Here is a 144,179-nt window from a genome sequence, read left to right as displayed (position 1 = left end):
ATTTTTATAGTGTAATCATCCAGGAAGCTCATCAGGTCTGGACACCATGTAAGACTATCAAGTAGGCTTCACCTTCAACATACGTTTGTCACTAATGACACAAGAAAAACAGAATTCCAGAGTTTGAAGATATTACATAAATGCAGTATTCTACTAAACTAACATGACTCCCACCTCAGAGCTTAAATCCAATGTGTAAGACCATCAACATGACACTACAACATGGACTTAGTTTATAGAAGCTTGAACATAATCACATAAGGTCTCTAAAGATTAGAGCTAGACAGTGGTGTCACAGATAAGAGGACAATACTGCTCAGAATACAAAGCAGAGCAAAAGAGAAGTCAGGAATGGTTATGGAATAAGCTTTAATCAAGCAAGATAAAGAGCAAAGTCAGAAGTTGAGGACAGTCCTAAGAAAAGGCAAAAATATGACTTGTATGAGCAATGAATGTAGAAAGACAGGGAAGAGCAAGGGAGGCCTTGGGAAGGATACAATGAAAGATCCTTTCAGCAGCATGAACATTTGGAGACAGGAATGGCAAGAGAGGTTTGATTTACACTGTGACATCCAGAACTCCAAACAGCACATGCCCAGAAAAGTCTAAGTAAAATGACTCAGCATTTTAAGCTATTGTAGATAGCCTACTGGGGTAAGTTAGGTGCCTTTTGTTTTACTATGTTATGCGGTTTTGCAAAGTTTTATTATATATCCCAGAGGACAATATTTTTAAAATAAACTATGCAAAAATGCGCAATATAGTAAAAAAGGCACCTACCTTATATCTACATGCTAGCTTCAACCTCCAGCAGAGTTGAATGGTTTGAGTTGCTGCCTCAGTGTTTATTAGAGTAGTAACATCATGAAAAGGCGTTGACAGTCCATGACTTCATGGGATCTGGAATGCAGTTTGGATAGGATTGGAGAAGAGTGGAAAAAGGGCAAAACTTACGTATGTGCTGAATGTCCACTTTCATTTATTAGGAGCACACAGCACATTTAGTAATCTTTTCACTTTATTTCACAGCCGCAGATCAATTGTGAGTGATAGTAATTTCAGTTAGACGAAGCCTGTACAAGTTTAAGGGACAGTTAGCATTCAGTAAAGAAGTAAATATTGTGTTTCATAAGAGGATCCTTAAAGCATACTATGCACAAAATAGAAGTTTTCCTACTTGATTAAACAAGAGGTTAATCCCCCAATACATATATTATAAAGCTTTAAATTTTTCCTTGAAAAATAGCTTTTTACTCATAACACAGGTCTCAAGTGCATATACACACAAAACTGAGTTTTGTCATAGAACATAGCATTCTACTCTACCTATTAAGCTTCCTTGATTACCTTCTACCACCCACCTAAACTGAACTGTTTGCCTGAAACACCACAATATTTTGTCACCATTCAGTCTTTACTGTTTCACAAATAAAACAAAATTCAAAAAGTATAATGATAGTAAAAGAGTAACTCCTTTGCCACCTTTTTTGGAAACAAAATTTATTACTTTTGTTTAGCTACTGATAATTGGCTCCCTCAGCACAGAAGTAATTTTGTATCTCACATTTTTAAAATTATGAGATCTAGCTCATAAGATAGGTACTGGTTCTTAGAAAAAGACACCACGCCACACTGACTGAGAATGAGATGAAAAGATGACCTGTGAGAAAACAAGTACTTTCTCCAATATGTCAATGCTACCTGGAGACTGGCACAGACTCAACTGTCTATCACTGCATTAATTCTGTATTTACAGAGACATGACAATACCTCAGAGCATATTATGCATAAGACTTTGACAGCTTATACTAGCAGGCACTGAAGGCAGAAGCTTTCAATACAAGATGCAAGAAGAACCAGGATGATTTTTACCACACAATCCATACAGGCAGAGCTCTTGCAAAGATACCTGTAATTAATAAAGGCAGGATGGCAGCCATCAATGCAACCTCACAAAGTCTGGAACAGTCTGCTCAGGAATTTTGGGTGCCCATTATTTCTAATTCCAAATGAAGCTGTCAAACTAAAAGTTTCTCAACTAATCTCTAATTATGTCATTGAAAATGCAGGTGTGACACCTACGAACGATCTCTGGATTACTCAGTGCTAGGCATCAAGTTGCTTAGTAATGGAGATAGTTGCAAAGACAGCTGCAAAAAGGCAGGATGGCTCTTACTACAAGTAATTTGAAATTGCTGTCAATTGTTTGAGTTCTTGCAACCCTGCAAGGTCCCAAAAAACTGTAAGCATCATTGCCTGGAAAAACATGGGGAGTCCCCTTCTGCAGAGAAGGGTGCCTGAATAAGTTTCAATATTTGGAAGTCAGATCAACACCAAAACTTTCCTCTACACGAATAGGGCAACACTGGGACAGATGCCCATAGAACACATATTTTCCAATAGCAGAGGTTTTATGGAGTCAGCACAAGCCATGGCTGACTTGCTCTAATGTTAACAATCATCTTGCTTCAAGCAGCAGGCTTGGCTGTGACCTCAGAGATCCATTCCACCAACATCTAATGAAAGCAGCTAAAGAACCCAAGACTATAGAGCTAGGGTTACTTTAAAAGTTATTCTTTCACTTCACTGCTAGAGATGCCAGTATTAGCTAAGGCTGCATTGATAGATAGTACCAGCAACAAGTCATGTGGCAAATTCGGCAAGAACTCTGGGATTCAATACCCTTCAGAGAGGGACACACTGATGGGAATACTTATGGACACACTTGCCCCTCAGGTGCAGAGGGCCACGTGTATCAGGTGAGGATGACAGCTGCCTGCTGCCAGGTGTACAGAAAAGCATAAGGCATAACAGTGACCTTTACAGGCCATATAAGGTTAAATGTCTCCATCTAAATACCAGGTACGCACATCCACGCTCCATTTGATACAGCATTAACCCAAAGATCATTTTGGACACAGCCTTTAAAAGCAGTTATCAGCTTACCTCCATGACAGCAGAAGATCTTCTCATCCACAATGGCTGCAATAGGCAGACAGTTAAAACAATCTGTGAAGGTCTTCCACAGCTTAATGTTAAATCTCCGCTTGCCTACAAGAACAGCATGTGACATTAGAAAGGGAAGGCTGTTTTCTTAAAGCAAACCTGCAATACAAATCACAATGTGACCAAAAATGCTAGCAAACTGTCTTCACAGGGCTTTATTTCTGTTAGGGTACGTAGATTTCGATCTCCTGCAACAGCATTTCAAGGACAGCAAAACAGCAAATAATAATTCTCTAAATGACTTTAACCTTGGTTTGAAATGTACTTTTAGAAAGTTTCAAAGCAGGTTCACAGAATATTGAAATCCTTGCAGCACAAGAGTCGCTACTAGAAGTGTCTCCAAAACACAGTATTAGTCTATAATAGTCTTTCAGAAGAAACAGGTTTTGCTTACATTCATCATAGAATCCATAGATCCGATTGATGCTAGCACACTCATGATTTCCTCTTAGGAGAAAGAAGTTTTCTGGGTACTTGATTTTATATGCCAGTAGTAGGCAAATTGTTTCCAGAGACTGTTTGCCTCTGTCTACGTAATCTCCAAGGAAAAGATAATTAGCTTCTGGTGGGAATCCTCCATATTCAAATAATCGAAGCAAGTCTGTATACTGACCATGAATATCACCTGAATAAGAAAATGTTTACTGATGATTAGTGCAAGAACATAAAGAGTACACAAATCAAGAATTTAAGACAGCTAATCACTCTTTATTAATTGATCTTAAAAAAAGCACTAACATTTCCTTTAAAAACAGACTGGCAATAGGTACCAGAAAGGTGACAACCATGTTAATATTACCAACTGAAGAATTCACTAAATGTAAATAACCCATAGTAGTTGCAGAGCTGCTATGCCAGTTATGAAAATCTGAAAACCAAAAGCTACAGAAGTCTTCAAAATTAAGATTAAGCTTTCTAACAGAGCTCTAATTTATTCAAATTAAAACAAGGTCAGAAGGACAACCTCTACTTGAACAGTTACATGGGCAGGAAGACAATGTATTAAGAAAAAGTTAAGTCACATGATTTACTGCAGAAATAGACCAGTAAAAATCTACTAAACAGACTGGAGTGAAACTGAAAATTGTGCTGGCAGAGAGCACTTACTTCAAAGGTCAACTTCTCCTATAACATTGCTGTACTAAAATTCCCATCCCCCAGCATTTAGGATAACTCCTCCTTCAATGCAATTATTCATATAAAAACAGTACAGACTCAAAGACTGATACCCCTTACAGGATATTCAACCCCGCAGGTACCTCGTAGGAAAAATAACTGTCATGTTACTCATCACATTGCTAGCTTTAAAATTAAGCAGGCTTTCCATGAAAGCAGCTCTGTGTGGCAATTACAACACTACAGCATATCATATCAGACTACCCAAGCTAACTATCAATGAGTTGCCCATGAGGTCAAAAAAGGTAACAAAGCTGTTCTACAGTAACTTTGTAGAGTACACGCAATGTATTCCAGCTGACTGTAGAATTCATTACTAAAGTGACTGAATGCAAAAAAATCTACGCAAGAAGCATTCAGTACACGCTGTATGCTGTTTAAATTTAGTACCTCCTGGTCCCTTACACTAAGCATTCCATAAATGCATTTGCACTTTTGCTGCTTGTTCAGTGGCAAAATCCCAACTGTTAAGCGCAGCTATTTTCTAGTAGAGCACTAGCTACTACGGCCTTAAAAAAGCAAAAAAATCCAATACACACATCTCTACGACTCTTTCCATAATCTTAAAAAAAGAAAAAAAGGTTCCCAAACTTGTACGCTCTCCAGTTCAAGTCTTAAAGCATATAGTGGTAAGAAAAGTACATAGCTATATTGCTTTTTACTCTTTCCAGTGGAAATGCAATCCTTCCTCCTTCAGGTAGCATCATTCTGTAACTGTTTCTCACTCAGGGAATCACTTCTCAATTTTCTTCTAATAACAGGGAACATTATCCACTACCCAATTCCAGAGAGTCTGAAGATTCACTGGTTAAAATCATTTTCACATATGTTGCAACAAGAACAATTCCTATTCTACTTGATATTTAGAAATCTCCAGGTCACAATCAGAAGAAAACACAGAGAATTCCTCAATAAATGAATGTTTCCATAAGAATATCTTTCCTCTTACATTAAAACATAGCCATTCAAGATATAAAAGCTTATTTTGAACTGACTTGATTACAAGCGAAGACAATCCTATAATGGTTCTAGTGGAGGGTGTCCCTGCCCGCAGCAGGGGGGCTGGAACTAGACATCTTTAAGGCCCCTTCCAACCCAAACCATTCCATGATTCTATGAAGTCATTGCTATGCTGAGTCTAATACTCCAGAACTACACTATCAATACTCTCCAGACTTCACTGCCACCAGAATTAACTAACAAGCAAGCACACTACAGAAGGGTTATTATAAATGTGTTCCTTGCCTAGAACTAGTTTGTTACACACATGAACCAGAGGGACCAAAGCACTTAAAGGGTAAAGGAACATTTACAGAAACAATTTTGTAAAGGGACCAAAGCATTTACTATTCCATTCAAGGCACTTGGCATTTTAAAATACAGCTTCATATGGGCACAAGTTGAAGTCTACCAGATAAAGCCTTACAGTAAAAACCGCATCTATTTTAAAATGAATGTTTCCATAAGAATACCTTTCATCCTACATTAAAACATAGCCATTCAAGATGTAAAAGCTTATTCTGAACTGACTTGATTACAAGTGAAGACAATCCTATAATGGCTCCTCAGGCATTGCCTGAACACACTGAAACAGTAGTTCAAAGGCGTACAGCTGCATATTTTGCTTTTGGTGAAAGCAATCATCTTTCTTTCACTTTTATCTAAATGCATCTTTGACAATTGCTCTGATATTAAATTTAGATGCACCTGACACTTCCTGGTGCTATCACTGTGTTTGGAATCCAATTTAAAAATAACAAATGCCTTACTTAACTGTGCATTTGCTACCCTATTATTGTGCATCTAACAGTCCTTTCAACCACCTCAATTTAAGCAAATGAGAAACTAACTTTGAAGGAGGCTAATTATACTTTGCAGACCTTGACTTATGTACAATCTAAATATTTGAGTTTTCATTTTTTCTTTATCTAAGAATACGATGAGACTACTACAGTCTTTAAAGAGTAACATAAACACAACGTGGTAAAGCTGGATTTTACCTTCACCTTTATGTCATTAGGCAAGCTGGTCCGGTTTTTCTCCCCACCCTACCAAGCAATTAGTCATTTAAAAATTACTTTGCCATTAGTGCACTTTCTTTAAATTGGTAATATCCTATCTTAATGTAAGAAACATTGCTACATTAGGTCTGCCAGGAAGAAGCTGATCTATCTTTGAGCATGTTAGTAACAACAAATTCAAAGACTGCTTCAATTTTAATATTATGACACTTAAGCCTAATTCAAGAAATTTTATGCTAAGGCTGCTTCTGCTGTTAATAACTTGAAGGATGATTACAAGCCAGTATTTACAATACTTTTGCAACAGTTTTTAACAAGCTTGCATACCTATTAACAACAGTGCACTTTGTCGAGGTCTAGCATCTTATAAAGGTTTAGAGAGGTAAAGAACAGAGACATTTTAGTTTTACTCATATTTGGCAGCAGTAACAATGTCTGCTAAAATGTGCTCTAAAGCTCAAGGAATTTATTACATGGTAACTAAGCCTAATTTAACAGTCTGCATTCAGTTTTATTTTTTTCAATTGAGGGACTAACCATGCTTTCTTCAATACTATTTTTGAAGAGTTCCATTTCACAACATGTAAAGATATTTGGTTTGCTTATACTTTGAAGAGAGCAACTACAATATTAAACATTTGCTATTTTCAAAGAAGGTAACTGCTTTTTGAAATAGCAAAAGAGTAGCAGCTCTGCACGAGCAGTCTCTAGGGAAGTAGAAGGGACAGGTTGCAAATTTTGCACCAGATGAGGGCACAAGCAGCTCTTACTGCCAACAGAACTTGCTCCTAAATAGTACTAGGAGCACCAACAATCTACCAACTGTTAGATGCCTTTTCTCGACTTAATCTAACCTGATTAGAAAGTTACTTTTAAGATTGTGAAGACCTCACTCTAATCTGTATCACCCAAGTCAAGGTCTATCTCAGTACCCTTCCAATCCACCTAGCACACAACTAGATTAAAACACCTATATGAAACACATACATATGAAGTTTACATACCACAAATTTTCAGAGGTGCCTCTAGTTCCAGGAGAATAGGCTGGCTAAGAAATATTTCCCGTGACTTTATGCACAAGCCCCGAACTTCTGCTTCGGTCATCTGAACAATCTTCCCAGGACGACATCCTCGTACTGAAATGATATGTTTAAAAATTGAAGGTAACTATCACTCAGATACACAGGAATAGGTAAGTGCAGATGAGCTGTATTTGAAATCTATATTTGACAAAAAGCCAGCAGAACACTCCAACATATCTACTAAATGTCTTGGAATTATATATTCCAATGGATTCTAAAATTAATCTCTGATACTGTGCTAACCTGTGCTTAAAGGTTTGTATGCATTCCTGTTAAATCAGGTTCTCAGAAGAGAACAATTTAAGCCTTGCTTTCATCCACATTTGTATAAATAGCAATTTCAAAGTGTTTCAAACAATCCCATTATGCTAGAGTACTGACAACAGGCAAAAAAATACAGAAAATGGAAATCCTGAAAACACTTTCACATTAGTACAAAATAAACTTGTTTAGGACTGTTGATTTCAACAGGCCTACCTAAATACAAAGAAAAAACCCACAGGCACGTTTACACTTTCAGCAGCTGCAATTGCCATATTAGGAACATCACACTAAAAACTATGAAAGTTTGATGAAACCTTCATTCATATATAACAGCTCTTGAGTTATTGGAACCTTTACGTGCAAAGACATTCTAATTAGAATGAAATTGAATTCCTAAACCAATAAGTCAGGTATTCAGACCTATATTTGGCACTGAGTTTTCAAAAGCATTCGCATGTCATTGCGTTCCAGCCAATATCCTCTGGGACGTTTATCTGCAGCTGCTTCTTTCCACAGATATCTATATGATTCCTGTCAGAGGTTTTAATGTGTCTTTAATGAGGCAGCAAAATAGAACAAATGTGCCTGCACTCTGGCTGATCCAGTTCAGTCTTGCATCTCAGCATAAGCCAAACTTCAGAGTTCAAACTAATAAGCCAGAATGTATCAGTGTCTACAACAGGCGAACATCCTGTTCTGCCATCTGCTGTAGACGGAAGCAACATTCAGCACTAAACCACGGTAGTTACCTACAGGAGAAGCTGGTACGAAACTTTAGCAGTTCAAATCCAAATGGTTTCAAACTCAAACATAATAAGACACTACTTCATAAAAATTTTAGCTGCAATTTCAGGAAGTCTAGTAAGATAGATTTGCAGACAGAATAGCAAAAACTAGTCCTTCACACATAAAATAAGTTCCTGGCTTGCCTGCTTCCCCTCTCCAAAAACAAAGATTAAGCTTGCAACTTTTTTTTTAATTCATATAACCCCCTCCTTTTCCTTTTATTTCCGCCTAGCTCCTAGAAAACATACTTTACAGAGGAAATCAGTATTATTACCTACATTGTGCAATGGGGAAAAAATGGATATGACTGGAAATAGTTCATGGTAGGTCACCTAGTACTAACTGTCCAAAGTGTTAAGCTCAAAAAGCTCTGCTCTGGTTATCACTGCATGCTTCTCCCAGTGTAACTGCACATCTGATCATTACAACACTGTGCTATGAATTTTTATTTTTACTAAACACCAAACACACTTGTTAAACTGAGGTTAGGAAGCAGCCACAGGAACATGTGAAAAGGCAGAAATGAAGAATGGTTTTCTCAAGCAGGGAAGAGAAGATGTGAAACTAGATCCTGAGACAGATGGTTTGAGTGCCAAAATAGCAGGAGGGCCAGTCTATCTGCAGTGAGGATACACTGGAAATACTTCACTCATTAGAATCCCACAAGAACAAGGCTGTGCCATACAGGACTTCTTTCAGTGAAACTCTGAATCAGTACCAGGTGATATTTACCATATGGTAAGTCACATTCCTTTTGCTAATTAAGATTTCAACTATACTTGACAAAGCAAACAGCTTTTAATAACACTTTTTTTTGGTTATTCTTCATGCATTAAGGTCTTGGCTTACATATTAGAATACAAAGACAGACATTAGACACAATAAAGGTGACTAGAAAACAATAAATGCCTACAGGTTTCCATTTCATCACATCTCAAACATCTATTAAGTTATGCACTTATAGATACGTCTTCAGTCCCACGGGGATTATTAGCAAAAAGAAAATACATCTCAGGCTCAACAGCTCTGCACAGGACTTGACTATCCAATTTGTGAGGGATCAAAATGCTCCAACAATCTCCACCTTTTCAAATGCTTACATTCCGGTAGCTTATAATGATCTCTTTCATAGACTAGAAACTCACTTTGACAGGCACACAAAGTGTCACTATACATAAAAAGCTCCCACCTGAAAGAGCAGAGTCTTAGTATCACAATGGCTATCATTTTATTGAAACAACTGCTATATTTTAAACCCATGGCTAACAACATCAAGGTCATGCCAAAGCAGCATGGAACACAACTAGGTCTTCAGTCCTATTTTTCCTCTACAAACTGCATTTTTTCAACCTGTTTTGATAAGCAAAGTATTAAATACAGAGGAGAATTACATAACTACTGTCATAATGTTTTGCAACACCAGAATTAAATCATTTCATCTAGATTAAAACCAAGTAGTGATCTAATTGCACACTTTTTACATCCACTCTATTTTCAGAGCTCAAACTCAGGAAAGCCCACCATACACAACATTAATGTTACCATAAGTAGTACTAGACCAAGCACAGAGTCCAAAATTGAGACAGCAGTTCAAGGAGGGCACTCACAATACTTAAAATAACTTTGATCCAATCAATGTTTCTTAGAACACCAGTCTTTAGCTCCCTCTGGAACTCACATGGAGATTGAAACTTGGAACAATTCCTTTATAGGACTGAGGCTTTAAATGCTGCTGGATTTTTGCACGAGAAGACACAGTGGACATGCAGCTCCCAACTTCAAAATTAACTGCCATAGTCACTGCATCCAGTGTCTTGATGTTAGTTCATTACTTTTTACAGTGTAGCCTTAAACATTGCAAGCCCTGAACAGACAAACCAACAAACTGGGCAGTAACTTATTACCACACTTCAGATTCTCCAGATAAGAGACATTTCTACGACTATAGCAAATATGTCACTCTAGGAGGAGGAGACAACATATACCCAGTGATTGCTCTTACTTCCAGCTCTTGGGAAAGGTATAAATCTGGGTCATTGCACCTTTGCAAAGGCACCCTCCCCCCTCCATCGGAACAGTCAGCAGCTCCACATAACAAACATGTAAGCTCAGTTACATTTGACAAACAAAGCCTCATGAGGGTTTCATGAGGAATAATCATCAATAATATAGTTAGGAGATGTTTTCTCCCACAATCCCCGATCATCAATAAGGGTATTGCATGTTGAAAAATGACAAGCTGCTGTGACCCTGGAAGCCTCAGCCCTTTACTGGATCCAAAGGCTCTGAAAGGTTCACCAAGTAGTCATCCAAAACAGCTGTGCCACAGCTACGGTACAAGTAACACAAGCAAGACTAAGCACATCTTGCACCAGCTTACACTACAACCACAATTTTGTTGAACTTTCCTTGACTCGGCTGAGCACTGTACAGACTGTAAACAAGAGCATCTCTCAACGCATTTAGTTTTTCAAAAGCCAAATCCCCAAGAACAGATTTCAGAGGAGGGTATGAGAATGAGATCAAGAGTGTAAGTGATGTTTTTCAGACTCATTTACAAAATACTAAAGCTAACTGTTCTTAAAACATGCAAGTCATAGCTGCATGCATTCTAAAATCTGTAGCTCACAAAAAGCCTTTAACAGCATTGGGAAAACCATCATTTTTAATAGTTGTCATTTACACAGAGCAGAAACAGCATCCCAACATTAGACATGAATTAATTCTCTTTAATCTAAGACACAGATGCTGTAAACAAGCTTTGATTTACATAAAAGTCTTTGGTAGGGACAGCAACTCCTGTTGTAATACACAATCCCACGTGCATAGTGCTATGCCAGAACAAGCCTTTGCTGCAAGGAGCTTAAAGCAGACTGACATAGTAGGGAATAAAGAGAATTAAAAGCAACTATATCCATTGTACTGCCAGGCTATTATTTTAGCACAACAGATCCTATAGTAATCCAAAAGCTGCTCTAATCAATATTAAAATGGTCTCTGCATCTACACAACCTTTCATAAGCAACCTCAGCAAGTCTACTAATAGCAATCAGCAATCAGAAACATGAGTTGCACAGTGGCAGGACAGAAAAACTTCAGCAAAAGTAATTATTATTTTTTTAATCCCTCCAAATTTCATGCCAGAAAGTAGCAAATTATGTAAGGCAATACTGAAGAGGAAGAAAATAAATATCACTGAGGAAAGTGGGTGAAGAATTGGCTGTTGGAAGTTCTATGAGCACCACTTTTTGCCATACTCTTTCATGAACTGGAGAAAATACATTTAACCTATTCTGTCACGCTGTTTCTAGCGTGCCTCTCAGTAGCTAAGCTGCTCATTTTGTGGCATCACTAATAGAAGCTTCTTCAATTACTTTATCAGCTGTGGTATGCACAGCTGTCCTAAGCATTTATACCATGTTCTCCAATACCACTTGTGTCCTGTTTACTGGACAAAATATTCATGGTTTTAGCATAACATGAACACCCAGACTTCTAAGTCTCATAAAAAATTGGGCCAGCATTATTGCTAAACAGCAGCCTCCTTATTTCCCTACACTCTGCTTTTTTTGCAGACATAAGCATTTGTGTGGCCAGACAGTAAACTGCATCAGTGAACTGATCTTTTCTTTCTAGTACAAAGACACAACAAAACAAAAATGTAATCTAGACGGTTCCCCAAGCTGAAGAATACATCCACTGTGAACTTGAGCTAGGACTAGTGAAGGAATAAGCAGCTGGTTCTGTTTCTTTTCACAGTAGCTCCAGCCAAGCCTATTTCTGAAATTACGGCTTTAGAGATCTATTTTGCTGGAGTATGTATAAAAAAACCCCAAAACTACAAAAAAGACTGCAAGCATGCAATTTTACAAATTGCACCCATGCAATTCCCACAAGCTTACGTTCCCCCTGACATTCAGTGGAATGTTTAACATTAGTAATTAACTACAACATTTAACTATTTATTTCTTGTGCTTGAAAGTACTTTGGAGTATTTGATGAATCCTTAACAGCCACTCAATAGCAGGAGCAGAATGGATTTGGAAGCCAAAGATGGCATTACCAATGACTTGGAAAAAACCCAACAGTTCTTACACTGATTTTGCTCTCAGCACTTTTAAAATCCAAGTTATGTATTTTCATGGTTTTAAGTCAGAAATCCTCCACTGGATTTTAAAAGTGTCTTTCATTTTGGAAAGCAAAACTTCTACTCCCTCAAAATATTTTCTGTTATTTAAATTGTTTAGCTGTCATCCAGAAGCAGCCACTCCCTAGCTTACAGCAAAACATTGAGAGTTAAGCCAGCAACAGAACTTTTCAAAGTTTCAGAATTGTAACAGAACTAAGCTTAGAATGGCTTTCATTCATGGGTTACACTGGTGGACTGCAATAATACAAATGAATACACAGCTCCTCTGCATGGTGTACACAGCAAAGCTCTGTACCTTTCCTAGGGTACATCATCCAAACTCTCCACCAAAAACAGAAGAATCAGCCTTCCAGGGAGTTTTGTCTTGAAGAACTGTGCTTTTATATCCAAGTACTCTTAAAATCTTAAGAAATCTGCCTTCACTGGATGCTCTTGATATTAAGTATTTTGCTGAAGAACACAGTCACTGCTTGTGAACTCATTTTAGTAGAACTTAGTTAACATCAAACACAAAGTCACTGCAGAGTAAGAGACTGCCCAAGCCTTTAATTTCTAACCAGGAAAATAACCAACCAATGAAGTGTTCTCCTTCTACCCAAACTTGAATTTATTCTTAAAATACATACTATCCAGCAGAATTAAGGCTCATGGAGAAGGAGCTTTGTTAGAAACTAGTATCTAAAGTTGCTTCAGGGGATACCCAAATAAGCCCATGAAAACAGGCAAGTGTCCCTACACCAACCTCCACCCATTCTATTTGCTTTTCTTGGACTACCTACTTCCTTACCCAGAGGTTCCATAAACTAACTTCTGGTCTCTGTCATTCTGTATCATGCACAGTTCCAAGAATTGCTGAATTCAAAGCTGAAAGACAATATTGCAGTAGTTACTCCATTCTGTGAGCAAAATGTGTAACCCTAATGCTTGTTAATGGTCTGTATTTACTCTTTGCTTAACTACACTTGAACCTAGAACTCATGCAACTAGCAAAGTATACGGTAGAAGCCTCTCACTATACTGTATTATACAAAGCAGTGGCAATTCCTATTCTAGTCCATTTGGAAGGCTAACCTAGCATAAAAGTCTCAAGACCCAAAGAATTTCAGGTTCTTTCTCAAAGTTTGATGATTTTTTTTCCCCTAAGCAGTGCTAATGAAATTCCTAAAATTTGAGGAAGGCAGAGGCAAATTACAAAGTTACTTCATAACTCTTGAGAATCACCAAGGAGAGAAGTTACTTAAGTTGTAATACCAAAAGCTAGGGTTTAATATGACTTTCGCATCTCTTCAATTTCTCAGGTATTTAACTAATACAGTTATGTGGGATATACACACAAAAGCTTTGTATCAACCTTGGTATTAAAAAGCCACAAAACACACTGAAGATGGTGCTTTGAAACTAAGATGATGACCTAGCCCATGTACTAGACAAATCATATGACAGTAAGAGAAGGCAGTAAACAGGTTCATGTCTATGTTCAGATTATGAACGTATCACGTTAAAGGATGTAGTTAAGAGTGGATTCCCCTATACACACCCCCCCTTCACTAAGTACAGCATCTGACCTTACTCAGTAACTGCCAAACATAGTATGCATGACTTCACAGTGCTAAACAATGTATTGTGTTTGTTTTTCCCTTTTTTTAAAAGTTACATACCTACATTTGTAGTGGTCACTAATGAGCATTTAATTGCAACTATCAAGTATTACAAATACTCTTATCTACATTAAACAAAACCAGTGATTTTTTTTCCTTTTATACTATGATCCAGCTGTACTCTGAGCAACACACTGAATGAGTCAAGTAGAACTGTGCTGCAGAGTATCTAAATGAAACAGTTACTGAACCATGTAGGCTTCAAGTGGCAAAATAGCCAGTCAGAATAAAGGAACACCAGCACACATTGCCTGACACCAGGCTCTTGGCCTTCAGTGCAATTTTTCAAGCCAATTATCACATTTGTCATGCACTTATAAAGCTAAAGATGAACTGGCTGATATCTGCACTGCTGTACAAACTCAGAAACAAACGTCATTCTCCTTTCTATCCCTTCTCCCTGTTAAATACAACACCTATCCTCCTCAAAACATATGAAAACTGCCTATTTTCTTTCTCTCCACAGACCATTTCAAAAATACAAGTTTGCAAGAAACTCCTTATTAAGTTTTCCTTGCTTATTTATCTAATAGCAAATTATCCAGCAATTTCACACCAAACCAGGTAATAACTCCTGTTTAATCAAGGTTCACCTCCATGGTTTGTTTATATTGTTCTGCAATAGATCATTAAGGTCTTTTTCTTCTCTACAACTGCCTCTCTTTTTCAGTGTCAGTTACAGAGCCTGTGGAACTGCAAGCACTACTACTATATCATACCACACCATCAGGCTGGCTGGATAGGTTAATTAGTTAAGACTAACCAAACAAAAAAGACATTATTGACCATAATAATTAGCCTAGTAGCTCTATAGCATTTTAAACTAATAAGGAAACTCTCAGTTATGTCACATACATTTAAAATCCAACTTCCATTTGAAAAATTGAGTAATATTCAAATTTCTGTTCTTATCACAACCTGCAAGACCTCTGAAATCAGAAGAAATTGAAGGTTGCAGCTTTCTTAGAAGACATTGTATGACACGGTAAGAACACTGTGCAACCAGCTTTTAATAAGGCAATCAAAAAAATCACACTTTCAGCTGAACGTTGAAGCAATAACCATTCTTCACATCTACTGGAAGTTTGATAACTCTCTTCTTGGACAAGTATTTTCCAGCTTTCTTGGTAGATCAGTACTATCAGATGTAGTAGCCCTCCCAGCCTCACCAAAACTAATTTTGTTTCAAAGCAGATCCACATTAAGTTCCCTCAACCAAACTGAAGCTGTTAATTTGAAATAGGTTAGCCAGATTTAGACAAAGTAAATTTGTTTTTAGAGCTATACAAATAAACTCTCTTCACAGAAATCCAGCTTGTATTTAAGGCTACTACATGCCTGGGTTTCCCCAAGTACATCCCCCCCTCTTCCATACAGAAAACTCCTTAGTGTTTACCAAGGCAGATACCTATATATTTGAAAGTGCATAAAGTCCCATCCAGCTGGGCTGCCTTATATCCATAAATTTTAAGAGACATATACAGCACAGGAAGTCCAACACCCAGACAGAAATACAGCAGTCTTACTTAACGGCATCCACAGCACTCTTAAGAAGTAAGGTCACACCTATTCCAGCATCCTTGCTTCGATACAGAGGCAACTTTTCCACACATCACCACAGCTTAAATTAGCTTAGAGCCTAGCCTAAATTTAAGTTGGTTAGCTCAGCATTTTTGCAAATTTCAGGGCATTTCCCACAGAGGGATACATGGTGTGCCTAGGTGGGGCAAAATACAACATATTCCACATGTGCTGTACTCATGACAGTCTCGTGTGTGTGTGCATACTCCCGAGCTGTCCACAGCTAGAATGGACTGGGAAAATCTATCCACCAGATGGCATAGCTGGGAAGGTAGAAAGAAAAAAAACACCAACAAAAAAGCACACTGAAGCAAAAATGAGGCAATCATTAGTGATTTCTTTATCAAAAGAAATCTTACAATAAAGCTAAAAGTGTCTCCAAGATCAGGCAGGCACACATCTAAGAGCACTAGCATCTCCCTCATTCTTCTACTAAAGAAACAGAAATGGTAATTTAAGTCTGGAAGTAAAAGAAATAAGAGAAAGCATTGCTACGTTGAGACTTTATGCACACAGTATACACTTCAGTTTTACCTTCCTCCAAATAGAATTTATTTGTAAGGTATCACTAACTAGTAACCAAGTATTAGGTACATTGCAAGAGAACATCAATTCAAAACAAGCTCTTACCATTCCTAAATTTACCACTTAACCAATGAATAAACAAGATAAGACTTGGTATATGCAAAAGAACATGGAAATTAAAAACTAATGTCCTAGAAGACTATCACCATGCATTACATTATGGTTCAGCTGAGTCTGTCTGAAAGCTATCCCCAATTTAACTCAAGAGTTAATGAATCTGGCTTTCAGCACTCTCTAAAATAAGTACACTTTCAAGATAACCCTCAACATATGTGCACGCATGCTTGAGAAGATGTTCTTGATGAATTCTCTCAAGCAGCCTGGTTATAGGCCACCTCGTACCAATATCTAAGAAAAAAAGAAAAAACCCAACACGTGGAGGGCAAGATGATCTAAGTAAGTAAATCCAATCAAAAGGCAAGTCAATGTATCATATAACCCAAAAGATACACAGTCTTGAGCAACAAGGGTAAAAACCGTTAGAGTAACCTGATTAAAGTAAGAACAAGAACTCATGACAGTTAATATCACAGCCTAGAAACAGGTGTCACCTACCAGCAACTCAATGACAGTAGGGAAGTTTCCTGTTGCTGTGGCTTTTGATATGTATTTGCTACCCCTTAAAATTTATGTGCAGCAGCCACAGAGAGACAATTGTAGACTGCTATTCAAACTTCATCCATTTCACTTGAAGTAACTGAAAGGATTAAATATGTATCTCATGACATTTCAGAAAAGTGTCTTTATTATTATTTTTAATGCACTTTTTACAGCTCAAAACCCACACTTCCTGATCCTTTAAGTCAAAGTTGAAGTGTAAGTAATGGAGCAAAAAAACTTGCTTTAAACTAATTAATTGCTCCAGAGATAAGAGTCAATAGAAATTTTTCTGCACAAGCAGCACGGGGAGGGATTCATACTCACTTTACCAGAACAGGTCAGCTAAGCAACAACATGAGCTCCAGAATGTGAGCTGCCAATTGTACAAAAAAAAAAAGAGCTTCACTGTGAAACACTACTATTCAAACCACAGCTTAAGATATTATACGCTAGCAGTACAAAAAATAAAAGATGTTAAATAGAAGCAAAAATAATTCATACACAATGCATTCTTTTAATAGTTGAGGTTTTAAGTAAAATCTATTCCTTTTCAGATACAAGATGCTGTACAAGGTAGTCCTACTACTGCTAGTAGGTGACAAGAAGAGAAAACCCACCCTGTTTCCCTTAAGAATCTTCCTAATCTCTGCTCAGAGGGAGAAACAAACTGACAAACAGAGACAAAAAATTATAAGCAAAGCTTGGTTCAGAAGTTGCACATACATATCTCTAAAGTACTACGGAATACAAAACACAAATTAGGTTGCTTGGACACAAGGCACCCAATCATAATCCAAAAAGCTAGAAAGTTGCAACACAAGTATTTATGGTGTATGTAAAAGGTATGGAACACATATTTTAAAAGTCTGTAAAAAAAATGATAAAGAGAGTAAGAACAGTCTAACAAGTTGCATACCAAAACACTGCAGAATCCCCTCCTCTTAAAGCAATCTATATTAAAGTAACTACACTGATAAGCAAAGAGGAAAAGTACCTTTCAAACATATTTTTAAAGTGGCTCTCAAAAAAACCCACCACCACACATATACATGTATTTTGATGTCCCAAAAAAACCTGCACTGCAAAGTCAATGTTTACTAGGTTACTATTTGGTTTGTTTTAAAAATCTATCTACTAATCTGGGTTTCAACATCCAGAAAAAGGGAGTTTTACCTGTATTAGTGATCAAAGATAAACTTCGACTAATGATACCTGCAGGTTTCTTCATACTATACTACACTGCATACCTTAAATGACAAACATAAACAAAACTGCGCAAAGCCTTTATATATTTTGAAATATTTTATTGGTCATAATTAAGTTTCATATCTAAAAAGAACAAATAGCAACTACTAAAAAAAAATCCTCAAAGCCCTAAACTCTTCTTTGTAGTAACTCAGCTGAACAAAACTTTCAGACTTACAAAACTTGTTTCACTTCCAGAACTGCACATACTCCAGAAATTCCTTTCTATAAGCCTTCTACAAAGTGATCCAACTATCCAAGGAATACAGAGACCAAGTAACCCATGCACACACTCTCATCTCCAACACACCAAGTATTTGTTGAATGTGGAATGAAAGATTAATGGGACAAGCGGCCTAAGAAGACTGAACATTTCAAGACATAACTTAAATAAAAAGAAAATGCTAGGAATAATTCCTCAGCTTCTCCTAAAGCAAGGAATAGGTCAGTTTCCTCCTTACTTTAAAGGAAAGGCTCACTATTCGATACACACAAAACCCTTCATAGCTTTTATTAGCCACCCATGAGAGCCACTTTTGGAGACTGCCCCGTAGGCAGGCAGAAGAATGTCAGCCCACTAAATCCCTGTGCTTCCACTGACACTCACGTACATACAACTCCATACCTAACGCAGCTTATACACATAATAGACTGCGACTAATCCAACTGGAGAAAGGGATAAGGCCGCCCATAGCTCAGCTAGCGAGGCTTCCCCAGCTCGCCCCTAAGCCAGGCAGCTGCAGCGGGAGGAAAGGGAGGAAGGAAAGCGGGGCTTGTTTGGTTTTGTGGTTTGGTTTTTTTTTTGGTTTTTTTTTTTAAATAGGAAAGCAGACACTTCACCTAGACAGGGAGGACGGACCTCCGCACACACCAGCACCGACAGGACGCTTAAAAGCACCCCTCCTCCCTCCAAAGGGCTCAGCAGGGCCGGGCTCAGGGCACGAGCGACGGGGGGCCAAGCCCCATCCCGGCCGCCACCCCGGCCCGGCGGTGCGAGGGAGACACTGCCACCGCTCCCCCGGCCGCAGCGCGGGACGAGCCCGCCCCACCCGCTTCCCCCTCACCCCGCCAGCAGCCCCGGCTTCCGCGGGGACGTCGGGGGGGAGGCGACGGCGCTCTCTCACCCTCCGCCGTGCCCGCGTGAGGCGGCAGGCAGGCGGGGCTGCCCGGCGCCTCGCTCACCTTCCAGCAGCCGGGTGATGAGGCTATCCACGTTCAGCTCCCCATCCGCCATTTTGTGGCCACCAGACTCGGTCCCGGGCAGGGAGGAGGGCGCTTCACGGAGGAGGAGGAGCAGGGAGCGGTGGCCGCAGCTACAATGGCTCCCCCCCACCCCCCTCCAACAGTCCCCTGCGGCCGCTCGGCTTCTCCCGCGCTGCCAGCCAAAAGCGCCGCGCCCGCTCCCTCACCGCTAAATGGGGGGAAACCTCCACCCCTCCTCCCTGCGCCTCCTCCCCGCCTCAGAAGCCACCAGGGCGCATGCGCCTCCTCACCCCTCCCGCCGCCGCGGCTCTACCACTCCGCGCTCCAGGCACGGCGCAGGCGCCGAAGGTGCTGGCGGGCTCCGGGGCGCATGCGCACAGCCTCACCGGCCCTCCCTCATCCCCCGCGGGTTTCCAGGTTACCGCCCGAGCGCGGGGTGCTGCGGATGGTGCTTGGCGGGCTGGGCCGGTCACTCTGTCACCTGCTGCCTCACGGGAGGGAACTGCCCGGCCCTGGCGCCCCAGTCGGGCTTTCCTGGCCTGCTTTCTGCCCGGTCCAGGCATCGGAGCTCGGGGGCGCGCAAGCCAGGCCCCCGCTGGGCTTCCTCTGGGTTAGCCCCTTCAGGTCTCCGCAGAGCGGAGGATGAGGAGGCCTTTCCTGTCACGACGCCTGCAGCCGCCAGTCCTGAGGGGCTGGGCAGCTCTGCCGGCTGTCTCTGTAACTCGGGGAGTAGCTCTGAGGACTTCATCGTGGATGCGGGGATACTTGGCACTTCTCATGGTGCCCCACCTCCTTATAACGTGTTACTGCAGGAGAGTGGTGGCTTTACTTTAAGAAGAGGTTATGTTGGCAGCCATCAATTATGGACAAAAGACAAGAAAATGAGTCGTAGTAGGCTGTGCGTAACCTGTGTGGAACTGGAATGACAAGTTGTGCTCTTTATAGCCCTTCTCTAACACAGTTGTTAGAAAAACCTAACCAATGTGGTTTATGTTTCTTTCGGCTGGACCTGCTTAGAGTACTTTTTTGGTGATTTCTGAAACTTTTAAGATGAGCACTCTAAAGACATACTAGTTTACATACTTCTGTCGACAGATGCTTGCCTTGGATGGACAGAGAAGTGCTTTAAAACGTAGGTGGTGAAAACTTCTTGTGAACCGGGACAGCAGGCAAATACATGTATGTTGACAAAATAACAAAGCACAGATGTTCTAGAAAAAAACAGGCTGCTTATTTCTATGCCTAAATATAGATGTTGATGTAGAAACTTAGCTCTGTGAGCTCGAACTTGAATTTTTCCATCAGTTGGTACAAGCCAGCAAAATATGTCACCTTAAGTAATTTCAAAACCCAGCTTTTTATCTCTTGATAAGGAGAAAATGAGTATGAGCAAAACAAAAGCAATTAGGACAAGGTGGGGCCAATGATTAGGCGTTAGGTGATGCTAGGTGTCCAGACAGTCAGGTAAAAGAACACTCTTTTGAAATACCTAAGCAATGATAATAAAGTTTCACTTGATATGCTGAAGGAAGAGGAAGAAACTCCAGAAAAGAAAATTGATTTTGTATCTCCGTTTGTAGGCAGCATATATGGAAATGTAATTCCAACTCATCAGCTGAAAGCATATACAGCTATCCTTTTTTTTTCAAATTCTGCTAGTAGTAAAAAAGTCAAGTAAAAAAATATTTTTCTTTCATTTTTTGTCAAACTAGGAAAAATAATTTTTCAGCTTTTAAAAGGATCTTCCTTATCCCAACTACTTTATTGCTGCCAAAACTAATAGATCCACAGCCCCTCTTGAGCTTTTAGAAATTGTCCCAGTTTCATTTCACACAACTGAACTGCCCTGAAGGTTATTTTAAGCCATCGCAACATCAGGTTCAGACATAATAATATTATATTATCACAGAACATTCTGCATTGACAACAAAATGGGGATATGAAATTATCTTTCACTGTAGCATAAAGATACAATTAATTTGTCTTCCAAAACTCCATAAGATACTAAACTTTCAGATACACTGAGCAAAACATAATTCCCTAACAAGTGTTTTCACTAGGCATGTCAGCATGTTCCAGAAACAATTCAGCAGCATATCATAATAACAAAATAATTTAATAAGCAGAGATGCTATGGAACAGAACAAGCTGCAAAAAATACCTCACATCTTTCCTTGTAGACACTGTGACGGTGTCTTTATTTTACCACATTGACCTGTATAACTCATGCCATTGCATTTTGAGGATCTCTGGTAAATACATTAAGCTTGTCTTTTCTACTCCATTTCACTACTTCCCTGTTTTCCCAGTTTTCTTGAGGGGCTGATGGATAGCTGGGTCGTACGATGAGGAAAGCCCACTGGTGCTGTCCTTGACGTCAGAAGTACGACACCTCACAGGGCGCCTCTCAGTTCCCGTCACGGCTGCATCCTGGCTCGCACACCAGAACACGCCTTCCCTCTTCTTCCGTCAGCCCATGCGGTGGGAACATAGCTGGGTGACAGAGTCCCTCCCAGCTGCACGTGGGTTCTCAAACGGGAGGATGGTCGCCTGTAAAGTTTCCCCCCCTCCCTGCCACCTTGCTTGGTACCTTGAGCAGGGAATGAGTACGTTGAGTTTCTCCCTCAGTGGGTAAAACTTGACAGGTCCCGTGGTTTACGTTGGCGTAATCCCAGTACAGCAAATAGAATTAAAAGATCAGAGACTGAGGCCCGTTGTCATCTGTGATTCAGAAAGAAGTAGTTAATGTGGACTGAATGCGTTTTCTTTGATCAAGGGGAGATGCTCAGTAATTTTTGTCATTACAGCATATACAGATAGGCCAAAGATACCTAACTGGTGATTTAAGTAGCAGGAGGAGCTGAATGTCGCTGATGTCTGTGGCAATTTCTCATTAATAATGCTCAACTTTCTAAACTTCCTTTCAGTTATTTTGAAATTTCCTCTTATTTCCACCAACATGGCTTTGTGTCTAACTTTCCCCTACTTGGTCTCCGTGTCATTTACCCTAATTACCCTGTGTGTCAACTTGCGTCTCCTTCTCCACATGCCGTCTCAAGGTGTCCTTTAATTTGCACTGCTCTTCTGCTGAGTTTAGAAGATTTGAAGGACAGAAATTTCCAAAGAAGGTGGCAAAAAATTATATGTTAGTAAGTGTCATTCCATAAACTGGGGCTCTCTAGACACGAGTTCTCACGCTGCTGTGGAGACACTTGCATCCCCAGCTACAGAGCACTGTCTCAGCATCTCTGATGTTATCTACTCTTCCCTAGTAAACTTACATTGGTTCAGCCAGTATGTCTACTACCTGTTGTGCTTTAAAGTTAGTGCATTACACGCACTTTTAAGTTATTTACTACACCATTGTAACTGCTGCTTTCCAAAACCAAGGCCCCAGCTACGTTGCCCTCCTAGGTCTGTCATCAATTACTTGCTAGACAGAACATGGCAGTATTTTACAGCGTTATCCTGTCACTACAGCTTGTTTCTACTGTACTCTATCACCTTTGCTGACTGTTAACTTCGGGCTGACTGCAGCTGTTACGTAGATGGGAGGAGGAAGCCGGGAGGAGCTATGTCGTTAGTTTTCCAGCATGTAATTAGGAACATATTCTCCCTGGGCGGTGATAGCTGAAGCACCGCTGCCTCCTCACTGGCCGCCTCCAGTTTCGGACTTGAAACAGAAATAAGGAAGACAAATCAGCAGTGTATTTTCTTAGGATAGTTTGTTTACAGAATAGTCACAGGTCCTGTTTCTTTAGTCAGAAATGGCAAGAAACTGTATTGAGGTAATCTCAAAATACACAAAGACTGCAGATAAATGATATATCACAATTTTGTCCCAAAAGTTTAGATTCAGAGACAGGTGCAAAAACCCAAACAGATCTCACTTCATAGCACTTTATGACCCTTTTTCGTTTCTCAGTATTTGCACTAAAGCTGGGTAAATAGTAGGCCTTGTTATATCCTTTTAAGATTAAAAACAAACCAAAACAACCCAAAACTTTTCTACACTGAGGTAAAACCAAGGCTTTCTCAACATTCCTGAGAAATTAGAGGAGGAGGAGGACAGTCCCAAAATAGCCAGTGATTTGAGTTCGGAGGCATGTACCCAGGATGTGCAAAAACTCCTCTGAACTGCAGCACCCAAGGCGAGTCTCTTGGTATTGCTATTTGGAACTGCAGCACTTTGTATAAATAATTTAATGTTCACTGGGGCAGGGACTTGAGTCTGGATCTGTCTCATGTGAATGTCCCAATCATTCAGCCATAGAGCTGGTCCATCTCTCTTGATGTAGCTATTATAGTTTGTAGAAATAAATATTAATCCAACCAAAGAGGCAGGCTATTATTAAAGCAACACTGTAAATATTCTACATACGTTTTACACTTACTCTTTCCACTTCAAAGAGCTAATAGGTAAGTCAGACTCAGCCTCCTCAGATTCTTGTCATGCATTTGCTCATCGTTACCTGGGCATCCCTGGTGAGCTCTCAGTTTTAATTCCCACATTTATACAGTGGGAATAATAAAATACGTGAACCTCTCCAGGGAGTGAAGAGACATAACTGAAATATTTGAAACACATGATGAGATCTTTGGTTGATACACAAATGTGTTTGCTATAATCATCAAAGCTTTAGTAATAGTGTTTTTTGAAGAACAAGATTTTTTGGTAGCTTAATACTAACCCTCAATTCCTGTGACTGCAGTATGTCCTCATTTCCTTTTATGCATACACAAAAGGCAGGGCGGGTCTAGATGTTCCCTTGTTTTCTCTGGAATTAAACCAAGAAAGCAGATTGTTGATGCCAAGAACCAGTGTTGAAACAGTTAAAAAAAAAAAAAAAAGAATAGAAATTTCAATCCAGCATGTGTGACTCTAAAGTCTTGTTTTGAAAAAAGCAGCTACCCCTTCCCTATCCCGATAGCTCCAAGCTGGGTTAGAGAGCAAGATAAGCACTGCCTTCAAGGCACGAGAGCGAGCCTCCCGAGAGCCGCACGCAAAACAAGGACAAGGTGAGGCATACCCAGTGGTACGTATCACTGATTACTTCATCTCTCGGTGTCAGAACTATTTAAAAGTGTGAGGAGCTTTTTTTTTTATTATTATTATATTTATTAGCATATGATACAATCTCAATTACCCTGGCAGCCTGTCCTACTGCCCACAAACTATCAGAAATACACAACACCTGCTGTGGCGTTATTCCCCAAGCAAGGAAGGGGGAAGGAGTTCTGAAGCAAAACAAGGCAAATAATTTGGGTCTGCAGGATCTGCAGTTTGGGGACTGTCAATCAAGCTTACTATTCCTCTGCTTTGGAGAGAAAAATGTGCTTCTCCTCCTGTTTCCCAGGAAGGAACAGCTGTGAGAACTGAAAATGTCTGCATCCATTTTCCTAAGTAAACACGGGAATATTTAGTTTCAGCAAAACCAGATGGTTAATGCCCTGTGAATAGGCTGGCACTTGACACTAGCAGCCAGAGTTTCACAAGAAGTGTGCGGAGCATTAGAAAGAACTCCTTTAAACTCAGGGACCCAACACATGAAAGCTGTCAGGGTAGTAACAATAGACTTATCAAAAAACCCCAACCTTTATCCAGGGATCGTCAAGTGCTCTCTAAATATTATTAATCGGACTACATAACAGTCCATGAAGTAATTAAATTTTGATACACACTTCTCACAGAGGGTTACGCTAAAGACAAGAAGGTAAATGAGCTCCTCTGGGTTATGCAGTGAGTCACGGTCTAGTCAGCGTGCTCTGACCATCCACATGTCTCTTTTCTGGCTAATGCCTCTCTAGCGTGCTGTGTCCTCAGCCATATTCCCAGGACACGATTTTTAAATGTGAAACCATTACTGTTAATAGCACAGGGACAGGATTGCGGTGTATGCAGCACACATCGCCATAGCTGGGACATCTGAGTGCTCTGTGGGGAATTTATAATATGCTGAAGAGATTTGTGAACAGCCCTCAAACCTCTTGCTAATGGCAGTCGCAATGGGTGTTAAGTGTCTGAAGATGCTTAATTATTTGGTGATTTTTATTGATTTGTGTTGTTATTGCTTAACGTCACTCTATAGTAACAAGGCATCTCTTTTTTACCAATCTGAAAGCGGCTTTCAACCACTCAGTAATTACACTGTGCAATTCCAATAGGTACACCATTTTGTTGGACTGCTGGGAGGCTGATGCAGTTTGCTCACGATTACTCACAGCTTGACGAGCGAGGCTCAGGGGGCTTCAGGCCTCGTGGTCGCTGACGGCTGCAACACGTGTTCCTGAGCCAAATCCAGACCTGCTGACTCCCCGTCACCTGCTGCATGTAAAAATAGCCTTGGGAAGGATTTCTTTTTACTTGCAATTTCAGAGTGAACCTGCCTGCGAAAGCACGTCAGTTTTCTGGATCACTTAGTGCAACGCATATTTACTGTGAATCACCAGGTACTGCTTCCCAGTCCTACAGCTGGGAACCTCAAAGTCTGTCCTGGTTGCAGGACACAGCAGAGGTCCAAAATGTCTTTTAGGTGTTGGTTTCCAGGAGAGAAGCTCCTGTGTTGGGCTCTGGTTTATCCCATCGTCTGCACGGCAGAGGGTGTGCCACTGAGCACACCTGCCCTGCAGTTGAGGCAATGCTATAATTTAATATACTTCATGATCAGCATTTTAAGAGTTTGAATTTGCTATTTCTCCATTATGTAATTACATAATAATATTAATAATAATAATTTAACTAACACAATGTACGTGGAGTTTTGCTGTTGCTTCTTATGTAAATCAGAGATATTTAGCAATATGTTACAAAACGGGTACATGTATTTCAGAGTGAGATGTAAGAGGTTACTTTGATTCAGAAAAAATAAAAAGCAGCTGTTGAGAAAACCTATTTTATAAAGAAAGAACTATTTAGTTATAAATTTTCATCCCGTGGCTCATTCACTGACGTGGAAACTGCAGCGCTTCAAGGTGTTTAAATTAAAACAAACAAACCCCACAGTATTTTCTGCCTTTTTAGAGAAATTCAGATACTTAATTTAGACTCAAAAAATGAACTGATATACAAGTGAGGAATTTGAGGCTGAATTTAGATAAAGTAACATGAATCACTAGCAAAACATTGAGGAAATAGCTAATCTCTAGGTACAAAGGAACATTTATTTCAGTTGTTAATCTGCTCATAAGCAGCAGATACTCTTTGTATTTAAAGTACACTCCAGAAGAATTAAAAAAAGAAATTTAAAGTCAAAGTTAGATATCAAAATGCATCAGATACCTTGACTTCTACTAAACTGTAACACACACTACTCGTTCGTATTAACTTCTATGGTGTTTTTATTATCTATCAAGTAAACTAATTTATCCTCATTGTTCCACAACTAGTTCACCTGCATACAGTATGGCTCAGAAGAGCAGGAGCTGGGAGAGCCCAGGTTGCTGTGATTAGTAGCGATGGCTCACACTGACAGAGTTAAGCCTAGATCCGCAAAACCTAGACTTACTCTGAAAGCCTGGGTGGGTTTAGATAAAAGGAGGCTGTTAGCTGTCCTAAGTGGGTTTTGGGGGGTGTATACTGTGGCCCCCAAAAGTGTATCCTGGGTCTGTGGAAACCCGTGGCTGGATACACAGCACTTTTTCGGTGGTGGTGACGCTGGCTGAAGGTGGTGTCCTCAAGCTCCCACCGTCCCTCCCCGCAGTGATTTGCCATCCCTGCAGTCGTGCTGGTGTGTTTGTGGGATTGCACTGCAAGCCAGATGTCTGCAGTGATCCAGAGGAATAACAACTCCCTCTGGCTCTCTGGAAAGCACAAGCTTTAACCCACGTTGCTTTGAGTGATCTGATGTATGGCACATCTCCCAAATGTGTGTGTCTCAGCCCAGCTGAGAAGACCGAGGACTGTGGTATGAGGATGAAAGGGGCAGTGGCAAACCGTGGAGGGGGACTGGCTGAGCAGCCTCCCAAAGCGACATGGTGATGTAACTGTACCCGGCGGCTGGCTAGCGGGGAGGCTGCAGCCCCAAGCTGCTGCTCTTGCATCCTACTGAGTCATCGCATGACTTCAGATAAGCCATGTGTTTTATCGTGCCTCAGCCTGCCATCTGCAAATCAGTGATAACAAAACTGAAATAATTCAGAAGAATGTAGCAAGGCTCAATTGAGGTTTGTAATATATTTTGGACTCCTTGCGTGCTACAGTAGCGCAGCGTTTAAGGTGTCGTTGTTACGGAGAGCGTGTTGCTTGTAGTGCCGTCTTCCTTTAATATTCTCTGCAAACTTGCTCTCTTCCTACTTTCATTATCAGCGCTTGGCTTTGGTGTCATTGTGTTGCTTGGACACCTTCTAATTTAAATTTCATATTTTGATTCCTGGGTGATAACTTCAAACACCAATTTTCTTCTGCTACGCTATACAGCCTTTTCCTCATTTTAATGAAACCTAGCAACCATAATGTAAATTGGAAATAACTACAGCCCATTAGACTATTGAAATCCCTGAAGATTTGAATTATTCACTATTAACAGAACTTGTATAATTATAGGTTAAGATATCACTTAGGCATTTAGCATACATCAGCTCCACTGTTAATTTTTAGCTCTTGATCTGTATTAGTAACCTCAGCTTGCTAAATTAAAGGATATGCCTCCAATTAGCCTAAATTTAACATTCAAGAACACATCTCTGGTGGGATGATGCTTATAAGTTTAGAACATCCAGGCAATTTCAGCTGAGCTACTGAGGCTCTATCACAAGTGGAAGAGAAAACATTTTCTTATAAACACTTCCATGACTTTCACAGGGGCAGAAGTAAAAGGACAAAGCTGCATTTTGCGGAAGGCCCAAAGCCAAAAGGGTTGCAGGCGCTGCAGTGCTCTGCCCCTGTAGGGACCCCAAAAAAAGCCTGGGGCCAGGGCAGAGGCAGTTGGGTCATTGAATGAGACCCCCAGAAACAAAAATACTGAGTCCAGAGCTGTCCGACTCAGACAACAAGAAAATATTGAGATACATATGCAGAGAGAGAGAGAGCAAAAACAGCCAAACCACCACAAAACAACCACCAACAAAAAAAAAGATCTTACTTTCCCAAAGAACCTTGCTGGTGTTTAACATAGCAGGCCTGAGTGGGACACTTCTGTTTGTACGCAGCACGTGTTAGCCATGTACTACAGTGCAGAAAATCAGGGCACCTGTGGGATGCGCGGTCCTTTCAGAGTTTGGTGACTTAGAAACAACGTTCTTCACGAGACAAGTTTCGGAGTTAAGCAGTGCAAATCCCTAATTCGAAGCCGAGCTCCTCTTTGGGGCTGTCCCCAGGAATTTAAAAAATTAATGACTTTCTTGAGCATATTCTTTCTAATTAAATGACCAGAAAATTTAGTGTGACAGACACTTAAAATTTCATAATCTCATCCATTAAAATATGAGCACTTCCTAACCAGAATAAACTTTAATTGGCCAGTTAGTGATCTTGACAACAGGCTTCCAGCAACCTGGGCAGTTTTAACTCTTTCCTCGGGGTCAGAAATACTGTTCCTTTGATAAAGACTCCATGTTTGTCTTTTTCTTCTGAGAGCAGCAAGATGACTTTCTGTTTGCTAAAGTATATATAAGCTCTTCTGTTTTCTCTCCTATTCCACTAGGAAGAAAAGAGTCCCACGATTCATCTGGATATGTTTTATACTGTTTGATACCTGCCTTAGATGATTAGCTTGCTCTGCATAATCCTAGGTAATCCCACTTCCACTTGTGGCAAGCCCTTTTAAAAGATGCAGCTAGGAAGTGGTTTAAGCTTTTGTGCAGATGGTTATGAGTCCATTCCCACATGCTGGCGAGAAGTTGGACTGTAAACTTAAAGCTTTTTGGTCTTGGCCAGCACTGAGAAAAGATACAGCTTTTGACAGTGTCCTCTCATCTATGCATAAATTTAATAAAAAAAATTTCAGTAAATGTCAGTGAGCTTGTTAATGAAGATAAATGCTCTACACTTGGTAGCCGTATAATTGTCATAAGCGTAATTCAAAAAACAGTTGCTAATATTGCTGAGTGTCTTCATAGGAAAGCTTTGGGCAGTAAGAAATCCTCTTCCTGGGAAATCTTCTTATAAACTTATAATGGCAACCATTACAGAGAAGGGAGAAAGCACTAAACTGGAAAATGCTATTAGAAATTGTAGTAGAATCCAAATTATTCAAAGCTTAGACATGACTCTCATAACAGCAAAGCTTGTTGCGAAGTATGGATTGTGTTGGAAACAATTGGAATCAAAAGATTACATGACTAATACCTGACTTTGTTGTACCCAGAACAAATAAAAGAAAGAGGAACATTTTCAGTTCACAGCACGCTGAGGATTTTTCTAGTTTTCTTTCATCTAGGAGATTGAACTCTATCATATAAAATCTTTTGTTGTGTAAAACATCACTGTAGTGTGTGTATATCTTTATAGTCAGACCTCCAAAAATATGTAGGTGCCTCAGTCTTAAACAGTTCCTTCTTGTGATGCCAGATTCCAAAACCATGATGCCCACAGTCACCCTATCAGCCTCTGAGCGAAGGCTCCGGTTAGTAAATCTTAGTTTTGTTACATCCTCCATGTGCTTGTAGTCCCGTTTCTGAGCATGTCCAGAGATGTTTCAGCACGGGCAGTACTGATACCTCAACATCTCCATTTCATGAGAATCCATGAACTTATCGTTCCTTTGTCTGTATAGCTTGTCCCTGATGCCAAGATTGTTTGTGTCCTATATAAAGGTCTAATATAAAATCCATTAGCAGCTCTGAGAGTAAGGACCAAAGCTTAGGTGCCCTACTGCATGGCAGGTTGCCCTAACCTCTTGTCTAAGCCCCATGACTGCAGCCCAGCTGCCTGCAGGCTGGCTTCTCTAGCAGGAGAAAATGTTTCCCTCTTTCTCAGACTATGTCATAGGTTGGGGAATACAGCATGCCCTAGGCAATGTTGTCTAGATCCCAAATCCTATTTTCCGGGTGCACTCTAGCTGACAGGTCATTCGGCAAAACTGGCCCTGTTTTGAGCTGGGTAGATGGACCCAATGATCCCCAGATCCTGCCCAGCCTATATTGCTCTCTGTACACTTCTGCGTAGTACCACCTCCAGACTAATTTAAGGCAGCTTCCTGGTTAGCACATGGGATTTTTCGTCATTCTTCAGAGGATGCTTATTCTACTCCTTGGTTGTAGGGGATGTCCGTATGTCTGTCTGTGGTGCTTTGAATCACCCTACATGGGCAGAGACCCACTTCTCAGCCCTTGCAATGCCTCTGTAGAGCTGTGCAAGTCAGCAATCTGGCTTCATCCTCTACTTCTCCTTGTTTATCTCTGAACCCTTGCAGATTTCTCTTCAAAGCCGTCAAATGTTTAAGGGGTTTGGATTTCTCTCATCTACTCTGGAATTTTACCTCTAATTACGTAGAACAAAGACTTTTCCCACTCTAATTAAACACCTTTTGCCTCAAGTGTTGATTATCTGTGTCTTTGCATGATCATTTACTTTAAAGAATTTAAAAGCATTTTCCCTCGCACGCTCTGGATGACTTGCTAGGGATACCAGTCATGCATTTAGCTCTTTTCTCTCATTAAGCCTGTCAATTTCCAAAGTATTAATGGACCGTGATCTTACTGATTTCTCTTTTTTTTCCTTGTCCTTTTCAACCCAAATACCAGAAAAAGTACAAAATAGGTGTTTCCATGTCTGATTTGCATTTTTTGGGTGGGGGGAGAGTGGAACAGGTAAATTTGGAGCTCATTAAAATAGTGATAGCAACAGTCAGAAATACAGTAGGCAGGTACTGTGCAAGCTCTGCTAGCCAGATGCTGTAATCCTTTAAATTTGACCTTCTGCCCACAGCCTTCCTGCGGGCATAAGGTCCTTCCTACACCACCACTGTGAATTGGAAGAATGAGCCAAGCTATCAACAACCCGAGCTGGTAACGCGTCCTGACACAGCATCATACAGATGCAGTCTAGCCACGCCAGCCTGGCCTCAGATAAGCACAAAAGTTTCCTGTGGCTGGTTATGGCGGCCGGAGCCGGCAGCCGTATCGTGTGAAGGAGAACCTCCTCTGTGCAGGGCGCAGCCTGCCTGGTGCCCAGTTACCATCTCACGCTGTTTTCTTAAATCCCTGTTGTCCCAGCCGTACCCATACGCTGATTACAAAGGAGGTTAGAGCTGGCACAAGTCATACAGGGAAGTGTGAGAAGTAGTCGTACGAATGTGTAAGTAAAAGTAGGACAAGGACTAATTTTTTTTGCATTTTTTGTACTTCCCAGGGCATTGCTTTTCTCATTATACCACCCCCTGCTAGTGGGTGAATCGCATCGGTGCAGTCTTTCTCTACAGTAGCAGGCCAGAGTCTCCGACAGGCTGGCGTCCTGCTGCTCGCTTCTGAACCGGGCCAGAGTCAGACCCAGTGTGTGGCTGGGGAATGGGAGGCTTTGCAAAACAAATTACACTTTGTTAAGCGGTTAGAAGGCATACTGACTTAAATAAGCACCTAGCTCCTGTTTACACTTGAAAGTTTTGTCATGCTGGTGTAGTTATGCCAGTAAACCCCTCCTACATAATTAGAGTGCTTTTTGCCTGTAAAACGCATTCCAGTTTGGCAAGTGATATAAACCATAACATCAAAACCACTTTTTTTTGCTGGTATAATTGTGTCTACGCTAGGGCTTTTGTTGAAGTAGTTATGTCATAAAAATCACCCTACACAACACAAAGCCTTGAAGTGTAAACCAAAATCTTAAACCTTGTCTACGCAGCCAGAGGTTACTGTGCTTCAATACAGTTATGGAAAATAAAGGTAGATTTGTTAGTATGTGCTGACCACAACTGAATAGTCAGCAAAGTTAAATCCCATTCAGCATCATATTAACTAACCGTGTAGCCGCTGTGGTATAATCTAATTTGATTTTTGCATAGCTGTGGTTGAACAGGGACCATTCAATCTGCCTTAAACTATATCACAGGTTAAGAGGTCCAGGGTGAAATTTGCTTTATTTCAACTTACTTTTCACTAGCTTTACCTACATGTTTCTTCTGACATAGATTACTTTGGTTTTCATCTCAGTTAAGTGTCTTAAGAGTCATTTCTCCTTTTAGGATTCTCATACTAATTTTCCATTTTTTGATGCCATGAACTGTAAACATATCTAAGATACCAATGAGGAAAAAATGTCTGTCACTTTGATGACTACTCCACTGCATCTTTAAATATAGACTCCCTAAATTTTTTTGAATCATTTTAAATTAAAATATTTGCAAGCATTAACATAGATTATCAATACAAATTACATTAATATATCTTCTTAGCTGAGTATCACTTTTTAAAGGATGTCATTAGCCACACTTAGATTAGTTTTCCCCAGTAGACCATAATTCAGTCTTGCGTTTCTAATAGTCTACCGCATTTTAATTATTTTTCTTTCACATGAGTGTTGCTAGGTTTCTTCAAAAATGCAAATGCTTTCCTTCAGAAAACAATGACACAAGTTTTTAAAACTGGCAAGGCTAGGACCTGAAGAAGCCACAGAAAATTGCTTATTCGATCACGTAGAAAACCAATGTTATCTTACACGTACAGTGCGAGTTTCACCTCATAGGAATCCAAGGTCCATCCGCTAGTGAAGGACTGGAACCAGATTTGCCCTGGAATCAGTCACAGTTTGTTAGTGAATGCAGAGGAAGTAGCTTTAGGCCTATACTAAATAAAGGAGAAACCTAATTTCTCTCCGAGTTGGAACTAATTCTGCAGTGTGATGTGGACCTGTTCAATCAGCTCTGCTTATTTTACAGATTTTGAGAATGTCCGTCGTCATGCTTTCAGTACTAGCTGAGGGTGTGATACCTGACCAGTTTGTTAGCAACAGCCGAAGCAGTAAATGCAGAACGCTACATCCTGGTTGATACCACTGGCAAATGTGACTAGACAATGTAATTACCCAAATGGGGATTCAGTTAGGGCATTGTATCTTGATGACGGAAAATATCAGGGGATTCCTGCTTGCCACACGTGGGGTTTGTGCCTCATCCCAGGCAGGTACTTTTGCTCGTTATACATTTGTACAGTGCCTGGCAAAGAGAGTCTGGTGTGTTATGTGGCCTCTGCAGGACTTTACATGAAAATAATCCTCAGAGACATCACCTCCACCACCACTGAAAGCTACAAAAAGGACAAACTTACAGGCCAAGCCAGGGACCCGATGTGCAGTGGAGCCTTGGAATGTGCTTTCGATCATGGGATATGAGGTAAATGCAGTGGCTGAAGTTTTTAGAGAACGAGAAGTCTGACACTTTGATATATTTTAGCATTGTTTTTTGACTGCAAGAACAGTAAAGGACTAGTGGCTGTTATTCCACTTCAGGCCATGGAGCCTCATATTAAAATAATGAAATTCTTGCTTCACTACTCAAGCAAACAGACCCAAGAGCATTTTTCTAAAAACAAACAAAAGTGATGCAAATGCAATTTTAATGCTGGCACTCAGCCTACTCGTGTACTGCACCCATCGCTTTTGCTTTGGTGGCAGGCTGAAATTGGAATATATATATTATAGGCCTACATAGCCGTTAAGGTCAATCCTGCCAGGCTAACAGTAGGGTTTTCTCCAACCATCTATTTACCATCTATCAGCACCATCAACATCACCACAGGAGAATATAATCTCCTCTTTGCTATAAGTGTTTGTTGTTGTCCTCTGCAGCACCAGTTGATTCCCCAGTAGAGATAATAATAAATAACACCCATAGCAGTGATATAATGCACCTGCAATTTTCCAGGAGAGGACATAAAGAATGATGCCTGTGAAAAGCAGAAACTTTCTTCTTCAAAGAATACTCTGTAATTTTGGTAAATAGCCTTAAAAAGTACAATTTAGGTGAACAAGTGGGAACTTGACAATTCAAAGGATTCGTTAGGGGTTACGTATCTTTTATTTCCAGGCTACTGCGTGAGCCTAGACCAGGTTAGTAGTGACTGAAAGTTGTTACTACCTGGCAGCCAAGGGGAGAAGAGGTGGTGGTGCTTCCCTCTCAGGTTTCTCAAGAACTGCTGACCACAACACAAAGACCCAGGACCGAACAACGCACGCAGATTAATCATCTCTTTCAGCTCTCATCTGGGAATAATCCCTTTTGATCGGGGCGGAGAAGCAATTGCCCTGCATGGGAAGCTAGCCTTGCCATTGCCCGTTCTGTACCTATCGTATGAAAAACAAGCACAGGCAGACCTACAGCCAGTCCAAATTGTCAGAGTTTGGGTCATTAATTTCAGAGTAATTACCATCACTTAAGCTGCAGAGGAGTCGGCCCAACAGGGTTTATATACATTTATGTCAGCCTGAAGATTTTTATGAGCACTACATATATTTCTCAAATATGGCTACTGTAGATTAATTGTCCCATCTTTTAAAGTCACAAAATACACTTCTCAAATGAATTGCATTGGATTTTTTCCACTCTCTTACTATAACAGATTTCAAACTTCCACATTAATTTTACAGCACATAGGAGCAAAACACATAGGTTTAGATTTTTTACAGTGCCTTATGGCATTTCTTGCTGGAAAAGCACTTTTAATGTTAGGAGTGTTTTCTCTTTTTTCTGTGCATGCATTCATAAATCCAGTCTTGAATTCTGATATTTTTGTCCTTCTCAACCTTTGGTAGATATGAACAGGACATACTGCAGTACTCACAGAATTCCTATTTCACTGCAACCTTGTAACTTGCATCTATAAATCACATAACCCGTTCTCTTGCTAGTATAAGGTACGTTTCCCCAACAAATGACATACTGGATATTGATTGTATTAAACTCTAAGACAAAAACTCAAGAAAAAGTACACCCATTGTTACATATTACAAGACATGGACAGACACCTTTTTAACTGTCTCGAAGGAAGAAGCACAGTTGTAGTCTTGTTGCATAATAAAAGCCATTTCTACTGCTCCATGGCACATGAACAGCAACAAACAGACTTTGTGATTAATGAAATTAACTAATTAAAACCTTTGCCAACCTGATTTGAGTATTTAGTTAGTCAAAGCAGTTGTTTACTTCCCATATGACAAAGCAACAGGGATTACTGTAAGTAATTAGAAGTAACAGTAAATAATTTGGGGAGTATGGGCTTTACGAATGTTCCTTGAATGTTTGAACAATAGATGAAAAAACTCCTCCAAATGTGAATAAACCTCCATGTTTCCCTGCCCTCAGTTTCTGGGTGCGAGCCGTAATGCCCGGGTGGTTCAGGTTTGCTCCGGTGCGGGCGAGAGGAGGGGACACGAAACCCGCGTGACCGGGGCTGCCGGCCAAGCTCCCTGCTTGCGGCACACCTCTGCAGCACGCGGGGGTGTTTTCAGCGCTGTAGGGCACCCAAAGACAAGCTGGGGGAAGAGCCTGGGCAAGCGGAGGATTTGCGTCTCCCCATGGAGAACGTGGGGTGATGACAGAGACCTGGCGTGTCCCACGGCTCAAGGCTGGCTCGTGGTCCGCGCTGTGATCGACCTGAACAGCACAAGTCGGCGCAGTGAACAGCACCGCGTCTGCCTTTTGGTGTCCTTAATCAAGATGATCCAGCATCCCTTTTCCATCTCTGCAACTGCCATTACTATTTCATAGCAGTGTGGTGCCACACATCTTTTCACCTGCCTAGAGCCTTTAACACACAAACCATATAAAATAAAACCCCAAAGCATCTCATCCTAGCCACAGTGGTAAGCAGTTTCTCATCATATACACGGTAGGTTTTCAGCAAAGAAATATTTCTTTGCAGGAGAGGTACGGGGACCTATCGATCTACTGACTTCAACGTCAGCTTATCTGACTGATCACGCTTAACATCCCAAAAGTTTCTCTATTGCTGACTACCCTACTTTTCCAGTAGCTTAGCAGCCTGGGTTCCTGATGGGGGATTTACTCAAGAAACGTGCAATTTTTCCAAGTAGTGTTTTCTCTTGCAAACACCTACCTTGCCGGTGAGAAATTCCATGCTCATTAGTGACTCTGGCTTCACAGTGGACCAAATATATGCTTTGTGTACTTTTAAGAAGATTTGGTGCTCTTGACTGGAGCTGCGAATAAAACTGGCTGAAACACAGAACTGCCTTTGGCTTCAAGGAAAAAAGTTCACTCAAGTCAAAGTCTGATGAACATAATGCAGGGGAAAGTAAATTTTGCCTGGGTTGAATTTCAGCTTGGAAGAAAGGCAAATTGAAAACATGCATAGGCTTGAAGAATAATTCCATAAACTAAGAAAAGCTACCTTATCAGATAAGCTTTCGCATTAATTTTTTATCCAGTCTCATTCAAAAGAAGTTAATTTCTTTGGTGCCAACAGATTGTGTTAAGATTAATTCCGAACCCTTGGAGAAAGTTGTTGTGGTCGGCTGCCTCTGTTTCTGAGCCACGACTGAATCCGCAACGAGGAGGACAAAAGAGGGATTTTGTGGCACAGCAGCACGTGAGTGAAGAGCCTACAATTCTCCGAGGGGGCTGAGAGAGGGGCAGGTCCCGGGAGAGGCATCTCCAGTTGCCTTTCTGGGGAGGTCTGAGGCGGAGGAAGAACACGTCTTTCTTTCAAGGTTTGGTGTGAAGAGAAGAGCCTTACAGCCAGCTGGCCAAATGCCTACTGCAGGGAGCTTCTCTTCCAGAAACAGCATCCTAGCTGCAGCCTCGCCATAAAGAATATGTGAAAAAACAACAGGAATAGTGGGGAAGATACATGGGGATTAAGGAGGGAGAGCTGGGCTATAATTCTGATTAGCCTGTCACTTTATTCTGGTTTTTCCTTTGATCTTTTCCTGAAGTTCTCCAATGTTTTTCCATCTCCCTCTCTCACATTCACACTGTGTTTGAGAAAGCATTCCTCTCCATGGACTTCAGTGGGCTTTGGATCAAACCCTGCAATACATTTGTAGTTTGTTATTTTTTTAAACATGCTTGCTTCACAATCTTTGTGCCATGTTTTGCTTGTTCAGATGAAACGACGCAAAATTTGATCATTTGGTCTAATTCCAAGGAAGAGCTAATACTCCACCCTCGTCAGAATTAGCATGCCAGCTCAGCTTTGTAGTCCTTTAGAAAGCTGGGTTCCTCTAAGCACAGGTTTTCACTGTGTTATGGGGCCAGACACACAATACAATAAAGTGCTCACTCCTAGAGAGAGCGGCGATGACAGAAATACAGTGAACCCTTTACTTTCTCTGGAAGCTGTCTCTGAAAAAAAAACCAAACCATTTTACAGAACCTGATGTGACGGATTTAGTGTTATTTTATAGGAACATATGGATTCTGTATGATGGCTGGCTTCTAAGAATGTTTACTTTTTGTGTAGTGATCACTGTATTACTATCACTATTAATCCAGGCAAAGGAAGCTTGTGGCTCACAGTCCCTTGCCCACGAGTCCTCACCCCCAGCACATTGAAAGCATTTGCTGAGTTTCAATTTATGGCTCATCAAAGCCCCTTCAACTTTCAGCGAGGTTTGGGGTTTTTTTTTTTCTCCTGATTTAACCTAATAAGTAACCGCAAAGAAGGAGGAAGAATGACTCAGAATAAGTTTCTCTGCAGCGAACCCTCAAAGACTGTTAAGAGACCATGTTAGGTTTATTGGTCTGAAGATAAAGCTGGCATAAAGAAACAATATGCATTTCAGTGTGGTGAACAGTGAAGTTAAAAATATGCGTCAAAGAACCTTGCCCATTTATATTTACAAGGCCAGTCTAGCCTCAAACCCGTGAGTCTGAAAAAGATTTGAGGTTGAAGTGGATAACGAGTCCCTGAACCGGTGCTTTGGACAAAGACATTTAATCAATAATTACATTAGAAAAATACCATTTTTTCCCCCCAATCACTACTAAAATACTGTACACACGTTTAGAAAACAAAATTGCCTGAATCTCAGAGAAAGTAAGTGCCCACAGCTGTAACATCTTCGCCGTTTCTGTAGCTCTGCCAAGGAAACCTCACCAGCGGGGGTTAGGGAAGGCTCCAGCTCAGTAGTTCTCAAGCTAGGACTATAGTAAATACATGGGCACTTTGATACCCCTTCTTACTTTCCTTCCCCCTTCCTTTTCTTACTGGCTTTGGCATCAAAAAGCATCAAAACCCTGTAAAGCCTGTTACCTTGGACTTCAGAATAAAATGCATCCGGCCCCCAGGAACCCCAAGGGTTCATTCCCTCCCTAGTGACAGCACACTCCAAGTAGGATTCTCTAGGACATTGCCAGAAACACAAACCCACACAACAGCAAGTACCCCACAACGAGTAAGCAGGGGAACACACATCAGCGACAAGCCATTCTCGTGCCTGTAACAATTCCTCCTGACTGCGTCCGCACATCTGTCATGCTGCCTCTCTATATTTACTAGCAGCTTTATAAACATCTGGGCCACTAAGCAGATTTTCTCTTCAAAACCCGTGGCCCAAATTCTTAAGAACACATTATGGTCCCTAAAAGGACAGAGAGGACTGCTGTGTGTGTTTGTTTAAAAAGCAGAGCTGATCAGCTAAATTATGACACCTTTGCATAAGAATCAGTGGAAATCTGCCCAAATAAGAGCAAAAGAACCAAGAGATTTCTTGTTTTTCTGACCAGTAGCTGCCCTGCATTCAATACATCTTATGCTGGTTAATTCTGTCAAAAGTGTAAACAGTACAAGTTAGGGGGTCAAGCCCAGAAGGCAGCAGCTGTGTCTCCTGCCTCCTGTTACTGAAACTTTTTAATTGTTGACCCATACAGAGGAGAAGAAACTATTAGTTAAGTGTTTCTAAACCGTAGTCTTACGTTGGCTGTTGGTTTTCTGAAGAGCATCTTTTCACCTTAGAACACAGTCCAAACCAGGAAGAGACTGCACAGTGGGGTATCACGTACAGGGGCGCTTAATGAAACAAACGGCTGATGGTTGTAGAAAGACAAGTTGTGTATTTCACTTTGATCGAGAACATCCTGCGGACGTTGGAGTGGAAGGATTTCTTATATTGACAGCACGGGCTGAGAGCTCGCTCACCCGGTCCTGTTCCCTGACCTTAGCTAGCAAGTCCTAGCATCACCTTGGGCAGACTAATTATCTCCTGGTTACATTTAGGAAAATCAGGTGAATGGCTTTCCAAGGCTTTTTTTTTTTTTGGAGAATTCTCCATGATATGAAATGATTAAATCAGGATTAATGGTGTTTCTAAAAATACATTCTTGTTCAGTCACAGGTTGTTTGGCCCTACGTGGGAATCACCGGGTTAAATTACACAATGTAAGCAGGAGTTCAGTGCAGATGATCATAACAGTGCCTGCTGGACTTAATGTCCATGAATTAACTCACGAGAGGGGATAAATGCAGTGGGACAGTTTGTGGGATTACCGATTCCAGCTCCCGCCCCCTCTTTTCAAAACATTTTGTGAAGCATCTCCCAAGCCATAGCAGTTTACAGCCTGCGTTGCATCCCTGACGGAATACACCAGCGATACGTTGCTGCTTGGGTACAGGGCACTGAAAGGCAGCAAAAGGGGATACATAACTTCGTTATTCAAGAATATCTGCATTTTGGACTAGAATGGAAGGATAAGCAAATCTTCAAGATCAAAGCTGAAAATCAAGGGGGTGAGAACTGACATTTCCTGTCCCTATACAATACTTACGTAAGTAGCAGACATTTGGGACTTCTTGTGCTATTTTCTTTTTACCTTTTTTGCTTTTAAGCATCAGACATTGATCATTAGATGATGTCCAGATTAAAATCTTAAGTGACTAATGGTTCAATCCAGCAAGGCAAACCCTACTTTTTAAAATATGATACATTAGGACAGATCTTTGTCAGCAATGCAGAGTAGCCGACCTTGTCAAAAGAAACTTTTTTTTTTTTTCAGTGTGAGCTTTTAGGCTCAACCGTCTGTCAAAAATAGATCACCCAGTGCTGACTTAAGGCAGCAGTAAAGCTTCCATGCTACTTCAGTGACTGGCACTGCTCTTATTCCAACCACCCAACACAAAGAATCAACTGATTGCATTTAGGAATTTGCTGTACACCTAAAATTTATTATGCTGTCATCTCAGGAAGAAGCATTGTTGAAGAAGAATGACATAGTTCTTCCTTTATAATTTATTGTCCCAATAAAATGAAATGCCCAACCTCTAGCTCCTAGAAAACTCCACAGAGGAAATCAAATTCCAAAGATTATCCATTCTTATCAGTGGCAAATGGAGTAAAAAGTGAATCATTGCACAGGCCTTGATGCAAAATGCAAATGACCTTGGAGTGTCAATCAAACTTTAAAGATTCATGTTTCACAGCAGACATGAAGATGAGTAGTTGGAAAAGGTTGTATTGATTTGGAAGCACCCCCATACTTCTAAGTATTTTTTGTTCTAATGTGGTTTGCAGTTGTTCCAGGATGCAAGGAGGAGTCTACCCAGGGCAGCTATGATCTAAATAAGGGAGATGCACAGTTGCACGCCAATGACTGCTGTCACATGAGTGACAACGCAGAAAATCCAATCTGGCATTTGCTTTGAGTTCAGCACACATTAGAAAGCCAGCTCCCAAGGAAGTGCATGATACCAAGGTATGATCTTGCATGGAGTGGGGGGAGAACTCTCAGAAAACCCATCAGGGCACACAACTGCTCTGCAGACTCAGGGCACCACTCCACCACCACGGCTATGGCAAGAAATCAGGTAAAAGGGCAACAGATTCTGAAGAGCCTTGGGCCCACGGGCAGAGCCATGAGTGAATGCGAGGGTGGTTTGCCCTAAGCCCTCCCATCCATGAAGCTCGCTGCGGAGGCGTAGGTTTGCCAGGACCTAGGAGGACCGGACTCCCCTTCCCACGGTTAGCGCTGCTTGACGGGGCAGGCACATTGCGTCACTCGATGGGGAAGTGGCGGCACCACCGAGCAGCATCTCCCATCGCTCCATCAGGCAATGGTGTACTTCATGAACACCGAAGCGCAAAGCGCCATAACTCCTGATATGGATTTTACTATTTCATTCAAAAGTGAGGAAAGTAAGACACAGAAACTCAACAGCCTTAAAATTTTCCTGTGCTTCACAGTGTCAAAGAGTTTTGAAGAAAAAAAATCAATGCCAGAAATTTGAAATCCCACCACCTATTAGATCCAAGTCCACACCAGTGCTATAAGAGAAAGCCGAAGGCTATTCAGCTGAGTGAATAGGGAATACAATTTTCAGGAGTCCTTAGAGGAGATGCAGAAATCAATAGCATCATCCTAACTTTGCCACTAATTTGCTATGGTTAGGTCACTTAAACTCTCCATTCTCCCTTATTCCTGCTGATAAAGTGAAGACAATTCTAATGACTGCTCTTACTACAGAAATACTGGAGGATTTAATGAGCTAATGTTTTTCCAACACTGGGAGTATGTAAAATACTTGGCAAGTGCCGAATGTTATCACCAGTGCTGGAGCAGTGGTAGATAGTGAGTGTGCCAGCACTTATAGCTATAGGAGATAGTAAAAAGCTGATTCATCAGAGATGGAACCAAAATTGAAATAGGTTCAATCTTTACAAGCTAGTTATGGTATCGTGATTGCATGTGCCAGCACTTGCTTAAAACCCCAGACATTGTGGAGTCACACAAGCTATTTGCTGCTTTTCACAATCAAGAGAGCAACTCCCTCATCTCCACAAACACATCTCACTGTTGCTCCTGCTGGTTCTTCACGTACAACTTGCCATTATGTATTTTTAAATCTCTATGCCAGAGACAATGAATTAGTTCAAATGTCTTACGAGGAGAGATTTACAGACTTGGTTGATAAATGGGCTGGTTTTCCATGGCAGATTAACAGATGAAAGCTACCAAAACCAATTATAAAGCGTAGGGTAAGAAACTCAGGCAGTATAAAAGTAACTTCAGTTGGCCTAGGATGACGTATACTTTGAGGGTCTGGCCATAAACTAAGAGGAAGCTTGCCAACAGAGTTTTTCCTCAGCAACTGTCTATCTTACAGAAGCCAGTGCAATCCCAAGTAATTTCCTCTATTAAACCCTCTCTTCCAGCTCAGGAGTTCCCTCCTTTTACAGCAGCACTGGGAAAACGTGCCCGACAGCATCAGACCCATCTATAAAAGTAATTTAACCACCCAGATCCATGATTGGTATTTCAATTTGTGCACTGTCCTTATCAAAGAAGCTTGAGACCCAGCTACGATTCATAAGGAAACACATTTTTCAAAGCCATCTGAGCTGACACGTTTACCAAAGAACACTGACTCACTGAAATCAAGATCCTCTTCAGCAATAAAAGCCATGGAGAAAATAGGCTTTGTGTCTTGCCCAGGACGTCAGTGGGCTTCACTCAACGATGAGACACACACTGGTCACCAGCAGCCTAAACTCACAGCACAGCGGGTACCAGCAGTTAGTCTTGCCCTTGTAGATACCTTAATGTGTTCATGATTTTGCTCATTTCATCGATTCCATTAAGATCAGACTATGCGCATCGGTAAACATACGCATTTGGTCAAATAAGCTTTTATGATAAGATTACTCCCTGCACTGCAGTTTGCAAAACAGCACTGCTACCAGAACGTGCAGCTCTGTGCCATCAGCTGCTATATATCTATTCATCCATTTTACCAGACCTTTGCTCGCTGTGCTTGTACCTGCGCTCAGTTTGAATTGATCGTGCATCATTAATATCCCTACGGCTGAAATCCCTTACGTGTTTGCAGGGATTTAAAAAATATAAGCATTAGTTGGAGAAAGGTGCGGTTGGTATGTTGGAGGTCTTTCCTTCCCTACACGCACACCTGATGCTTTTATCCAGCACACCTTGAAACACACCATTTGCTCGCCCCAACGCAAATCCACTTTTACCTGTCGTACATGCTCGTGTATTTGCATACCCCAGGCCTGGCCTGGATCCTTCCCCTCCTGCCTGCCGCCTCCTTCACCTGGCCCTCTGCCGTCACCCCCAATACATGCGTGCACACAGACATTACCTTTCTTCTTGGTACCCCTGTCATAACACGCAGGCCCCCGTGACGGCAACTGTCAGGAGAAGGTGCCCCAGACACAGACAGAAATAGATGCTAGTGCTGCTCTGCTGCCAGAGCATGGCCCACGCTTATGGTTTGGGTTGCGGTCACTAAGGAGCCCAGCAGAACAATTTCTTATTACTATTATTATTACTCACTTCATTGTAGCATTTAATTTCATTAGGTTGATAGCTTTCACAGAAAAATGTAGTGCTAAATGTAGATGAGAAAAAATACATAGTACATACAGAAAACATATCCTATAGGAACCTTTCAGCATCATTTCCAGGTACGATATTCTTCTGATTATAAACCAACCCCTCCATATCGCCATCTGGGCAGGGTGACATGACATAAGCCCAATGTAGTAACAACAAGGAGTTGATCTGCTCCCATCTTTCCTGCCACCAGCTGCATGAGAGTCATTTACTTAAAAGCAACTTTGGAATACAAGTATCTTGACCTCAAGTACTTTGAGCCACCTCCAGGCAATGCCCTCGCAGGGTCAGGTAAGAATAGCCCCATTTCCACCATGACATGAGGAATAATGTTATTTGATCTCAGTCTTTTTATCTTTTGTAATGTTTTTGTCTCTTTTGCCTACTTCTCCTGTTACCTGGTGTGCAATATGCCCCTTAAGAGATCCAGGGTGCATTGTCTGAGGGAAATAGCAATTAATTATTAAACTTGTCTCTACAACAGCCTTCCAGCTGTTGTGACAATCTGTAAGCTAAGCACTGATGTTTATCGCTATAACACAGCACTACTGCATGAAACATGGCAGACAAACTGCTGCACAAGCCTTTTTATGGTTTTATTTTTCTTTTTTTGAATTGCCCTACAGTGGAAAAGCGCCTTTTTTGCAGAAAAAATAGAATTGGTCTGTGGTTAAATCCTCCCTTTTGTCCACTTCTGGGCAGGCATGTGTCACCGTGCAAAACCTCACACTGATTTGAGTACCGTGCTTACCACCTGTGCTGTGTAAGCAGTCAGGAGCTGGAAACCTTGAGCCAGGTTTAGATCCGTTACCTGCCATTTGCAGGCCAGTTGATTTCTTGCAGGGTTACGCCTACACCTCCTCCGGCTACTTTTAAGGTTGTCCCTGGAAGGGGAATGGGGTGGGCAAAGGCTGAGGATCTGCTGCCAGCAAAAAACACACCCCAAAATGGTGGGGTAAGATTTTTGTGCCCTGTAGGTGTCAGATGATCATTTGGTGATTAAATCTCCTGAGATTCACAGGCCAGGAGAGCAGGCAGCCGGAGACAATGGCTAAAACTCAACTGCACTATGTCAGTTCGGTGGACCCTGGTGATACAGCACCACAGTTGTCTTTCATTCCTAGCAAGAATGATTAAGAAAGCTGCAATGTCCTTTTGAGCCCTATCTTGCCACCATTTGAAATGAAACACGCAAAATTAGTGTATTACAACCGAACAAGATTTTACAAGGCTTTGGTGGAGAAATCTATGGAGAAGCGCCAAAGCCAGCAGGATTACGGAAGGGTGCTGCCCTGAAAATAGCTTTGTGGATGGGAAACATTCATTAGTGCATTCTGCCTTTATTGCTAGTATTATTATTATTTCATGGTCTGTAGTAACACAGTAAAACACCCTCTCAGGCATCTAAAGTTATTGTCCCAATCCCTGTCCCATAAAAACGCGAGAAATTCAGCAAGCACTGTAACACAAGAGGCCAGGTTTCTTACGTCTTGTGGTCATTTGCAGGTACAAACTGAGGCACTTTTTTGACACTTATTAATGCATGTCCCTTATGAATTGTTTGGTGCCTAATCAGATGCAAATTTACCTGCGACCTCTTTCTGGGACATGACTTCAGGGTTCCTCTCTGCTCCAGCTAACTGCCTACTTGCACAAAACTTGTAGGAATTCAATTAGCTTTGAGTCTGCTCTCCATCAGCCAAATCAAATCAACCAGTATATTCAATAGTTAATCTCAGGACATACAGAGCATGATCACCTAAGCCTCATTTCCTGAGGAAACCAGACTTGCAGTTCCTAAGAGCTAATTACTTGCAGTGGATGCACAAAATAAATGCGAAGATAGGAAGAAAAGAAGGTGGCAGAAAGGCTGAAGATGGGTAATAAGAAACCAAGCATACTGTTGTGAAAGAAAATTAACTTTCTTGAATGTGTGTGTGATGGGAGACATCTAGGATCTCACCATCCCTCGTGGGTGCGTACTGGTGGTTTGGATGGAAAGAAAACCCGGATTAAAAGAAACAAGCTAACTCTGTGGTGTGTTTTGGCTGTTGTGGGTCTAGTGAGAAGCAGCAGACTACAGGTGTTGGTGGCAGGATATGTAGACCACAATGACAAAGAAGGGCAGGAGAGAGTACAAGGGAATACCAGGTTCTGTGGAGCTAGGACTACTCACCAGTTCCACTGTTCTGTGGAGCTAGGACTACTCACCGGTTCCACTGTCTCATGAGGCAAAGTCAAGTTTTACATTTGGTCATTTGGAGACAAGCCTGGAATAGATAAATGTTAGAATTATTAGCTGAAGCTGTGAGTAATTGGACATACGCTCTGCCTCTAGAAAGCCTTCCACTCTTCCTCTACCTGCATCAAGAGCAGGAGATGACAGCCTTATCAGCTCTCTCCATTTTCCAGCCTTCTGCTGGCAGAGCTACCTTGTTCCAGGAGGTTTTTTCCACTGACTAAGCCTGGTGTGTTAAGGCCCATGAAGGCTTTAAAGCTACTTACAGATTGCAAAGTGACCTTTTTTAGACTTCAGACTCTGAGACTGACTCATGTGAATGGAGAGACCCTGAACAGAGATCAAATTCTCTTTCATATTTCTAAACTGTCACACAGTCATTAGTTATAAATAATAAATGTCACATGGCTTGCAGAATATATATCCAACCTATTTAAGAATACTCAATGCTTGTGCTAAACTTTTTATCTTAAAATATTTTGGGTCTCAATCAGTGTTTTCAGCCCTTGACCTCAAAACCACCTATGAGAGGGAAGGAGAAAGGTAAATACCATACATTATACTCTTCAACGGGAAGACAAGAGACAGGGTAAGCTAAAGACAGATCTCGGACAAGAACCCAGGAGGAACAAGGATGGACTCATGCACACAGCAGCCATTGTGGTTGCCATGCTTTGCAGAAAGGCTCTGCTTGCCAGCTGCTGGTTGCCAGACACCAGGCAGGAATATTTACCTTGCAATTTCCATCCTTACCATCTGGCCCACAGCTCCGCTCCCAGCCTGCAGGAAAGGCAGGACCGGAGGCAGAGCGGGTCCCCGCTCTTCCCAGCTGATCCCCACCGCTGATCGCCGTGCCAGGCTGCAGGGCAGGCCGGGGATAGATAGCTCAGCTCCGTGTGAACACAACACGATTCCTCTCTCCTCATCCAGTTCACTAAACTCACATTTCCTACGCCTCTGCTGCTGCCACTCAGGCTAAACCATCGTCTTGGTAATGGCTGAGTTTGTTTGCTTTCTTTCAGGATGTTTATTTAATATCTCTTCACTAATGAGTCAGGCTTTTTCTATGATCCACAAGACATCAATATTGCATGTGCTCAGGGACCTGAAGCACATATACTAAGCTCTGCGTATTTCAAACGGCAAGTGTTTTGTTAACAACAACAACTAAACAAGCTAGGGAGCAGCCTGAACTCCTAGAGTCAAAGCGAGATCAAAGCGCGCTAAGGTTAATTGGCAAAATGCCACAGGAGCCATTCTGCAGTCAGAATTTATGATTTACAAGCATATCAGTAAAAGACTGCTTTAATCGCTAGATTATGCTAAGTACTTGCAAATTTTAATACAGTAAACCATTATTTTTTTTCTACTTTAGCACAGAAAACCCTTCCCTTCTTAAATATAGAAACACATAATCAAATTCCTATGAAAGGCTTCCCCCCCCCCCCAAGAAAAGCATTAATATTATAAATAACACCACAGATATCTCTGAGAAATAGATGCAGGAGGATGGAGGCTAAAGGGAAGGGGGGGAAGAATTCACCTCTTTTCTCTCCCCCTTCTGTTTCATGCTTCCCATAACTGTTTGCCTGGAGCCACTCGCCCCATTTCCCTGGGCTGCCCTCTGGGTTATTTCCTCCTCTTCCTCTGAGGAAAGAGCTATTGCCCTGTGCTGACCCACAGCTTGGAGACCCTGGGGTGGTCCTCCGAGCACAGAAGACACCCTCCCCAGTAGCCCTGTGTACCCCGCTTGCCAAAATGAAGTGGGAGGGTTGTTGAGGAGCCCCCCAGCTGCATGTCCCCACTGCCACCATCACACCACACAGAGGGGACCCCCACAGCAGGAGCAAGGCAGCGAGCCTGGCTCAAAGCCTGCTGAAAATGGTATGTTAAATATCCTGCTGTGCGCTTAAATGGTATTTATAGACACCATCAATCACACAGGTCCTAAATGCATTAAACTGAGGTACACTTAAAGACCAGTGTTCTTCCAGACTCCTAAAAACAGCTCAGAAAAATGAAATCATTATAGCCCTCACCTAAATCTCATGGATTCAAGCAAGTCTCTGATGCCCAGGAGGGCTTGGTTTACGCTCAGCCCCAGCCCCACTGCTGGTGTCCATCACAGAGGCAACAGGGAGCAAGCTCAGGTTGGCCTTTTGAGTTACAACAAGGAGGCCTGACAGTACCCTTACCTTCAAAAAAATCAAGATTCAGCAGGGCAACATCAGTACAGAACTAGCGCAGAATAAGTTAGAATCAGCCTCAAAACCCACAGAAGCGATAAAAAACAAAACAGAGCACAAAGGACACAGCCCCAACTCCAAGCCCAAGTGAACAACTGACCTCTTGCACCGCTTTTAAACTCTGGCCCTGCGGCTCTGGCCATAATTGGGCACAGCTGGGCTCCCCCACCTCCAGCCGGGGCCAAGCCTGAAGCACCAAATAGAAAACATATGTGAACTACAGACCTTGCTAAACGAGCCATAAGCAGCGTTTTTCATTCCTGATGTGGTGGCATTTTAGGCAGTGTTAGAGTGTTTGCAGGAGTGCAGTTTCTTGGATGAACGCTTGCTTTTTTGGTCATCTGAATGTAATTTATGCAGCTGTAGCTGCAGATGTGCCACAGCCTAGGACATAGGGGTAGCAGCAGGCAGGACTGGTATGCTAACTGTGGGATAGGCACAGCACCTCCGTAGCCAGTGGATATAGGTATTGTTATCCTGATTTTAAGACTTAAGTCTAAAATGACTTATTTAACCTCTTGAGTGTGGGTTTCCCTGGCTACCCATGTTTTTGTTTGCATTTACCAATGCATCAGCGATGCTTGCAAAAGTAAGGTATTACTTGCAAGCCATTCTCAAGAGAAACAGCATTTTACATTCTAAGTTTTACTAGAGCAATGGTGCTAGAAGCAGAAATGAGGCATAAGTTAGCATGACTCGTTGCAGGAATGCTGCTGCTTATTGCCTGCATAACTAACCTACAAGGGCAGAGGAATATTAAGCACCGCGTAGTCCACTGGTTTGCTGACGCATGCAAAACCTCCACTGCAAATTTAAGCAATGTCTATACCTATCGTGCAACAGGGTAAGCTGTGATGCACTTCGCTTTTTCCTCATTACTGTAATTAGGGACTATCTCTCCCTTCCTCCTTTTTTTTTTTTTTTTTTTTTTGTGTGTGCGCACGTGTTAACTGTTCTGCAGAAAGTCAACCCACAGGCAGCTTTCTTCTGCAAACAAATCCAATTAGTTAAGATTGTGGACAGATTAAGATTTAAGACACCGTAGAGGTGCCTGGATGGAAATCCTTAAGGTTGGTTAGTTCTTACTCAAAAACACACAAACAGGAATGGAGAATAGCAGCACATTTAACTTGGGCACTTGTGGGTGGAGAATTAAAGGTCCCTCCTTTATTATCACCCTTGGAAAAGGGAGGGCCAGATAAGCCAGGATATGACCCATTACGGGCAAGGACAGGTATGTAGGTCACTGTGTCGTATGGAAAGACGCAGAGCAGAACCTGAGCAGCAACCTGCATGCAGTGGCCCCGCTGAAAGAAGAAACTGGGGACACCTTTAAAAAGAGCTCTGGCCAAGGATCAGGGAGCAGCGAGAGGCCCCCAGTCCAAAGGAAAACACAGTGCCCAGCTTTCTTCCTCCTCTGGATGGACAGATGGCCGTCTTCGCTGCTGTCAGGAGGTAGCTGATGAAAAAACCTTTGATGAAGAATTCCTAGGATTTTGTAGGGCCAAAACCAGGGAAGGCAAACAGATGCAGGGGGTACGCAGACAGCTCCATGTACAGCGTGAGTGACGACTACTGCTTGGTCCCACTCTTCCTTGTGTTGCTTCATCCAGAAAAACAGAGTCAAAGAAAAGAGAAGGGAACAAAGATTTCTCTCCTAAGGCATAAAACACAAACGAGGCAGACAGCAGGGTGGATACAAAGGTTTCAGACATTCATTTCTGGGAACGGGTTAGGAGAGATCTGAATCCAGCTTCAGCAGGGTGAGTCATCAGCTAGTCTGCAGCTCCGGCTGAATAGCTGCTATAGCTCTTGGAAATAAAAGTTGCCAGCATATAAATAAAGTGGGCACGGTAGACTTAGAATGATTGCATGAGATCATCCTGGAGGATCAGCTGCCCAGCAGGAGTCAGTGAGGGTCAGAAATGCTGACAGCCACTTCTCCACTGCTTTCTAGTGATGACTATTTAGATCCATGTGACTCCAGAAGGCACCACAGTTGTCACCTGCCAGGCAGTTCCCTTGATTATATGGTGTCACAGAGCAATAATATATGGCTATTTCCCTGGACCATGAGGTAGGTATTTCAGGACACAGTATTTTAAATAAGCGTTTATACAGTAACAGCTCGCTGCGATGGAGTCAAGTGTTTCTGAGGTTACTTGGTGTCACAGAGAAACAGAACGTGAAACCACCTGAGCTCCCTAACCTCTGGCCTGGGTACCACAGGGTGCCACAGACCCCACGGAGGTGGCAAGAGCTCAGCGCAGCAGCAGGAGCTGCTCTGGGTGCTAGCACCCCACATGTTGGCAACCTTTGATCTAAACCACTTGAATATTGAGGGAGAACCGTAACACTGCAAACATCTAGATGATCTTTGAGGTCCCTTCCAACCCAAACCATGTCAATTGCATCAGGCCGTCTGCCATCATCAGGGTGGTATTATTATACCCAGTACTTCTGCCACTACCAGCTCTGAGCAAAATGGTACCAGTATATCAGGAATATTTGCTACCAATAGGGCTAACTAGAGGATAAGACCTCTCTTGTGTGAATGGTGAGTTTGAAATATGTCTTCTTCTCACAATGGCATAAAATCTGAACATTGCAAAGCCCCCAAAAATAATCATTTAGGACTGATCATAATGCAGAAGGATTTTTTTTTTTAATCTGCCTGTGGAGTTTTTGTATTGTTATGAAAACAAACATTTCACATGGAAAAAGGAAATGCTCTATTCCAAAACAATCCCCAAAAGTAAAAGCAGGACACTTCACCACCATCCAAAATTTGCGAAACAAATTTCTGTGGAACTGCATTTTTTTTACTGGCCTGCAGTGGCTGTAATTTGTTATTGTTTTTCTGTCCAATTCTAATCAGTATAGCAATATCCAATAAGGGTGTGCTGAAAAATGATATCACATTATATCAGCAAAAATCTATTTATAATGTATTTGTAATGATAAAAGAATGAGGTCACTAAACGTAGTTTATTTCACCCCAGGAGCTAATATGGGAGAGTGGCAGAAGGCTGGTGGGCGCCAGTTGAGCCTATGCTAGAACTGCAGGAAGAGCTATACCATCAAATTGAGGGGCAGATGGGTCATTTGGAGCAACTTTGTATTTTAAAATGGCTGGGCAAGTGGCAGGTTGAGAGAGGCCAGGAAAACAAAACCAAGGCTCCAGTATTAGCAAGTCAAATTGTGAACTGACGTCAGGAACGCTGTGATGATTATATCATGAATTTCACAATATTTGGTGCTGTTTTCTACAGCCCTTGCTCCTGCAACTCTGTAATTACATGAAAATTGCTATTCTTGTTTCCAGCCCTGAAAGTTTAAAAAACATTAACCAAGCACTCCAAGTGAAGAAAGTAAATAAAAAAGCACATCAAACTAATTATTAAAACCCCCAAGACTCTCAGGGTTTTCCAGCAGACAGCTCATGACGTGTGATGGTCTGAGTTGAGCTGATAGCTGCTGGCCGCTCAACTGGAGAAAATTTGGGTTTCTTGAGGGAGAGGTGACTAAGAGAGAGTATCTGTTTTTAAAAGATAAGAGACTAAAATATGGTGGCTGTGTGGTTGGTAGGAAGGAATAGCTGCAGTGTTCATGGGGGGGTTTGTGTGTGAGAGATGGAGCTAGGAGAAAGACTAACAGTGGATCCTAGCTAAATCTTTAATGATCATCTTCACAGTTGCTCCCTATCTCTTCGTCTGTGTTTCTTACATACCACTACAGAAGTTTTCAAACACCTGGGAAATGCATCACTACCTAGGATACGTATACACATATACATACGTGTAGATATACATGTCTACATGTGTGTGTGTGTGTGTGTTTTAAATGCCTCCAAGCCTTTAGCCACCTAAGGGCTTGTAAGAAGCAACAGCCGCAACATGCAAGAGTTACGAAGTAAGAGCGTAGCTGCCACAAATCCGTCTCTAATCCTCCTTTAATTACACGGACGAGCGGGGCCTTAACGCTGAGACAGCTCCACACTGCAGTGTGCTCCAGCAAGCATAAAGGAAGCAGCAGCACCTGATGACGCAGGACTGTACAGTACAGGGGGTGAAGCGAAGGCTATAATTAGGAAACCACTTTGTTGTGAAGCAGGCGGTCTAATGAAAGCAGCTGATGGGACCAGCTGACTGCATCTATATTGACAATAGCCTGCTAGCATCATTAGTATCTGTCGTCTTTTTTTCTCCCCTTTCCAGCACATCTCTGAATGCGTAGAGCGAGGTAATCTCCCCGCACCATAAAGACCAAAATCCTTAGTTAAATTTCTTTACTGAGATCTGCCCAAACTCACGCATTATGATAGCCACTATGCCGGGGGAGGGGAGAATATCACCTCTGGGCACACCTATGGCAAACAGACAGGAAAGGATGGCTGCATCCTACTCTTGCTTCACTCATGCTCCCTCATGTGTGAAGGACACAAAGGAAATACAGAAAATACCACTAGGCAGTAGTAGATGCAGAGGAGTAGACTAGGCTAAATTCCAGCAGAAAGTTAGGTAACAACAAATGCAAGGCACTTACACAGAGCTCTTCTCCACGGAGCTCAAAATGCTCTTACACACTTCGGTGAAGTCATCACTCCCAGCTCTTGTGAGAAGGGCTCAAAGTCCTGTTGTCCATCCAGGAAGACTGGGGTAGAGGAAGAGAGCAAGGTGCTTGTTCGAGGCCTGACACACGAACAGAAAATGAGTCTGCTGGTTTTCAATGCTTAGTTCTGAAAAATTTAGCTTACATGCCTGAAAAAGACCTTTGGAGGTCCCTAACCCATCTGTCCATCCCTCATGTCTGGTAACCTATACCTCCCCCTCTCCTCCCCCCCAAGTATTTTGCACAGTTTGGTTTGGAGAAGCTAGTAACTTCTCTGTGTATGCTGACTGGACTAGCCGCTTGCTTTTCAGCTTAGCTGTTAATACAAGTGGAAATACGTACAGGAAGAAGCTTGCCCTTTTGCTGCCCTTGATGCACCTAGCCTGAGCCTACAGGATTTTGGATCTCCAGGGCTCTCCGTCTAGCAGCTCATAAAAGCATTCCGAATTTACTACTCTTTTAACCAGCAAAGAAAATAAATCTTCCTTGCCATAAATGCTAATGTTGGTGCACTGAGAAATTCAAAGGGCGGCTGCAGAGAGAAACATTCCCCATGCGATGATTAAAGTGCCAGTTCATGAAAGCTGACGTCAGTGCATGCTTTCAGGGTGGCAGAGCTCTTTGCATTTATCCTCTCCTTGTTTGTGCTCCATCTGGATGGGCTCCAGTGGAAAAAAAAGAGAGAAAAGGAGAAGCTAATGCCTTTCTAATACATTTCTGAATTCCTTCGGTTTCACACAGGGAGCAGGCTCTGAAGCACCTAACTTGCTTGCCCAGTTCAATGAGATAAAAGAAACTGAAGGCAGCTGGTGCTCGTGGCCAGACTAAGTTATAATTAGATTGTCATAGCAAACAGTCAGTTGGGGCAGCTCCAAGGAGGACCGAAGGAGAGCACACTGGTAAATAACCTTATCTCAGGGTTCGATAATTTGCAGAGGCAATCCTGTTTCCCAACAAGCGGATTCATTCCAGCTCACAGCTGCTTTCATATAAAGTCACGATGGTTCAAAACCCAAAAAAGCTGTGTGAGTAAGCTACAGGTTTCTGCTAAAAATGGTCTGACGGGAAGACGCCCAAGAGCAGTTCCCCAATTCCATGGTATTGTTTGCAGGTTAGAGGATCAGCAGGGCTGGTGCTAGGCTTCCTGCTGAAGCAGAGCTCCGTTGCCTGGGACAGAGCAGCACAGGGAGTGCCGCAACCCCCCCCCTTCCATAACCCCTTGTCCCCTTCCAGCGGTGGCACTGCCGGTGAGGTCAAGCAGAGCGGTTTGTCGAAGGTGTGAGCTGTGAGCATCCCGGCAGAGATGCTGGCTGATGGGAAGCAGCCCAATGTGGAAAAATACCTTTTTTTCTTTTTTCCTTCTTTTGGAGTCAGTGGGAAAGGCTTACGCAATCAATATGGTCACACACATGCTGCAACTGCTACAAAATTAAATTGCAGGGTTTCTGACTGAAGATGGCTACTGATAATTTGGTTTCAGAGCTACACACTGGTACTGTCAAGCAGCGTGGATGACAACTCTGCACGATGGTGGTTTTGGTCTGTGGTCACTCTCATAGCTGGCATGGTTACTTGGTACAAACAGCTGATGTTGATCAATACAGGAGTTAGCTCTGTGGGGGAGCTGCCTCTCAAGCACTGAAATAACAACTCGGAATTTACTGGAACTATTCAGAAGAAACAACTGTTCTTTCTCCCCGGACATGCTGATAGTTTAGTTAGTTCCCATTTCAAAATCAGGATGGCAATATATAAAAAAAAAAAAAAGGTTCCAAATCAGTAATATTTTTCAACTATATGTTCTCAGCTGGAAAATAAGTCAAAAGGCAGACATCCTACACTTCTGAATATTCTGAAACTAAATAGTCTTTGAAATAACATTCTGAAATTAAAACTTTCTCTTTAGGTTCACTTTTCCCCATCATTTCTCTTCCATCAAGTAAAAAATGAAAGATAAACAGACCAATGATGCAAGAAAAAAAATAAATCCATTTCAGCAATATGTCTTCTCAGTAGGGGTTTTTTTTTTTCCTCCTGTTCTAAAGGACATACCTTCACCATGTAAACAGATCTGAGATCAGAACCCCAAAACTCCTGGCCCTTCCTACTCTAAGCAATGCGCAAGGAGCCCTTCAGAGCTAGGCGATCCCTTGCATCTCGCAGGCTGGAGGTGGGACCTGGTGAGCTAATTATTGGGTGTGGGCAATGCAAGCGGGAGCAGGATGGGAGAGCAGTGAATTTGTCTCTCTTCTCCATTCCCCACCCTCTGGTAATCACAGCCTGGGTCTCTGCCAAAGCGCTGCTGAGCGCTCAGTGCCCCTGCGTGGAAATGGGCAGAGCTGATCCTGGGTGACCTGCGCACCCCAGGGCTTGCTGCTCCCCACTGCTCTCGCCCCACTCGCACAGATTGCCAACGTTTTGCATTCAAGCTAAGGGGAAAAACAGGCGTAAAATTGGCACAGCTACCAGTCTAGCTATGTTAGCGATCGAGTGATAAGCTGTATGGTGGTTACACAACTGGGTTGTGTCTGTGGAGCCAGGACTTCTGGGTTTAATTTCCTGCTCAGTCACTGACTCATCACGCAGCCCGGGGCAGATCACTTCACCTCTCTGCACATAAGTTTCATCATCTTTAGTTGGGGAGTAATAAGACTATCTCACAGGAATGTTAGGACACACAAATTACCCTCATAAATATTTGTAAAATGCTTTAGACGATGCTTCAACAAAGGCATTGAGTATTTCGTTGTTGAATAAGTAACAGCCAGGGGAATGTCCTAATTGCCAGGCTGGCTTATTTACTTACCTTGCACCAGAGATTTCTGGCAGCCTTACCAAAACGATGGCTCAGGTAGGGGAAAGGGTGAAGAGGTTGTTCAACTAGAGCAGCAGGAGCAGCAGCAGGAAAAGGTCAGCTCATGCCACAAAACAAGTACGTGATAGATAAACGTTATGCCAAAGGCCGAGAGGCATTTGTGTCATTTTCAGCCCAGACGCACAAAAAGTTTGTGTAGATGACACTTAGAGTGATGGAATATGGATGTCTAATCCTGTTAAGTACGGTCCATGAAGTCCCATGCAATTTCTTCAGAATACACGGTCAGCTCTGTTTTCGGACTCAAAAAGCATTTAGTTCTGCTTTTGCACCTTCCCAGAGGTGTTTTCTTTCTTGCCTACGGTGAGCCTGTCCTCCACCTGAGGCTGTCTGGGATTCACAGCCAAGGTGTGTCAGTGCCTCAGATCCCCAGAGGGTCTGGGAGGGCTACCCAGGGGTATTACATGATTCATATAATCGCTCAGTTTTGCTGTGGGACATTAAGGAGCTGCTGCACTCCAGGCCCTAGAGACTGTATTTGCAGACAGGTGAGCTTTCTGAGGGTCCCAAACTCTGCACTGCAGTAATACAAGATGGTTGCTGAGAGAGCTGAGCAGAGAGCAAGTCTTAAAAACTTTCAGAGGATACCTGCGGGGAACCCGGCAAGTGCAGGTAAATCCCTGGAGGGTGGAGCGCTGCTGAACTGGCCAATTCCTGTCACTAGAATAGGAGGTACTGACTGCAAAACTGAGTTGGTGCAAGAGCATGGAGCGTACTTTCTGCCTCATCCACTCACTGCAAAGCCATTACATGTATTTTTCTGAAATGCCCAGGGCCCAGCTCCCCTGCTGTTGTTAAATCGAACCACTGCTGAGGAGCCCTGGCCGCTGTTTTACTTTGGGGATTATCTCCTGTCACAACCTAAGCCCATTGGGACCCTCAGGTGGTGCTTCCAGTCACCTGAGCCACACAAATGGTAGCTAAAGGGGTTTCCTTCACAGCTGGTTTTTAATGCTAAAAGGAATTTTAAAAAAATCCTTGATGGTTATGATATAGACACATGAAAAGTATTAGGTCACTTTCCTTCTTCACAGCCATAATCATTTTACGCCGATGAGAAAGCACTCTTAGATGTTTGGAAGCAGCTGGTTTCTCCAGCTGAAATAACTCACTCCAGGATCAGCCCATGGATCAATGGTAGAAATTCCCAACTGTCTCTCACTGAGTCCAAAGAGACTATTACATCCTTCTTGTACGGAAGCAGAAGGTCTGGAAACTACAAGCACCCTACCACTGAAACACATTCACGGATCCCATGCTCCGTCTGACAGAGGACATGAGCACCTTTCCATACCTGACTTCTACAAATCCTGCTGAAGGCCTGCAGTTAGGGAAAACACATACAGTTCACTGAATGAAGTTTTCTCAGTAAAATCCACATAACCTAAAAATTCTAAAATTGCTCAAGCCGTGGGCTCTCTGTCTTTTCCCTTGGACGACCATTCTCTCCAATGATCAAAACCAGAACAATTTTTTGCTTTGTGGTAGGAGGTTCATCAAAAGCAGCTAAAGTTAATCAGCTTCCCCACTCCCCCCCCCCCCTCCCCGCCCAAGTCAGGTGTGTGCTGATAGTGTTGGGTGCCAAAATGCATTAGAGAAATCTACTGAACTCAGAAAGGAATTCAGTAGGTGAAAGGTAGCGTAACATCTGGTGTCAACAAAAGCTAAGTGGTGGCAAGGACAGTTGCTGGCAGTTAGATGGAAGATAGTCAGCATGTGCTAAGTTAAAATGTGCCAGCCTCCTTCCCCTCTTCCACCACCCCCTATTTTGGATACAGACTCCTGTGGCTAGGAATACTTCTCAGGTCACTGAACAAGCAAACTGGGAACTCAGGACAGTTAGTTTTAACACAGTCGTTCTCAGGAACGTTCCTGTCATGCTCAGAGATCTGTGATAACCAGACAACTTGTTCCATTTAAGTAATTTGTGAACTACTTTATAGACAGATTTTGTCTTGCTTTTCCGAAAATCCCAGATACCTTCCTTATAAAAAAGGGATAAAAAAAAGAGCAACCCAACCATTGCAAACCTGTGGTCCTCCAATAGCAAATTCTTTAAATACCTGAGAGAACATGAATCGTGCAAATGCAGAGTTGTAAAAATCCAGGACTTTTCCATACCCCTCTCTCTTTGGGGTGGGCTTGTTTCACCTCAATGTTTTAGCTAAATACCCCTCAAAACAACAAAATTCTTGCCCAGGTATCCCAATCTATAACATACTGAGCAGCTGTTAAAATGACATCATTTGTAATCAGTACATCTGTATCTCATCATCCAGAAACCGGTGGGAGGAAACATTTGGCAATCTCCAAAGCTGCACAAAATTCTTCTGTGCAGATGTTTTTCTCAATTTTCCTTCTCTTCCCTAAGTTCACTGAGCACCTAAACTGGACTTTGGGCAAACTGACCCTCGATGAAACTCTTTTGTGCCATTTGATCTTACAAAGCAAAACGCAGATGCTGTACCATGACAAGAGGGAGGTCCATCAGCAGCAATAAAGGAGGCCAGCACTTGAACTTGACTGCTGCCTAAGCTACAGACAAAGATTTGCCAACACTTGTCAGGCTCCATCACTTCCCTGTTTGAAAAACAGATTACTTCTCAAGACCAGGCAACAGCGTAACACTTACACCCAACGCCCTTCACAACAGCCGGAGCTGGGCAGCAAGGCTGGAACCCACAAAGGCCCTTTGGCCAGTGGCTGCTCATGCGAGCTGAGCTGTAGCTTCTCTCCAGAGGAAGAGCCCACAAAGCCTCTTTTCTCAGGATGTTAAAAAATCACTTTACACAGAAGAGACAATTTTCAGTGGTGGGTGAGACCACCATTGGCCAAAGTAAAATCCTGGGCTAAGATGGCATCCATTTCATGCATTTTGCCACGTAGACTCAAAGTTCTTCCTAAGCCTTCTTTTGTGCATCGGTATGCAATCTGGCCTACTCAGTGAGGAAAGATGCCACGAGGGCATTCGAAACCAAGGGCACGTTATCAAAGAAAAAAGGGGGAATGGACAACAGACAGACAGGATGTACAGGTTACTTTCTGATTTAATGTGATACTGAATGTAGTTAGACTAAGATCCAGACCTAATCATTTGTCATTCACTCCGGCTTAATGTTACCTCCGCTTAATGAGCACAGAGGGAACGCGCAGCAGTAATATCTTCAAGGAAATAATTTTGCTTGTGGAGCAGCTGCAAACTGCATGATTCTTGATGGTTTTTTTAAATGTCAGTGCAGTTCATCACATACTCCAGTCTACACAAGAAAGAAGCCAGAAGGTATTTCCATAGACTAAATAAGACGCCCGCCAGTTCTTGCTCCAGCTTCTATGAGCTCCTGCTGTAGCAGTGCATTAGAGCTACATCACAGCTGCAGAAACTAGGGGAAAAGTCTCCTGTTGCAGAAGCAGCACAGAGCCAACATAATTGAAGCTCAATGGCTTCTCAGTTCCCAAAAGCATCAGTGAAGACAGCATTCCTTACAGAGCTGAATGCCACAGGGAACTGAGGATCTGCAGTCCAAAGCAGTGTCACCCAGGCTCCTGCACAAGAATTATTTCCACTCTAGAATCCTTCAGGATGGTGGAAGAGCTGAGAGCCATCTTTTCCCTTACTCCCCAACTGGCTGCACCTCTTATGGTTTGGCTTTCAGAAGCTCAGAACAAAATTTAGCTTTTTAAGTGAGGAAAGGGGATATCTAGATATTCAAGCAGGGGACACCATCATGAAACCCAAGATGCACTTGTACCCATCTCTAGGCAGGACAAACGTGATGTGAGAAACTCCACAGTATTTTGTAGCTCTAACTCCTGCTGTAGGACCACCCCCCCCCACCCCCCCATTTCCCGCATGTGCACTTGATTTAGAAAAGTAAATCAGCACTGAACTACTGTTTTGAATTTCCTTTGAAATACCTAGTAGTGATGAAAGGTTCTGCAGTGAACTATATCTTTCTACTCCTTCCCAAGCCAAGGGCTATATGAGCAGTGGCTGTCCAAGGGCCCAGGAGGGAAAAGGACTCACAAGAACAACACTGAGAGATGAGAGGAGATTGTAACCTTCACGATCCACTGGGATATTTGCTCAGGTTCCTCACTTGTGGGTCTATATTTTCCAGCGTGTCTGAGATGAAGATGCCATGGAATGGACTGGAATACAGTAAATCTTGTCTCCCGCATTGCAGGTTTGAGGCTGTGTTTGCTTCCATTTACTGAGCTAAATAAATACCAGCAGTTAAGATATCAGGTAAATAGTTAATGACCCCCAGTGAAGACAGGGACAGGAAGAGCAGCCTGTGCTGCACTGAAACAAGATGCAGGTGCTTCTGTTTTGCATTCCAAATATATCCCCACTCAGGGCTGCATGTAGAGCTCCCAGACACACATCTGTGGATAAAAAGATTCAGGCAAATAAAAGTCCTACCAGTAATAGCCCAACCTTTCAGAGCAGGCCAAAGGAGAGGTGAGTGGAGCTACAGCCCCTGAAACCTGACTATACAACTTGTATCTTGCCCACCTGTTTTTATCTTAGCAAGGACAATGACAGGAGCAAGATGGAAAAAACAGGAGTCTGAATGCCTTCTGTGTGCATAATGAATAGATTTAGGAACCCCAGAACATTTTCTTCTCTAAAACATTTTAAGCTTCTGCTCATTCACATTTCTGGAGTAGAAATGTAGTACACCACAAAAAATTACACCAGTGCAAACCACGCTTTGGCTTCAATAAAATCAAAATGTAAAGTATTTGACATAGGAAATATGAAAGATATTGGAAAACAAGATCACAGGGAACCTGTGAAGTATCTAGGAAATTGTACAAATTGACCTGCAAGTATAAAACAAGGAATGTCCAATTTCTAGGGAAGATCTCCTCTGAAGTCCCAATCAGAATTTAAAAAAAAAAATTTGCAAATTCTTCCTTGGAGAACAGTCATGGAGACTGCAGCCTGTGAGACCTGAACACACCACAGGTCCTGTGAGAAGGGTTCAGCCAGGCTACTTTGCCAATCAGGTACCTCATTTTTGTTTAGACCCCTCCCCATACTGCATGCTGGTGAAGAAATTCCTTCTTCACAGGAAGAGTCATTCTGGAACCAGCTGCCGTACAGTGGTGGGCAGGAGGGTACGGGACTGCCCCATGGCTATTTAGCCCTGGAGAAGTGACGTGCACGGCCCAGCTCCACGTCCAGTCCCAGACGGATGGAGCCTCGAGTCCAAGGCAGTGGAGAGGGTGAAGTTGTTATAGCTGTGCTGCCCAGCACTGCACCAGGGATGCCACATGGATGGTCCAGGTTGCTCAGAAGCTGGCTTACAGATGTTTCCATGGCATTGCACTTGCCTGCGTAGAATGACCTTAGCACCTTCAACTCAATGGTCTTGCTGGAATCTAACGTGAAATTGCAGCTTTTCTTTTTTATCTCACTTACCTTGCTATTGGGGAATAGCAGGACATTCATGAAGTTGTAGCTAACATTTTTTATACGGTTTTATAAGAAAAAAGGGCAGATGCACAATTAAGGTGCCAAGATAACATGAACAAGTTTTCTTACTTCATGCAAGCAATTGACGTCCAGAGCAATGTTCATGGAATGGAGATTTGCATACCAGAATGAAAAAGCTTTAGCACTTTGACCTTCATCCTCCAATTGACTGATCTGCAGAAGCTAGCTCTACAGTGCGTTTCTGATCAAGATTAGCCCAAAAATCCCTGGCTAACCAAGAAGCTTTACTCATATCCAACAGGTTTTTTTATTCTGCTGCTTTCTGCGTTGCACCACAGAGCAGCCTCAACAGAGACAGATGTTTGTTCCACTTGCTTTACATATATGTCGTTCTAATGTTCTTTTCTGTATCAGTCTCATGTTGGTGCCTATTGGCTCTTCTTCCTGACACAACCCAGATGAGTAAAGAACCCGCCAGGACTCCAGCTACTGCAGCCACAATGACAGCCCAGTAGGGGACTGAAGGTTCGGTTTTCTCCAAGTTGAGATTTGCATTTCTGAATCCACTGTTTCTCAGTGTAGAAAGAAAAGGTTTCTCCTACAAGGGGAAAGGAAAGGTTTTACTGACCACAGACCACTCGACAGGGAGCATTCAGGCCATATGCCATCACCCCTTCTCAGAGAGGAACTGTCAGTCTTTAGACTATCAGCTGTTTCTGCCTTCTGTCTATCTTAGCTCAAACTCTTTCCTGCCCTATTGCCTAAAAGTTCCTAGACGAAAAAAGGAGCCATCTCAGAATCAGGAATGATCACATCATTTCCAAATTTGTTTGCTGCACACAACCAAATGGAAATACATAGACTCATTAAAACTGGTTTAAATGAGAGGCTTTCCACTACAATGAGGATAATTTTTTTGCATTAAATTTTAAGTAGAATTTCCTGTGTGCAGCAAAACAGGAGTATATTTTAGCTAGTTAAAGCCTTCACAAAGATACTCTTTTAAAGAACTTTACCAATAAGAAGAAAGGATAAAAACGAAGGTGGTTAATTACTTACTGGGTTTGGACACTTGAGTTTTGATCTGTCATGGGTAAAGTTGTTGTAAGTCTGCTTTTCACCAACTGGCTCCAACTGAAAAAGAGAAAAGCAATAGTAAACATAATGATGATTCTTTTTTTCCTCCTCAGACACTCCTGACTTGGGTGGTTACTACTTTTTATCCCATCTTTTGGTGCTTGCAGCAATGAAGAAATGTGGTAGAAAGTGCATCACAGGCAAGTTTCCAAACATTTTAACACTCATGAACTGAAGACATTGAGAATCTGATAGACTGTCTGCAGAAAAACTCCCTCAGGAAGCAAGGAACAAGAGAAGCCTTTCCTCCTTTTGCACTGAGTGGAGGAGAAAATAACTCTGAATACCACATACTTTAAATATTCTGCTAAAACAAAGTAGTTCACTATACACCCAGTTCTCCCACTTACACATCTCAAATGACAGTATAAACCACAAAGAAAAAAACCCACATGACAGATGTTAGTCATGTTACTTAGCACGTCACTGAAAGAAAGATGCTTGGGTGTCACAGTGATGGAAGTGACTTCAGAAATGATGTAGAGTTACAAAGACAGGGTGAGACAGTGCCAACCTTTGCAGTCTTCACTCAGACAAGAAATTCCCTGGGAGGTTTAGCTGAGGCTAGGTTCACAAGATTTCAAGAAGTGAGTTAAATAAAGCCTTTTTTATTATCAGTTGTCAGCGAAGTTGCAATAGCTGACCACAGGGTCACCCCAAGTCCATTTCAAACTCAAAATAAAATACATCCAGGCTAATGGCATAGCATTTGTGGTTGGCTAGGAGTGCACATACCATTGGTTACCATAGTTAAGCTAACAAGTAGAGGCTTGCTCAGTCATGTTAACTGAAGTGTTTACAACTGTGTATGGACATGCCTGAAGTAATGACTTCAGGATTGGCCCATAGAGAACTGCAGAGTTGTCATCCAGCACTTCTGGGAATACAGCACAGAGGAGTGCTGTTGCTTCTGCTATTGTCTATGCCTACATTTACTGTCCTCAAGTGATTAAAGTGTCATCTGTATGCTGGAGAGAAACAATACCACAAGCCCAACACAACACAGAGAAAACAAATTCTATTCGTAAGATTCCTGTATGGAAACACTGGGAATACTTTCTCTCTCTAGTTCAGTTAAAAAAAAGAAAGAGAAAAACGAAGAAAACTTGAAGTAGAGACTGAAAAATGAAAAGAAAGAGGTGAACCACAGCAAAATGTGACTAGAGAAGGGAAGAAAGCAAACAAGTGGAGAGAAGATGAGAAGCACAACAGAACACCAAGTTTTGCTGATTGTCGTGGGGTCCATAGAAGAGTCCTAATCGCTTGGCCTGCCCACCAGCTAATGTTGTGAACACTGAATTGGGTCGTTTTTTGCATCTTAAAGGGAACAGCTCAAATTCCGATATGGTTATTTGCAAGATGTGTGGCTCATGTCCTGTAGCATTCTGTCTGCAGTACGACTGGTTATTTGTAGATTATTGTAATAGTCCCTGTGCCAGGGCACTTGGTAAGGAGTCTGGCGCAGAGCCCGGACAAAGGATGATAAGGTGCAAAATTCTGTAGCCAGCCGTGCTTGCTTCATCTCTATGCGATCTGTTCCTCAGGAGCATTAGCTCCTGAGTTTTGAAGATGACAGTATCCCCATGTCCATGGGTGTACAGGGCAACTTCTGGAAGAAACACACCGCTCCTCTAGAGCACGTGGCAAACATGAATGCAGAACACAAGCTAAACACCCTGTCCATGTGCTCTTCTCCTGGGCCAGTAGAAGATTTGGGACCAGTGGGGGCCCCTTGAGACTACAGAGTCCTCTGACTTCAGAGAGCAGGAGCATGCTTTGCTTTGCATGAAGCAAAAAGGGCAAAGAACATCATGGAGAGGGAGGGTCTCCTTAAGCCATCTCCATCCCTGCATACCCACGCAGTGGCCAGGCACAGTCTGGCCCTTTACGTGTACTGACAAGAATCCATGTCATTTGGCCACAAGCCTACAGCCTGCTGAGCTTTTCAGGGAACAGGGAAACAATACGGCCTTACAGTAAGCTTGCACAACCTCACCGTACATGGACTGTGACTGAAAAGCAGGGATGTGTTACAAGAAATAGATTTAAATAGTAAACAGTAAAATCTTCAGTTGGCATAGACTGACAGATCTCTATGGAAGGGAATAGTTGCGCTTTGCATCAGTAAGAACCTGATCCCCACCACCCCACTAGAAAGCTTTGTGTCAATATCCTTACATGCGTAGGAAATGAGTGGCAGTCAGGACAGAATAAAACTCTGGTGGCATAGAAGAAGGACCGATGGTGATTCAGGAATGAGTAATGGCCGATAGAAACATCACGTGGCAACAGAAGCCCAATTTAAGGCTACCATATGTCCAGGTACTGTCTCTTTTTCTTCTTGAAACCTGCAGCCATGCTAAATTTGAATGTTTTCTACATTTCTGGGCCACCATTAGCCCTCTTAGAGCTACCACACAATGAAGCCTACCAGACTGCTGTCATCTGGAGTCCCAGACAGGGAAGCGTGACAGAAAACAGGCAAATGTGCTGTGCATGCACAAATCAATTACTCAGAGCACGTGCATGTACTGTACATCTACTGCTTTCTATAACCCTGGACCTACAGCTCATATGCTATACTGGGCAACTGCACAGATTTCTGCCCTGCATTTCCCAGTCCTTGTGCTCAAGTTCATTCTGGAGTATCCAGTAAGTTTCTGATCTTGCTCAAACTTTTACTTAAACTGAAAAGAAATTCCCCTCCATTTATGCTTGTTTCTTGTACAAACCAGGACACAGGATTTCTGCTACCACAATATGTTTGGGTACCGGTGTTTATGAGACAAGAGGAGGAAATGTTGCTGTGGCATGAAAATGCCATAGTTTTCCTTTCACCATGGGAAAAAACATGGTTCTGAAAGCAACCGTGACCTTGGAGTTATTAAGTCCAGCACATGCCTCTTACGCACTCTTCCAGCACTATTCAAGAGCTATCATTCCCCCAAAACGACAGGAGGAACGTGACTGCAAGCAGAGGCATCATAGGTGTGATTTCAGCCCAGCATTAGTTTCAGTGACTCTACTAAAATTGTTTCAGATACTAGAGTGGGTGGTACAACATGTCCACACTATTAATGGCAGCAAAAATTCAATCACGTGTATGTTTTCCTAGTAAGTCTAACAGAAATCACTGAAGAAGCGCAAGCTCATTCAACAGACATTTCCAGGAAACCTACAGGACTGAATGTTTAACTAGGCTGGTTTTTTGCTTTAATGCACATTATTTACCAAATGAGAAGGGATTTTTTCATTACATTAAGACTCTCAGCATTACTCATCTTGAATGAGCAAAGACTTACACTGTTTTATGCGACATGATCACTTTGGATTGTGTTCCTAAGCAATGCAGCCTAAGAAGGGTCTCAGAGTTGAGTTGTCCCCCTCTTGTTGGGATATAATTTTTATTTCTTGCTTACTGTTTTGTTTCAGACACCTTTCTCATGATCTTTTGTAGGGACTGCTGTCACAAACACATAGGGATCTAGGTTGTAACCTCTTACCATATTATTCCAGAGAGCCATGGCCATCTCAGCATACCCTCTTGCAGTGAAATGAAAGCAGTCTGCAGCAAAGAAACTCAGGTCTGGCTTGCCGTTCTGTGATAAAAGCAAAAATGTGTTTCTCAGCATATTTTAATCCTTGAGATCTGAAATATTATACCTAATAGTGCACTGTACTTGGCATATCCACTTCACAATTTTGGTATCTTCCTAAAGGCAATATGCTCGTATTTTGACACTGCAAATAAACTTAGGTGTTCCTAACTGCGGGGTGATTACTGCGTCTTGAGATCTTCTGTGTAATGCCGCCTGCTCAACTTCACACAGCTATTTTCATGACAAACCTAAACTTATCATCAAACCAACAGTCACAGCTCTTACATGGACACTGCTATTGACCCACACTCCACCTTGTACAGAATTGAAAGAAAACTGCTTATTCTTATTTGTTAAGCTTCCATAACTCAGACTTATAATTTTTCAGGTGTTGAAATTTGTGCTGAATTTCAGGCAACATTAAAAATTGTTGGCGTATCCAGCTGTGGCAAATGTCTGTCTTAGGGAGAATTTGCCTCATCACTACCTGTATGGTGACCATTCTTTGGACTTGAAGGCTGCCAGAACAAAATGGGGATATGACATGACAAAAGGATCAGTGTTATGCAAAACTGGACGGTTTTGACCAGGATTCACACTAAATATTTGCATCCCTAACTACACAGCATACATAATGCTAAGGCTGAAAAAAAGAAGGAGAATGATTGTTTGGCTTCAAAGGCTATTTCCTGTTTCCAGGCTGGGATGAGCCAGGCACGCAAGTGCCTGGCTCTCTGTGAAGGAAACCTGAACATATTCCATAACCTAGATCAGAAGAAAATTATGGTGAATGCCAACCAAGCCTCCAACTGGGGAAGCAACATGCAGTTTAGAGGAAGCCAGAGGGTGCTTAGGTTTAATGTGTGCACACTGTGAATGTTTCATAAAGCCATTTTGATTAAAAGGCAGTGCAGTTTTTCCTGTCTTCTCCTCTGTCACTCTTACTGCAAGTTCCACCGTGTGCCACTAGACTGTGCAAAGAGAAGAAAACACAGTCCTTATGACATGGATCTTACTGACTTTAGAGAAATCAAGATACTGGTCCTTGCGTAACGGGAAAGAAAAACAGGACTCACACTATCCAGGGGCAACAAGGTGTTTCGGAAAAATGGCTGCATGACAGCTGCAAAGTCCTTACGCTCTTCATACCGACCACTGTTGATCAGCTGTAAGGCTTCAGCCTGTATGGAGTTTAATGATTTGAAACAGAAAAATTACTTACAAGGTTCATCTAACATTTGTCAGCTATCAAAAACAGGCATATTGCACTTCATTCAATGTAGGAAGCCATAAATTATTAGTATAAATCCAGCCAAATAGGGTAAAGCAGTCCAGAGAACAGCTAAGAAAATAATTTGCTTCATGAAGAGATTTCCATGAGAAAAATGCACCTAAGCTAGGAAAATTTGCAATGTAAAGTTGCTTAATTTAAAAAAAAAAAAAGTAGTTTGTACCTTACTTATAGAAATTAGAGCTCCACAGTTGCAACAAGATTAAAATTTAGAGAGAATTAAAAAAAAAAAAGGAATAAGGCCAAAATGTTTAGAAGTGACAAATGAGTTGAGAATGCCAGCATGAGATGTTTGAAGTGTGCTTGATTTTTCAGAAAGGTGTGCTTTAAGTAAAATAAAACTTAAGCATTGAAAAATCACCTGCCACTTTTGAAAACTATGGCCACAGACATTGATACAGATAATAAAAACAACTCATCGTTACTTGCCAGTTTATGGGTATAAATTCTAATGCTCCTCGTCATATCTCAAAACATTCCTATGCCCATTTCCCTAGTTAAGGAAAATGTCCCCTTGGGTAGGTTTATACAAATATTTTCCAAGGTGGATATTTTGAGCATTGTCAGATTCATCTGAAAACATCAACTGCCAGGGACAGAATGGAGGACTGGAGAACCTAATGTGATCTGATACAGTGATTCCTGTATTCATAGGAATAACGATGGAAAAATCTTCTGCTCCAATAGCTATTTATAGCCTTTGTTAAATTTGAGTGAATATTTTGCCTGAGGCTATGAAAAGTTACTCTCAGCTAGCAAGCTGACCCATGAGTAAGCTATCTGTGTGCATGCTTTCAGCACATCGCAAAAGAAAGGAATATCAGGTTGATTTAGTTCATTTTCTCTGCTAGGAGTTACCACAAAACAGCTGATGCAAGGTAATTTGTCACCCTCACAGTGACATGTTAATTCATGTGAGCTATTCATTGGATTCATAGTGAACAAACACATATCAACAGAACAGCCATCATCAGTAACTCCTTTTCAGCTGTGGAAACAGCAACTGGAAACAGAATCGGCCTCAGTCTGCCTCCAGCTCCAGAACCGAGGTCAAATCATAAAGCAGTGTAGGAAGACTTGCACTGCTGCTAACTGGTTAGCTGGGTAGGGGTTTAGTTAGACTGTAGCCAAGCTGTGTCCCAGTCATCCCTCTCTGTCCTGCTGAGGATCTGCATGAGAGGAAGGGTGGTGAGGGAAGCAATATGAAAAGACACAAGATGACCAGTTACAAAATCAAGGTATTACCTGAAAATCTCTGTTAACTCTCTTCATTTCTTGTAGTTCAGAAGAATTTTCCTCAGGGTTTAAGAAACATGGACAAACATTCCTTCAGGGAAAGAAATACTAGAATTAAAAGCCAATTCTTCAGCCTCATGTGTCTGCTTCAAGAAGCTCAGGAAAAGCGCTCAAAGCTCACGTGCAGAAGGAGAGCCACCTTGTTGGCTTAGAGGTGGACAGAATACTTAATAAAAAAATCCCTGTTGACTTAGTTTTAAAAGTGGAGACCTGTCACAGCTGGGAAGAGCTGGACGATCCACAGCTCTTGAAAGTCAGACATAGAAGCATTTAGTATGACATGCGTTACCAGGAAATCACACGTTAGAATACACCCCCCTTACATATAGGCTTACAGCAGAGTTTCAGAAATCTGGGGGTTTAAAGGCAGAAAAGACAAACTGTTCATGTAGTCTGACTCCTCAGGCCACTGTGTTTCATTCTGTTATCCCCGTATCAAGAAGCAATAACTTGTGCTTCACTGAAATGCATCCTCTAAGAATGTGTCTGGAATTAATAAGAAGATACCAAGCAATACAGTCAACTCATCATTTTTTCCTTCTAGTGTGTTCCAGTAGTTAATCGCTTCTATTATTAAAAATCTGTGCCTAACTTCATTTGAATTCATTAGGCATCAGCCTCCAACCACTGGTCTTTGTTATATACCTTTTTCTGCTAGCCTAAAGAGCCTTTCCATGTCCATGCTGTCTCCTGTAAAGGCACTGCTGAGTTCTAAAACTTATTCTTCGAGTTAGGATTTTGGTCTCCTCCATTAGGTGTGAAAAGCAGTTCCTGGTTGTGCACTCTGCTGTGTACAGCCCAGCCTGCACCATAGGTAATGCCAGCCCTGAATACGAGGAGAGGCGTCAGGGATGTCGGCCTGTGCTGCTGAGCAGTGAACAGCTGGGCAAAAAAAGGCTTTGAAGTTCAGTTGTACGGCAATTATACGGTGACCTGTGCTGTGACATGCTGCCTTAGAGCTGAGAAGAAAAGTAACGACTCTGCTATCTACAGGCGCGTGCCTTTGAGCTGAAGTATTGGAAGAAGCAATAGAAAGTTGATGGGAACTAGTGCATCAGGTAAAGGCAGCAACCAAAGTAGCTTGGAAAGCTCAGTGTAGATGTCCTACTGTAGCAGCAACTTAGATTGATCCAAAAATACAGCACTTTAAAGGCAAAGACCTGTTTTGCTCACTTACTTTGCTGTCAAAGCGCACCCCGAAGAGCTTGCTGCGATCTGACGCAGTCCAGAAATCTCTAATATCTCCACTATGTTGACAAAGACTCTTGGGAGCTGCAGAGATTATAATAACCAGACATACCAAATCACAGAACATGATACCACTACAAAGTGAGAAAGAAGTGCCATCCGTAGGTCAGGGAGTCAGTGCAAACTGCACTGTCTGCAACAAATGGCATGTGCAAGGATGATGTATAAAAGGAGGGGGAGGGAGACGTAGAGTGGCTGTCAGCCAAAAAAATCCTGGCAGCTAGTACAAACTAGCTGAAATGCTGCTTCACTCCCTAGGGCATTTTCATTTTCTCTAGGGTAAATGAAACTTTGTACAGTTGGTTTAGCCATCAAAACTGGCAGTATGGTTGTGCTATGTTTGGTCCACAGCAAAAATACTGTGAAACACGCAGTTTTCCTGAAACTGCAGCCCACTTTCTCAGGGTATTATCTAACATAGTTGTTGAAATGCAGTGCTGAGGAGCAGTCTGACTCCAGCTATTTGGAAGATGACCTTGGATGAAACATAATCACTGACAGTCTGTCAGAGGCGAGAAAAACATCAGTGTGCTTGCCAAGAACATAGCTTGCTAGGGTATCTTAAAAGCTTACCTCCTTGTAGAAAATATCCAGAGTGTCCTGAAGGTGCTTGACATACTTTTTCACTGAATAGGTTTCCTGTGTAATTTAAAAAAAAAAAAAAAAAATTGGATGTCTTCTTTCAAGAACCAAGAAGTTTAACTGTTTAGCCTGAACAAAGGAGTCCACAGACTCTCTAGTTGCAAGGTGGTCCATGAGAAGATATATTGACTCGATGCTCCTTTTTGCCTTTGTTGGCAGATATATTTTCGGATCAAGAGATTTATTGCCACATGCACACAGGTTATATTGTGCTTGTGTTTCCATGTCACTAATATATTCCCTTAATCTCTGTAGAAAATCCTGATGTATATAATAGTTCTTGGCAGAGCTTTTGCCTGATGAATGACTACATAAATCATATCTTTGGATTTTGTGTTGTCTTTTATGGGACCCAGACCAGACCAGTTTGCCTTATGAACAGAGCGATACTTTTTTTTTTTTTTTTTTTTTTTTTTACTACCAGTCTGGTGAAATTGATATGGAGGCAGTCAGGCCCCACAAAACTCACAGGCAAAATGACTTTGTGAGTGTAATTATAGAGGTGTAACTGTGGGGACAAAGCCTCCAGGCAGCAGCCTCTAAAGGAAAATGAGCAAAACTGAGAGAACAGTCCCTGATCATTTCAATGACCTAGGGTCCAGGCCCCCAGTGCATGTCACAGGAACCTTTTCAAAGGGGATGACCACTGATAGCTAGATAAAAGACATCTTTTTCACTATAAACTGATGTTACTACTTTTGGTGTCATTCCGAAGAAGAATCGGGCATCCTCAGTAATTATCGTGTGGAGTGGCTTTCCAGAATAAAACTTCACTTGTGTCCCCGTAACAACATGCCTAAGACACCACACTGTCTTGATTGCTTTGTCCAGTTAAGGTGGGAGAGCTCTTCAGTTTGTGCTTGGTCGTTCTTTTTCAATATGGGGCAGGTTGCTGGTTCTTAATGCATTACTCCAGAGCTGCAGTGCCCCAGTATTAAAAGCTGTGCACTTGTTTCTAATACAATGCAGATGAAGGGAACAGGACTTCTAAGTGCTTTTTAAACAAAGGGGAGCTTTGGCTCACTGAGAAAGGTTAAACTTCCAGGGCTGGTCACCTGCCAAGTGCCTGGATGAGCATGCCTAATTCAGAGATACAAACCTTGTCCAAGCAGTACTGGCATAGGTCGTTGCCTCCAACGAGGACAGTGATCAGCTTCCAGTCTTCCTTGAAGTTCATTTTCTAGCAGCACATAAAATAAACAGATTGCAGCATCCATTGCTTAGGCATGCAGAGGTAACATTCGCAAATGGGGCTAAATGGGGTACAGACAGCATGGCAGAACAGAGAAAGGAGGCAATGCTGAGTTACGATGGCACAAGAAAAGCATCTGTCCAGGGGGGAAAATGTGAACTGTTTGCTAGTCTAGCTGCAACTCACCTTGGCTTTTGTAAGGAAATCCCCTTCACCAGACAAGATCTGCCAGGGTAGCTGAGCACGGAAACGTGCCTGTGGCAGCAAGTGTGCCTAAATGAATGTTAGCTTCAGGACAGGGATGGACAGGAGACATTTGCCAGCCATGGCTGAACACTGCAGGCAGTGTGGGGCCGAAGTGGTGTGGGAGTGGATGCTGGAGTGACTCATGGAGCTGTGGAACTGGAGCTGCTGGGGATCCCTGCCAGCTGGGCAAGTATTGCCCCACGGCCAGGAGGAGCGAGGGGTGCCCCAGGGAACAGACAGCTGGATTAAAATAGAAGAGTCCAGGAGGCTGGTGACTTCACTGAGCTCATATAAGGGCAGCTGCAGCATCCACGTCACCGCAAGCTAACAATAGGCACTGCTGAGAGCTGGTTCTCATCAAAACATTTTGTAACATTCAGTACAAAGAAAGGAATCAAAGGCAACTATTTTTAGTGTGGTGCATTTACATAACAAACATCTGCAAAATGATCCCACAAATAGAGGAAGGGCCTGGGAATCACCCACAGGTCTGAATTCTCCTCTTTAACCAGCACTTTGCTCGGAAAGCCTTTCATGAAGAGGCAAAGTGTGGCAGGGACTTCCCTCCTCCCCTTTTTTAAAGATGCATAAAAAGCAGTGAATAAAACAAAGCTCTAGAGCCACGTACTATTTTATTGAAGAGCCATGCCAGCTCCCTTCATTCTGCCAAACAATCGGTAATGCAGAGTAACTGACAGTGGGACAAGCATGCAGCATCCATCAAGAGTGCTGGCATGCAGAGACACATGCTTTGACAAATCTTGCTTATTCAGTACCTTCCTTTCCCATTCAGCCTGAGCCAAGGAGCACCAGGCACTCCCATTCCCTTATAGGGTGCTCTCCCTGAACCAAAAGCTCACACCCAGTCATCCACTCAATTCAGCCAACACTTGGAGCAGGGCAGCCTTGGTTTTCTCCCAAATTTCCTCCCCCCACCCCAAACTGCAGCAGCAGCAGCCACTGAATTAAAAATGAGTCGCCCTTTTGGTGCCCTTTGTAGCCCTCAGTGGAACTGGCACAGCAGACTGGTCCACAATGCTAGATCCCCTGCTAATTCCCTAAAAGTTCATGGCGTGACAGGGATTCACCCAACCCTGAGGTTTCTGGCCACTGATTAATCACTTGCCTGTTCAGAACCAGAGTTTCAAAGGGCCTAATCTCCTGGGAAGGCTTCAGTTGTCCCTCTTCCCAGTATTGCCATTTCCCAGACCCAAGAGTGAATAGTGTGATTCACGTTGGCCACCAGGTGCCTGCTTCAGTGATTCTACACTCAGCCTTTATGACCTCCCTCCACTTTGAATGCTGCTGTTCAACTAAACAGTCCTGGGATCTCCCCAGAGCTTTCAGATCTCTCCTCTTCCTCACTACCACCCTTACAACTCCTGGCCGCACTGCACCGTACATTAGTCTCTGCCTTGTGTGTACCTGCATGGATTTCTATAGGTAAATTATCATCTCCTAAAGCTAATCCCTGGCACGTTCATCTTGGGAAGCACACCAGAGACAAGGATACTGACTTTTCTTCTATCAGTAAAGCACTCTGCACTACTCAAGCATCTCATCAATTAAAGTCATCTCCCAGAGACCACAGGAACACTGAGGGGTGGCCCAAGTTCTACTTACCGAGCTGCTTCTCATTAGCTCCACTAGCTCACGTGCTTGGGCTGACATATTGCTGTAGAGAGAGGACAGAAACATTTTAGATGCATGCTCTGAAAGCCCATCATCTTCTTGATCTCCCACTTCTCATTTCAGGGAATCTCAGGATCCACAGAAACCAGTACAAGGAAAGTGATGCCTCAAAAGAACGAGCAAACATAGGACCAAGATCAGCAGCAGTTGCACGAGTGAATAATCTGATCTGAAAGGGCTTCAGCTAGGATGGCTGCCAAGTGGCAGGCAACTGGGATGAATTCTTCCCATGTCAGAGTTGGCTTAAGTGCATTTTGTTTGGAGAAAACCACTAATGCCCAGATGCACAGAGACATTTAGTTGCATAACTCCCTTCAAAATCTAGTGGGGGAGTTTTGTGCTTACATAGAAGCTGGGCACCTAACCAGCCTTCCTGATCTGGCCTTTAATTCCTGCGGCTTGTCTTATGGCTGGAAGATGCTGCTTACTCTGTGGAACTGCCAGGCTGCAGAGCCCCAGTCCAGCTCTGGGCAGGATGCAACGTCCACGGAGTGAAGCACAAACCATGCTGAGACACCAGCTGGAAACTTGAGCTCCTGATATACTAGCGTGAGACTGTGCTTCAGCTAATAAGCCCTGCCTCTCTACAGCACCTACACAAATGAGGTTACATTATTTTTGCTCCTACAACCATACTGATCACCCTGAGTCTTTGCTCAGGGCACCCATGAAGTATTTAGTAGCTATACAGGCTTTGCTAGCTATCCAGAAACTCTCTTGCAGTAAATTTAATGGCTGTTAAAGGTGTCACAGAAAGTCTTGGAAGCAAATCGCATGGAGTATCCATAGAACAGGCACAGCATATGCGATAACTCTTATACATTTTGGTTCTTAACAGACTAGTAGTTTTTCTTCAGGAGGAGGAGGGAATTAATTTCCAGCTGCTCATTCTGTTCTTTTTCTTTGCACTGCAAACAGATAGTTTTTAATGCCATTAGGGTAGCAGTGGGCTTCTATTTGTTAGTTTGAGGCACATTTCCCAGAAATCAAGGAATAGATGACAGATGCTTATGAATTTTTTCTCATTAGAGATATGGCCTGACAGTGAATCAGGGATCTGCGTACTGAAGGCTGGGCAGAAAAAGGTAGTGGTAGAATTAGAAGCGTAGCTAAGGCATTGGCTCAGAAATTCTGGGCAGAGATCAAATGAAGAAAGGAAGTTTCTCTCTGTTGCTAATTTAGAAAAAGATACAAATAAATCCCACAAACACTGAATAAAAAAAAAATTAACCCAAAATAAAAAACATCAGATCACAGAAACATTCTCAGAACAAGTAGATCATCAGTATTAACTCAACCTTAACACATGGTTCAAAGGTAATCTGCCAGTCTATCAGTTCTCACCCCTTTGCCCTTTCTCAGTTGTGATTGTGCTTACCGTGCTGTGGAGCCTCTCTCTGCAACGTTGAATCCAGCTGTTTCCTTAGAGCTGCCAGTGGAGAAGCCAAAGAGGTTGGGGTTGAATTTTTTCAAGATATCTTAAAAAGAGAAAAAACGTTTAACCATGCACAGTACAAGGAGCAGCGCTGCCTCCCACAGAAGCACGAGTCTATCAAGTGGTGAAAAATGGACCTGGGTTTTCCTCTCAGTCACTGTGACCTTTCAGAAGCTATAGACACACCTGCCTTGGAGACTCTAGTTACTGCCCAGACTTCAGCACCACAACTATTTCTCTCTATTCCATGGCCTTGAGGAGCCAGGGTCTGGCAGCCCAGGAGATGCACAGGTCCCAGGCCACTCACTAATCTTGAATTTGAGTGCCAGAGTAATTACAGTTACTTTCCTTCATGTACCAGGAGCAGATGCTCTGAATATGGCCCTCTACCTCCCACTCCTCCAGCTACCCATCAAGATAATAATATTTATTGCAGAGAGGTGAATTTTATTCACATTTCTAGATTTCACCAAAACCCCCAGTGGGGAAGCGTGATGTCTGAAAACTGTTATTGTTACTGTGTAAGTGCTGTCTGAAACCTCTTTATAGAGTCTCATTTATAATGCATAAATGAAACATACCTTCTATTTTTCTTTAAACACAGCAAAGGATATCAGACTATTACCAACAATGTCAGGTATTGTCAAACTGCTCCACAGCGTGGATCCCATACAAATAGATGAACCATTGTGAACCAAGTCCCTTCCAATTTATGGTCACACTGACCACTTAATGGTTTCTATGGCAACTCCAGGGACTGACTACACAGAACACTAGGACAAGAAATTTATAGTATTTTTAGATTTTTTTTTCAGTGCAATGTAGCAACTTGAAATCATCAGGAGGAACCATAACCTTGCCAACAACCCTCTCTAGAAGGACTGCTAATTTTTTCATAACCCTTCATTTGCCCACAGCCATTACAGCCAGTCACTGGAAAGCACAAAATGAAATAAGGGAGGAGCAGGCCTGCCATGAACTTCTGTCACCTTCAGCACATTTACTCCTAATCATTTCTGTCAAAAGGACGATACGATCACATGCAGGTCCTGTGATGTGGAGGGGTTGAATCAACTTTACAGCTAGTCAGGTCAGTCTGGGTTTCAGCTGTGACTCACATGAACTGCTGATATCCACAATAGTGGGCATTCCCCACTGTGCGCAAGGAAAGCCTGACCATTTCCAGATGTTTCCGCGCATCCACTTAGTCTACTTTCAGAGTAATACTTGCCTTTTGCTTTTTTCAGATTGATTTTCCAGGATACTTACTGGGTAAAGTAGTCTGGGTCTCCAGGGTCCCTTCACCTCCAATACTACAAAGGGAAAGAACAAAATCACCAAGTAGGGTTAATCCTGCAACCATCTGTCATATTGTCACCATATGTTGCTGGAGGAGACCAGGAAGGAAAAAAGAAAAAAAAAAAAAGACTAACCTCAAACAGGACTAAGGAGATAAACCACAAGAACTCAGGGAAAGTACTGAAAGGAGATTTCGCATTAAATCTAGCAGGTCATCAGCTACGATAGAAGCTATGCCTCCAGACTGGGAATAGAGCATACTCGAGAACTGATTTTTCATATAGACATGCTGGGATGCCCACAAAGGCAGGCATATTTCCTCACCAAAGTTACTCCATGTAACCTTGCTGAAACTACATTTGTGTGCAGTTATGCTTAGAAAAGAGACTGCATTAAATGCTCATTAAGCACCTATCTGGGATTCTGCAATCTTGGTTATGAAAAGAGCCTCTGCCTCTACCGTTCAAAACTTGTCTGTGTGCGTAGCCAACACATTCTCCTACCACTTCTGTCAGCCCCTCCTGAAGATACATACAAGGGGGGAAGAAAGGATGAAGAAAAGAATGTGTACATGTGCACATGCTTATCAACCATATTTCTGCCTATATGAAGCAGGCAGTTTCCTTCCACACTAGCATGGATATTGAGATTCACACCCACTCTGACATGTATGGTCTTTGTCCACCTTGCAATAGCAAAGATGTTTGGGACATCTCCATTGAATATGCATGCAGTGCTCTCACCATGTTCATGCCAATCCACACTCACTCAGACTCTCTTGCATTAGACACTGCATTAGATAATCACAATGGCAGCAATACTCTGAACAAACTCCAGAGAGACTGGCAGGAGGCTGAAAGAATTCACTCATATTAATAATCCAGTACTGTCAGACACACAGGACTATGCTTGTAGCAATTGGGTCTGGTTAAAAAAAAATAAAAAAAAGGCAACAAAGCACCCACAAAAGCAAACACCAAAAAACCCACAAGAGTCACCCCCTTTCTCTTCCAGTCCTGACTCCTCCAATCCTTACCCAGCAACACCTGCTCTCAGCATCCTACCCCTGCATTTACACACTTAAGTATGTAACCACACAACCAGGTGACCCACACTGTTAACTGTGTGGACAAAAATAGAGAAAGAGAAAATTGTGCATTTTCACCTCCAAGAAAGTCCCCTCCAGTCTGTTTGTAGGTCAGTTGCTTTGGCTCCTACTGCAGTCTGGAAAGGATGGAAAGAATAATTTATAAAATACTAGAAGAAAAAAGTGCTACAAGTTTAGCTAAGACAGACATCGTGATTTGAAAGTGCTGAGGAATTTTGGTAACTTTACTCTGCATCCAGCCAAGCTTTTGCAGTATTCCTGTTTTAGCATAAATGGTCCATGTCCTTATTCACAGCCACACACTGGCCTCTGGGTGGACCTGCATCTCCCGTGCTTCAAATTCACGGGCTTCTCATTTACAAAAGCAGCTCATCTAGATAGTAGACCATGGAACATCAGAGGAGATATAGTCCAGCCAGAGGCATCTGACTGTAAGGTCAAGGACATAAGGCTTTAGAACTACTGCTCTAATATTGTTTTAGAAACCCAGTGGGACCCAGATTAACATCAACAGCTTTGTATTTCTTTGGATTTTTCTGACGGAAAATGCTTCATCCTGGCATTTCCTGAAGAAAGCTGGATTTGAGAGACTTAATAATCCAGGGGGGGGGAAACCAACAAAAAACCCCCACATACTGATGAAGAATTCCCAGCCAGTTTTAGCTGTAAATAAATCAGCAGAGGAGCTGCTTTTTAATCTGCCAAGAAAACAAATCTTTGGTGTAAAATCCACTTTTCGTCTGCTGGACCCGGTCCGCTAGTGTAACACGCAGACTTGATGAGGTGCAGGCAGGATTTTTTTGCCAATACAGATAAGGACGTTGGCATATTTATTGCTTTCACTGTACATTGGTGCTAAGAAGTCAGATGGATTCATTCTAGCCAGTGACATGACTAAATTGCTCAATGTTTCACTAATCTCCAACTACATCTAGACTGAGAACAGCCTTCCTGTGGTGTGAACGAGAGAGAGGAGAAAGAGACACAGACATCAGAACAGAGAAATTTGTGAGGGATTTGAGTAGCTCACAAGACTGGGACAGACCTCTAGCAAGGTCAACACCCTGACTTGCATCAGAACAGCAATCGTGAAAATGGGTTCTTTTGCAGTTTTATAGTTTCTTAGTGGTTTCACTTAATTCTGTATTCTTCAAAAAGCCATAGTATCAATGCAGCCATAAACACTGACTGCATTCAGGGCTCTTGTGAGAAATACCAGGAGGAAAATCAATGCCTTAGTGGACCAAGACAGATCTTTGCTGCTGCAGTCCCTCTGACCCATCCCGGGGATGGTTAGACAGTCCAAAAGTGTGCACTGCTGTTGACTGTACTGCACTTTGTGTGCGGGGTATGTGTGTATGTGTACACACATGTGGGAAATAGTCTGTCATTTTTCCGTCCCCTCCCAGCCAGAACAATTCTGTAGTGCTGTGTAATTCTGGAACTTTTTCTCAGAAAACTTTGGTGCAGATCTGCAGTATTGCCTGCTATTCTTTTCTGAGGCCTTTCCTTTCTGTGCCTGCTCTTTTCAGTTTGCCTTTCCTGGTACATGAAATATATCAGAGTTTTAACTGGAAGATGCCTAAACCAGGAAGCAACATTTGAAAGCAAAATTCTGAAATACAGAAGTATCAGAATTATCTCAAGTGACAAGCACTTTGTTCTGCAATCAATTATTTCCATACGAATTTTCGTCAAGAATTCTCATTGCATGAAAAATGCCAATTGCTTGCTCTTGTTTTTATGTCAGAAAAGACTATTTTTATAAGGCAGACATTTCCCTTTTCAAAAACACTTGAATAAACTGTGTGCAGTAGAGAATGCAATCCCATTTCTCTTCTGGCCTGAATTATTCATTACTGGATTACACAATTGCCAGTGTCACTCATATCCCTTCAGGCTATTTCTTTGCAAAGGGACACAGGTAGATGAGTCTTGCTTTGCCAAGCCAAAGCAATTTGCTTCCTATCTGACGATGCCTGACACAACCACATCTAGGCAGAAATCAACAATTGCTGTTCTCGTTCTAAACCTGGGAGCACAGCAGTACTCACAGTCAGGGAATCTCCCAGTGCTCCTATGACTTTGATGTCAGCAGGTTGTAGCTCATGTACTAAAAAACAGGAGGAGAAAGAAAGCAGGATTATAGATAAATGACACAAAATACTGTTTAACAGAATAAAGATCCAAGTCTTTGGTTCTGACCTGATGGTATTTTTACAGACTTTTAGGGAGAACGAGCCTCAAGTTCTGCGTTACAGCTAGGCAAAAGGCATAACTTCTTGCCTTTGCTTACAACAGTGTACTCAACTAACAAGGAAATAAATGGACCTTAAAACAGCTTAGGGAAAAAAAAAAAAAGAAAACAGACTAGATGTGTTTAGGGATGCATACATTCAATCTCTTTTAATTGGTTTTCAGGTTTGGGTCATAGTTCAATACTTACCATCAGCAATCTCCCTGTAAAGCCTTCCAACTACACGCAGTGCTCCCACTGTGCTGTTTATCAGAGTAGGCTCACCAGGTCGGTCAAACTTGCTGAGCCACTAACCTACGTAGGCAATTTTAATCTGCCATGTTGCTGTATATGCTATATGTATATGATAAATGATAAATGTGGTCATATTTATCCACGGAGAGCGCACCTGCTGTGTTGCAGAACTTGCTGTGTATGGCATGACAGACTTTCTTCCTTTGCTGCTAAATATATCAGCTTTTGTTTCCTTTCCATCTAGGATTTGCCAGCTCAAGATCTTACTGGTTTTAAAAACAAAAGGTGAAATCTTTCCTATTTGTGATTTTAGCTTACGAGTTCTTTCTCACCTGATGTTGGGACATGACTGGATGGAGTCTGTTCAGAACATGACAGGTCACTACCCCAATTCTGAAATGGCAAGTTACAAAATTGGGTCATGTTATGAAGATAATATGGAATTCATATATAGTTTAATTGTATAGTGAAAGGCAAAACTAAGTTAAGACATAGATCCTAGGTTGGTGCCTATGTAGGTCAACAGTCCTTTCCTCTTTGTGGAATTAGTTTTGGTGACATTTTCTAGCCAAAACATTTTTCCAAAGGTATAAGCCATATTTCTAGATTAAATGTTTTGACAAAGTTCCATAAGGAGAATAATTCTTTCCCCTCCTCTCCAGCCCGGAGATTTTGTCCACCCCCCTAAAAGGTGTGGTCTTCAGGTTTAAAGTCCTCCTCTGTCTCAAGAGACATCAGATGTAAAAACAAACAAAGCAAAAATCAACAATAAAACCCTCTGCAAATTTCTAATAATATATTAGTGTATTATATTATTATTTCCCATGTAATTTGCTAGAAACCCATTCTTTTTCTACAAACTTTCAAAAAGGCTTGCTTTCACTGAATATAAAATTTTAAAAATTTTTGAAGCTTCAAAAGTTTCAGTAAAGAGACCTGTCAGCCTCTAAATAATTAGACTACTATATATATGTAGAGGATATCATAAGCTATTACGCTTATTCCTCCAGTTGAGGAAACTGAATCAACCACACATCACAGAACATCTCTGTTCATCTGCAGGAGCAGCTGATTAATGTGCCACCCATGCTCTTTGGTAGTGAGCAACATTAGCTGAGAAGGTAGTGAGGGAAAAACTGTAATTGTTGTAATGGGCAGCCCCTGTAAGAGCAAAGACATCTGCTTATGCTGATCTAAGAACTAGCCCTCCTTGGAGCAGGATGTTGGACTAAGGATGTCCTGAGGTCCCTTCCAACCTGAATTATTCTGCGACTGCACAATTCTCCCATTCAGAAAAAAACTACATGGACCAGTAGCCTTCAGAAAACATGGTTAGTGCTAAGAAAAAAAAACGCAAGACAAATTCATCTGTTCTTGTAAAAAAAATGGTGTAATAGGCTTTACTATCAGCCATCTAGTTAAAGGCTGGTTGCAGAGGCTAGAAAGGACAGCCGGGCTTATTTTTCGATCAGAGAGGAAACTGTTCCTTCACTCTCTCTACTGTTTCTTCCCTTTACCCTATCATTTCAAAAGCTATTGCTGCTGAGATTCAGTGGAAGTGCAAGAATTACCCATTAAAAGTATAACTCTAGCTCTACAGATAGAAACCTCATTTCAATATTGCAAACTATGGCTTACTGAAACAGTATCAGCTGTTGCTCCTTGCAAACCCTCAAGACACACAGAGATTTTCATAATTTGACTGGGCATGAGGACCTCCCAGTATGCCAAACTAGCCCAGCCCATTTTGACTGCCATCTCCAGTCACATTTCTATCGCTGAAACAGAGCATCCTGCGTGCCTTGCAGCCATTTGTCAAGAGCAAGTTACCGCCCCATTTCTTCAACCCCTATGCCAAGTTTGTTTAATCTACCTTGTGGTAGTTGCTCAGTCATGGTGGAAAGTGAATGGCTTTGAAACTGGATCCCTATCACCTCCTTTATATCTGGCCGCTTATCCAACATGTAAAGGTGACCGGTGACTGCCCTCTACAGGTTAAGCTTGCTTGAGTGCATGGAAGTACAGTGGCTCAAGAAGAGAATATGTAAACCTTCCTCAGATCACCTGGGGGCTCAGGCTTCTAAGTTACCTTCTCCCTGTCATGAGGAACTTGCTATCTGAATTAATGATGCATCCCAGGTGAATTACTGTTGAGCAGAGTTTTGATACAATTGCACCAATTAATACAATTCATTTTGTTTGGCTTTTAGGAACAGAGGAGTTTAACATTTGTTTACACAGGAAAAAAAAGCAATGCAAGATAGACTTCCCTTTCTGTAAACTGGTAATATTTAAGCTCATCTATAAATTCAGGATGATGTGTGAACAGTCACCAGATAAAGCTTTGCATAATTTGCCCAAAACGCAGCAAAAGATGCAACAATTACCTCTATTGGCTCATTAGTGGGCTCCACAGTTGGATATGCGTAGTTTTTATTCTTGTATGTTGCCAGGAATGGCTTGTTCTGGAGAAGGGGGAATACAAATGTAAGAAAAGTTAGGCAATAAGCACATGGCACAGACCATAGCAAGTGATATCAAAACATCATACCAATAAGAAAGTAATTGCCTAAGCTGTAAAATGGGGATCTGCCCCCAGCATGGGAAGCATGCCCCTTCCTTAAAATTCAGAAGTAAGATTTGTATTTAGCACCTTATGGCAAAAATGATATATGCCAGATCCCGATTGCAGTTTAACATTTTCTTCTCCTAACCTTCCACAAATTACTTAGACGTTATTAGATGTTTAGTCCTTTCCAAAGACATTGATGTAAAGTCTAGGGAAACCTGGGCAGATCTTCCTGTTGTCAGCAGAGGGGAGATGAAAGATTGATTACTGAAAGGATCACTCTTCCCCCCAAGAGAGGCTGTAGAAATTGCATGGTTATTTTTGTCCCCTGCTAATGCAACGTGCATTCAGGAAGACGTTGTATAGGTTAAAAAATTTCACTGGGATGCCCACTTATCTCAACTAAGAGCAATTCCAGTATCATCTGCATGAGGAGATCTTACAAAGCACTAAAATCAGAAGGCATATTTAATTGATTAGAAGACCCACTGTTATTTTATTTGCAGGGCTTTATCCTGCTTTAAGTCACCTCAATACGAATAATTTTCCTTGGCTTGTTGGGCCCTTGCAGCCTGGCACACCTGATATTTTCATGGACATGACTACCTGAAATACTGTTTTAAAACTGTAGTGAGAAACTGTAGAAACAATAAATAGAATTTGTGGGCGTCAGAATCTGAAGTAATTTACTACTCCCGTTAGTACCACAGAAGGTGAAATCCCCTGGAAACAGTCTATTTATTCCTTTGTAGCACTGTTTCATCGTCTTTGCCTCAGAGCTTTGTGAGCAGGGAAAGCTGCTGGCACTTCTATCAATGACTTTTTCAAAGCACTGTGGGCTTACCATTTCTGAAAACAATGACCATATATTCTTTGCAAGGGATATAAAATTTTTCTATGTCTACCTCTGAAAAGCAACATCTTTGAATAGGAGCGGACGAAGGGAAAGAAATACAAAATCCACATTATTTGGCACTGAAATAGTTGCTAAGTTAATTTAAGCTGCCTGGAAAGAATACTGGGTAAAGTGAAGTAGGATCAATTTCAGTGAATCTGAGGACTTTTGAAACATGCTGATTAATAACTCAGCAGATCTTCCTTTTCTGACAGAATGGACACAATATAGACAAAAACCTCCTGTATGACTTGAAGGACTGTCTCCAGGCCCTAGAGAACAACTCAGCTCCCTGATCTGTTCAGTTCTTTGGCCAACCTCATTGAAACTGCTGAAGAAAGGGAGCCAATTATTGCCGACTGCAGCGGTCATTTCCACGTGCTGATCCCTAGCAACTGTATTGTAAGTTCAGCCAGAGTCTGAAGTAACCCTGTTGTGGATCAGGCCAGGAAAACCGACCTGCCACGAATTCAAGAGATAACAGATACTGGTGTTTGCAAAGCTGCTGTGGTGCCCAAGCCTCATTGTTTCTGGTGAGAAAGTTAATGCAGCATGTTCTGTTGTTTGCTGCCTCTGTACTTCACAAACATAACAAAACACAACCTCTGCCACAACTGAAAACACACAAATCAGCGTGTTGTCCATCAGTATTCATGGCACAGTAAGAGGCCAAGGGACACCTGAGCAGGTATATGAGAGCACCTGCTCACTTGGAGGTAAGCAGAGAACAAAAGTTTTCAGCAAACTTGTTCCAGACATACTGAACCCCTGCTCTCTGCAGCAAGCACAAGCACATACAGCCTCCTGATACCCAGCTTCCCCAAGGTGGGTATATTTACCTGAACTGGGCAGTTGAGAACGATGTCAGCCATGAAATCAAATGAGTCAGCTTTCTGGTCTACAGGCTGTAACTAGAAAGGAAGACAAAAAAACCCCCTATTTTGTAACAATGTTGGCTCATCTTACATTTGTATAACAATTCTAATCCAAAAAGAACCTAAATATACCTCTCAAATTTATATAAAGCTGCCTGTATTTACAGACCTTGATTTACCAAGGCTGAAATGCATCCACTTCTCAGAAAGAACATGGCAACTGCGTAACAAAACAACAACTCTAGAAAGAAGCTTAAAATGGGAAGTGGAAAGCTACACTGGATCAGTTTAAACTCCTGGAGGATTTTGGCAGGCACATGAAGTACCTTGGAATTTTGCCAGAAGGCAAGGTCGTAAACTCTCTTCTCTTGCATAAAAGACAAGACACTAAGACTCCCTCAGTTTTTATAGCTAAGCTGCATGATGGCATCTCCAACAAAAGGGCTGTTTATGCATAGAAGATTAAACCAAATTTAATTAGAGGTACTGCTTGATGATCACAAGCAATCATGTCAGCTGTTAAGATGTTACCCCATAGTATATAGAAGTTACCATCCAGGATCTGAGATACTGCCTCTGACTGCACGTGTACTCCTACTGCACTGCAACGCTAAGTAAAATGGGTTTGCTTAAGCAATCTTTAACGACTCATTTTTATTGACCTTTACTCATTTCTAAAGGTAGTAAAACTAAACTGAATTAAAGCCACTTTAATTCCTAATGAGACATTCACAACACATGGATTTAAAACAAACTTCTAAGTAATCCATTTTAAACTGATGTATGCACTTAGAATTCTTTATTTGGTGGTTTCCCATACCAGCCCATAGAAATATCATCCTTGCTGAATACTGTCCTGCCTTTCGTGACATAGGCAAAGTAGACTTGAAGTCACTCAGTTGACATCACAAATGACCGTGATCATGCACTCTCTCCTCCCCACGTGCTTTAAGAAGCAGGAGATTCTAGGCTGAGGACAGCACCAAAACCAGAGTGTACCCAACTAGTTCGGAAGAAGCAAACACAAGGCCCAGGGCTATCCAGGCCTTCATTGCAATGTTTATTACAGAGATCATTTTAATGGGAGCCAGGTCTAAGTAAAGACCACACATTATATGCAGAGCCTGTCACCTTACCACAGCATTCCAGAGAGCCTTGGCAAGCTGAGAATGGCCTTTCTGGCTTGGATGGAAGCAGTCAGGTGAAAAGTAGGAGACATCTGGACGTCCATCCTACAAATGAAAGCGTAAAGGACATCTCAGTGCAGAAGAATCCACATGGCTCCAGCTTGGGGTTGCTGAAGCCAAATCAGAGTCAGTAATGGAAGGTTCATGCTACTTGTTCTTGCTGCTCCAATGAGGAAAGTTGCATGATTACCTGTGATATAAATGAGCTACCAGAAACACTTAACTAGAGATGCTTATGTGCCTCCAAGGGCAGATCCACCCAGAAGTAGCAAAACCACCATTTTCAACTACGTGCCTAGTTCCTCTTCGGGTTCTGCAATAAAGATGGGTTCCTCTCCTCAGCACATCATCAGAACTGGCACCACAGGCACCAGTATGCTCTGCAGTTTGTTTACATGGTAACAAGCATGTTACAGATGCTTTACCAGAAGAAACAGAGCCCAATCTACTTTTTCACAGCTGTGTCAGTTTTGAAAGTTTGAAAGGAGCAAGAAGCAAGTAAGTGTTTGAGGGAAGGCAGCCAGGCTGACCGAGCACACCAGTACAGTCTCTTTTCTGAGCAAAGCTGTACTTTAATACAGATACTGAAGGAAATGGAGTTTGGAAATTTAAATATCTTGGCTTTCATGTGAGTACTGAGATGAAAAAGAGCTTAGGTCACAGATGACTGAAACAATGTTTTTTGGTCAGAGCAGTCCTTCCTCAAAACTGGAGCAGGTTTTGATTCAGTGTGGTTGGGCTAGCTTATTACAGGACTACTACCAAAATTTGCATCTCATATTGATCTTTTGCCAAGTTTAGAGGCAGAGTTTTCAGTTTAGGAACATCTGAATATTTTGTGAGAGAAAGTTCAGGATGCTGTTTTTTCTTTTTCTTAAAATCTGAACTAATGTTTGTGAGACTATAAAAAAGTTCAGAAGTATTTTGCTGCTTCTGTTTTTATTTCTGTGTTCTGTATTTCTACCTCAGTACCAAAACCCCTAGCGATGACTTTTCACAGGAACCACACACACCCCAAAAGCAAAAAAATTAAAAAAAAAAAAAATCAAAGCCTTTTTTTCCTGTGAAGCTTTCAGTCAGTTTTCCAAATTTGTCTGTAGCAGCATCTGAACTTTTCAAACTTGTCACTAACTATTGGCAGCATTTTCAGGATCACTCCAGTTCAATTATACCAGAGCGATTCCTACTCAATATTTTGCCCCATCTGCTCTTAGTTCCAGGTGAGATGAGGAAGGGCAGATTCATGTGCAAATTAGCAAGTGGAGTTTCAGTTTCAGAGACGGTTTGGGTCATTCCCTAGATTTATAGTTTACTGAGACTTACCATTCAAGGAACTGAAATATAATTTCCAGTAGTATGAAAAAGGGCTCACTGCATAAAACTACTACTTCCACCAGATCATATATAAACTTCTCTCTTTGTCTGACACAGAAGAATGAGTTATGGCACACGAAGAGGAGGTGCTGCTGTAGTCACCAGTGAGCGATGCAGCTATGTTGCTTTAAGAACTGTAACTTAATATCTGTCTTTTATTAATAGTGTTATATTTTCAGAAAGAAAAATATTTATGTACCCTTGAGAACATACACAAACAAACCTCTTAATTCAAGTTTTGATTCATTTTCCAAAACAGTAATTCATATTGACAGCACAATATACAAAACAAAGAACTGCTAACTATATGAAGAAATCTGATGTACTATACCAAAAAGCAACAAGTTCATATAAGAAAAGCACAGAACAAGCTGAAACTATTTTGCATATACCCACACTTAGTCCTTTGCATGCAGAAGTCTCTTTAGATCATACCTGACCAAGAGGAATCTTGGCATTTTGGAGGAAAGGCTGGATGACCACTGTGAAATTTTCATGAGTATCATATCTGCCAGACTCCACAAGTGTCTGAATGCCAAGCTGCAAAAAACAAAACAAAAATGACCACAAATAATCTGTCAATATCTCTGCATCATAACTGGTTGGGGGTTTTTTTGTTGTTGTTGTGGGGTTTTTTGGTTGGCTTTTTTGTTGTTTGTTTGGGGGTTTTTTGTTTGGGGTTTTTGTTTTGGTTTTGGTTGAGATTCCAAGAATCAGAAGAAAGCTTTTACTTCTTCACTGAAATAGCCATGGATGTTGGCAGAAGGTGAGCCTTGCAAAGTGGCTGATGAGGCTGGAACACAGTACTATCGGGGACAGGATTTCGGTGACTAAACTCCCACCTATCCATCTGTACTAGAAAACAATTTTTTTTTTTTTTTTTTTTAAGAGATTTGCTGCTGGTTTTGGTCATATGGTGTTTTGGATAGCATCAAATTATTTCCTGCTTAGCTCAGAGGGCCCATTTGCGTAAAGTACTGCTATGATATGTTGCTTGGAAATCAAGAGCTCAACTCAATTGGAAATAAAATAACTGCATCACTCTTGATAAACATACCTGGTAAGCTTTGGTGGCTTCCCTCACCATTGTTAAATTTGGTGAGTTTTCTTCTCCTGTGAGAACACAACTACACAGATAACTGTGGGAGAGGTTAGAGGAGAAAACATGAATGGAGTTAGAGAATGCAGAAGTCATCCTTTGCCACCCAACATCCTCATGACATGGGAGGAATGAGGAAACCTGTACAGTTGTGTTTCCGTGAAAATATCTTATCATCCTTGCCATTGTTCATCATTTCAACCCTTAGTCTTATTTTTTGCCACACATGAATGATACTACTCCAAACCAGTTTGGTTTCACCCCCTGGTATATCAAAGTGATGTACACTGTACGATGATAGTTTGTGCCATTCATTACACCCTGGTGTCCAAAGGCCCTGCAGCCTGACAGAGGTGCATGCTGGTCCCTCTGGAACTAGAAAACAGGTTTTTAAAATTTACTTGCTACGTTACCTCTGAGCTCATACCTTTCCAAACAACAACTCCTTTTGCATTCCCAAGACAGAAGTTTTCCGTGTCTGGAGGGTCAGCAAAGAATGCAAATTACCCATTGCAATAAAGCCTCTAAAACAGGAGAAACCTGTCTACTCTGCAAATGCTTCGCATTCCCTCAAAAGGCCTGAAAATCCAAATGCTTGCGGGCTTCAACCCCACCTTGAGGAACCCTGTATCAATAACTTTAACCCAAGCTCAGTGAGGTGTACATTATGTATCACAGGAAATGTTACAGTTCTAGACACGGACAAAACACACAGGTCCTCTGACAATACTTAGGTCAAAGCCAAGAGGAGGCAACACTATCAGGCAGGATGATGTCAGTCAGTTCAAATGATGAGAGAAGCACGGAATAAGAATATGCTTTATCGTCACGGACAGTAAGTTCAGGTATAAAAGGAAGTCAAACAAGCCTTACTCTGCCATGTAAGTGGGGCACTGAACTTGAGTATCCACAAACAACTGTCTCAGAGGGAGGAGGTCCATCACTTCAACGAGACTCACTAGAGCTTTTGGAACCTGAAAGGTAAGTCAAACTTTAGCTTAGAAGAAACTGGTTATGCAGCCCACAGTGCACTCATTTTACCACAAAGTCCAGCCGTTTGATACCCCTTCCCTTTCTCCACTGTTGGAAGGGCGGGGGGGGGGGGGGGGGAGGCAACAAAAGCCCCCCCCCAAAACTCCCCCAACTCAGCTTTTGATTCTTTTCCAACACCATGGTCCAGTGTTACTGTCTGTCATTTCAGACGGCATCTCACTATTCTCAGAGAGACAAGGCAAAAGAAGATGCCTTGTCAAAGGAATACGTTTGGTACCAGAATGAAAAAAACCCCACCAAAATCAAACAAACAGAATAGCTAGCACCAGTCAATGTACCAGTACGAGCTAGAATGCCAGGACAATTTTACAGCACTTGCCTGCTGGTGCAGAATATCGAGAGTTTCTTGAATCCTTCTGATGAAATTCACAGCTGAGTAGTGATCCTGATAGAAACAGAAGAGATTACTGCTAAATGGAGACACAAGACATTTTGGTTGGGAGGCTTAAGAATCACATTAATTAACTTCCTTTTCTGCCATACAACACTGTGGTCAGTAGGATGTTCTTGCTTCTTTCTAGAGAGTAGGGATTTTAAGCATATCAATTAATCTAAAATGTAGAAAGACTCAATGAAATTTTGGATTTAAAATAAACCTTGTTGAGTAACAGTATATTTAACCCAAATCCACTGGGTCCTTCATGTAAAGATGCAGAAAGGAACTCAATCTGAATGCATGCTGAACAGCAGAAACCAAGCAGCCATAGGCATGCTCACAGCCAGCTGATAAGCTCTCATAAAATTAGGTGAAATCATTGCTAGTCAAGGTCATAGCTATAAATAAAGCTATAAAACTTGGCAGCAGCAGCAAAGATGCCTAGCGAGGCTCCTGCAGAAGCAGGAAATTTCTCAAGCACAAGGGGTTGCAGGAGAATTGAAAATGCTCACAAGAAGTTAACATATTAAAGGCAAGAGAGCAAGAGCTGGCAGAGAAAGGTGGCCTCTCCCTGCCACCTGCCCATTCAAGTCCCACGATCTCTTTATGGCAGCCCTACAGGCTTCTCCAAATGATATTGAGCACTGCAGCAACTTCCCTCATACACGCCTCACCTGTTCCTAGCACCTCCCTACACTTACGGGGTGATGACAATTGTAGGATTAGATTAGTGGTAGTTTAAAGCAGTATAATCCTTTCCTGGATATCTAAAGAGGCCGTGCTAGCAGTATAGCAGTTACCATATCAGAGGAGTAAAGCTTTTCTTCCCTTCCACTTTTTGCTCATGGTCAAAAGACAGTAGCAAAGACAGCGGTTCTTACCCTGGAGTAAGCCAGAGAGAGCACAACCATCCTACTCTTGCTGGTAACTGTTTTTGTATCAGGGCACCGTCAGCAGCAACCAGCATCAAAATATACAGCAGCACACACATAACTCATGCTTTCTCTGTGGAGGCTCTGAGGATCCATGGACTTCCCTTGACATGTTTTTACACTGACATGACAGTCCCACTACAGTTTCAGTTAACCACTTCTACTCACAGGGTCTTTGCAATAGTTGCACAGATCGTTGCCTCCAATATGCACTGTTATGAGCTTCCAGTCAGCATTGAAGTCGATTCGCTGTGCAATAAGGAAGAAAATAACAAGTCTGAATTTCTTTGACCTCGTGATATGCACATGGTATCATTGCAGGTGGATCTATCACATGATGCAACACCCAATTCTTTTCATGCTGTAAGATTAAAGGAGCCCCAGACAACTTACAGGATCGGTTTTCATTACTCTCAGGAGATTTCTTGCTTGGGCTGGTAAGTGCCTGTGAAGAAGGACAGCTAGTGAGTGAAAGAAACATCCTTACGGAGAGATCAACATTAACGTTCTTCAGACACCTTAAATCAAGTTGTCAGATATCAGGAGGGTTGAGTGAGGAAACAGTACAATCCTCATGTTGCCATGATCAAATTACACATTCACATCTTTGTGGAAAGTCAACATCAAATTGAACTTGAATACTGCTTTTACTCAAAATCAGTAATTAATCTGGAACTCTAAGTTTAACTTCTATGACAGTGCACTTTGCACCTAAAACAGCTGAAAAGCCAGACACAGCAACATGTTTGTAAGCAGATGGCCTGTTTAGAACTAGGCTATTGTCAATCTATTCCTCATGGACTAAAACAAGAAGGGAATCCCCAGTCTCAATATTTAACTGACCTCTTGAGTGATGTTTGGGCATACCCCTGCAAAGCTGAGGTGTTTCAGAGTTCACTGTGCACATCTCCCTCATTTCTGTAGCCTGCAACCAGAGTCAATACTTAATTGTTAATTGTGCAAAACAGCTCTGTGCACACTACATTTCCAGGATAATTAAAGATCCAAGCAACTTCCAAAGTTACTCAGGCAAGTTAAGATAACAGCCTTGCTGTTTTCCAATAGCCAAGCGACCACTTTTTCTCTCTTTTGTATATATACACATACATACATATATATGCCGTGAATTCTGAATTACCTAGACTGAGCACTTCAACCTTGTTTGACTGCCCTGACATGTTGATCCTCAAACATGCATAGAAAAGAGAATGTGGTTGGAAAGCTTTGGCCTTCCAGGCAACTCTGTAGCATGGCATGAGCTGCGTCTCCCTTCAGGGTCTTGTTAGAAACACTTCACTGGCTGTCTATCATTTCTGGAAGCATATCAGCTGACATTAATAAGCATGACACTTGTTTTGTACGGCAACCAGAGCTTAGCTCTCCTTTGCAACGCTGTGTTTACTGTAGGAACAGGAGATATTTCTCACCACCCTCCTCCAACTGAGTACTGATCTAACACTAACATAAGAGAGCATTTACTGGGGAATGAGCTCTGTCATACATCTACTTGTGACACAGACACTGCGTGCATGTAATAGTTCTGTTCGCTGTTACCCTTGTTCAATGTCATAACCTACTTGCTGATACGCAGAAGCTATCACAAGCCACAAGTGGTCATGATTTCCCTCTGTTCTTACTGGGGAAACCCGTAAGCCAGGGCATTGACTTTAATATTGTTCCAGAGGAAAACACCCCTTATTGAGCTGACAATCTGCAACACCTTCAATTTCTCATGCGGTCACTGAAGTGCTGATGCATCCCAAGCCAATGCAGTCAGTAAGATCTAACAACATCTTGAATGAAGCAGTGCCAACAATCATCCATCCTTGAGCTGCAGTCTCCAACAAATTTAGATCTTGATCAACAGAAACAGTTTGCTAATGGGAAATACAGACATTCACAGTTCCTGTCACCTGTTCTCTCCTCTCAGTCTTAAATTCTAAACCTCCTTTTTTCACATAAAATCAGAGATGTCAGCCAGGCTCAGCTTCAGCAACACGCTTCAGATCTAGCTTTAACTCCAGCATGTACGTAAGGTCTTTGGCAATGAATGCAGATAGGTTTAGGAATGTTTTGCTGAATGAGACCTGCATTGCTACAGAGCCATCAAGTTCATTAAAGAGCTCTTCAAAGCAGCCACTGACTTCATTCTAAGAAACCCTTACACCTGGTTTCCAAAAGCTGGTAAGGGTGCAGAACTACCTGATTTCAGAAAGGTCCTAGCTCCTCTGGAAAGCAGTTTCCAGATTAGCACCCAAAAGTGAGCCAGGTCAGGTAACAATTCTGAAATACCAGCATTAGCTGGTGGACTCTTTTTGCCCTCTGAATCATAGCAAAATGGCTATTTTTGGCTGATGAAGAATAAATGCTGGATCACATCATCATTCCAGGGCCAAATACATAAAGTAAGAAAACATTTCCTTATGTGGCAATACATTTCAATATTCAACTAGGATGCATTCATCTTCTCAGATGCATCAAGAGCCACAATGTGACAGAACAGAACCCCAAAAGAAGCATCTCAAAGTTCAGGGATATTAGTGTAGTAGTTTACAGGACTTTACTTTTGCATGCCTTTCTACAGAGAGTTACAAGACAGAGAAACAACAGAAGACTAGCAGAAATCTGGGACAATTGTTGTCTGCATCTCCTTGCTGAATGTTTACAAAACATGGTTACAAAACATAGATAGCTCCACTTCATCATATTTATCCAGTTTATCCAGTCCAGCTTCTTGCATAGGAAAAGAGAAGACTAATTGGTATAGATGAAGTAGACAATTTTTCATTAGACTAACATCCATCAACTCATTTCATACAGCTAACAAAGAACTATTTAATAGGACTGCCTCAGTTGCTACTGATACGAACTGCTTTAAGTCATGTTGGTGACTTAAGAGGTTGTGTATTCTGTCTGAAGTCCTCCTACTACTCCAAAAAGCCTATTTAGGATTTAACTGATACAAAACGCAAGGCAGGCACCTATCTCATTCTTTCCTATAACAAGCAAAAGCTGAAGCTAATCTGGATATATGCTGCATATGGATGTATGTTAATAAATTCTCCTGAATGGCTGAATCAGAGCCATAATCCTTGCATGTTTCACTGACATATGCAGATATCCTAGTCATCACTAGGAAAGAAAATCCCTTCTCTCAAGTATGGGGGGGTTGTAGGATATATCAGGGGACCTAGCAGACTATATCTGTCTGGAAATCCAAGCATTTACTGAGATTTCTAGTATGAGTCAGAAGTTACTCAAGGCCTACAGGAGAGCAATAAAAATACCTGCTAAATCCTAACAATCTTTGCTTAGATACAGCAAATTCAAACATCTCACTTGGCTTTTGAACTTCACTTCCAAGACCTCTTTGGGAAGTAAGAGGAATTTTTTTTTTAAACAAACGAATTAAGGTCTGGGTAATATCAACTAACAATGTCAGATCCAGGCATGGTCTGCCAGAACCTGTGCCCAAACTATGACTGAATTCCAACAGCCATCTGTTTTGTTAATTAAACAGCACTGACTCTTTCAATAAGAAGCCAGGGATTTCTAGGATAAGCAGTATAGCAAAGCTCAACTCATGCAGCCTCCCAGGTGTGACTAAAAGCAAAGGGCCAAATTCAGATGACTGCAAGACATTATAAACCCTCTTATATTGGCAGAACTAGCTGCAACTGCACCAGGTCTGCAATGCACCAAAACCCATATATGACCATCAGCAATTTCTTCAGATTCCAGACTGTGGCTAGGTTTTTTCCTCTCTCTCAACCACTCTTGCTTGCTTATCCAGAAGCCTGAGGCCAGAATTTTATGGGATATTTCATCTAGTTTTTCCTCCTAGTATCTCTTTACTCATCCACTACAAGTTCATTTTCTGAAAACATCCATGCTCTCAGAGATTTATTGACAGGTAAATAAGTGAATAGATGTTGAAGAGGAAGGGTATAAACCACCACTTCCAAACAGTTTCTGCCAGTTTCCTGCTTGTGGGTTCCATAACCAGGACTGTTGGCTTCATTTGAAAGTTCAGCTATGAAATAAGCCCATACATTTAACATGTTTTGAGCCAATTTTCAACTCTAACTAGACTGGTTTTGTTTGCTGTTCAGAGCAAGTTGTGACAGCACATGAGACAGTTGAAAGGGAATTAGACGAAGCATCCATCACCTGCAAATGTGAAACAAAAAGCTACATACTCAGCCTGTGCTCCAGGAACTGCCTGGTTAAGGAATGCATTTGAATTGTTCTCGCTCCCGGTGCCAATCGAATAGCCCACGATTTCAGCATTGAACTCTCGAAAGATGTCTGAAAAAGGAAGATGACAATGAAGGGAAAATGACTACATCTGCTCCCTGCCTACAGGGACTAGCACACACCAGCGCTGCCACCGTTTGCTCTCTGTCAGCACAGCACAGCTGCTGCAGCCTCCAGTCAACTAGATGCATCCACCAAGCAGTGGCGAGAGGGATCACCAGCTGGCAGCGACTCAACAGGGTGCTTGCTGTGCCCTGTGTTGCCACCGATGGATAAGATGAGCAGAATTGAGGACTACTGTGTGCAGTTATCTCTCACGCTGTAGTGGTTAAAGCCTAAAATAAATTCTCAGTCATATGATGGTGACTTTGTGAAGCGAGCCTGAAAGGGACTTCAGCCCAGCAGGAGCAGATCTCAGGATCTGGGTCTGCTTCACAGCTGTGCAAAATCTCATACTACTGACAAATATGAAGAAGAAAGCCTCAGATGTGTGGTTCTGATGAAATCCCACCACGTTCTCCACCACTTCCACAGTACTTTCCAAACGGAAGTTGACAGAGTAATTTGTAGCTGACAGTGAAAATGGTCACATCGTAAACCATAAAGGTTACCTTCTTCTCAAAGACTGAATTTAACCACATTTCAATGAAGGCTTTCCAGTGAATCAATCAATTACTTATTCTAATTATATTATTGTTACATTCTGTTTATAATAATGGACAACACACAGAAGGACAGTTTTCTGGCCCTTTTTAAATGGGAGTTTATTACAGCTCATCCAAATGGAAACTCAAGTGGCTTTACATTAACAATAGCCTGAGCTATGAGAAGGTGCATGTTTCAGTGAAGACAAAAAGTTAAAATTATTCCCCTCAGGTTACATGTACAAGTAGTCAGCTTTATTTACCAAAGAGGTCTGCTCCATGCAAACATCTCTTTTTGCAAAAAGCTGTGATGGAATATTTATTAAAAGCAAATCATAGAATCATAGAATGGTTTGGGTTGGAAGGGACCTCAAGGACCACCTAGTTCCAACCCCCCTGCCATGGGCAGGGACACCCTCCACTAGACCAGATTGCCCAAAGCCCCACCCAACCTGGCCTTGAACACTTCCAGGGATGGGGCATCCACAACCTCTCTGAGCAACCTGCTCCACTGCCTCACCACCCTCATAGTGAAGATTTTTTTTCCTAATATTTAATCTAAACCTACCCTCCTTCAGCTTAAGGCCATTACCCCTTGCCCTGTCACTCCATGCCCTTGTAAACAGCCCCTCTCCAGCTTTCCTGTAGGGCCCTTTAGGTACTGGAAGGAGGCTATGAGGTCTCCTTGGAGCCTTCTCTTCTCCAGGCTGAACAAGCCCAACTCTCTCAGCCTGCCTTCATAGGAGAGGTGCTCCAGCCCTCTGATCAGCTTTGTGGCCCTCCTCTGGACTTGCTCCAACAGGTCCATGTCTTTCTTGTACTAGGGCCCCCAGAGCTGGATGCAGTACTCCAGGTGGGGTCTCATGAGAGCACAGTAGAAATGTTAATTACATCACAAGCATGGACATAGCAAGCTTATTTAGAAATTCAAATAACACTCACCAAGCAGTTGAAAAGGGAGAGGGAAAAGAAAGGAAGGGAATTGCTAGCTGCTTCTCAGCTTCACTGATAAAGCCAACTTTTTATTCATTAGTCCTAGGATATTCTTTCTTTGAAAGGTAGTTCTTGTTAATTACTCTAAACCAGTTTTGAGATACTTAAAGAGCTCTCTGTGAACATATAAGAAATCAGCCCATTCTCCCTCTCCAATCTTGCCAATTAGATCCAGCAAAACATTTACTTACTAGGTAGAGTTGTCACATTCTCTAATGACATATCTCCTCCAATACTAAAATGAGAGAGAAATCCCAGTCACTCATCTCTTAGCTGGATACAGACAATAAGCAAAGTGAAAACCTACCACACATCATGAGAAAAAGTGAAGGGTGTTTAATTTGGTAACTATCAATCTATGAGATTATGTGGAGAGGACAGAAGTGGAAGTGCTGTTGGGGAGAATGGCTGAGGTTTCAGTTGCTTGTCAGAAGGATTTAATGATCTTGCAGCTGTACAGGGGTGTAGTCAATCATTATGAAACAGCAGAAAAATTCCCAGGACAGCTATATACTTGAATGATTGAGCCCTAAGGTACTGCAGATTAAAAGGTTGACTTTGAGGCCAGTTCCAGCCTCATGAAGCCACTATAAGGCAGCATGAAACAGCCAGACCCTGGATGACAAGAGAACTGCAGCAGGAGCTTCTCATTCTCTTCTCCTGCTTCCTGCACAGGGGTATGTTCTCTCCAGCTTTTCAATTGGTGGGACACACTGAGGCCACGCTGTGGCTTATGGAGAGGCGTTAGGACAGTATAGAACTGCTTCAGTCAATGTCAATTGAGCTACATCATCACACAAAAAAAATTTAGTCTTTTACGACTGTGTACTGCATGTGGTAAAAGTTCTCTGGTTAAACAAACTGTTTTCCATGGTGCTATACAAAAAGTTAAGAAATAGTAAACTTTGAGAAGAAGTCCCAAAAGCAACCAGTTCTGACTTGTTTGTTCCAGTGATTTTTCTCCAGGTTTTTAGATTTCCAATTTACCATCCCACCATAAAAATACAAACTATCACAAGCAAAGATGAAAGCATGAAAGAAGTCAAAAGGCTGGCTTAAAATCTATTGCTGAAAACATTTTCTGTGAAGCCAGCCTTATGACAAACCCTGGATCCTGATACATCTTCACAAGAAATGCTAGCCCAAGCAGCAGCTATTTTCCCACCTTTCTGACAGCTGAAAGCCCCAATACATGTGGAAGAGAATAATATTCTTTACAGGAGAGAATACACATCTCCTTGTCACCTTGGCTGAAGACTTACCTCCAAGACAGTCCCCGGTATTCAATGTCCAAATCCAGGAGATTATCTGAGGCAATTCCTGTACCAGCCTAAACATTATTTTTCATTAACCAAATGAAATTAATACACAATTACTAACACAATAGTCATTCATGCATAGTCATTTCATTTACTTTTGAATGCATCTCTTCAAAAGCTTTAGAAGGCATCTGGCTTTTCCCCAACCTTCTTCCTGAAGAATGCATCAATACCTTTTGTAATTGTTTACAGGCATCATATTGTATATGACGCACAAAATATATGATGAAGCTGTGGAACAAAGGCTTTCTTCTCACAGGTCTAGATGACTGAATAATTCATTTACAGTTCCATTACTCAAGAATGATGAAAACGTCTCAAACACACAATGAAACTTTTTGGCTAACAATAAGGAACACTATACAAATTCAACAGAGAAAACAAACATATCTCAGAAAGAAGCACCATAATACTTCTACAACGATTTGAAAAGTATTGTGCTAAATGGCAAGACTTATAGTAGTACTACAGCAAGGAGGAAAACACTCTGTACCCCTACCCTGAAGAACAAGGCAAGCCGGCTACTACATCCCTCCTAAAACACCACCAGAATTCAGAAGCAGAGTGCCTGCCAGCTGTGATACTATAGTTTCATGTCAAAGTTGGGTACAGGGTAGTAGTTCAGTGCAGCACAAGATCAGGCAGACTATTTGCTGCTACCTCAAAGTAAACCATAATACTACATTTTCTTCTATGTATAAGCTTCACTAAATTAATGGAAGACTGGTGTTCAGAGTAACTATGCATAGGCCAAGTGCAGCTCTGAGACAGCAATGCACCACTGCACTTTATATGAAAACAGATTTTATTCTCAGTTCCTACAGACTATACTTAGAAGCAGAAACACCTGCAGAGTTCTGGATATTATAATACGGCAGCCACAGCTATATACAGAATATCTTTCATTTGTCAATATTGCAGGTTTGCATTCAAATGCTTCTATTTATTTCAGTAGCCTCCTGTGTGTAGGAGTTTTAGCACCATGCCTGCCAGAGAGTTGTAAAGGCTTCATGGTTTGTACACACAATGTCTTTGTTAAGGCTCACATTTAAAGAAACCTATGTTCCAATTAAGTCTTTCTGCCCAGTGTTTCCTTTGAGCTGGCTGTAGAGTTTCAGTCTTTGGCCAGTATGAAAACATTAGGCAGAAAGACGTAATTGGAATATAGGATGTCTAAATCTTGAGACATATTCCTTCTAGGCTACCAAAGATAATCATCGTCAGCAAGAACTACATCTTGATAAAGAAATTAGCTATGAGTTAAAACAGCCACAATAAAAAGAGTGAATATCTTCTGAAATGAATAAAGTCAGAGGGCTCTCACCCCTGTACATCCTTATCTCATTAATGCTAAGATGAATAAAATGCTATTATTCAACATCCTTTAGTCACACACTGTTCCTGAAAGAACCAAGGCAAAAGAACAGGTTCACCAGTCTGTTCCTATTCAGAAAAACTTTAAAAACCACAGTAACCTAAGGCTTGTGCTATGTCCCATTAGTTTCAATAGCATCTGATCTCTTCTGTCGCCAATTCAGCAAACTATTTAAGCACCTCTTTAAAGGATTTGCCTGTGTTTTTGCGTGAGTTCAAAAGCATGTGATACGTGCGTGGGGGGAAACAGAGTGCTGGAGAACTGACACTTTCTTTCTTGTTCTAGCTGCTAGTTCTATTATCATCCATGAATGAATGGATCTTTGCTTCTAGGTACAACAGCTATTTCCCCTCCACTGAAGCAGGCGCGCATTTGTAGTTTTACCAAGAGAACAGTAAAAACATTAGCTTCTTACCGTCAAAGAATCCCCAAGGGCTGCTATAATTTTCACATCAGCTGGCTTTAGGGAATGCACTGCAAAGGAAAGAGATACAGTTGAACCTGAATAGGAAATAGCTACTCTCTTTCACCACTGTATATATGAAACATGCCATTGTGTATTTTCACTCTCAGACATGTTGTTTTTGCAATACCCAGGAGCTCTCTCCAGCTCATCTCATGTGGTTGTAGCAGCAGCGTATGCATATTATTCAGCATCTCAACGGTTAACATTGCTACTGAAAAGACAGAAGAGCAAGGAGCAAATAACACTAAGTTGCAAACAATATCCAGCACCAAAATGAATGTAAAACATTGCAGTATTAGACAAAGCAGGAACGGCATATTAAAGCTGTAAGAAGGCAGAGAAGGACTAAAGACAATATAAAGTTATTTGAAAAACTGAATACTGCTATGTCCTAGACTAACATGCATGAAGCTGGATTTCCAGCTTCCTTTCCCAAGATTTAGGTGGTATCACTCATAGGCTAGGTCAGCACACAAATCTGGATTTTATCACAAGATATTTTGAAGTTCTCCACTGGCAGTGAGTTAAGTGGAGCTACTGAGTCAGAATGTTACCTTGTGTGACAGTATGGCATTGTATCTATTAAGCAGCTGCTGAAAAACATGACATCTTTTCCAAGCAGTATTTTTCACAGTCCAGCAGTCATTTCAGCAAAAATAAAAACTCATCTTGAAGGACAGTTAAAGGTAATTCAGTCTCTTAACATAAAACAGCCAGACTACCTGAAGTTGCAGGAGGGGAGGATGGAGACCTGTCCTCACATAGCAGCTGGCTTCCATAATTCTAAAGAGAAGAAGAAAGCTGAATAGCATTTGGCTAGCAAATACAATCCGTAGTAACTAGGATCTTCCTAGTAGAGGCCAGGTGGATAAACCAGAGCCTGTTTAGCGTGTAATCAACCAGACAGGTCTTGGTCGTTCAATCCAGTACTCATATTCAGTATTGCTTGGATTAGAGTAGCATCCTGTTCTGACAACCATGCTGTCTGAGCATGTGTCCTTACAGGTGTTTCTGGATGCATTTTGCCTAACTCAGGGAGTGCTTTACTGTTCCATGCCATGCACTCAGCCTCCAAAACCCCTTCAGCCAAAGGCTGATTTCACCTGTGGTGCAGAGCATGACTCATCTGGTTACCACAGAGGAACAGATGCGTCAGAATAACAGTGGAACGGTGATGTTGACACTTACTAGAGTTTGGTTAGGGTATGTGTAATTGCTGTTCTTATATGTCCTCAGGAATGGCTCAGCCTACAAAACAAGGCAAAAAAGTCAATGCAAAGCATCAGAAGAATACAAGGAGATTTCCATTCCCCCAACCATCAGTTCTTAGATGTCTGCAGATGATTAACAGCTTGATGCAAATGAAGTATAAACCTGGGGCAATATTTTTATACAGCCAGAACTTACAGAATACACTCAGAATCCTGTAGCGTGTGATTAATAAGAAGCTTGTGGTCCCACTCAAAGTAGTCCCAGTGACCACTACAGAGCTGTGCTGACTGGTGCCATTGTTGTTCTGTTTCCCGCACTGAAGCTCTGTCATTCAGTGTGGATACTTGATCTTTGACTAGGTAGGCCAAATACCCTTTCCTTGTGCTTCAGCCAACTGTGATGTGTGACTGCGAGGAAACTTACTCCTATGACAAGCTTGCCCTCCATCTCATGGGGGAGTGCTCATACTGCTACTGGTGGCAGTGGCACAAACTATGTGGGGAAGAGTCAGACCTCCCTCATGGAGAAAATGCTCCAGGCAGTTGGTAGAGGCTCACGCAGACTCCCAGCCACCCCTAGCACCTCCGCATAAACACAGACACTCTTGTAACCTACCTCACTTGGACATTTGAGAACAATCTCATCTTCTATTTGCTGATTATCTGTCTTCTCCCCTAAGGGTTCTAGCTGTGGGGAAAAAGGGGGGTGCATAGAAGAAAAGTGAACAAGTATGAGTGAGCAACGGGTAACACTGTGCTACCAGCCACTGGAAACCACCTCTGCAGCACAGCAAGACAACTGCAGTGCACTGCACCTGTGCTGGTGGCTGCCACCATGCACTGCTTCTTTGCGTGCTGAAGAGTCTAATTCCCATACACCATGAACGTGGCCTGATGATCAACATGCCAAGAAGGCCTCATGTCCCTGAGAGAAGTCCCAAGATCCCAAGCCTTAACATACCCTGAGATTTACTGGTTTGATATGAGTGGTTTAACAGTTCAGGTGACCTTTCTTCACATGATCACTCTTTTCCTTTGTAAACACAATTAAGTGTTCAGAAGAGATAGAGCTAGCTACCTAGTAGCTCCCTGCGGGTTTTTTTGCTGCCAAGGACAGGAAGGAGTGGACAAGGAGTGACCAATATAACCTCTACAAATCTTACCATATTGTTCCACAAAGCACGTGCAGCCTGGGAATGACACTTCTGGCTGAAGTGGAAACAGTCTGGGGCAAAATATGAACTGTCCGGTAACCCCTCCTAGAGAACAAGATGGGTGCTGTCACAGAGGCAGTAAATATGCAACAAGCTGTGCATAATCCCCTCTTTCTTCCAGCGAGATATCCCAGCTCACTTCAAAGCAAAGTAGCTGCAAAGGCCTCCAAGGCCAAGAGAATTCAACCAGGCTAGAGAACACTAGTAACTCAGAACTAAGAAGCCTTTTAAAGCTTTTTAATACAGGATTTCCAAAGTAATAACTTATACACACCACTATGACTCTGGGTATGGAATACCTGGGCACAGATATTGATTGTATTCTTTAATTCCCCTAAGATTCACACATTATAGTCTTTTGAAGCACGTTGTTTTTCATACTACAGGTCATTTACCAAAGTACTGGAAGGGACTTTGTGATGTATGGTGGATATAGGGCGATGCTCCCTGCTGAAGACTTTGAACTAAATATCTACTGCGTGGTTGTCTCATTGCAGTGGAATAAACTCAATGCCCCAAATTGTGTCTTCAAGGTCTGTATTCCTGTGGCCCATTATCTCCAAGTTATTCTACGGGCATTTTCTGCAATTTTGGATGTTAACTTAACTGAATATAATAATTATTAGGCCAGAAAACTGCTGGTCACTTTTACAGCCAAGACAATTTTGAGAAGTCAGTGGAATTGCACCAAAGTTTAATGCAGGGGCAGGTTTTTGGGTTGTTTTTACCTGTGTTTTTGGCATGTTCACATTCGTCAGAAATGGCTGCATAACCACTGTGAAATCATCTGTAGTGTCATACCTTCCGCTCTCCACTAACTGGCGGGTTCTCTCCTAAAAAGTCAAAGAAAAGTTGTCACCATTCCTTCTTTTATGTTCAGCTCATCAAGTCGTTCCGTTCATTTACATCTCAACCCAGGGGTTCCCCCTCCCTAGTGCAGAAACCCAGACAAGGCCGTGGTTTCTAGCTTGTGCCAGGCAGCCAATGCAGCCATCTTTTTGAAATATGAATCCCAGGCTTCTTTGCAGAGAGGCAGCCTGGGGATGGCTGCCTGATGGACATGGGCAAGCAACCTGCTCAGTAATTAGATTTTCTGTCAAAAAGATGTTCTTCCAGAACCACTGAAGTATTTTTGGTTTGGCTGACAGCCCATGCCTGAAATTTGTTCCTGAGTTATCATGTTCTTTGACTTAATCTGATCTCTAACAAGACAAGTGATCAAAAAACTGTTGGCGCTCTGACATACTCTACTTTCAATGGCTCTCTAACAATTTTTCTTCTCACCTTTTTGTTGTTTTAGTGAATCAGAATTGTAAAGATCTTGAGCCTACTCCCATCTCCCCCTCACCTTTTTTTTTTTTTAAATAACAACCACAAATATGTCTTTAAAATGAGTGGAAACTGTCCCCCACCTCCACATATTTGCCCCCCTGTGGTCCCTTGATCAACAGGACGATGACATTAAATCTGTAACAAATGTCACGTGCCTTACCTGATATCTTCTGTTAAAGTAGACCAACTTCTTTAACTCATTGGAATTGTCCTCAGGGTTTATGACACAAGAGCATAGGAGCCTGTGGAATGAGAGCATGGCGCTGAGATCTGCTCCTCTTTTTTCTCCCATTCCCAAGCTGAGAAGCAAGTCAAGTTTCTGTGAATTCATGTTGGCTGCCTTTATGCTTCCCTGAAATTTTGATCCTTCTAGCATGATTTTTTTCTTCTGATGCTCCCTCTCCTTGGGCATGCCTCATTATTACTCGACAAATCCAAATGAGGAAAAGGTCCTGTCATATGATCACAGTAAAGAATCCCTGAGAGAGCTCTTAGAGAAGTATCTCCTAGAGAGATGCAGTTGATACATATAAAGTATACACAGATCCCTACCACCTCCAAACTTGTTTTAATGGAGAGGAACTAACAAAACAAGATTTTACTTCTACAGTACATCTACATGAAAAGCAATGCAAACATAAACTGTGTTTTCAGAAGTGTATCAGTAACATAAGCAATGCAAAATTAGTGGAGACATAATGTCTTTTTAGGTTATTTGCTAATCTCAAAAAAAAAAAAAAAAAAAAAAGAGACAAGCTTTCAAGATCAAAAGCTTCCTTCAGGTCCTTCTTCAATTCAGTAGCATGGCATTTATTATCCCACACAGGGTCTAGTTAGTACCCTGTAAACTTGGTATTCTGCCAGATGGGCAAATGTCAAAATCAGCATGGCACCTGAAATATTGTGAAAAGGTTACAGGTATCTTGAGATAATCTAATCTTAAAGGTTCTACTAACTATCCCTGTCCAGTGATTAGGGTCTTGAGACACCTGTGTGCTCTGGCCAGTAACCTCTGTTAAAAAGAAAAATTACAACCGGTTTTCAGAAGCACCAGCACCCTGAGTTTAAGAGCTAATTTTCCACTGACAGCCACTAAAGAGTCCTTACATCAGAGCAAGAGGGTTGCATCTATGTTTCTGCTGTAAAAGCACCTTCTTTCATGGGGCCCTTCAGGTGTGCACACTTCCCCTGTCAGCAGCTGCAGAGTCCCTTGCAGCTGAAGGGATCCAGCAGGATGGATTCAAAACAGACATTTTAGTGAGGCAGCTGGGTAAGGGAGAACCTGTAGGTCTCCTGTGATTCTGGCCTCCAAGCTAACTCTTACAGTCTATGCTGATGGTATCTGGTACCAGCTCTTTGGCCCGAGCAGTGGGAGGAGCAACGGCTACCTACATTCACAGGACAATGTTATTCTGCCTGTCTGTCCAGAAAAGCAGAGACTTGCTTTTCTGAAACCAAGCAAGTTCTGCCAGGAACAAGTCTAGGGGGACATGCTGGACCCTACCTCAGTCACCAGAAGTTCACTGAGATGCAGACCTGCCACCTCAGTGGCAGATTCACACTGACCTGGGACGATTGTTGAGCCACAAGGCAACAGGTAGCGTGATTAAGCATCCCAAACATCTACCTGAGAGACTAATTAACAATAAAACCAATAATCAGCAATGAGATTATGGAGATCAGAAACTACAGAAGCAGGAGGGTGAGTTTTAACACTGCAGAAAGGTAAATCTGTAAATAAAGTTATCAGCTAATAAAACCCTGTATCTTAATCTCTTCTCTGTCTTTGCCCAAAGAGTGCACAGCTGAGGTCTTTTTGCTCTGGCTTGAACTCCCTTGCAGCATAAGTGATGAGATGTTAAAAAGGCACCTCCACAAAAAGTTGTAACAGCAGGGCTCAGACACAGACACAGTGACAGACAGACAGGTATTTGTAAATGCTGTGTTGAGATCAATGTGGAGGTACATGTGCATACACAGAGGAAGGTGTTTGGTGGTCTGAAACACTAGAACTTTTTCCCTTTGAGAAAAAAAAGTTTCCCAAGAAGACCTTGCAGCCTTCTGTGAGCAACAGTGAGAGCTGTAACATAAATCTTCAGACCTCATAAGCAGCTTTGGGCAGCTACTGTTTTCTGATGCATGCAGCTCCCGGAGGCTCGCTATGGAAAGCACTGTCACCAGGTTCACAAATGCCCGTGGAACCTGCCAAGAGAATAAGCAAACCCATAGCCAACGTCCGGAGTACAGAGTGCCATCTTTGCCCCTACACAGCCGCAGCAGACCTCAGGTAGCAGCCTGCTAATTCAGGCAGCTTGCATTATTTATAACAGAGGTGTTCAAAGTACTTTCTCAATAATTAATCTCCCACATGTACAATACTAAATTACAGCCCCTGCCTGCGCTCCCTAGTTCTATTTCAAATGCTGATGGCTGGTTACTTGAAAACGATGACTTCCACAAGGTCCAAACAAGTTATTATAGGTCTCAGCATGGCTTAGACACCTGCTAACTCTTTGAGTACTCTCATCATCCTCACCCTCATCTGGAATATCAGAATCTCTCTCTTAATGACCATAAAAAATATACTTATTTGCAGTATAATGAATCAGCAAAGCATTTTCTAGCCATTAAATACCATATGTTTCTTCAAATCTGTTACAATACTTTTTACATTATTTGTCCACAGCGCATCAGCTAGAACTGAGCACATCCTTATTCCTTTGGTAAAATACTTCTCCGGCCCTTCCTGTCTCTCACAAAGATTTTCCTGCAAGCAAGCATCTCTGCAGACAGCAGTGCTCCGCAGATGAAAGCGGGGAGGAACTAAATTCTCAATCAGCAGTCAGTGACTGCTTTACAAACAGAACACAATCCCCACTCCCACATACTAGAAAAGTTTGTTTTACCTCTCTGTGAAGTAAGTCCAAAGCTGTTTGTAGATTGTAGGTGTAGTTTTCAGGAGAATAGTGTGCCTGTTGAAGCAAGAGGGTTGAATTCTGTTGTCAATCGGTTTACTCAAGCAGGCACAACAGCGACTAGCTGGAATCTCTCACAGCAGCATTCATGTCTCTAACTCTTATGTCAAGAGTAACAGTGTCTTAGGCAAAACTGCCCTGTCTCTGCTTTTCTTCTTGCCCGTCACAGCTGTCTCACTCACAAGATCCAGTGGTCACTGGATACCAGTGAGGGAGCAAATTCAGGAGGCATTACCAGACATCACAACATCCTCCATCCCAGGCTTGCTTGGGCCAGTCTTAAAAGCACGGCTAACACCTCACTAACATGGACCATCTTTAGGAGAGATCAGGTTTTGTAAAAATAAGTTTGTTTCTGCTGTATGGAATATTAGCAACATGCCTCCCATGTGCTCCTTACCTGCCACAAATAATAACCGGCAAACTTAGGTGTTGAAATGAAATCACTTTACATACTTGCCTCTCAGCAGTGAAATTTCCCTGTTCAGTTTGAGTGGTTTAAACCCTCTAATTTAATAATGTCAAGTAATCCAATTTTTATTTCTTAAGTTGTGGAACTATTCAACAGTCAAATAAACTTCCCTATGAGAAATGTCTGTCTTATTTTCAGCCTTAATTCTCTTTGATTTAATTTCAAGCAGGAGTTCATTGAGAGCCCCGCTGGCCTACTCTACAAAACTAGACAGCTCAGTTCCCTTATTAATTTCCTAAATCACAGCTCACCAAGAGCACTGTGGTTGGCACACATAAAGAAAGTATCACTGTGATCTTTGGATAGAGATGTGCTATCTCCTTGCCACCCACACTCATGAGCGACTGCCATTTTGTGTCTGGGTCAGGAGCAGAAGGTAGCAATGGTTAATTTGCTCCTTCCTTGTTTTATAACCATCTTATTGTGCTGCTTTGCTGTTTTTCCTGATCTGAAACTAATCATGCAGAATTAAAAGTATGTGCTCTCCTGCTTGTAAGTAGTTAAGACTCATCACTATGTGAGGAGTCTGCTACAGCCTTTCACTTCCTCTGAACTCACACATACCAAAGACTATATACAGTATGTATATATAATTGCATCCACATGAGCTGTGGGTAGAACCATTCCCATAGCACCGAAACTGGTAAGAGAGTACCGAGTGAGACTTCGGAGTGTGACTGTGCACAAGGCAAAGAGCAGCAAAACCCCTCGACCTTTTATCTACAGGTGGTAAAGTGACTAGATAATGGAATGTAATCTTAGTTAATGGCAAAACAAAGTAGCCATAATGATATAGTTTACAGGTGTTCTAAAGATATAAGTTCATTTATCATAACATCAGGTTGAACAACATGAAGGTCTCAGTACAGTTACATTCCAGGGCTGCACAAATAAGATCTACCTTATTTTGGTCTCACCCTCTGAGTTCTGCCCTCTCACCCACTGTAATGCATAGAGAGCCTATGCCTAGGCTGGCCCAGTTCACGCTGCAAGGCAGCAGGGGACTTACTGGATTGTTGCAGAATTCACATAGGTCATTTCCTCCTATGAAAAGTGTTATGATCTTCCAGTCAGTCTGCATATTTATTCTCTGCACACAGAAGGAAATGGAATGAAAGTTATTAATTTTAAAAAAAAAAGGGGGGCGGGGGGGCAGGCAACCTACTAAACACAAATTTAACATTTCTCAGGGTACCTGGCTATAGTTCTCTAAGCATCCACAACCAAAATGATTTTGTAGTCATGACTGAAGATGTAGAAACTACTAAGATCGAAATAGGGTTTACAATACCGGTAATACAATGCAAAATTATTTGCTTTACAAAACTGCTCAAAATCCAGTCTGTATGCTTTTCTTAGTAATATCTTGTGTATACACTGAATGCCGACTCCTGCAGTTCTAGGAATATATCTGTGTTGCAAAAATGATGGTATATGTTTTACTGTATCATAAATAATGCAGCTATCCTGCTGGAAAACCCTGGAGGGCAATATATTTTGGTCTTGCTGTGAGACAAACTGCAAAGAATAGAGGGGCAACATTAATGCTATGTAGCAATACTGGGGAAAAAAATATCGCACATTTTCCTTTGGAAGGATTTTGCAAAGTGCTAGCTAATGCAAGGTAATTATGCTTTAGTAAACACATACCTTCTTAGCTTTGAGGAAGGGTTCAGATATGCTTAGTACCATGTAGCTGATGATGTACCGAATACCTTAACGCTACAATTTCCGTGCAAAATACCACTAAGAAAAGCAGCGATAGTGTATCAGCCTCAAATGGTTTAAAAACATCTATCTTCAAAGGCAGAAGGCAACGTATCCCAGCTGGTAAACACACTGTTCAGTAGTTTAGTCTTAAAACATACTTATGCAAATTAAGAGAGGGGAAAATTTTCCTCCTGCACTAAAAAGCTGTTTTAAAAAGAGAAAAAAAGGAGCTCTTAAATCAAAGATATATGACCTCTGTGATATATGAAGATTCTTTCCAGTTAGAAAGAAGCTTATTAGTTGAATTAAAAAATTTTATCAGTTGAATAAAAGGCATTTGCATTCATTTCTGTTGTGTGATGTTTCCAAGCTGATAAATATGACAGAGTAGTACTTAAAAACTTTGGATGGTGTAAATGAAAACCATCCACAACTGCTTCATTGTTAGCTGCTATCCCTTTTAATCTTGATTTCAGATACAGTCATCACAGTGAAATCTTGTTTACAAGAAAGTGAACCAAAAAGGAAGGTACTGCAAATATTTTTGCCAATATGTATTCGCCAGAGTATTTATACTCGGCGTACACACACAGTTATCTTGAAGGCTTTTTGGCTGTTTTCCAAATGCACAATTAGAAAACCAAAATAATATCGCATAACTTCGGTCACTGATTGCATAGCACATTTGTCAAATTACAAATAGCAAACATTCAAAGCAGTAGTTGAGGTGAAAAATACGCAAGCAATCCTCTCAGCCTAATCTGTGTTTTACAGACCATTAATCAAATAATTCCTAACAACAAATGTATAAGTCAAAAATCAGCTGATGACTACTGAAAGAAGGTACTAAATTGTTTTTAAAGAAAACAAGTCCTTTCCTCACTTCACACATTCACTCCACATGATTTGCCACTTGAAAAGCTTGCCCTCAACTTCCTAGCATGTATTATTGCTGGCAAAACCATGTGCTTACAAGATAATTCATAGTACCACAGCAAAATCCTAGCATAGAAAAAGTTCTGTCATCTTACAGGGTGATGTAGGTTGGGAGGGGAAGCAATAGAACTGAATTTACCAGCCACTTGTGGTAAAAATTATAAGGTTACAACTACCTGGGTTTGATAGTAGCTATCACATGCTGGTACAAATTCATTTCAGACAAAACTACAGATTATTTTTTACTGACTCACACTCTGCACTGGGGAATATTAGACTGTACAGTGCTGTACCCATAGTTTTAATGTTTAGCATCTGCTGTCGGTCTGTTAGAAATTAATGATGGCACATAACTTCATCTTTCTCAAGGTAATAATGGCATATCAAACTCACAGTATCATTCTTCATTCGGTCCACCAGTCTTCTAACCTGTGCAGGAACATCTCTAAAAATAAAAGAAAAATAAAATCATAAAAGTAAAATCATAAAAATAAAAAAGCAATCCTGCATAGACAACAAGGCAAAGAGGAAAGCTGATGAACGGACATCCCTCGCATAATGGCAAAAAAACCCTGGGAAAGTCCAGTTTTCATCAAATCAGAGGTATGATACCTAAAAAAGCCTATATTTTGAGACAGTGATGGGGGAAAAAAGTGAGAAAACAATCAACATCCAGAAGGCACTGGACCACTTTGCAAACGCTGCATAGTTACACTTTTACAAACTATATAGAAAAATATATAGAAAATACAAACTATACAGAAACCATACAAACTGAATACAAACTATATAGAAAATACACTGTGCTACCACAAAATAATTGCACTTTGCTCCTTCCCAACATTAGACAGATGCTATTGATACATGTATCCCTGAAGCATCCATGCATGTATCAATGTTATTACATGGCCTCAAGCCACTAAGGCATGTCTCATAAGAACTGTTCCCAAGAGAAAAAGAGATGATACCAATTTTGTTGAAGACCAAGCATAGTGCTCTCTAGGTAATTCCCAGCTCTGCCACAGACTGATCATAAGCAATTCACATTTTTCTCTTAGCTTCTCTACATGAGCCCTCGGTCCGACTGGCAAGAGGGTTTGAATATACCTCCTGTAAAATGGGGGTGTTTTTTCTCTGCCTCACAATAGGGATGTGAAGCTTTCTGAGTAGTGCTTGTAAAATGCTTTGTGCTTCTTGGTTGAAAATGCTAGAGAAAGCATTGCTTTTGCTGCTAATTTATTTGACACAGATTAGAAACACTGCAAAGTCCCCATCACATTTCTTGGCCTTCGCGATAGAGATGGGCTAAAGAAATATATTTGGGCTTGCCTATCAGCCTTATTGCACTCCTGCCAAAGTCCAGGGTTCAGGCCTTTGTTAGCTAGAACTGAGTTTTAAAGAAAAATCAATTTTCTATTTAAAAGAGCTTTCCTCTTACTCTGCACGATCCCCTGCCACAGCTTGGTTGAGTGCAGCATTTGCTGTAGTTTCCTTTCCAGTGCCAATGGAATACCCGATCAGGGATGGGTTGAACTCACGAAGAATGTCTGCAGAAAGAGACAGCAGCCTGAAATGTTGCTTACTTCAGCAGGTAATGAATGAGGTTATAATGAATGAGGTTTACCTTAGTAAAAGACCATTAAAAAGCTTTAAGAGATACCTATTAAAAAATTAACCTTCAAGTATAATAAACATGGAGATTCATTACCATACAACTATTTTCTTGCCTTCAAGATTTCTGAATTTCATGAATTCGTGTATCTCCTGACCTAATGTGCTCATCTTGGCTAGCAATGCCATTTTGCCTGGTAAGCGAAGCTGAGTAACCCTATGCTCAGGCAAGGATCTCTCATGCCATCATACTGTAGCTGCAGATAGGTCAGAATCAAATGTTTTAGCCTGATTTCCCCAGATGTATTAACCCCAAAGACCTAGGATTCCCTTCTAGATCTTAGGTTACAAACCAGCCTTAGAAACACCCAGATCTAAAATGCCCTGACCTCTAAAAAGCACGTAAAATCTGATCTTGTAACATGATTCTGCTCCTGCCTAAACCAACTTTCCCATAAAGTCAAAATAGTTTCTTTAGGCTATGAGCTAAGATCTTTGATTCATCTACCCGCAACACATTTTGGACAGAACTATAAGAGAAGAATACTGAAACAACCAAACCCCTATGAGTTCCAAAATACATAGTTAAGTCGTGCACAGCAAATTACAGCCTAGTTGTTATGCAACCTTTACTCAGCACTGGACATTGAACAAAAAGGGATTGGTTCTGTCACACTACAAACTGTAAATCTTTCTTCATGTCTTTTATAATAACACCTGTTTCAATAAGCAGCTCCGGATATTTATCAAGTTTACAGAAAAAGGCACTTACTTGCTAGTGTCGTGACTGTGCTTATGTTTTCATTTCCTCCAACACTGTTAAAAAGAAAGAAAAAGAAAAAAATGTTCCAAGATATGATGGACTTGGTAAGGCAGTGGACTAAGTAAGAGAGCTCCCCCTTATGGGGTTTCTACACACGTACATAGTACGTTCTCTGGTGGTTGTACGAAGTCAAAGCAAGCTCTTTGTGCACATACCAATGGGGTCACGAAATCAGAGACTCCGTCATAATCATAATAATCGTATTCGAAGCCCTGTACACTTGTTGCCCTTTCAGTTCTCTCATGTGTTTTAACATATGCTCAAACCTAGCTGAAAGAAATGAGAATAGCTGCCATCTTAGCTATTTTTGTCCCTGTTAAAATATTTATTACTTCCATTTTTAGTTAACAAATCCTTTGTATCCATAACAACAAGTTCTAAAAGCATATATTTCACAGTGATAAGTATACTCAATACCTTTCCTCCCCATTTCACTCAACTAGAAGAATACTACTAGACTGGTAAAATTCACCATATGTCTGTGCGCTCTTTACTTTCATGCTGTAGACCATGCTAGCGTACTTTCCCCTCCAAATGTTAGCAGAATATTATTAAATATAGAAATATAAAAAGTTGAACTTACAACGTCTCTATAGCATCCCTTTAATTTGGAATAGAGTATTTTGAAGTGCTTTAGTACCTGTTTAAACCTCTTACAGAGTTGCAGTGTTTCAGATGGATAAGAAATGATGAACAGACAATCAGCCTGACAGGTTTGGTGTTAAATATCACAGTTGCAGAATAATAAGTGAGCGTGATTGCCTTTCTTCAGAGTGCCTTTTTGACCTGTCTAATAAAATGCTGCATATGCAAAAGTCCGTACTGACTCATAATCGATAAACTGTTCTGGATGATGTAAGCAATACTTAGAAAGGGTCAAGGAAAAATACTGTGCATGAAACAGCAGCAGCAAAAAAGATCCCATGCTGACATTTCGTAGAGCACTGATTCTAAATGAGACAAATGAGTGACGTGGGCCACAGCGGGGAAGAGCAGATAGGATATGGAAAGAGCAGGGACAGAAATGTAGAATGCACAAGTGGTGCAATGCCACTGGGATCTAAAGGTCTCCTTTGCAATAGCTACAACCATGAGAGGAGAAAGGGATGATCTTAACAAGGACCCTGTTTCTTCTGTGTATCTAGGCCTATTCCAGCCATGCTACATCATATTCTAGATAGCCACTAGTTTGAATATTTTATTTATCATTATTAAAAGTACAACCATGTGCCTCCATGCAAAACAAAGTCAGATTCACTCTCCACAAGCCTCCATTTGTTACAAAACCCAACTATATATATTAAAACCCAAGAAAATGGGTTCCCTCCTGTTGTGTGTGTGTGGGACTTACTGGGACTCACCTCCAAGAAACACCTCGGTATTGAGTCAGGACATCCAGAACATTATGAGGTTTGGATGCTGCCCCATTACCTGCCTGGAAACAGAAGAGGAGTTCACCTTCAGAAAATAGGAACTGCTACAGTGACTAGTTCTCTGACTGATCCTAGTGCAAATAATTAAAGAGGATGTTAATGAAGCAAGCTATGTCATCTTCCCAAAATATAACAGATCCTTGTTCTCAAGAGGACCAAGGACTGAGAGTATTTTAACTCTGCTCCAGTGAATTGCCCTCTTCTATCAACTTCTTGATTAGATCAAGTGGGAAAAATTGGTTGAGAATGCTCAAAATACTCATATAATTCTAAATTTACATATGGAATAAATAAGATAGCAATGGTCCTGAATGAATAATTTATTACAATGTTCCTCACATTAAAAAGTGGTACAGTTGATTTTATGTCTTCCCTCCCGCACTTTTCCCAAGAAAGAAGACTACAAGGATTTAATGTGGTAATTAGCACAGAACACAGAAGAAACATTAATTATGATATGAGCAGTGAAGGAGTCATCACTGATTGGAGAATCACAGCCACTCTAGGGGTAATGAGTTTACATAGTTGCAGGAAAAGCGTTACAAAAAATTCTCAAGATAAGTTACACTTAACACACCTGATGATCTATTGCAATTTTACTCAAATATTTAGTTAGTATAAAAGGACATGGCTTTATATGCTTTGGTATTATCATATATCTCTCTCTCCATCTCTCCTATCATATATATACACACACATACACACAATCAGCTGCATAATTTGTTCTTTCTATTTATGCTGCTTACTAATAGCTTTGAAGGCCAATACCTTGGGAGCCACCTAGAATCAAGACAGAAAAGCAATTATGCAAGTCCACTCTAGCAGGCTGGTTTTGCTGCTGCGCAATCTAATTTTGCAGCTCTTCCTCGTGTGGCACTCTTGTGGACTTTAAATGGGAACTGTGCACTCAGATTAGACTCATGATCTGATTACCAGTCAGTCAAGGTGGAATATGGAAAGGAATACGTGAAAAATGTGTTTGGCTCAATAGGGCATAGCTGCGTGTATTCTATTTCTCGGGTTAAAAATTCAGAAATGCTTTTTTGTCATTTGCTTTAACAATGGTTATCCAGTGATTTTTACTTACTGTGAGTGAATCTCCCAGGGCAGCGATCACCCGAATATCTGCTGGTTTCAAATTATGAACTAATAGATAAAAAATAAAGCTAGTGTAAGGGAAGGAAGAAAGAAAGAAAACTTCACACTGTGATGGTTATCAGAAATTTTCCTTAGAATAAGCATAAAACATTGCAAAGACAGTATTTTACTATTCATGACAGCATGACAGACACTGACAGGCATCAAACCAGAAATGATTCTTGGTACCATAGCTGGGCATTAGCTACAGCAACAAGGGAAGCAGTAAGATTTCAGTCTTGCATCTGTGCTCACTTAAATTCCTTTTAATCAGTGGAAATGACTGAAAAGCAGGCATAGCTCTGGTGCCAGTACAAGGTGGAAACTTTGGGACCATCACAGCTTCTGAGGGAAGACAAAACCCACCTGGGGACAGAATTCCACACGGCTATTTGCACCCCAGACTGCACTGACAAGAGCCCCTACACCATACATACAGTTTTACCACCCCTGCAGCTGAAGTACCCAACTACCTCCTGTCTTTTCCACTGTCACTTCTTTTTTTCTACATGGAAGATACAGTTGCATAAGCATTCACCATCCTTGAGGGAGAACTTGCATTTTGCTATATAACAATTTATGTTGTTCCAAAAAGGATCTTAAAAGCCACAGTCAATAGAGTGCACTTCAAAGAAAAGTGTACCTTTCCCTACTAAACCCAGTTCCTGTTCCCGTTCTATCATCAAATGAAGTGGCTCTACAATAAAATTGCATAGGACTGTACCTGAAACTGGAACTGTATCAGAGGGACCCCGGTCAAAACATGGAATATTTGTTCCATAAATCCTCTCCTGCAAAGACAGACATGGCAAGACTTCACATCAGCCTCACTATACTCTGGTTGTGATAAACCATTTATGTCTCAGAGCATTAGATTAACGAATTTCCCACATTCTTTGTATACATCTACCCATCTTAGCCTGTTCTCAGGCCGTTCCTACAACTGCCCTTTGAAGGCAGACGCAAGCTCAGCCTGCTCAGAAGTCGCATGGCCATATTAGCGCAGCATGGCTCTTGCCTACCAGTGGGGCCAGTTATTTCAGACTCTGTGCCACACTGTGTTCAACTGTGCAACATTTTGTGTGCCCATACTCTGGAGCTAAGTGAGCTCACATCTTTTCGTGAGAAACTGAACATCCCTGGAATATCCCAGCACAAAACCGTACCTTTATCAGCAGGCCATGAGGCTGCCTTCCCTACATGCAGCCCTCTACATGCAGCCAGGGATTTGCCCTCCTGGCTCTTTCAAGTTGCAGCCTACCGACAGAAACAGCCGCAAGGTCCACTGTTAGTGAAGGCTGACCATCAGTACATCAGAGCAGACCATCGCACAAGAACCATGGACCTGTGTTTCCTCCAAATCTCTCTACAGAACTCCTTAAGTAGGCTAACTTGCCTAAAGAAAATATACTTGTGCGTCTTGTCCCATGGCTCCATTTTAGTTTTTTATTCAAACACCCCCCCCCCCCCCCCCCCCCAAAACAAAACACAAAAATAACATGGTTGCTTCTTGCCTCCTACACCATAGCTACTAGAAAAATCAGTGGTAGGCACCGTTGTCCCATGCAGAGGTCTATACACCCTGAGTAACTAACAAAACAGATGGCATGATATTAAAATGAGAGGAGAAATGTGTATTACTATTCCAATGACGTATAGGACATTTTGAGTGCAGATGTGGTCTAGACACTGTGTTCTGGGGCATGAAAACAAGCATTATCACTTCCCTCTGCAGCCGCTTGGGAGCACCAAGTTCTGCTCAGAATCAGAGTACCATAATGAAAAAAATCCCACACAGTTGTTTATGTCCGCACATCTAATCTGCAACTATCTCGCAAAAAAGAAAAATGAAAAATCCATTGTTCTTCAGCTTTACTATGGGATAAACAAGATAAAATCAGACCCACACAGTGGTGTCATGCTGGTCTGATCTAGTTTCCTCCATGGTAGGACTAAATAGCCCCATTTTCTCTATCATCTTATCCCAGGAAAATTAACATTGTTATCCAGATGTTTAAAAAAGGTTATTGACAGTGAAGGCAAGACTTACTTTAGGCTGGCTGAACGCATCTACCTTAAATTACACTCTACAAAATCCATCAAGGAGAAAATGTGCTATTAAGCATCTGACTATTTAGTCAAGCATGGAAATAAAGAGCTGGAACTTTGTATTTAGTTTTCTCAGGTAGCATTGTTTAATTAGGCTACAACACACTCTCACCCACCTGCCCCACTCCCTGGAATATATTCAGTCCATATGATGCAAACAGTCCTACTATACCTGAGATGTTTCTTTGGTGTTTGATGTCTCCAGGGAAGATGAGTAGTTACTATTTCTATATGTGAACAAATATGGATTTTCCTGCAGAATGAAGAGAGTATGTTTAGCAACACTAGTGGAAACACAGTTAGCTGATGTTAAAGTCTTCTGGCTAGATTTTCCAAGAGAAGAAAATGTTTACAGTATTATTTTTTGAATGAACATTGCACTAGTGAAGTAAACCAGGTTAGACTTGAAAATTAAGCCCTGGCATGCTCTAGGCACAGCACCACCTCTTGCCTTAAACCTAAGATCAAACAAAACACACAATTTAATTTCTTTGATGCTTTAATTGCTCTTCAGTGAAGTTTTTGGATGCCAGTAATATTTTATCACTATCAAATTACTGAAGTCAGAGCTTAAATGCAAAAACATCCAAGAACCTGTTCTTGACCATCTTGAGATGGTCAGACCATGAAGATACTGCTGGGCTATTAACAGCTCCAGGGACTAAAATAGTTAAAGCTGACAACAGAGGCAAATCACAGCAAAGCTAAATTATATAAAATACATGGATTCAATTTTATTGCTAACACGAACTTTAATACTGATAATGCACCCCTGATATCCACAGTTAATAAATTCAGATTAGTTACATTTTGAATAAAAAATATCCAACACAGTAAGACGATTTAACTAAATTTTGTCAAAAGTTCTTGTTTTCAGAGTTTCATCTTTATAAAATAAAGAGTCTATGTCAATGAACTTTAAGAACACTAAATTTTTAACAGTGCACTATCCTGGGCAAGAGCACATTCCCAAGAACTTCAGAAGATGACAACCGTATTTGAAAACTTGGAAATTCTGCAAAGAGTAAATAAAATCTCACAGTAATAAGGAAAACCTTTTACCTGAGATGGACACTGGACATGAAGCATTTTTGTGACATCGTAAGGCTGCTTCTGTCCAACTGGCTCCAACTGGAAAGGGAAAGAACAGAGGAATTATACACATGCTGTGTGGGGGAGGGAAGGGAGAGCAGCAGCAACTCAAAGGCTCTAGTGCCTGAAGTTTTCCATCAGGTCCATGTATATATTTAAAAACTTGTTTTGTTTATGATAAATATTTATCTATGTATAACACACCACATGTACACCTACAAAAGCAAGGAACTGAAAACAAGGCCTCTCACATGATCTGACTGTCATCCCACATCTTTAAAACAACCATCCACACGTTAGCTCTGCTCTTGGGAATGCTGATCCTGTAAGTGTTTTTCCCACAAGGCACTGATCTCATACCACAGTATTCAACTGCTTGCAATCAAGTCACTATTTATCAGCTCAACCACAGTAACTGTAGACATGTTCTAGAAAAGCATAGCTTAAACCATCCTCATGATTAGTTTCCCCTCCCTTAGAGTATGCAGTTTAAGCTTTACTACAATTAGCAAGCCAGTTTTACTTCCCAGCTGAGCTGGGGATGAGGAAGCAAAGGGTGGGTTGCCACAGCTCCACTGCCAGGTAACAGCTCCTTGCAGCAGTCTGTCCGTCCTCGAGGCCTCATCCACCACATTTTTTGTCTCCTCCCAGGCTGTGAAACCACGCTCATGAACACTGGAGAAAGGCAGGCTTGGGAGTTTACGGTTTATAGTTTTCATATAAAAGTATAAAGAAACATAAAGGCTTTTGTGTGGGAGGAAAAGCAAGTCAGTAGATTGAAACTTTGAAGTCAAACTAGTATTACTGAAACTCCTTGGAAAATGCAGCTTTGGCTCAGATTATACACTGAAAGTTTGGGTAAGTCCACATCACTTTACATTGGAAGCAGAAAGTACAAGATCCCTAATATAAATGGAAAACTAAAAATCTTCCATTCTGTGACACATTTATGTTGCATTAATTTTTTCCTTCTGTCTTATGAGCACTATCTTTATGTACTCCCTCTGCTGCAAATTCATTTTGCAGCAAAGTCAGAAACATGGAATATAACACATCGAGGTCACACAACAATCCTCTGGTGGCTGTAGTCCATGCAACTAAAAACTTGCTAATTTATCCCACCTTCCAGAACTGTTTCCTTATCTGCATTTTCATACATGTTAGACAACGTCAAAAGAGGCTTGATGATATTTATATTTTTTGGCTGCCTTCTAACAAGATGGAGAGGGGATTGTTGTTAATGAAAAATTACGGAATGCTTTGAAACTCAATACTGACAGCACAAAATGGTAAATACCACAAAGAATCACTTCACCTGTTCAGGTACCTTGCCAGGTGCTAATTAAATTGCAATCACACCCAAAGGATTTGGCCACTGGTTTAGATTCCCCAGTGAACGCCTGCTCAGCTTGCAACGGCACCTGCCAGAAGTAGCAGACTACATAAGAAATAGGACTGAAGGGACTGGAAAATACAGCAATAACAGGCTTGACATCATTGATACATTCTGGGCAGGAACATTATATTCTATTTTGGTTGTTCCATCAATGAAAATAATGGGAAAATTCAGAAAAATAGAGAAGAGGTTCACAGAGCTAGATATTCTTTGAAAGACACATTTGAAGAAACAGCCTGTGCTTTTTTGAGAGAGAGGTAGGAATAAAAGGAATGTCCCTGAAACATGCTAAATAACGAAGCTCAGAGAAAACATACATTGGGAGCCGGTACTTTCCCATCCTCCCAGGACAAAACAAAGTAGCTATTTAATGACATTCTTAAAATATTCTTCCTCCAGCACAGAATCATCCCACTGAACATGGGACAACAGCGGTATTTCTTGGCTAGGAAAAATTTCAAACAAGTATTAGACACTTGTATGTTGCTGGGAGTTGGGTGATAGAATGACTTTCTCCAGTAAGCAATTAATTCCAGATGGCTCAGACACACTGTTCTCCCAGCAAAGACCAACAGCTCCCATGCAGCAGAGCTGCAAGGTCCTGGTCAGGAAATTGGGCACCAAGTCTGCATTGTGGTCAGCCAAAACTTCCCCTGAATTCTAACCCATCTGTCGTGCAGGCCGGTCAGCGTGCGTGTCTGCTCTGGTACTGCAGCAGTTTCCAAGTGTAAACCCCTGAATGCAGAAGAGAGGCACGGGCAGCCTCCTGCAGTGCTCTTGCCATTCGGGTTCTTGCCTGGTTTCAGTTTGTTTCTTGGTTGCAGGATAGTATTTTTTGTGGTCTTTTCTGTTACACAAAAGAATGCCAAACACAAGAGCAAGAGCCTCTTGTCTAAGTTCTTTACACACATGAAAGGAGCTTGGCCCCTGAATATATTTTCAGAGGTAAAATTATAGGCAAATTAATCAGTCAGGCTCTCTGTGGTAAACATCAAAGCTGTCCAAGTAAACAACCACCCTCTCTCAGCTGTTCCTAGCTACCCAATGCCATTTTGCTGACTGTTCTCTGGTGTGCTTAGTGTATGAATTGCATTGCTCCTAGATCACTAGAAATGTTTTGGTAAAATATCCAGCCATGCCTAGGACAAGCCCTTAGCACGTGCTAGCTCAGCTTCTTCTCAGCCAGACTGAAGTGCAGTCCTACTGCCAATTGCCAGTACATTTTCAAGGTTTTGCCCTTTGACCAGTAAGCAGGTAATCATTCCAAGGAAGAGGCTGATACTAAGCCTCAAAACCACGTAAGGGCAACCTGGGAGGCAGCAGGAGGAGGGAAACTCTTGGAATGGCATGCTCAGGCACCTCCTCATTCTGCTGTGTTTGCTGCTTGACAAGTCACGATCTTGATTTCCTATCAGTTCTCAAGACTGCATTGTGAGGTGGTTTGCTTTGTTTTTAAAGCAGTCAGCATAAACCATTAGCTGGACTTCCCAGTAGAACTAGAGTGACCTTTACCAGGTGAGGACACTTGCCAGTGCTTTTTACACTGAAAACATCTTTCATATCATCTTACATCGTTGTAGAATACCATCACAGGCAGACAAGGAACCTACTCAGAGAGGTGCCTTTCTGATGATTGCCAGTTGTACTAAGAAAATTCCACTGAAGGATAGAGGAGGCAGGAAAACATAGGGGGAAAGGAGTTCTGAAGGGAATACTACCATTCCTGTAGTCTCCCTTCAAACCAGTAGCAAGATGGGGTTTTGCCACATTTTGCTCTTCCTCCAGGTCACCTAGGCTGTCCTCTCTCTAGAGGAACCACCTCACACTGAGGAAAAACACTGAAATAAAGCAAAGCTGGTATTTGTCTCCTTTATGACAATTCTCCGGTTCTGGTGGCTCCCCAGCATGCTCACTACCTGAGTCTGGGTAACTGGCCCTATGGCAGCCATCCTTAAAAGTACCACTTTGTTTTGCTTATAGTTTTTTTTACCTCTGCTGCTTCCACAAAATGCTCCTAGCAGTTAAAGTGACAAGAATAAAGTAACACACTAAAGAACAGGATGCTTAAGGACAGAGCCCAGGCAGCCAGATAAAGTCTGTCCAGAAAAGGGTTAGGAACAGAAAAATGAAGCAGAGGGAAAGAGGAAGATTCTTCTGCTGGCAGAAGCTGCAAATAAAAAAAATATCATCTGAAGGGACCAAAGGAATTTGTTGAAAGCTAAGTGTAAGAATTTGAGCAGGCAGGAAAGAGAAATCAGTGCTGAGTTGACTGAGCATGTCTGCGTGAGTTATTAAACTTCAGAAGATAAATCCTGGCCCTCTCCCCTTCTACAGAGCCTGGATTTGGAGGAGGCAATATACCTGTTTCAGACTGGGGATGATACTATCACAACCCCTCGTAAAGAATATTTAAGATCTATTGGATTCTGCTTAAACTGAAATCTAAAAAGCCGGATAGTAAGAGGCCATAGGGAAAAAAAAGCGCACTATAATCTAGACTTAGAAAAAAACTGAAAGTGAAGTCCATTAGAAGCACATGAGCTCTGCTAATTGCAGAGTCTGATAAAAGAGAAGGACATTACTCAAAGCTGGAGGTCAGTTTCCCCACTGATAAGCCCTAGAAAACATAGTAGTTCAGGCTGATCTATTGCCATAGTTAGACAGATCTCAGAATCTGACAAGTTTGATTCAGTTGGCCCCAAACAATGCCTGCTGGAGAGGCACAAAATTGGATTGCAAACGGGTAGCACTCTGGTCCCTCTCCAGTCAGAAGCATTCATTTCCTGCACTAGCTGAAAACATATCAGCGTTTCATTTCAAAAATTTGCTGATGGAAAAACCGTGCTAAGCAGATGTAAAGGACCACTTTTCACAGCAAATCAGATATTCATATTTTGCGTGCCTTGCTCCCAACCAGCTTCAATATTGTTGTGGTTTAACCTGGCAGGCAGCTAGAACAACCAAACAGCTGTTTGCTCCCTTCCCACCCCCCTCAGTGGGATTGGGGAGAGAACCAGGGAAAAAACGTAAAACTCATGGGTTGAGATAAAGGCAGTTTAATAGGATAGAAAAGGAAGAGAATAATAAAAATAATAGTAACAATGATAAAAGAATATACAAAACAAGGGATGCACAGCACAATTGTGTACCACTCACAGACCACCAACACCTAGCTAGTTCCTGAGATGGAATCTGGCCCCCAGTCAGCTTCCCCCAAGTTATATATGGAGCATGACATCATATGGTATGGAATATTCCTTTGGCCAGTTTGGGTCAGCTGTCCTGGCTCTGTCCCCCCCACCAGTTTCTGGTGCACCTGCAAGCCTCCTCACTGGCAAAGCAGTGTGAGAAGCTGAAAAGCCCCTGACTAGAGTGTAAACATTGCCTAGCAACAAACAAAACATCAGTATGTTATCAACATTATTCTCATCCTAAATCCAAAACACAGCACTATACCCACCACTAGGAAGAAAATTTACTCTATCCCTGCTGAAATCAGGACAAATATTTTTAATGGTTATTATGTGAGGAGGATACAACACTGAGTCCTAGTGTCTTACAGATCACGTTTAGGTGATGGTAACTGTGCGATCTAGGTAAGTATCTCCAGCACTGATGGGGACACTGAGACATGGGCAGTTAAAGTAACTCAGTTTCTTTACAGAGAACTGCCAGAAACGGAGAGAATGTTTAATTCACACTTCAGGGATTTTCAGTGTTTGCTTTGCTCATTTGACTAGTGAAACTAATTGCCTAGAGGGACTAAGGCAAAACGACGATAAAGAAGCCAACATGCATCTTATCATGGCATCTATTTTATGATAGAAGCACTGAGGTAGGAACTTTGTGACATCATCATGAGGAATGTCACAGATAGCAGCAAAGGAGATAACTAGATGCAGCATGGTTGTTCCAAGGTTAGAGCTTCAACAGCTAATCAATTTTTAACTCTTTGGCTCATACTAACTAACTAAAGTCCTACTAACTTTAAAGAAAAGATAACTTCTTTTATTAAAGTGATTGTACTATTTTTCTAGCTATATCATCTGGTTGAATAAAAGCCTCTTCCTGCAAATCCTGCTTCTTTAAATGATCAGGACAACAGCAGCATTACTGCTGCCAGAATTAGCATAAAGGGAAACAAGAACATGTCAATCTGCGTGGATTTATTTTTAAATGTGGTTTACTAAAAGGCAGTTGCAGTATAGGCTTTTTTTTCCTTCATGCTTAGCATAATTTGAACAGACACAGGAATAGTAGATGCTTTCAAGTGAAAAACTTAACATGTGGAATGCAAAACAAATAAAAAAAGTAAATGTTTTATCTGTAATCTAACTTAGTTGGCCATTGCAGGTTCTTTTTAATTTAAAAAAAAAAGATTGTATGTGTTATAAGAAGGTTATTAGAAAGAAAAGCAGAAAATTTTGAAAGTTTCTAAGTGAGAAGGAATACTAAAATCAGCATCTTATCCCAAACCACTGATACCGGGTCATATCCAAACATAATATGCACTAAGCAGTAACATTCTACTTTGCTCTGGTGAGTCCAAAACCACGTGCCTGCTTTTTTGTCTCATCCATACTGAGAAGCAACTCCTGTTTCTTTACTTGCCTCATCATCAATTTTAAAATGCAAACCCCTCCAGCTGTACATGCATCCACTCAGTCACACACACAAACACTGTGTGTTGGCAGCTCAAGCCTGCAGAAGGAAAAAGCCTCCTACAGAATTGGTCATCGTGTTCAAGCTCGATTGGGTCAGAAAGTCCATGTTTCTTTCAGACATGCTCTCCCTCCCATTAGAAAGTACCATGTGTTGGCTTTCCTCAGCTGGGTAGGACATCCAGCTCTTGAGGAAGTAATAGGAGCTCCTCAAGGCTATCACCTTTTGACTATAAGCAACAGTAGCAGATGATGATGGTTAAGGAGGAGACAACCTTATGAGACTCATTAGTAAAGAGGGGGATGGATATAGGACAGAGGAGACAGAAGAGTATAATTGCTATTATCTCAGGTTAGGACAAGCCTCAGTTGTCACTGTGCCACTCTGTCACAGAGGTGAGACTAGCAAAAGAAAGCTCTGTCACAGCTCATTTACTCCCTAAGACTTCACAAAGGGCTACTTTGGAAACCTTTCTAAAAGGCTCTGCTCTTGGTAGTAAGTAGCAGCCACAGAACAACAAGAGATTATTCTTGGGAGTGTAGGACATTTAGCATTACTTGAGAGCGGTCTCTACGCACAGCTGAGGATAGCAGTCATGGGATGTTTCTTTCCTATATTCTTCCTTCCCCTCCCTCCTTGCTTCTCAAAGCCTGGCTAGCATGGAGTTGCTACCAGGCTTCCATACCAAGTCCAGTAAGCAACAGTGTCTGATACTACTCACCATATTGTTCCAGAGGCCCACAGCCATGAAAGTATGATCTTCTTCCAGAGCTTCCAGTTGTGTCTTTGATGTGGTAATGAAACCATCCCTGCCCTGAAAGAGAAAACATTTTGAGCATGAGAAAAACTGAAGAGTATGGAAAGATGAGACATTCAGCCATAAAAGGTCTCATTCTAGAAAATGATATTCATATCCACAAGAATATCAATCTCTGGTACTCTCATTAAGCCACTTGTTGCTGACCTCAGTTACTGCTGGTGTGTCAAGATAGAATGCTGTTCTAGTAAGTGGTTGCTGTACCTACCACTGTAAGGCGGCAGTGAAGGGATCACACATCAACAGGATAAGACCATCAGAGCAACAACAGAACACGATCACAATAGTGACATATAGAAGATGAGGGAGATACATAGATGTGATCACATTAATGATCTGGAATAAACACTACTTCCTCTACCTAATACTTATGTGCATTTAGAAAGCAGAAGCATGCAGAATTTGTCTTAAGAGATCATGCTTATTTTTAAATGAAAGTAATGTTGGAAGAGTTCGGAAGATTACACGTGGTGGCCTGAAGGTGTACCACAAATCAGAAGAAATAAAGAATCCACCTATTACATAAGATGACATTTAAGGCAATAACAGAACAATTTGCTAAGAGAAAAAGTAATGCCATGAAAGCTAAAAGTCTGTCATTTGCATATGGACCAGCCATCAACAAAACAAGCCTGGTGTAAGACGACGCAGCACCAAAGGAAGATTTTGCAACATAGCAGACCCCAAGCTTCCTGGAAGACAAATTTCTTCTCCTAGTTCACTTTGTTCTGATACTGAACTGAGAGGAGCAATGGAATTACCACAGGTTCAAGGAGCTGTTATGATGTCCTGGAATCAAACCATGACTCATCACCAACCTGTTTTACAAATAACCACCTAATCATAGAACCATAGAACGGTTTGGGCTGGAAACGACCTTAAAGATCATCTAGTTCCAACCCCCCAGCTACAGGCAGGGACACCCTCCACTAGACCATGTTGCCCAAAGCCTCATCCAACCTGGTCTTAAACACTTCCAGGGATGGGGCCTCCAAAATGTTATGTGTTGGATTTGCATACCTTGCTCTGTTTGAACCATTATCTAGGAAGTAATATTTTCCCTCTTCATTGTCAGGTCTCAGGCAACCTTGACCTTTGAACTTCCCTTTAAAGACCACTTGTGGCAAGATTTTTTGCCTGACATCCCAGGCAACCCGATCTATATTCATTCCTCACTGGCTATATCAAATACAAAATCTGGACAAAATGTATTCCCAGGTTCCCAGACTGCATTAATCTCATTGCAGGGAGGTAACCCTACTTTCCAGTAGAGACAGTTTACAAAACCTTTATTTCCCCCCCCCCATCCTTTTTTAAATACTTCTTGTTACCCTCTTTTTGCCTTTGTTTCCAAACACACATGAGCATAATCAGGGATGAATGAGCTGATGACTACAAAGATATGGAAAAATTAGCAGCATCGACAATTTCCAGACACTCGTGACCTAATCTACAGAGCTGCTATGACTTGATTTCTCCAGGAACATAGCATTCAGAAAAACACAGGATCTCTGATTGAAGCAAGCTTCATTCTCAGCACCTCTGTGTCTGATCCTGAGGTGGGTTCTGTATGTGCCTGACTACCCTCATCTTCTGGCATTACACACAGCCTAGAGAGGAAAGAGGCAGATGAATATTGCACTCAACCTCAGCAGATACAATTCAGAAAGAATGGAGCAACTTGAGTTTACTCACCTGTCTGAGCATCAGATTTGTTTCTTGGAGAGAAGGCTGAAGAACAACAGTGAAGTCGTCCTTTTGCTCATACCTCTCAGACTCCAGCAGTTTTTCCCAAGCATCCTGAATAGACAACCATTTAATCAGATGAGTATTATCAGGTAGAGAGTGTAATGTATGTGTAATTCGTCAGGGCTTAAAGTGAACTAAGATTATCCCCATCCCCACAATAATCAAATTCTGTAATCCAGAACAAAGGCAGTAATTTAATTAAATCTTCTTACACAATAATAATTGGAAACTCCTTGTAGCTATGAGAAAGCTACACTGATTTACCATAATTTTCTTTGAAAGAGCAGCAAGCTTAGCAAGCCAATGAGATGTCATGCTTATTGCGTCCCTGTCATTTTTAAAAGGAATTCTAGCACAACTGTCTTTGTCTTAAGAGAAGGTTTCCCTCTTCTAAATCATGTGGCAGATTACTGGACAAGATGATAATTTCTGTGATGGGATATGACAAATTCTAGGTTGCCAAAAGCTATGTAGTCTTTACAAAATTCAAGACATACTAAGATCACTCAGGTATAGAGAGAACTTATCTCCTGTGTTCCTGATGTAAAATGGGGTCAGGATTGCTGTGGACATGTGGTAAAAAAGGCTGTTACTCAACTTCCTCACTGCTGTTCCTCCCTTAACTCCTCACTTCAGTCCAATCTGGAAAATGAATAGATGTGTCTAGCAATATGAGAGCCAAGCAACACAGAAGATGCCATACCTGATAGGACCACCTCAATAGGTTATCATCTAATGTGGAGCGTTCACTAACACAAGTACACTGATTCCTCCCTAGATTGCTGCAGAAAAGAACAAAAAACATTATAGGCTTTATGAATTTCCAATAAACAAGACAGCTAGCATGAACTCTTTTAGGCCACTGACAAGCATATATCGAAGACTAAATTGTTGCATATATTGCGAAAGCTACATGGAACATCCTAATTTTTGATATAAACATAGAATTATACATTATTTATATTCCGTGTCCAGAGCTTTGGATTGCTTCTTGATTTCAAAGCCTATTAAGATGCCAAATATGCCAGACTTCAATTAGCACAGGGTCTTACAAGCTCACAGCATGCTCAGGCTTAGAATAGTGGCTGCACTAGTTTTCAAACATTTCCCTCTGTATAGTCACATAGGAAAACTGAATACACTCAAAATACTTCCACAAGAACTTTTGCCTTAGTTTTTGGCAACAAGACCTGCATCTAGAAATGTGGACAGAAGCTCAGTGCTGCAAAAGCTTGTATATGCTTGTCCTGGTTTTGGCTGGGATAGAATTAATTTTCTTCCTAGCAGCTGGTATAGTGCTATGTTTTGGATTTAGGATGAGAACAATGTTGATAACACACTGATGTTTTTAGTTGTTGTTAGGCAGTCATAGTGCCTACACTAAGTCAAGGACTTTTCAGTTTCTCACACCCTGCCAGGTGCACAAGAAGCTGGGAGAGCACAGCCAGGACAGCTGACCCAGGCTGGCCAAAGGGATATTCCCTGCCATGTGATGTCATGCTCAGTATATAACTGGGGGAGTTGGGTGGGAGGTGGCATGGCTCAGGAACTAGTTGAGCATTGGTTCCGGGTGGTGAGCAGTTGTGCTGTGCATCACTTGTTTTGTATATTCTTTTATTATTATCATCATCATCTTCCTTTTCTGTCCTATTCAACTTTCTTTATCTAAATCCACAGGTTTTACCTTTTTTTTTTCCTTTTTGATTCTCTTCCTCATCCCACTGGGGAGAGTGCTAGGGGGAATGAGCGAACGACTGTGTGGTTGTTTTGGCTGCCTGCTGGGTTAAACCATGACAATGCTAAAGGATGGCCAGGCACTGTCAAGCAGCCAACCAATCTCAGCCCAATTTCTGACCTGCAAGGTGAGTTGTGCATACTGCATATTTCTGCAGCTAGCTGGAAAACTCAGACCTTCTCCCAGGGCTGTAGACAGGAATAATATAAAATACATTTAAGATTAGTCTGGTTCCAGCAAAAATATACTCAGTTGAAAATGCCTGGATGGACTGGAGTCTGAGAAATGTTTTTGTGGGCTTTGCAGATGTAAGCAATAAATACCTGTCAGGATCAGACTCTCTCCTTTTCACAGAACTCTAGCTAAACCTATAAAATGGAAGCTTTCTGTTACAGTGCTTTTATCACTGCTGGTGAGTGAAAGAAACGTGAAATTAGGACCATAATCTTACCCAAGCCTAAAAACCACCTCATACAATACATGAAGGGAGTTATATGCCTAGCTACTTTCAGTGCAGACAACGCTTATTAGTAAGAAACTAATAAAGGAAGGAACTTTGAATCCCTATTATGCCCCAAATTTCAATGTCTAAAGTTAGGTACTGACATGGGACTGGGAGTGTCAGGCACTATTCACCTCTTAGACACTTGAAATTTCATCTTTTGGTATGAGCTTATGTTTTTCTTTCAAAGCACAGCTCAAAATGGGGACTTGGTAGCCAAATGCTGAGGCCCTTATCTGGGAGACAATATGGGCCTGAGGCAGAGATGAACCCAGGAGTTTACCAAACATTGAAGTACAAGGCTTGCAAACTGGTGGAGCTGTTCAACCAGATAAACACAGCTAAAAGAGCATGCTGACAACAAGAAAGCAAATGGCCTTAAGTTAGAAAAGGAAATATAAAAATTCCTCAGAGGAAAAACAGTTAGATTTTATTTTTTAAGGCCTTCAATATATGGCAAGGCCCATATTCCTAAGTCTATCTTTTCCACTTCTTATCTACCTGTCTCACATTTTTCCCCTTAGTGCCTGTGCAGGAGAAATAAGCTAGAATGCTCCATGCAACCGCTTTTGTCAAGGAAAGCTTCTCCTCTGCTTATACTTGTTGTTAAGCATGTGGTTACACAGCAGCCAGAACCCTTCCTTGACTGATGGAACGTCTCCCGGGTTGTATACATGCAAAGCTTGTGAAACACTTCAGGATGACTATATTAGTACATATGGTGTCTTATGCCACGGGCACAGGAAAAAAATTACTGTGGAGTAAGATGGAGTGTAATCTCATCAGCTGTAAACTACTCCATCATAACTGTCCATGTGCACACTCCTACTCCATACTAAATCGGGAAATAAGCTACTCACACTTTTGTTACAAGGTACTGAGCAAGGGAGATGAAAGCATCTAGGCACACAGTTTACCATAAGGAACTGACAAGTTGGATGTTCTCCATCCTACCGTAGCCTAAGCCCAAGTAGTAGCTTTCACATAGCCTAACAATGTATTTTAAGACCAGTTATTCCTTTTGTGAACATTGATATATAGAAACTTAAACTTTTAAAGAGCCTTCAGAATTTTTGACTTGTGAGTTGCAGGGCAGAAATAGTACTAACTAAAAAGCTAAAAGCTAGGGGTAGGTAGACTGTGGAGTCTTGTGACCATAATCACAGTACTGAGTCTGGCTGGGATGGAGTTTACTTTCTTCGTAGCAGCCCATATGGCTCTGTGTTTTGGATTTGTGGCTAAAACTGTTGATAACACACCAGTGCTTCGGCTGTTGCTGAACACTGCTTTTGCAGCATCAAGACTTTCTCTTTCTCCCCCCATGCTGATCCATTCAGCAAGTAGGCTGGTAGTAGACAAGAGAATGTGAGGGGACACAGCTGGGCCAGCTGACCTGAAATGGCCAAGGGGATGCTCCATACCATGTAACATCATGCTGAGCAATGAAAACTGAGGCAGAGGAAGAGCAGCATTATGGCTTCCAAGGTCGCTGTTGCTTGGAGACTGGCTAGACATTGCTCCACTCGTGGGAGGTGGTGAGCAATTACCTTTGTATCACTTCTTTTCCCTCCTCTTTCTTTCATCTATTAAACTGCCTTTGTCTAAATGCATGAGTTTTCTTGCTTTTGTTCTTTCTAATCTCTCCCCTGTCCTGCTGGGGGGTGGTAAAGGGGAAATGAGTGAGAGGCTGTGCAGGTGCTTGGCTGCTGGCCAGGGTCAATCTGCCACAACTACAGTGTGCAATATTTAAACAAATGCTATCCAAGTTGGCAGAATTAAAAGCACCTACTCTTCCTGGTAAATCTATGCCTTGCAGAAAAAGCGTATCAGAAACAAAGTGGAGATCTAAAAATCTTTTACATACTTCTGTATTAAGGGCAGAAAACTTATTCAGAAGACTCTACATCAGTTATAAAGTCAATCCATATACATAGCTACGTGTCTGAACACTACTGAGAGACAGTGTCAAGAATTTAAAGGAAATTTTGTTACCTGGCATTACTGTAATCTTGGCATGCAAGAGAGGATGTTGTGAGCTCAGTGGAATCCACTAGATTTATGAAGGCCTTGGGAACCTGCAGTGATAAAGTAAAAATTAATCATGTTATATTTGCAATTAAAGATCAGCAAGTAGCAATAATGGTAAATTATGTCTGCAGCTTCACATGTGTTACCTCTGGCCTGGGATTCGCCTGCATAAATTCAATGATCTAATCTCTGCCAATTCTGTCCCGAACCCTACTTCTATGCCTGCCATCTAGAATAACGTTGATCAGCATTCACAAAGTACTTGTGACCATGACTTCTTGACTGAGACCCAGCAATTCATTTTACATAACCAAAATGGCCACTAGCCAAGAAAACTGAACTCAAATGAACTAGGGACTACCATTTTTTTGGCAACATACCAATGCAAAGCTGTGGATGAAACATCCTGTATAGCAGCACAAGCACTCATGCATACTGCCTCACCTCTCCCCCAAGCAGAAAGCAGCTTTCCATTTACATAATGATATTGCACTTTTACAAGTGCACATATACAGATTCCGAAAATAATGGTGGAGATAATCCGAAGAGAATGTGTGGGTGGAACTGCACCCATACACAACATTTGTTGAAATCAGTCTGAGAAAAATGAGTGGTTGTGGCCTGATGCAATCAAACTGTAGCAGGTTTAGAATACCCTTTAGGCCTTCAATCCAGCAAAACAAAATTCTTGGAAAATGCTATTGAAATACTTCAGATAAACAGCTATTAGTCTGCTTTAGTAGTGAAATATCCACATCTAGTCTATTATTCATTAGTAGACTTAAGACACAGTGAAGAGCATTTCCCTGAAACCATCCTAGGTAAGCAGATAATCCTTAGCTCAGCCAGCTAGAAAACCTTTAGAAATGCTAAGATCTTAAAATTAACACATAAAAGGAAAAAAGATCCATTATACATATTTTTAACAGGTGTTTTCCCTGGTCTGTAAAAGTCATCACCAAGTAGTTAGCAGCTTGTACACTGTGTAGGTAGCTCCACACATCCAATAATTAGATATGTTATTTTCACAAACAGCACTGTTAAACATGAATGGCTTTCAGACCTAAACTGGTGTACTCCATTTTTTCATAGAAATTGCTTAAAAAAAGAAAGATGGAGTGGTACATCAGCTTGTGTTGCAAAATGAAGCAGTTACCCATCCACCCTTTCTGTTTGCATGCACTAGCTTTTTAAAAGCATGAATAAAACACTTAGTGACAATGAATGGAACCAGTGGATTAGAGTCAATGAGACTGGTGTTCTAAGTCACCAGAACAGTGGTACAATCCCTGGTCCAGTAAGGGAGCTGGAAAAACCAGCAAAGGATTTGGGTATTCAAGGTTGATGAATAAATCTTACCTTTTTATGCAAAAAATCTAAGACAGCTTTAAGTTTTTCCAGGTTGTGCAATATGCAGTCCTTCTGTAAACGAGATAAGAAATGCCATCAAAACTAGTAGAAAAGACAAAGTTATCAATTTGCCAAAAGTCACAAACCCTGTGTGTTGAGCTGTGTACTGAAGGGTTATCAATGACCACTACATTCTGGATTCAGCCTTTGCCAGCACCAAGAAAAAAAACAAACATGGAACTAGTCTTGTAATTTAACTACCAATAATTAGACAACTTAAAATATTAAAGAAAAAAAAAAAGACAGGGATGGGGAAAAAATATCTTTAGACTTGAAGGTGGAAAAAAGTTGTTCTACTAAGGCATCTCAGACTTGGGATCACAAATTAAGCACACATATTTATAAATACAAAACACATCATGAGCCAGGAGCTTACATCACTGGATAGAGTCATTCCAACATCCCGGAACTAGCTACTCCTTTGGTTCACTGTGGGAGAGAGCAGAGCTTGGGAAAGTATCTTAACCACCTGCCTTGATTGCTAAACCACCCCATGAAAAGCTTACCGCTTGTGTGGAGGCACAGGAAGAACACGGGTTTTCAGCACTAAAAAAAACTGTGATCAGTTTCCAGTCATTTTGGAAGTCCATCATCTGGGAGAAAATAAAAATAAAAATTGAAAGGAATAGGGTGATATTTGCTATTTTGCTTTCTCACGCAAGATTTACTATGGCTTTAAATCTGCAAGACCAAGCAATAGTCCATGGCCCAACCCTGGCCACCCTGATCACTTCCATTTGACAAGCCGTCCATCTTTTCCCTAGAGGAGACAGAAAATGGATGGTTAGGCAGCAAATGCTGCAATTAAAGCTGAATGCACACCTATAAAATGCTCAGGTTAGAGCCAGAAATTGCTGCTGCCATTGGAGAGTCTATTGGAGAAGATGAACATGCACAGCTTAGCACAGAGCTTGATGCTGCTTCTTTCCATTACTGTTGCAGCTTGCTAACAGGGTTAATGTTCCTAAACCACTGAGACTAGGTCACACTAGTGGGATGAAGACTGGAGAAAAAAATCTGAGACCTACAGCCCTGCTCAGCTGCGCTACGTTTATTAAGCAGTCCTTGCCGATCCTGAAGAGCATTGGTTAGAACCACTCAGCTCCACAAAAATTTATGCTAAATCCACGTACAAACAGTCCGATGGGCTCCACGTAGAGTGAAGAGGCAACAGCAGAATTGCCTTGGCAATTAGATTTTCCCATTATCTCTAGAACATTTTACAAAATAACATGCCTCAGGGTTAAGAATAGAAGAAAAATAAATGCATAAAACTCCAGGATGGGATTTACAAAGCACTCAGCCATGAGTGACAATTCAGCTCTCACCAGCATCAACCGGTGACATCAGCCAAAGCATATCTAGGTCTTTCTTGTAGTTTTTGAAAATAAGACTAAGAGGAAACTGAAAAGACAAATATGGAGAATTATTATTTTGGGTTGAGGTCTCACATCCTTAACCAATAGAAAGCAAACATATTGGCTTCCCCACCGAGCTCTTCAGTCACTCTGACAAACGTAAACCAGGAGGGATACTTTCAAGAACAAAACTCTGTACTTGAAAGGTACAGAATTGATTTTTATTTACAACAGAAAGACTGAAGTCCGTTAACCACAAGAAAAGGCATTTTCTATTTTGAAGAGATTTTTGAGTGCTGTTTAAAGTATTTCATCACATTTCTCCCTTTTTCTGCTTCAATGCCAAGCTCTCTGAATTGTCCTGTGCTTTAAACAAACCTGATTCTCTTTCATGAGCTTCACTATTTCTTCGGCTTGATGCAGGAGGTCTCTGAAAAGCAGAAAGGAAAAGAGAAACTATGAAGGCATCAGTAAGGATAAAGCTTTGGCCGATTTTTACCATTAAATCAAACAACATTTGAGACTTCAAGTGGGATTAATCTTTTCTATCCTAAATGTGTTAAGATTAGATGCTTGTCTGTGCCACACAGAGAGCCTGGGGTGATTAGCTCATGTTCAAGTATCTCATTTTCAGACATGTGCACTTAGATGAAAACAGTAGACACAGTTTGGTAGGCACACCTGTAATTCTGTTTGAGCCCAAAAATTCATTTTGCAGCTATAAAGAGGGAGATCTGATGTTGTCAGATGATCCAGACCCCAAAGCACACAGTGGGCTTTGTTCCTCCTGCTTCTGAGAGGTGACAATTGAACCACAGTGGCAGGGTCTATCCCTGGAGTGTCTGTGCAGCCTCTGCGAGTACTGCGCATATTCTGTGTCCAGTGAAGTGCTCCAGAATCAAAGGCTTCCATCCTCCACCTTTCCAGCTGTAAATGAACTGCCCAGCCAAAAACCCTTCAGACTTACATGGCTTGACTGTCTGATGTCGCTCCCTTTGTGCTAGGCAGAGGAGACTGGTGTAGGACCGAGGGATTAAAACTGCTAATGAGAGCTGAATGACATACGCAGGTTAGGCAATTTCTGCATACAGGGGACTGCTTCTCTGCAATTTCACTATAAACACAACTGAACTAAAACAGCTAGAAAATGTAAAGTTTCAGGATCTCTTGGCAGGCACGAGGGGTATGCCTGAGCTCCTCTGTGGCTGTTCTTGTTGGTTTTTCTCCTCACCTTCTGAAGTGGAGGTTTGATGCCTGAGTTTGCCTCCAGACTCAGGTCAGAAACCTCCATCCTCATCTCTCATGTTAGCCACAAGTAGCACAGGCAGATTTAAATACAGGCAGCTGAATCTACCCAGAGATAGCCTCCTGAAGTGCCAAGGAGTTCCCACGTTTTAAACCTCTTTCACAGGGAAATGGAGGTGACGTTAAGACACTAGGAAGAAGATTTGGAGGGGAAGACCCTACAGTTATCCACTATTCAACTCAGCATTCCAGTGGACCTGAAGGTTTTACTTGCAACACCCTGCAAGCAAGTCAAGGCTGCCCTTCAGAGCCAGCTGGAATCAGTGGATAGGTGATGAATTCACCTATGTGGTGTATCTATGGCAGCCCCAGTGTAAATCCTGAACGCATGGTAGCGTAAAGAGTACTGGACAGGCAAACCCACACAAGATTTCACTGGGCTAACACGGGCAGCAAACACACACCAGCAGGGACTGTGGTATGGGTAGCAGTAGCAGCCCAAAAATCCCCGTTGGGTAAGACACTTCCAACAGTCTGTGGTACCACTTCTTCACTGCTGTTTGTCTACACAGACAGTGTCTTTAAAGCCAGCACAGATAACCCAGCCTGGCTGTACTCGCATCCCCCGAGTACACCATCCCTCAGGCTTCCCTTATGCCCCTGCAGGGTGCTTCAGCTACACCTGCTCTGCAGCCCAGCAAAACACTGCTGATCCTGCCAACATGCCATTCAATTTTCTCGAGATTCAGTGTGACAGCAAGACGCACCTGCTAAAGTTTCCACGGTTACTTCAAGGAGGCTCTTTCCTGTGCTATAGAAAGGGAAGAGAAAACAGGAAGTTGCTGTTATTCTGTTTCTCAAAGAAAAATTATATTACAGCACAGCTTCAATTTCTTATTAGCTACGCTACAGCTCAGAGTGTGTATTCATGGCAGCTGCTGAAATTAAGAATGGGGCCTTTCTTTCCCCCAAACCATCACATCATCAGCTACTGCTGAGTAAGAACAGTCTTAGATGTCAATTTTTTGTGTCTGTACACTCTGCATGTGGCAGTAATTATGCTTATGCATATGTACAAGTACTTCAGGGACCTCTCTGTGTGCACCCACATACAAGCGGACATGCATGTTTGTGCAACCATTTAAAAAAATTAGTCTTTTAAAGTTTGCCTGTGCAAGGCCAAATCCTCATCTGGAATGCTATGACTCAAAAGAGCTACACAGACTTACATCTATAAGGTTTAGCCATATGTGCAGTCATTGATTTAGATCTGCTAACGGGCATGAAAGAAGAAAATGGGTTAAGGCTTGCCCATGAAGCACCGGGAATTACTCCAGCAGACGACAGAGTATCAGAACTCCTGGGTTCTTTCTCTGCTTTCTGGTCTCTAACTAGTGGATGATGACACTTACTACCTTGGATTCATCATGTAGCAATGATTCTTAATCAAGGTTATTGCAACCCTAGGGTAGTTCCACACCTTGCATAAGTACAAAGAATTTCTGTTAACTAAGGATTGGGAATGATCCAGTGTCTCAAAATCCTTTATATTTCACATATGCTTTCTCCTCCTCTTCAGAAAACAATAAGAAGAATTGCTTGGATCCAATTCCTGCACTGTGATACTGTATAAATTAGTATCATGACACTTATCAATGCTACCAATTCATTGTTACCTTTGGAGTAACTCCTCATGATGTACACCAGATCCTGGTGTCTGTGAACAAGCAAGCAATAAGAATAGCATTAAGCAAAGGGTAAACTAGCTCTACATAGGTTCCCCTACCGTATTCCACTCCTGTTATAGGTAGCATTGTTTTCTACATACTCTTCTCCATTGTTTTGCAGTTACTCAGAGATTTAAATTATTTTCAAGAGCTTCCTTATTACAGCATATTTTCATAGTCTGGTAATCCTTTCTTAGTTACTGCTTTCATTAACGAATTTATTACATATGGCTTAAAACAAAATTTGACTAGCTGAACTCAAATTCAGTCCAATTAAATTCTGTTCTAAACCAAATTTCTCTGGATCTATTCCTTTTCAACAAGGGACATGACCTGAAGTCATTTAGATAATTTACATGGGTAGCACTCAGCCAGTGTGGTGTCTGTTAAAAACACCCCTTAATATAAACAGAGGAACTTCAATGATTTCAAAGAGTCTGAGGAGGAAAGAGTGAGAGAGATGTTTGCTCTAGCAAAGTAGACATTCCTTAAAAGAAGAGAATTTATGTTTTTCTAGGGCACCATCCACAAGCAACAACGACATTAGCACAAAAAAGACTTGCTCTAAAGGGCCAGGCTTCTGATATGGGTGAAGCACCTTTGCTTTTAGGACAATTATTTTCTTCCAAAGAGGGAGGTACTCACAAGGAGTCCAGAAGTGCTGATTTTCTAATTGAAACTTTTCATCCCAAGAAAAAGTATAATGTCTTGATGAATGCAACCTCAAATTTGAAAGTTGTTTTGTGACAATGGAGAATCTCTCCCATTTCTTTGCAGTTGTAGCCCCTGCAATGGCTACCAATTTTGCCCAAATTTCTACACTTCCTCAAAGCTTGAGAACTGTGGTTAAATGGTTTTAACTGGGCCCCAAATCTGTTTCAGATATTTACTTCCCACTATTAAGTAAAGATCATCCAAATCTGACTGCATTAGAACAGGCAGGAGAACTTTAGTTTTGTATACATCACTGATATATACATCAGAAGTATATTTTTGTGATTCTTCTAGAGCTTTTGCCTGCTAGATAGGAGACCAGTCTCTACAGAAAACACTTCAACAGGATGGAAAATCTACTGCATTTCTCGATAATTTGTTCTAATGGTGATTACCAAAATTGTACTTTTTTCCAGTTTGAATTTTCCCAGCTACTTCTTCCAGCTATTCAAGCTGTTACGCTCATTGTTAGGAAAATCCAAGCACTCTACTCAAATATCATGGTTCTCTGCAAGAGCACTGTGGTCACATTTCCTCTTGCATGAAGTCACCTGGCTATTTTTAGAGTCAGGGTATACTGGAACACTGAACAGCAGGTATTTCCAGTCATTTTTCACCAGAAACCTTTGATGCTTGCGGAAAGATTAAAGTCCTGAATGCCCTAACTGGGACACCAAACTACATCATCAGCTCACTTCATCATCAGAAGGGAGGAAATGGGTCATGTTCAGCACACTTCCCACTTGTACTTACTCTTTGCAAACTTCCTATTGCAGTGACTGTTTTAATGTCAGCTGGCCTCAGAGCATGAACTACAGAAAAGTGAAAGACTTCAGGTTAAAAGAGCTGTAACTTTGAAAGAAAATTACATTAATCAGTATACTAAAACATAGCAAAATTGATTAAAGCATAAGAAGTCTATACTGATCTTTCCAACTGGCAGTTTTAAATCAGTCAGAGAGGATGAGAAACTTTATCCAGGTGTTCAGGAAATACTTTGGGTGCTTAGATGCACTGAAATGCTCAACCATCAAGCAAGAAGAGATCACAAAACACTGTTGTGAATTATTTAAGTAATAGCAGCATCCTCAATTAGCAGCTGAAGAAACTAAGGTAGAAACTAAGGAGTTTGTTGAGCCTACTCCCACTTTGGTCACATCCCACACACATACGTCCCCTCAAACAACAGCTGATTTCTCTCCCAGCCCATTCTCAAACAATTTTGGGAGGGAAAGCCCCTACAAGGATAATACCAAATACAAACCTGAAGATGAAGGGGTCTCTGGTAATATCGCCTGCTCACACGAAAACTGGAAGCTTCTTAGAGCCTTTGACATAAACAAGTAAATATGGTTGATTGCTTAGATCTAACAAGGAAATTTGGGGAAGGAGGGGACCTATGGGCTCCATTCTCACACAGTACCATGCTCTTACATAACAACAATTTTAAAGTACAATTACACCTCTGCTAGAAGTACATGGGAACACAGATCTGGACAGCTGCATTTTCAAATCCACTTTTCTAAAATTTGATGCTTTTTGCTCAGTTTTCTTACTGATTGCCACAAACGGGGTCTGAGCAAACAATGAAATGTGCTGAACACAACCTGTTACATCCATTGCTGCAAACAGTGAGAGCTTAATCTGGATGAGGTCATAAGGACAGCTACTGCACACATCTTCAGATGCCAAGGGGCACCCAACGTACACAACAAAAAGCTACCTCTCCAATATGCAACAGGAAAGACAGAATGAACCAATTCTGGGTCCTTGGCAAGTGGCAAAATTCCCATGTGATCGTAGAAAGCACTAAAGAGGGGAATAAAGAGAGTTGCATTTGGGGCAAGGATGTGAGTGATGTTATTCACTGATCATGAGAGACAGTTCAGTATCACTAGGAACATTATTTAATGCCCTCCTACATCTTGACAGTAGGTATGGCCCAACATCTAGTACTTTAAAGAGAGGTGAAAGACAACCCCCCCGGGGTGACTTTGCTAGGGCTTCCCTCATCACTATGACCATGTTTGGCTAGATGACCACCACTACTACGTAAAGGTGAAATCCATGTTGTGACAAGGGCCACCACAGTCCCCACACACCCCTTGTCCCCATTTGGAGGACTTCAATGGTGCATACGCTTTGCATCATTACAGTGCAAGGAAGAGTTTAATCTTGTGTTTCTAGAAGAACAACAAAGCATCTAGGAACAAGTGCTAACCACAATCAATTTACGTACAGGATATGCAACCTAATAACAAACGTTGCTCGGAGAAACCTTTATTTCCTGATTAGCTACTGTAATCTTGCAGCTGCAATATCACATTGCCGAGTCATTTGCTTTGCATTTATTCTTTGCAGAATTGAACTGTTTAGAACACCAAGCTCTACTTTTTCTTCTTCTGCCTGCCTCAGAGGACGCAACAGCCACAGAGGTGATGATACGTATTAAAAAAAAAAAAAGATAAAGCTGTACTCGTACTTTACCTTTAGTTTCCCCTGTTCTTCCAGATGATCTGTATTACCTTAAAAACATTAAAATAATTAATTATGCTATTTTTTTAACTTAGAAAAACACTTCAAAGACTTAACATACCTAAACCCACAGAATCCTGAGAGGACCAACTTTTCTCCTCTGCTCTACTTTGCAAAAGGTGAGGCTCATCCCAACAACCAAATATATTTTCTTAGCTTTCGCTGTACTAGAACAGGCTTTTCAGTTACTATACGCAGGTGAGATCTGTTGAAATTAGTGGAACACAACAAAGTTATGCACACAGGTGGTGGACTGATTGTGGATCTCCTCAACCAACCTCATCCTCCACAGGCCTTTCCTACCTGTTTTCCTCTTCAGCACATTTCATATATTGCTGTAGTCTTATTCTGTCCAAATTTAGAGTAATTTGAACACATACAAGGTGGAACTCCTTAGAAAGGAGCAATTCACATTAATCTACATCTTCCACAGTCAGAGAGCAACATCACACTATTGTGAGTTTGCCATAGTGATACAGAAACAGCTGCAATGGCTTCTCTTAGTAGAGAGTCTTGACAGATGCAATAGCCTATGGAGCCAGAAGTCAGGCCTGCAACTGTTTCAGTAAACATTATTCTCTTTCCTTGAGTATACGCATGGATTTATACACATAGATTTTGCTTTATCCTGAAATCTCCACAAAGGTAGCCATGATGTCTTGGTCTGGACCCTCAGCTGAACTTCAAAGCATGCTCACAGCTGTCCCTGCTTGCCACACTAAAGCCATCAGCATCCAGCAAGTCTCATAACAAGTCTTTCTGTGCTCAGAATAATTGCCCTTTAACATCCAGGAGCTACTTCTGGAATATTTAGTCCTGCTGCGTACTTCTGCTTGTACATCTTTCTTTCCATGTCAAAGACAGAGGAGATGCAGAGCCAGCTCAGCCCAGCAGGTGGGATATGCTTGGGTGTAGGACAGCCAGCAGTGCTTGTACTGCAAGGAGGTGATGTGCCTGGCATGAGCAGGGGGCTCTGGGCAGCCCCTGTGGACATGGGTACCACTGCACACAGATGTCAGCACGGTGGCAGAAAGCCACTACTGCTTCCCATGACCACCTCAGCCTGTGTTATGAGCCATGCTAGGTGACCATCTTCAAAAACTGTCAGCAACTTCCATGCATTTGTGGGGTTCCCCCACACACCCTTGGGTTTCAGCCATGAGCTATTTGCAAATTTATATTATTTTTACTGTACTTGGTAGGAAGTTGAGACAGTTGCTGCCTGACTGTTGCATGACATTTTATTTAAAATTTGAGCTTGTTCAATCCATGTTTTTAGATGATGCTTTACTCAGGATGATAACCAGAGCCCCAGCTCTGTTTGAGATACTGGAGGTATGCACATCGAGGGCTCATCTGCATCATGCAAATCTGTTGTAGAAACTCAGTATCTTTCAGAATTTTAACACTAATTTCAACTATATTTGAGAATGGATCTCCAGGTTACATTGAGGGAAAAAAGATGGCTCAATTCCAGTTTCCAGGATTGGGGGAGTGGGAAGGGGCAGGGAACTGCCTCTCAATATTTCAAAGATTTAAGAACAACCGTTCTGTGTCAGAAGGTCCATCTATTCTGGGACTCTGCCTCTGACAACATCCAAATACAGACGCTTAGGGAAAGAATAAGGAAAATGCAGTTATACTTCCATGCCCTATCATCCCAACTACCCACGCTGTTGGTCTCCCCAAGCAAGCAATCACTTAATGTTGAAGAACTCCCTGAGACCTTTCTTCCATCCATTTGCCTATTTGTTTTTCTAATTCTTTCACACTTTTGGCTTTCCCCTCCCAAGTCCTGTGGCAAAGGTGCTTCATAATTTAATTATGTGTTGAAAAAAGTACTTTCCAATTTGTTAATAACTTGATCTGTTTACTTGTTGTTCTTGTAAAGAGTACTCATTCCCCTGTTGCCACAAAATTTATCATTTTGCATATGTCTGTATGTCTTTAGCATATACCTATCCATCTTCCAGGCTGAAGAGTCAGTCTATTTGATCTCATGTGGAATCATAGAATGGTTTGGGTTGGAAGGGACCTCAAAGATCATCTAGTTCCAACCCCCCTGCCATGGGCAGGGACACCCTCCACTAGACCACGTTGCCCAAAGCCTCATCCAACCTGGCCTTAAACACTTCCAGGGATGGGGCATCCACAACCTCTCTGGGCAACCTGTTCCAGTGCCTCACCACCCTCACAGTAAATAATTTCTTTCTAACATCTAATCTAAATCAACCCTCCTTCAGCTTAAACCCATTACCCCTTGTCCTGTCACTACACTCCCTGATAAACAGTCCCTCACCATCTTTCCTGTAGGCTCCCTTCAGGTACTGGAAGGCTGCAATTAGATCTCCCCAGAGCCGCCTTTTCTCCAGGCTGAACAACCCCAACTCTCTCAGCCTGTCCTCACAGGAGAGGTGCTCTGGCCCTCTGATCAGCTTCATGGCCCTCCTCTGGACTCACTCCAACAGCTCCATGTCTCTCCTGTACTGGGGCCCCCAGAGCTGGATGCAGTACTCCAGGTGGGGTTTCACAGGAGCAGAGTAGAGGGGCAGGATCACCTCCCTCGACCTGCTGGTCACACCTCTTTTGATGCAGCCCAGGACACGGTTGGCTTTCTGGGCTGCAAGCGCACACTGCCGGCTCATGTTGAGCTTCTCATCAATCAGTACCCCCAAGTCCTTCTCCTCAGGGCTGCTTTCAATCCATTCCTCGCCCAGCCTGTAGTTGTGCTTGGGATTGCACGGACCCACGTGCAGGACCTTGCACTTGTCCTTGTTGAACTTCATGTGGTTCGCACGGGCTCACCTCTCCAGCCTGTCAAGGTCCCTCTGGATGGCATCCCTTCCCTCCAGCGTGTCGACTGCACCACACAGCTTGGTGTTATCAGCAAACTTGCTGAGGGTGCACTCAATCCCACTCTCCATGTCAACAGCAAAGATGTTAAACAGCACCTGTTCCAATACTGACCCCTGAGGAACTCCACTTGAACATTGAGCTTGGAGGAGGTGATCCCTGAATACTATGCAGCTTTCTTGGGCCCCTCTTTCCTGCAGGGCTTTGTCCCATGGTATTCTACCAAGCAAATCCCTGAAGAGGCCAAAGTCTGCTCTCCTGAAGTCCAGGGTAGTGAGCTTGCTGCACGCCCTCCTCGCTGCCCTGAGGATCCTGAATTCCACCATTTTGTGGTCACTGCAGCCAAGGCTGCCCTTGAGCTTGACGTCCCCTACCAGGCCCTCCTTATTGGTCAGAATAAGGTCCAGCAAGGCACCTCTCCTCGTGGGCTCCTGTATCACTTGGAGGAGGAAGTTGTTATCAACACATTCCAGGAACTTCCTGGATTGCTTGTGCTCAGCTGCATTGTCCCTCCAGCAGATGTCAGGGTGGTTGAAGTCCCCCATAAGGACCAGGGCTTGTGAGGGTGAGGCTGCTCCTATCTGCCTATAGAGGGCTTCATCTGCTCAGTCTCCCTGGTCAGGTGGCCTGTAGCAGACCCCCACTATGATGTCCCCAGCCCTCCCTTTAATCCTGACCCATAGGCTCTCAGTGGGCTCCTCATCTATCCCCAGGTGGAGCTCCATGCACTCCAGCTGGTCATTGACACAGAGGGCAACGCCCTCTAGTCATTTCATAAGTCTGAGCACTCTTCCCCTTTATCCTTCTCCTAGGTTTTTCCACATCTTTTTTGAGATGAAAAATCTAGACAACTGTCAAGGTATGAGTGAACTATGGACCTCTACACATTTTCTGTTCTGTTCTCTCCCTCACTACTGATTGTTTTTTTGTCTTTCTGACTGTTGCTAACACTGAGCTGATGTCTTCAGACAGCTATGTTCTGTGACATAGTTCACCATACTGTACACATAGCTAGAGTAAGTTTTCCCCACATGTATTACTTTTAAGTTTTCATTCTGAGAATCCTGAATAGTTTTGCATCAGCGAGCTAACATGCCCCCTTATCCAGATCACTTCTGAATATGTGGAGAGCCCACATCCCAACACAGATCACTAGAAGCCTCTGCAGGTTCTCTTCCCCCCTCTTCTCACAGTTTGGAAATTTTCAGTCTGATTCTTCAGTCCCCAGCTTTTACCAAGGGGTTCACAAAGGTGCCCTTGACCTTAAACTGTGATGGTTAGCTTCCTTAGGAGATCTTGCTCAAAAGATTTGTGGAAATACAAATATACCCCAGCTGAATAATCAGTCTTTGGCCATGTGCCCATTGCCATGGATTTTCATCAGTTCCACAAGGAAGCTCCCCTGTTATATCATATTTACCCCAAATCAGTTCACTCTATTCCTTACATTGCTATCACCAATTTCCCTAGTGCAGAAGACAACCTTACTGCTTTGGTACAACTACCACTGCAGTTCCCCAGATCCTCCTGAAACAGAGCCCATTATGAAAACCAGTATCACATTTGACATCTTCCATTCCCAACATCAATGCTGATTCAAGAAAGAGTTTGTACCACAGTTAATACAACAGACAAGTTCCTATTTCTGCTTGGCTCACTCTCTTGAGTGGATATAATCTAATCCTGGCAGTTCTTTTACTTTTTGTTATCAAATTGTTCAAGGATTTGACCAGTCCCCACCCCAGCCTTGTTCCCTGCACTGAAAGGTTCTGAGTGCAAGGTCTTTTTTAAGCTCTTGTGCAGAGGACACCAAATAAAAAAAAATTAGTTTCGTTTTTCTGCTGGGCTTCAGCTTTCTTTTATACATCAGTCAGCCCTACAGACTCCCCGTTTCAGATATATTTGAAAAAGGATTTATTAGTTTTTATTCCTTCAACAATGATTCATTGTTTCCCCTCGGATTCATTTTTGGCTTGGCTGATTAAATTTTAACCTACCAGAGCATATATTCTTTAGTTTTCTTAGTTTGCTTTGGATTTATGCTCTCCATAGATGATTTTTTTAACTTCTGCTGCTCCAATGTTATAGTTACTCCCTTACTCTACCATTTAATAATTCCACCTTGTATTTTTAATTTTCTCAACATCACAAAAACTTTTTTTCTCACAATTTTCCCAGAATTTGGGAGAAAGATTCTACTCCTTCCACCCTTGCTCTTATAGTTAACCTGTTTCAGTTAATAATTCTTACAGGCTGCTATCAATCAACATGTTTTCCTGAATCAAGTTTTCACAGGAAC

At 41.8% G+C, this 144,179-nt stretch overlaps 2 protein-coding genes and 1 long non-coding RNA gene across 4 annotated transcripts in view; all 3 read right to left on the bottom strand.

Annotated features, from left to right (window-relative positions):
- The window catches only part of PPP1CB (protein phosphatase 1 catalytic subunit beta), a 29,491-nt gene extending 9,802 nt beyond the window's left edge, over positions 1-19,689 (bottom strand). Inside the window, exons 1-4 of the mRNA XM_054822604.1 lie at positions 19,337-19,689; positions 7,208-7,339; positions 3,401-3,631; positions 2,947-3,051 (exon numbers count right to left, since the gene is read on the bottom strand). Coding sequence (XP_054678579.1) covers positions 2,947-3,051; positions 3,401-3,631; positions 7,208-7,339; positions 19,337-19,388 — 520 coding nt within the window. The 5' untranslated portion in view covers positions 19,389-19,689. The remainder of the gene's footprint in view (positions 1-2,946; positions 3,052-3,400; positions 3,632-7,207; positions 7,340-19,336) is intronic.
- A 1,277-nt stretch (positions 19,690-20,966) lies between these two features.
- On the bottom strand, positions 20,967-53,226 carry LOC129205103 (uncharacterized). 2 transcript variants are annotated; one of them, XR_008576612.1, is made up of 6 exons: positions 53,029-53,226; positions 52,621-52,766; positions 45,767-45,860; positions 25,580-25,682; positions 24,049-24,135; positions 20,967-22,078 (listed from the first exon to the last, which is right to left on the bottom strand). It is a non-coding gene; the product is annotated as an uncharacterized LOC129205103 (long non-coding RNA). The 2 variants fall into 2 exon arrangements; XR_008576611.1 differs by lacking the exons at positions 45,767-45,860; positions 52,621-52,766; positions 53,029-53,226 and having other exon boundaries at positions 25,580-26,736.
- Positions 53,227-61,295: 8,069 nt separating this feature from the next.
- On the bottom strand, positions 61,296-134,103 carry PLB1 (phospholipase B1). The gene is made up of 53 exons (XM_054820782.1): positions 134,038-134,103; positions 133,185-133,236; positions 132,582-132,658; positions 131,955-132,041; positions 131,398-131,460; positions 130,003-130,085; positions 126,477-126,555; positions 125,720-125,824; positions 123,929-124,021; positions 117,120-117,188; positions 116,230-116,310; positions 114,673-114,739; positions 113,899-113,957; positions 112,740-112,813; positions 111,328-111,371; positions 110,383-110,491; positions 109,338-109,389; positions 107,308-107,388; positions 105,758-105,823; positions 104,953-105,053; positions 103,012-103,093; positions 102,248-102,352; positions 101,469-101,564; positions 100,922-100,993; positions 100,283-100,342; positions 99,817-99,877; positions 99,044-99,102; positions 97,197-97,264; positions 96,126-96,169; positions 94,240-94,348; positions 90,434-90,485; positions 90,209-90,289; positions 89,052-89,117; positions 88,553-88,653; positions 87,638-87,719; positions 87,016-87,120; positions 85,156-85,251; positions 83,984-84,055; positions 82,068-82,145; positions 80,013-80,073; positions 79,244-79,302; positions 77,247-77,305; positions 76,052-76,095; positions 74,726-74,825; positions 73,279-73,330; positions 71,317-71,397; positions 70,149-70,214; positions 69,505-69,599; positions 68,277-68,358; positions 66,817-66,921; positions 65,645-65,740; positions 62,064-62,138; positions 61,296-61,602 (listed from the first exon to the last, which is right to left on the bottom strand). Exons 1-53 carry the CDS (start codon positions 134,101-134,103, stop codon positions 61,381-61,383), a joined length of 4,194 nt encoding a protein of 1,397 aa, XP_054676757.1. The 3' UTR covers positions 61,296-61,380.
- Positions 134,104-144,179: the final 10,076 nt, after the last annotated feature.

This window comes from Grus americana, chromosome 3 (assembly GCF_028858705.1).
Source record: "Grus americana isolate bGruAme1 chromosome 3, bGruAme1.mat, whole genome shotgun sequence".
NCBI classification, from domain to species: domain Eukaryota; kingdom Metazoa; phylum Chordata; class Aves; order Gruiformes; family Gruidae; genus Grus; species Grus americana.
The sequence above is the reverse complement of the archived record's forward strand: the minus strand, read 5'-3'. Positions and strand labels throughout refer to the sequence as shown.

Coding starts and splice junctions, on each gene's coding strand:
- PLB1 (XM_054820782.1), bottom strand. CDS start 134,103: ATGAGGATGGAGGTTTCTGACCTGAGTCTGGAGGCAAACTCAGGCATC. Junction 84,056..85,155: donor AGGCTCTCTGGAATGCTGTG/GTAAGGTGACAG, acceptor CTTCCTTTCTAG/TTACAGCCTGTAGACCAGAA. Junction 61,603..62,063: donor AACTCAAGTGTCCAAACCCA/GTAAGTAATTAA, acceptor TTCCCCTTGTAG/GAGAAACCTTTTCTTTCTAC.